At 40.5% G+C, this 144,179-nt stretch overlaps 7 protein-coding genes across 13 annotated transcripts in view; 2 read left to right on the top strand and 5 right to left on the bottom strand.

Moving 5' to 3' along the window:
- Positions 1–15,609: 15,609 nt before the first annotated feature.
- On the bottom strand, positions 15,610–16,218 carry LOC135705423 (transcription elongation factor 1 homolog). The gene is made up of 2 exons (XM_065227157.1): positions 16,165–16,218; positions 15,610–16,098 (listed from the first exon to the last, which is right to left on the bottom strand). Exon 2 carries the CDS (start codon positions 16,072–16,074, stop codon positions 15,826–15,828), a length of 249 nt encoding a protein of 82 aa, XP_065083229.1. The 5' UTR covers positions 16,075–16,098; positions 16,165–16,218; the 3' UTR covers positions 15,610–15,825.
- Positions 16,219–16,566: 348 nt separating this feature from the next.
- Positions 16,567–20,253, top strand: LOC135705401 (bolA-like protein DDB_G0274169). The gene is made up of 3 exons (XM_065227133.1): positions 16,567–16,667; positions 19,756–19,994; positions 20,060–20,253. The coding sequence occupies exons 1-3, from the start codon at positions 16,643–16,645 to the stop codon at positions 20,207–20,209; spliced, it is 414 nt and encodes a 137-aa protein (XP_065083205.1). The 5' UTR covers positions 16,567–16,642; the 3' UTR covers positions 20,210–20,253.
- Positions 20,254–27,480, bottom strand: ash2 (Set1/Ash2 histone methyltransferase complex subunit ash2). Of its 2 annotated transcripts, XM_065227112.1 has the most exons (5): positions 27,197–27,480; positions 26,521–27,005; positions 21,038–21,427; positions 20,436–20,977; positions 20,254–20,370 (listed from the first exon to the last, which is right to left on the bottom strand). In XM_065227112.1, the coding sequence occupies exons 1-5, from the start codon at positions 27,265–27,267 to the stop codon at positions 20,266–20,268; spliced, it is 1,593 nt and encodes a 530-aa protein (XP_065083184.1). In that variant the 5' UTR covers positions 27,268–27,480; the 3' UTR covers positions 20,254–20,265. The 2 variants fall into 2 exon arrangements, with proteins under 2 accessions (XP_065083184.1, XP_065083185.1); XM_065227113.1 differs by lacking the exons at positions 26,521–27,005; positions 27,197–27,480 and adding an exon at positions 21,491–21,840.
- An 11,704-nt stretch (positions 27,481–39,184) lies between these two features.
- On the bottom strand, positions 39,185–60,385 carry alpha-Cat (catenin alpha). Of its 6 annotated transcripts, none has more exons than XM_065227100.1 (9): positions 59,793–60,385; positions 58,829–59,727; positions 57,933–58,769; positions 56,002–56,068; positions 55,407–55,474; positions 55,161–55,342; positions 54,846–55,092; positions 54,644–54,766; positions 39,185–40,343 (listed from the first exon to the last, which is right to left on the bottom strand). In XM_065227100.1, exons 1-9 carry the CDS (start codon positions 59,944–59,946, stop codon positions 40,179–40,181), a joined length of 2,742 nt encoding a protein of 913 aa, XP_065083172.1. In that variant the 5' UTR covers positions 59,947–60,385; the 3' UTR covers positions 39,185–40,178. The 6 variants fall into 6 exon arrangements, with proteins under 6 accessions (XP_065083172.1, XP_065083175.1, XP_065083170.1 ...); XM_065227103.1 differs by having other exon boundaries at positions 54,852–55,092; XM_065227098.1 differs by lacking the exon at positions 56,002–56,068 and adding an exon at positions 55,605–55,677.
- Positions 60,386–72,457: 12,072 nt separating this feature from the next.
- On the top strand, positions 72,458–118,798 carry Rab11 (RAS oncogene family member Rab11). Its single transcript, XM_065227120.1, has 5 exons — positions 72,458–73,029; positions 76,501–76,623; positions 112,794–112,915; positions 112,976–113,324; positions 117,521–118,798. Exons 2-5 carry the CDS (start codon positions 76,584–76,586, stop codon positions 117,655–117,657), a joined length of 648 nt encoding a protein of 215 aa, XP_065083192.1. The 5' UTR covers positions 72,458–73,029; positions 76,501–76,583; the 3' UTR covers positions 117,658–118,798.
- Positions 118,799–136,788: 17,990 nt separating this feature from the next.
- Positions 136,789–138,858, bottom strand: LOC135705422 (uncharacterized). The gene is made up of 3 exons (XM_065227156.1): positions 138,775–138,858; positions 137,344–138,713; positions 136,789–137,274 (listed from the first exon to the last, which is right to left on the bottom strand). Exons 2-3 carry the CDS (start codon positions 138,682–138,684, stop codon positions 137,056–137,058), a joined length of 1,560 nt encoding a protein of 519 aa, XP_065083228.1. The 5' UTR covers positions 138,685–138,713; positions 138,775–138,858; the 3' UTR covers positions 136,789–137,055.
- Positions 138,859–143,664: 4,806 nt separating this feature from the next.
- LOC135705406 (uncharacterized) overlaps positions 143,665–144,179 on the bottom strand; it is a 2,413-nt gene continuing 1,898 nt past the window's right edge. The window contains exon 6 of the mRNA XM_065227136.1: positions 143,665–144,140. Within this exon, the coding sequence (XP_065083208.1) occupies positions 143,665–144,140 (476 nt within the window). The remainder of the gene's footprint in view (positions 144,141–144,179) is intronic.

Below are 144,179 nucleotides of genomic sequence, written 5' to 3'. Positions count from 1 at the left end.
GGCCTTACGCTTGACCCCTGCCATCAGATTTTATACAGCCACCTTGTCCACCTTCTTCGCCGCAGAAAGCCAGTTTGCCTTGAACTGCTGCTCGCCCTTAGCAGTTTTTTGGTCTTCTTTAGGTTCCGCTTGACAATAGCCCAGTATTTCTCAATTGGGCGGAGCTCTGGCGTGTTGGGAAGGTTCTTGTCCTTGGGAACCACCTGCACGTTGTTGGCGGCGTACCACTCCATGGCCTTTTTACCGTAATGGCAAGATGCCAAATCCGGCCAAAACAGTACGGAACAACCGTGTTTCTTCAGGAAAGGCAGCAGACGTTTATTCAAACACTCTTTCACGAAAATTTCTTGGTTGACAGTCCCGGAAGCTATGAAAATGCTGCTTTTCAAGCCACAGGTACAGATGGCTTGCCAAACCAGATATTTCTTTGCGAACTTTGACAGTTTCATGTGCTTGAAAACATCTGCTACCTTTCCCCTTCCTTTTGCCGTATAAAACTCCTATCCCGGAAACTGCTTGTAGTCGGCTTTGACGTAGGTTTCGTCGTCCATTACCACGCAGTCAAACTTCGTCAGCATCGTCGTGTACAGCCTCCGGGATCGCGCTTTGGCCGTCGTATTTTGTTTATTATCGCGATTTGGAGTCACTACCTTCTTGTAAGTCGATAGTCCGGCTCGTTTTTTGGCTCGATGCACGGTTGTAGACGATACACCCAGCTTATTTGCGGCATCTCGGAGAGAGAGGTTAGGGTTTCGCTTGAAACTACCGGCAACTCTCTTTGTCGTCTCAGCGGCTTCCGGTTTTCGATTTCATCCCGATCCAGACTTCCTGGCTGTTGACAAACGTTCCCCAAACACTTTAATTACATTTGTAACGGTTGATTTGGCAACTTTTAGCGATTTTGCCAACTTTGCGTGCGAGTAGCTCGGATTTTCGCGATGCGCGAGCAAAATTTTGATACGCTGCTCTTCTTGCTTGGACGGCATTTTGACAACTGAAGAGTGAATTCCAAAATCAAAATAGGAGCAACATTCTACTTCAAAATGAGGGGTGTTCAGGTTTTTTAAATGCAAAATTGAAAGAAATACGTCAAGTTGATATTGACCAAATTTTGACCGTATCACCCTTTATTTAACATAACAATAAGTTCAACTTATTACATACCTGTTTTGAATACGATGTATGTAGTATTACGCAGAGTATCACGCTTCCAATGAACAAGTACCATTAATTCCGCTTTTCATAAAATTTACACAACCACAACAACAACAACCGTGCACCCCTCAAGAAATTTCACCCTTCTGTTAGTTGGCCCAACTAACGAATCGAATTCGTTAGTTGGGCCGAGATGGTGGCCCAACCAGCGAATTTCGACTGTAGAATGTTACTGTCTTCGGCAAACTTGTTCAGGAAGTCAAGATCTTTTCGTTGGTGTACAACAGATCAGGATTTTTCTCACTATGCGGCGCTAGTATACACGTGTAATCATCGTAGTATATACAGGGCTGTAAGCGCGGATTTCACAAATTTCACGGATTTCGCGATTTTCGTGGATTTGCCGCGGATTTGAACGCCAAAATCGACGAAACATTAAATGATATCGCGTGTGGGGGGAGCACGGAAAAAATATATTCCCAACAGATTTGTCAAAAATTTATCTGATTGCCGCCAATTTGTCTTGTTTTCTCGGATGCCTTTACCATCGAACCATTGGACCTAATGTTCCACAAGAGGTAGAGAAATCGGTTATAGCCCATTACTGCCCGCAGTAACTGCATGCTCGATCCATCCGATGCCCACAACTACCTGACATTTAGATGATGAAAAAGAATTCCCAGCAATTCCATAAGTTCCTCAAGTTAGGTTTCTTTTGCATCTCTAGTTCTGTTGTATTTGTCTGCCTTCTGATGTATGGAAGGGTTAGTGCGAAGAACGATTTCGTCAACCAGTTCTAAATCGCTTTTAACCGCTCTTCTCGGCCCTGACTGTATGCCAATGATGTTTTTAGCCTTTTTTTTTTGATGGCGCAGCAAAAAGCTCTATCCTCCACTTCGTAATACAATCTTTCCCCACCAGAAACTGCTTACCTACTTGTTCGTTGTCGTCATCAGTTTCTGATCCGGCTTGTTCAAATTCAGTCTTACAACTAAAGGGTGATACGGTCAAAATTTGGTCAAGGGAAAACGCGTGTAAATCGGTGAAATCGTTTATTTAAAAAATCAAATTAAATTTCTTTTTCAAGTTCAATTAGTATAAAATTCAGGAAAAATATTCAGTTAGGCTTCCGCTTTTCCAAATCCGAATTGCCGGGCCTTACGCTTGACCCCTGCCATCAGATTTTGTACAGCCACCTTGTCCACCTTCTTCGCCGCAGAAAGCCAGTTTGCCTTGAACTGCTGCTCGCCCTTAGCAGTTTTTTTGGTCTTCTTTAGGTTCCGCTTGACAATAGCCCAGTATTTCTCAATTGGGTGGAGCTCTGGCGTGTTGGGAGGGTTCTTGTCTTGGGAACCACCTGCACGTTGTTGGCGGCGTACCACTCCATGGCCTTTTTACCGTAATGGCAAGATGCCAAATCCGGCCAAAACAGTACGGAACAACCGTGTTTCTTCAGGAAAGGCAGCAGACGTTTATTCAAACACTCTTTCACATAAATTTCTTGGTTGACAGTCCCGTAAGCTATGAAAATGCTGCTTTTCAAGCCACAGGTACAGATGGCTTGCCAAACCAGATATTTCTTTGCGAACTTTGACAGTTTCATGTGCTTGAAAACATCTGCTACCTTTCCCCTTCCTTTTGCCGTATAAAACTCCTGTCCCGGAAGCTGCTTGTAGTCGGCTTTGACGTAGGTTTCGTCGTCCATTACCACGCAGTCAAACTTCGTCAGCATCGTCGTGTACAGCCTCCGGGATCGCGCTTTGGCCGTCGTATTTTGTTTATCATCGCGATTTGGAGTCACTGCCTTCTTGTAAGTCGATAGTCCGGCTCGTTTTTTGGCTCGATGCACGGTTGTAGACGATACACCCAGCTTATTTGCGGCATCTCGGAGAGAGAGGTTAGGGTTTCGCTTGAAACTACCGGCAACTCTCTTTGTCGTCTCAGCGGCTTCCGGTTTTCGATTTCCCCCCGATCCAGACTTCCTGGCTGTCGACAAACGTTCCCCAAACACTTTAATTACATTTGTAACGGTTGATTTGGCAACTTTTAGCGATTTTGCCAACTTTGCGTGCGAGTAGCTCGGATTTTCGCGATGCGCGAGCAAAATTTTGATACGCTGCTCTTCTTGCTTGGACGGCATTTTGACAACTGAAGAGTGAATTCCAAAATCAAAATAGGAGCAACATTCTACTTCAAAATGAGGGGTGTTCAGGTTTTTTAAATGCAAATTTGAAAGAAATACGTCAAGTTGATATTGACCAAATTTTGACCGTATCACCCTTTATTTGGAAGGAATAGGAATTCCCTCGTCGAGGTCCAGAAGTGATTTGCCAACTTCCATAGGGTTCGGAGTTGACCTACATAAATTAATGCTTAAATTTCTTGAGCTTGCGTGTAATCTTATGTAATTCAATTACATTTAGACTGAAATGAGCAATATGCAGTTTGGAAATAACGCGTTGTAAGATCGTATGTAGGTAGATACAGACCAAAGTCATAAAGAAAAGGAACAATATGAAATTATCATCTCTTTAAGGGAAGAGTACACTTTGATTTTTACTCCAAGTCCACCAGAATATTCCTTACCGCTTTACGAAGCGATTTCCTAAAACATGTACCTGCGCGCTGAGAGAGCAATTTTATCTTTAAACGCGTTTATCTCGAAACGGGGTTTTTCAAACTGGCGTGGGAAATAACTCTAACCAGTTATCATCAAATTTGGATATCGTCTAGGTTTTCTTGTTCAGAATTAAATTCTGCTTAGAAATACGTATCCACATTTTCGATTTTGTCAAAAATGGATTTTTAATCCACGATTTTGTAAGCATTTGTAGGGTGAAAAAATGGACTTTTTTTTCCTAAGGCTACAACTTTTGAAAAAAAAAATTAAAAAAAAATCGGAATACGTATTTCTAACCCAAATTTCATTACTAATCAGGATTTTTGTTCGTTTTATGTTCCAGGACCACGCCGTTTTCCGACTACCGCGCGAGGACGCCCGCGCGACCTAGTGCACCGGCCACGGGGAGACGCCAATCGAGTTCAAAAAAATACAAATTGTAGTTCGAAGGATGGCTAATAAATGGGTTATAACATATTTGCCCTCCCTGAGTGTTTTAATGCTTAAAAAAATTAACAAAAATGCCTTACTTTTTGGACGTTCAAAGTGTACTACCCCCTTAATTATACCGCTATTCAAACGCTACTAGAAGTGTGACGTTGAATGTTTATGGTTACATACACCTTATCCTAAAACGCTAAAACTATCGAAAAACGAGTTTAATTTACTCACTTGGTCCAAAATGTATACGCTGGGGCTCGACTAACTCAGTCGTGAGATTGCTTTACTTAGTCTCCTGGAGAAAAGCGCTGAGTAACCTACGTTTTTAGAAAATTCTCCACACAACTGAGTACACGGATACGAATTTTGTTCATTTAAAACAAAAATACTAATGTTTATACCCTAAACATATGAATTATTCAAAGTAAATTGAAAGCATGTTTAAAACTAAAATATTTATGTTTGAATTAAATTCACAAGCATGTTTATTTTAACAATATAGGATTTGGGTAAACGGTTTTTAGCGTGTCATGCCTCTTTACTTCCTTCTTGTTTCATTCGGAAAAGGTTGCCCCAGCTTTGCTCAACTCAACAGAAAACGACCTGAAAGTGGCAAAACCGAAGATAGATCCGGAAACCAGCTCGACAAAACCGGTGGAACCCCACAGCATCAACTTCACTCCGTCGTTTCTGATGCCGATCTCTATATCATCCTCCTCCACATGTGACTTCGAAAGAACAACGAAAATCCGAAATGGATTCTAAATCCATTCCGGATCCTCCTCCGACACCGAACGTAGAAAGAAACCGGTATGAGGATTAGTGGCAGAAACGAAAAAAACGACGCTAATATCACAATTTTTCATCGGTTCCACTGAACTGAAACCGCCGGACACCCACCTCGACGGGTACCCGCATCCCGGGCCAAGACCCCAATACCATCAGGTCACCCTTAATCGCACCCAAAAACGAGCAGGAATGTAGAATGCAATAAGTTTTATTTTGCTTTACCCTGCACTCAACTACTAAAATAATTTAAAAATAGGTATGTTTATTTTAAACATGAGAAGCATGTTTAAAATAAACTTATTTATTTTTGTTCGCCTAGCTGTCAAACCAAACAAAAACAAATACGTTTATTTTCAACACGGATATTTTTAAAATAAACGTAATATCATTTCTATTTTAAACATTGATTTCACATGACTTCAAACATGGAATACCTTTGAAATCAACCTAATTTATTTTTGTGGCCAGAACAAACTGAGTTTACGTTTAAATTTACCTCAAATATTTTTGTTTCGACGATAGTTTTTTTCTGTGTGTAAAAGTGACTCACTCTCTGAGTAAGTCTCGTTTCCCGTTTACATGAAATTACAAGTAATTTGTTTTTTTTGTACTGGACCCCTCGATAGGACATTATGACATCAACCTAAAATGAAAGGGAGACTCTTAACTTTCATTTGGTGCACGTTTCAGCGATACTGACCTTTTCAGATAATGTTTTCCATCATAGATCAGGCTGATGCAAATTGTATATATATTTATTTTATTGTAAAGGGTGATACCACAGACAAACAGACGTAACTCTTTGAAAAAGTTTTTCTTGAAAACATAGCATCTCAAAACATAGGACCTCAGTAACGACATCTCTCGGGCTTCTCGCGGAAAACAATCTTGCTCGCTAACTCGCAAACAATATTGCATGAAAGTTCAATAGAATGTATAGAAACGTCAAAGTGATCCGATGCCAGCGCTACGGCGAGTAGTTCGCGGAACTGATAATATTCAAATCAACCGTTAAATGCGTGAACGAAGATACACAATGAAGAGTTACGTCTGTTTGTCTGTGGTGATACGGTCAAAATTTGGTCAATATCAACTTGACGTATTTCTTTCAAATTTGCATTTAAAAAACCTGAACACCCCTCATTTTGAAGGTGTGTGTGTGTAGAATGTTGCTCCTATTTTGATTTTGGAATTCACTCTTCAGTTGTCAAAATGCCGTCCAAGCAAGAAGAGCAGCGTATCAAAATTTTGCTCGCGCATCGCGAAAATCCGAGCTACTCGCACGCAAAGTTGGCAAAATCGCTAAAAGTTGCCAAATCAACCGTTACAAATGTAATTAAAGTGCTTGGGGAACGTTTGTCGACAGCCAGGAAGTCTGGATCGGGGGGAAATCGAAAACCGGAAGCCGCTGAGACGACAAAGAGAGTTGCCGGTAGTTTCAAGCGAAACCCTAACCTCTCTCTCCGAGATGCCGCAAATAAGCTGGGTGTATCGTCTACAACCGTGCATCGAGCCAAAAAACGAGCCGGACTATCGACTTACAAGAAGGCAGTGACTCCAAATCGCGATGATAAACAAAATACGACGGCCAAAGCGCGATCCCGGAGGCTGTACACGACGGAGCTGACGAAGTTTGACTGCGTGGTAATGGACGACGAAACCTACGTCAAAGCCGACTACAAGCAGCTTCCGGGACAGGAGTTTTATACGGCAAAAGGAAGGGGAAAGGTAGCAGATGTTTTCAAGCACATGAAACTGTCAAAGTTCGCAAAGAAATATCTGGTTTGGCAAGCCATCTGTACCTGTGGCTTGAAAAGCAGCATTTTCATAGCTTACGGGACTGTCAACCAAGAAATTTACGTGAAAGAGTGTTTGAATAAACGTCTGCTGCCTTTCCTGAAGAAACACGGTTGTTCCGTACTGTTTTGGCCGGATTTGGCATCTTGCCATTACGGTAAAAAGGCCATGGAGTGGTACGCCGCCAACAACGTGCAGGTGGTTCCCAAGACAAGAACCCTCCCAACACGCCAGAGCTCCACCCAATTGAGAAATACTGGGCTATTGTCAAGCGGAACCTAAAGAAGACCAAAAAAACTGCTAAGGGCGAGCAGCAGTTCAAGGCAAACTGGCTTTCTGCGGCGAAGAAGGTGGACAAGGTGGCTGTACAAAATCTGATGGCAGGGGTCAAGCGTAAGGCCCGGCAATTCGGATTTGGAAAAGCGGAAGCCTAACTGAATATTTTTCCTGAATTTTATACTAATTGAACTTGAAAAAGAAATTTAATTTGATTTTTTAAATAAACGATTTCACCGATTTACACGCGTTTTCCCTTGACCAAATTTTGACCGTATCACCCTTTACCCCTTCCCCCTCCCCCCTTAAAAAAATCCATAATATTGGATGGACAAAAAACATTCCCAATTTGAAATTGAAATTTCTAATCGCTTTTTTTTTTTCGTTACATGTTGGATACTTTTTGCTAAAAACAGTAACTTTCTAGCTGGACAGGATCTCGAGACATTTTATATGCGAGAATTGCATATTTCCCAGTTTTTCTCTAACCGGAAGTCAGCATCTTGGATTTCAAAATGGCGTCAGACATTGTTTACCGATCCCCACAAGTCATCCCGATTCCAAAAATACCCATATTGTGTGGTATTTGATAGTATTTCCCTTTGACTATATGTTTTTAGTATTACTTCTACGTGAAGTCAACGATTTACATAGTTGAAGATGCTAATTTCAAATAACAGACTGTAGTGGTAATTTTTATACGATAGATGGAGTAGATGAAAGCATAGAGTTGATAGTTCCGTTAGAGCACGGCAGTGTGAAGATTGTATATAGATATTAGTTGTCCTAGCTCGCTTCTCTAATATCTATATACAATCTTCACACTGCCGTACTCTAACGAAACTATCAACTCTATGCTTTCATCTACTCCATCTATCGTATAAAAATTACCACTACAGTCTGTTATTTGAAATTAGCATCTTCAACTAAGTATTTCCCTGTTTTTCTCTAACCGGAAGTCGCCATCTTGGATTTCAAAATGGCGCCAGACATCAATTTTCGGTCCCTACACGTCATCCCAATTCTAAAAATACACATATTGTGGGGTATTGACAGTATTTCCCAGTTTTTCTCTAACCGGAAGTCGGCATCTTGGATTTCAAAATGGAGTCAGACATTGTTTTCCGATCCACACACGTCATCCCGATTCCCAAAATACCCATAGTGTGTGGTATTCGATAGTATTTCCCTGTTTTTCTCTAACCGAAAGTCGCCATCTTGGATCTCAAAATGGCGCCAGACATCAATTTTCGGTCCCTACACGTAATCTCAATTCTAAAAATACACATATTGTGGGGTATTGACAGTATTTCTCTGTTTTCTCTAACCGTAAGTCACCATCTTGGATTTCAAAATGGCGTCAGACATTGATTTTTGGTCCCTACACGTCATCCCGATTCCAAAAATACCCATATTGTGGGGTATTTGACAGTATTTCCCAGCTTTTCTCTATCCGGAAGCCGCCATCTTATATTTCAAAATGGCGTCAGACATCGATTTCCGGTCCCTACACGTCATCCCGATTCCAAAAATACCCATATTGTGGGGTATTTGACAGTATTATCCCTAACCGACGGTCGCCATCTTGGATTTTGAAATGGTGGCGGTCTTAAATTGTTGGTATGGGTAAGATGTTTTGAGATAATTTTAAAATAATTATTTGAAATGTAAAAAAAATCTGGCACCACTTGCACGTCCATAAAATATCAACCCGAAAACACAACCCTATCACACCAAAATTCTTAAATTTTGTTCGGTACTTTTTTTTGCTGAATTTGGTCTGTAAAATGTCATTTTTACCGAATGTTTGGTAAAATTTGATGTTTTACCACTTTCCAGCAATAAAAAAAAACTGCATTTCTGTAATTTGCAGAAAATTACCGAAAACTGTATATAAACATTACTGATCGAAACTGTAAATGCCTGAAATCCCGCAATACTGTCAAAAATTGACGAATGTACTGTAAAAAAAGTCTTTTACAAACCAGACTGTACAAAGTACCGAACGGTTTGTAAATTGTCTATACTGCCAAACTCAACATTTTTCCGCCATTTTAAAATTGAATATTGCGCAGTTCTCCGTAGTTAAAGTGCGCAGTTATAGTAAGTGTTAAAAAATGGAAGACATATTAAAACAAATTGGAGCTCTTGATGGAGGAGCAAGAGATCTTTTCCGCAAGTAAAAATAAAAAAACATTTTTTTTTCATTGTACTTTGTAGATGGATCTTCAGAATGATTTCAACACGGTGCCAAACGGTGAAGTCCCACTTTTATACCTAAAAGGAAATTTAATACTTCGGAGGGATGAATTGCATGGAATGGATGGTCTGCATCCATCAAGAAAGATGCCAAGTATTGTTTCCCAGTGCTGTGTGAGTGCTTCGCTGCTTTCAATATAAGCTGCAAGCCAGAAGACAAGCAATTTTTCTTGTTTCTCTCTGCAATTTTTCAAGGCGTAGGAAACCTTACTACCACGGGGGAGAAATTTATGAGAAGCATCAATTGATCGAAACAATGAAGAAATTTTGAAACTAATAAAGTTTAAAAACTGATTAAAATCATCATGGATTAATAAATGTAAAAAAAAACAATTCAAATGAACCATATTATTATTCACCCCAAATTTGAAAAAGAAAAGAAAGGAAAATCGATAAAAACCAGCTACAATTTAATCGGTAGTTTTTGCTGAACAAATTGTAAATTTTAAAATCAAACCAGTAATTTTTTTACTGAATTTCGGTAAAAATCTGACAGAACGCTTTTTTGTTCATTTTACCAATCATTCAGTTAAATTTGCAATGCGTTTCAGTAAATTTTGACAGCTCATATGACCGAAGTCAAATTTACAGAACGCACTGTAAAACAAAAAATACCGAATAGATTACCGAATGTTCAGCTGTTCCATATTCGGTAAAAAATTACAGTATACTGTAAAAAAATCTTAGTGTGTATACACAACCTTGGTTCGGTTTTGAGTTTTTCATTTTTTACATACCAATCTCGTTTACCAGTAAATGAAAACCAAACATAAACCGAAGTGTCGTGTAAACGAAACACGCGTTGGTTTACAAGCTTCGATGGAAACACAACCAGCATCTAAACCAAACACGGTGTGTAGCAGTTGAGAACACGTGTTGTGCTTTGGTGAACCACACCGGTACGCAACCGGTTTTTTCCCCAACTCTGCAGCTCTGCCGAATACGGTAACTTTCTAGCTGATCAGGACCTCGAGATGTTATATATGTAAGAATTTAACGTGTATACTAGTGTCACGTAATGAGAATATTTTGAACTACTGTTCACTAGCGAAAACTTTATGATCTAAGGAACAACTTTGCCGAAGACAGTAACTTTATATCTGGTCAGGATCTCGAGAATTTTTATATGCGAGAATTTCACGTGTTTATAAGCGCCGCGAAGCTAGGAAATTCTGAACTATGGTATACCAAGTAATAGGCTTTGATCTCCTGAACAACTTTACCCAAGACAGTAACTTTCTATCTGGTCAGGATCTCGAGATAATTCACCACCAGCAAAAAGGTTATGATCTCCTGAACAACTTTGCCGAAGACAGTAACTTTCTATCTGGTCAGAATTTCGCAAAATTCCATCTTGTAACCAATTAAGTCAAATCCTGTTTACTGTAATCAAAGTTCAGCTTTTTTTTTAATAATTCGTTTATTTTTCCAGGCTTATTTGCTGTAGCTTTGCGGAGCCGATATTCATTGTTTAGATAACAAAATTACTTAAAACTAACGTTAGTAAAGCGGGGGCCGATTACTCGCGGCTATCTCGAGGTTAGGGGTAACAAATTGTAATAAATGGATGGCAGGGTAGGGATTGTGAACACAAGGTTTGGAGAGCAATGTGCTCTTGATCTCGAACTAGGCGACACTCCGATGAAGCAAAGTTCAGCTTGTTTAGTTTAAAATAAGTTTTTTTTAAGGAATACACGATTTTTTCACATCGATTTAGATCTCAGCATCAAAATGGCAATGGAAGACTCACACAATAAAATACCTTCATTTTGACTAAATTACAATTTTCTTACGTCAAATCAATCACGAGAAACACCTGATGTTATGTGTCCGGATTCTAAGTGGACCAGATTTTACAGTATCCAGGACTACATTGGCCACACCTGCACAAATTATGGGTGGCCAGAATCTTACTTGAACTAAAACCCATTGTGGGACTCATAAAATCAAGTAAGAATACAAAAATAACATTATTGGTACACAGCAAAAAATTAATTTGAATATCACATCAAAGTGGATGCACTTCAATCGTGTCAAAAATATGGTGTAAAATTTCTAGCCAAAAAGGAAAAAATTATCATTAATACAGTGCATGAACTGACATTACGCTGCTTTTACTGCATTCGTTTATTTTTGTGGCCATAAAAATTAAATGAGATTTTCGACATGATTGAAGCACAAACGAAGTGACAGACGACTTACTGGCGAAGAAATCCATTAAAATAATGTGGTTCACTGTAATAGAATTTTCTTGGAAGCTTGTGCCATCATCCACCAGATGGGTTAGTTTTTTTGTTTTGATTTGAACAAAGTTGATTTTGTGTACAATGATTCTTTGACAGTGTGCAAAGAGTGCGTATCCTGTGGCGTATCATTTTGTCAATTTTTTATGCATTTCAGTTTTGAGTAGAGTGAAAGAGATAGAAACAAAATATTCTAGTACATTTGGTGAAAATGCTAGTTCAATCCAATAGTAGTGTTGCCATGTGGTACAATCCAGTAGTAGTGGTGTTGCCATGTGGTACACTGAAAAATTGCAATAGAAGGTTAGTCACCAAAGTTTTCGTTTGTGCTAGTAGGTCCCGAAGAAACGTGCTCAACTTTTTGGCTCAGCTCTGGTACTCTCTTCGGTCCCAAGCTAATCGATTCACCCCTCGAAACATAGGAAAATCCACTAACCCCTCATTTTATCTGTCAAACTTTCATAGCGAATCAAAACAAACAGAGTGTAGTACTAGAATTTTGACTAGAATGGGGTAAGTTAATTGATTTGCTTGGGACCAATAGGCTAGTCAAGTAGTGAGCCAATTTAAAATCGTTAGTTTCGTATTGATTGTTGGTATAACTTTTGTCATATTTTACTGTTTTGCTTGCAGTGCAATCATTTGTATTACCATAAAACCGAGCATAAAACTAAATAAAACGTTCCGATTCAGAATTGTTTTATCTCACTAATAAATGTTGTATTTAATTGAAGTAACAATAAATAAATAAATAACAGATACGGGAAATGGCTCTAATGTTGGCCTATGGATCTAAGATTGGGCCCATCGTTAAAAATCTACTATTTATCAATTTGATCTAGATGAACGTGTCATTGGGACAGTACTAATGAAGATGAATTTAGGTAAGGGCCTAAATTACCCAACAAACATTGAATGTTTAATACGAGCTTATTTAGGCAAAAATAAGCTATAATCTTCAGCTAAAAAATGGCTTATTAAGCTGTTAATCAACTCAAATTTTTTGTTGGGTAGCGGAATATAGGCCGACATTACATCCACTTACATCCATTTCGATCTCAAATATTCCTGGCATCATCATTGTTTTGTGGCGTTTCTCTATTCACCATCAGAGCTCGCATCAGAGGTTGAATCGATCGCATAGTTTCTATTGGCAAATCAAAGTTGGCACTCGTGGAGAATAGAAGAACTATGAGAGTGATGATGGTTTCAAAATTTTACACGGTGAGGTATACGAGTGCAATCTTAAAAAGCTTTTATTTTGCAAATGGAACATTTTATTTAAATCTGGTTGATGCTATGTTAGTAGAAAACTTAAGGACTACTCAATAGACAAATAATACAGAAAAATTAATTTCTTTTCAGATTTTTAGGTGTACACATAGATTTGAACTTTTCTACCACTGTAGCAGCAACCAGATTTAAATAAAATGTTCCATTTGCAAAATAAAAGCATTTTAAGATTGCATTCGTATACTTCCCCGTGGAAAATTTTGAAACCATCATCACTGTTATAGTTCTTCTATTCTCCACGAGTGCCAACTTTGATTTGCCAATTCAAAAGGCGTATAGGCGAATCCAATTGGCAAATCAAAGTTGGCTCTCGTGGAGAATAGAAGAACTATGAAAGTGATGTTGGTTTCAAAAATTTCCACGGGGAAGTATACGAGTGCAATCTTAAAATGCTTTTATTTTGTGAATGGAGCATTTTATTTAAATCTGGTTAGTGCTACGTTAGTAGAAAACTTCAAGACTACTCAATAGACATATAATACAGAAAACATAATTTCTTTTCAGATTTTTAGGTGTAAACATAGACTTCCGCGGTCTCGAACCATCATAAGAACCTTCCACGGCCCCTAAAAACCCCTGTATACAAATTTTCACGCCAATCGGTTCAGTAGTTTCCGAGTCTATAAGGGTCAGACAGACAGACAGACAGACAGACAGAAATTCATTTTTATATATATAGAAGAAGAAGATAGAAGATAGAAGATAGAAGATAGAAGATAGAGATATTACAATAGATATTACAATTTCCATTGGAAGTGGTCTTATTTTACGATTTTCTAAAGATCTGAACTGATTTACAGCTTTACAGCATTTTCAAAATAAAAGCATTTTAAGATTGCACTCGTATCACAAACGAAGTGACAGACGACTAACTGGCGAAGAAATCCATTAAAATAATGTGGTTCACTGTAAGAATTTTCTTGGAAGCTTGTGCCATCATCCACCAGATGGGTTAGTTTTTTTGTTTTGATTTGAACAAAGTTGATTTTGTGTATAATGATTCTTTGACAGTGTGTAAAGAGTGTATCATTTTGTCATTTTTTTATGCATTTCAGGTTTGAGTAGAGTGATAGAGATAGAACTAAAACATTCTAATACATTTGGTGAAAATACTAGTACAATCCAGTAGTAGTGTTGCCATGTGGTACAATCCAGTAGTAGTGGTGTTGCCATGTGGTACACTGAAAAATTGAAATAGCAGGTTAGTCACCAAAGTTTTCGGGGGGGATAAGGGGGGGCCCCCATACAAATGAAACAGAAATTTCTGCATAACTCGAGAACTAATCAAGCAAATGGAACCAAAATAGGCATGTGGGGGCGAGTGTGGGGGTATAAGGAGATAATCATAGGGGGTAGCCCCTTAGATAATAGGGGGGGGGGGGGGCTACGTACAATATAGCATGCTTTTTTTTAAATCGGCGCATAAACTCAAGCTAATATTGAATCCCGAGCAAGACCGGGCACACTCAGCTAGTGTGGAATAAAATATGCAGTATTTTGAGTTTTGAAAATCGTTAATATGATGTAAACCTCGATGTAAGCGAACGGTATGGATAACATTTCCTCTCAACATCACCTAGCGCACTATACATTGCTGCTGCATCAAAAGATAAAAATATCGTTGTATTCATAAATGAAGCTCTTCCTAGTAAAATTGTTATATTCCAAACCATTTGTGGAATAGTTTTATCATTTGGGTTATCGTTCGTTTTAATATAGATTTATTAGGGTTTCAGATGATGTATAAAAACCGGTTTTTTTTCGAAATTAAACAACCCAATTGATGAAATTTTAGATTTCGGTTTCATTTGCGTAACAATGTGTAACAAAAACTGTAACAATTTTTAACAAAAACGAAATACCCCTCTCACAACCTTGAGCGTTATGCAATATTTGAACGAGCCGTGAGTCAAACAGTCCCATTTATGTGCACAATTTATTGTTGCATGCAAGTTATTTAACACTTTCTCATCTTTTCAGTGACGGGCTCGGTGGTTATCATCACTACCGAAATATTTCAATTTATCGTTTTAGTTTAGATTTGTACCGTATTTTTTCATCATACTGTTAACAAGAGTTGTACAGAATACCGCTTCTAGAAAACTTACTTACTTAAAATGATCTTTATTTCTTGTGTTTGTGTGGTTTACATTTATGAATTTTTTACATTTATGAATCTTTCAAGTGACACAGATGCGTCTTTTCAACTTTAGTTCATTTGAGATTTTAATTATTATTTACAGTTACTAGTCCTATCAGGCCTTTTTTAAAGTATGACCACCTTGGTGGGATTGGTTTGCTTCTTCTAGAAAATATATTCTAATATTATTTATAGAAGATGAAGTACATATACCATCAAATTCTCCTTTATATCAATTTCAATCTGATAAACCGTACAAGTTCTAAACGGACCGAGCTTCCACTAAGTAGATCCTGGATCCCGAAACTTACAGTGCGTTCAGAGGTGATATATCATGTAATATAGGCTATCTTCATATCAAATGTCTTATATATGATTTCCGGTGAAAATTTGCCATATGAGTGCTCATTGCTAGACAGCCATATTCTTGTTTTCGTTCGAACCGTATTTTCCATACTAAAACAAATTATTAATAAGAATAAGGGTGTATATTAGGTGAGATTTCAGCGTTAGTCTGAATGTACAATTAACCTACTCATATGTTGAGCTCATATGAAGATACTTTTCATAAATCAAAACAAGTTTATTGACCATCTGTACCTGTTGGTTTTATTTCAAAATATTCCTTGAAATAATCTTACAAAGTAAAATTAATGAAAATTATCTTCTCATTCAGAATGCGTTCGTTAAACCTAAGTGTGTTCAGTTCTACTAGAGGTTAAGTGATATAAATAATCGACATTTTACATTCTAATCGAAAATTATGCCTGATCTGCGTCCACACGCACCCTTCTCCCCCCAAATGCAGAGATTTAGTTGGCGGTTTCGCATGCGTCCACCCAATCGTTGTAGACGTCCACCGGTTCCGATAGGAAGTTGATTGTCGTCTGGTAGTCCTCCATGCACACCCGGCAGGTAATCCGCGCCGAATTTCGACTCTTGTCCATCTTGACTTCGCAGGACTTTTCGTGATTGCAGAAGGGGCAGTTGAACTGTTGGTCCAGCGGTTCGATGTTCTTCCGCTTCGGCGGGGGCTTTCTTTTCGATTTTCGACGTCCCATGGTGGCGGTGCGCTAGCTAGGATACTGGAATTCAGCGAGAAGTTAACGATTTCCGGGCAATATTCTGAAGAAAAATATGTTTGTTTATACCTTCGAGACGCGCTTGACGAAAGATATTTTACACTCGATCGATGACGGCTTCCAGTGTTTGACAGATTGATGTGTGGTGGGGTGGTAGTGTCTTTGGCGGTGAACAGGTTGTCCGCGGATTAATTTGACGTTTTGTGGAAGGGAAAACGATAAGCTCGACATTACATTTCTGGAACAACAATAGAAAAGGGCCCATCAGCATTGGGGTACAAACCGTTCTAAAGCCCTTCCCTCACAAATCGAAGGTCGCCCACGCAAACCAACAGCATCATCGTGTAGGGAAAGCTTTTCCCTACCCGATTGTGCTGTTGATTTGCGTGGACAGCTTGCTATTCGTGAGGAAAGTACTTTAGAACGGTTTGTATTCAAATGCTCATGGGCTCTTTTCTATTGTTGCTGCAGAATTTTGTTTTCATTCGGAGTGCAGTGATCAGTAAATTCGCGAAGATTGATAATAAACATTTAAACTAAACAGATTATGAACATAATTTCAAGTGTACGAGGTGAGTTTGGCTAACAGAACGAAAATGGATGTAATGTTTAAAAAGTTCCAAACAGGAAATTTGAATTCTTCTGATCTTTATCAAATACCTCGGATATATAGGGTAATTTGCCAATTGTTGCACACCACCCAATTGAGTTCTTTAAGGGTATTGAGGTAATTGTATATTCATAATCTGCATGTCAAATGGAACCGAAATCCAAAATTCCATCAATTTTGGTACACTGCAACTATTTTTAAAAAAATTACTTTAGCGCCCCTCATTGAAACAAGGACCATAGTTAGGAATACTATTTTGCAGAAAACACTTATTCTCAATATGACCACGCTTATTACCGTTAAATCTACTATGAATTCAGTATAGTTGACTATGAATGTTAATAAATTTACTATGATTTTGGCAAAACTACTATGCTTGCTCAAAATGCATAGTAATTTTGATATAAATAATAGTAAAATGAAAAGAAAATGTTTTCTGCGAAAATCTACTGGTGAGGGTATTTAATTTAAACCAGCAATACAGTATTTTTGCCAATGGATTTTGTTTCAGTACTCGGTGATACTTTGTATGAGGGCGAGGTGCCAATTTGATATTTAAGTGTTCAACAGTGAAGTGATCATTTTGCTTCAAATCTTAATTTAAACATCGAGACAGGCTGCTTCCACTCACTTGCTATAAAAACATGATTTTCTGAATTTTGAAATCATTAGATGTTATAATCATATTTTGTACTTGTTAGATACAAGAAGAGGTTGAAAGGCAAGTGTTTGACACATCAAATCTGTCAAATTCGCTTTCAGATAGTCACAGTCAGCAATTTTACGACTCGCGAGCGCTCACTCTGAGTGAACGCTCACGAATCATAAAATCGCTTATTGTAACACTCTGGTAGCAAAACTGACAGGTTTTATGAGTCAAACACTTGCCTTTTATCCTCTTCTTGAAACAAACAAGTACAACATATTATTATAACAGCGAATGATTTCAAAATTCAGAAAATCATTTTTTATAGCAAGTGAGTGGAAGCAACCCTGCATCGAGATGGAAGTAAATGGGATCGAAAAAAATATCGATCTGTTTTCCGTACTGAGTACCAATGCTACCGACGCCAGGGAGGACACTGGATCCTGGACAAACTCATGGACCGGGTAACAACGGCTTTACTTCCCTTCCGAAAAGGAAGGCGTGATCAGAGATTTTATGCCTCCGAAAATCCCAACGGCGCCGACTGGGATTGAGCACAGGCCCTTTGGGGGTGAGAGGCAGTCACGCTTACCAGTACACCACCGGCACCGCTGATCATTGTTACATGATAATCAGTGTTCAGTTGGAAGCTCTGGAAATACTTCATGACTCACATTCAATGGTTTTTTAAAAAAATGTCTATTTCAAAAACGTTTTCAACCTCGTTAAAACGCAAAATAACAAAAAAGCACGTGCTTAGCTGTGCAACAATTTTTGAATTGAATCTGTTCAACGTCGCTTTCTTCGTTTTGCGTTGCGTAGATTGCCTTGGAACGATCCGTTTCGATTACCAAGCTACGAAAGCCGTTGTCAACTTATCGACCTAGAACTTCTCCGGACTAGAAGAGACACAAACAGAGCCCTTACCGTGGCCGATATCCTACAAGGAAGGACAGATTGTGAGGCTATCCTGAGGCAAATTGACCTGAATGTTCAACCCCGACCGCTTCGTAATAACCTTATGCTAAGACTGCCTCTACGTCGCACAAATTATGGAGCGTACGGTGCGATTTGCGGACTGCAGAGAACATTCAACAGAGTTGCATCTGTTTTTGACTTTCATCTTTCCCGTGATGCGCTTCGTCGAAAGTTTTCTTCTGTTTTTCGCCAACAGGAGTTAAGATATTGACTATAAGATATACGTTTTTTAATGTTTTTTTTTATGTTATGACCATGCTTGAATGTATTTTTTTTTTCCATAGTTGATAAGGTTTAAATCATTGGGGCTTCATCCAGCCTGTTGATGTAAATAAATAAAAAAATAAAATAAAATAAAACGCAAAATGTTGGCTGCGAAAACGTTCTGCCTTACCAACGACCACGAGAAGCCAGAAGAAGAAGCAGTAATCGCGTTGAAGCTGATGTCAGTTCTAGTTTGCAAGACGCTCTAGTAAAACTTCTTGTCATTTTCGAGATGATGCGAGATGCTACAGCAATTGATGACGCGAGCGCAACGAGGGTATTTGAGAGATCAATCATCGAAAGTCCTATTCATTGGTAGGTGGCTGCGTGATGATGATGCTGGATTGAGTCGTAGTTCCCGCGTCTTTCCAAAAACGTATGCTGAAGCTGATTCATGATGGACATCCCAGAACCTAACGAGCGAAAACGATTGCTCAAGGCATCCTTTTCTGGCCATTGCTAATTACGTCCGCCTATGTTCAACCTTTGCCAGCGCTGCTAAGTTTCCACTGTAAGCCAACAAACAAACCCTGGTTGAATGCTGATGGTCAGTGGTCACGCCTTCATCTGGAGTTTGCTGCTGTCCATTAGATGGATTCTATTATCTGGTCGTTGTGGAGTCATACACGAAATGACCAGAAATTGTGTAGCAGCGATCGCCGACCAGCTCAACTACAAGCGCTTTCCTCTGTGAATGTTTCGCCCGCTTCGGTATACCAATGGAAATTGTAACAGGCAACGAAAGCCAATTCGTAAGTGCCGAGTTCTGCAAACTATCAGCGATGAGTTAGGAGTCGTTCATTTCCGCGCATCGCCGTATCATCCGCAATCTAACGATTTGTGGACACCGTCAAGCGTTCATTGAAGAAAATAATTGAGGCATGAGAAACATCAACTGCATAAGCAGCAGCGGTACTCCACATCTATTATATATCAACACCGTCCGCCGTGGTAGGTGGAAAGTCCCTCGAACAAAAGATGTTTGGACATTCCCCTACCGTACCAGCTTGTCAGCAGTCAACACCCAATATTCAACCGAAGTGGATGCCGGGTGTGGTCATCGATCGACAATGTCAACTACAACGTTACATATTTTGAATGTCTTGCAATGAAACCTGTAAACCCCTATAGGCCAACAAATAAATAGAAACTTTATTTCCAGCCTCGTTGAACTCCAACCTTCCCCGGCTAGCAACAACACAGCACACAAACGGCAGAATGGCGAGCACACAGGAGAAACCAATAGAGACAGCCATCCAAGACGGCCTCAACAGCAAACTGTCGCCGGTTCACCTGGAAGTGGTCAACGAGTCCTACATGCACAACGTTCCCAAGGGATCGGAAACGCACTTCAAGGTGCTGGTGGTGTCAGACCAATTCGATGGAGTTCCCTTGATCAAGGTTTGCTGAAGCTCCCATTTTTTATACATTGACGTCGATACCTATACAATTTACTTTCCCAACAGCGCCACCGCTTGGTAAACGAAATCGTCAGGGAGAAACTGGAAGGCAACTTTGTACACGCCCTATCGATTGAAGCGAAAACACCCGCCCAGTGGAACGAATCGTACAAACTGGAACCGAGCCCCAACTGTCGCGGCGGATTCGGAAAGTGAATGTTCGGATCGGAATAAATGGTTGAATTAGCTACTTACAGAAACAGTTGCTTTATTTACATGCCATATGAATCCAGACGAAGTTTCCCGTCGTTCTCGGTGAAATACATCATATCCGCCATGGTTTGCTCGCAAATCATCTCCTCCACGCGTTCGTGCATCTTTGGAAAGTCGAATTCAAACATTAAACTGGTCAAATTACCCACAAATAAAAGTAAATACTTACGGCCTTGCACTTGAATTGTTCCACCACTTCCGGATGCTTAAGATTCGGACCGAAATTCATGCTAACCGTTGCACTCTTGTGAATCGAAATGGCTGGATAGTACGCCCCTCCGTACACGTCCGTAAATGCCTCCCCCTGACAGATGCCATTCTTGAAGAAGTATATCTTGCTACCCGGCAACACCTTCAACGACTTCAACGTTTCCGTCACCTTGTCCTTCTCTTCGTAGTACAGATGGCTCTTGAACTTTACCAATGGTCGATCCTTGAACGTACTAGGAATGTGTCCAGCGGGGTTCGAGTCCGGAAGCACTAACATAAAGCCCAGTGTATCGCCGACTCCATATCCACCATCACAGTAGTGCTTTCCGTGAGATTCATGAAAGCGAGTTCCCTTGCGTGAACGCCATGAGTAGCCAAACTTGTCGTACCCGAGCGGTGCTTGTAGATTGGCGTATTCCTGACCCCACCCTAGCCGGCAGGCAGATCCTTCCGGCATATCCTCCACCGTTGCTTCCCAGTACCAGCAACCACGAGTGACAACTGCAGTAAGTGGGTAAAATTATGAAATAATTTGTAACGAAATAATTCACAACAACTCACAGTGTGTGGCCCGAGCCATGCAGTATCCCTTCTCGCCGGTAACCGATAGGCGATCCTCCGCAATTTTCAACTGCGGTGCCCGATCGTGCAATGCTACCAGAACCGCATTCGGCGATAGGACCCGATACAACCACCCGGGAATTGGCTTTCCGGCCCAGTCGGCACTCTCATCAAACTCCTGCCGAAACGGAGCATGTGGATCCGGTTCGGCTAGTATGTACCGATAGCCATCTTTGTTGAAGGGATGTTCCAGCGGGTATCCGTGAGCAGGAAGTTTCACCAGTGCCAGTTCCGTTCCGACACGACTTTTCTTCCCAAGCGTTCCACCCTGGTCGCTGTTGGGGAACTTTCGCTTCTGCTGACGACCGGCCTTAGCCAAATTTTGAGTACCTGCAATGATGAAAAAGATCGTACTAGAGAGCTTGTAAATTAGTACGTAGTATGCCAACATACTGTCATCCATTTTCCGGTCAGTGAAATGCACGTACACTTGATCAGGGTACTTCCCGTCTTCTTCTGTACCTCCGTATCAACACAGTGGATAATGCAACACCCAGTCTTCCCTTATCAGTCCATCACACACAACAAACAGTCGTGTGCGTGCGTCAAAAAATAACCAGAACCTTCTCTTCCAGAACAATGTTTGTATAATTATTGTATAAACGGATGCACTCTCTTCCGCTGACCAACCACCGGAACGGTATCACCTAGTGCGGTGCGTGCGGACGTGTCTATTTTCCTCACTTCCAATCTCCTCTGCTCACTTTTCGATTATTAACCAACCATTTAAAGCGATTTTCTTCCTTCTTCCCTTATTCTTAGAAACAAACAAAAGCTAGCTTCGAATTAACGATGAAATTGCAAGGCAAAATAATACAACGCAATTAGGAGAAAACCAAATGCAAAATACCCTGCCGTGCCTCTTAACTGAATGCTGTGGCGACTCTCGACTCAATTATTTCAATCTCTTCACAAACAGCAACTAAACGAACTCCCCAAACAGAAACAGCGAAACAGTCGCAAAAGCGCCGAGCGAAGCAATAATAATCGGACGTCGGACGTCGCATGATCGGCTGACTACCACCAGCCAGTGCACAGATGAAAGAGCCGAAAATTATCGACTAACAATTGAAAAGAGCGTATCAACCTTTGTAAACAAACCAAGTAATGTCCATTTCGCGCAAATCAAAGCTCGCCTACGCAAACGAACAACACTATCGGGAAAGGGAGATTTTCCTCAACCCGAGGGTGTTGTTGGTTTGCATACACGAGCGTGAAAATGGCATTACATGTTTTGTTTACAAAAGCTGGTACGCCTCTTTCAAATGATGGTCGAGAATTACTGTTTTCCATCATCAAAACACAAACACGCGACAACGGTGATGACGATAATGATGATGATTATGCCGAGCGTGGAAGAGAGAGTGCTGAATGCATTTCAGAAAAAGAGAGAGTTGAGAGTAACTTACACGCACGGCGAATGAGAACGACTCAAATTTGAGTTTAGTTCACTCATAATCGCCAAAAGTGCAGGAACTCAGCGATGAGTAAATTTGTCTCATGGTTTCCTGTGGAAAACCTAAAAAATCTGCCGGAAAATGAGGAAATTAACGAAAATTTTATTCAGTCTCGGAGTAGAACCAATAGACTGAGTGAACCCAATCTTTACTTTTCTCAAATTCGGGAATTTTTCCCTGGAAAATCCTGGAAAACCTGGGAAAACATGAGACAAATTTTACTCATCCCTGAGTTCCTGCACTGTTGGCGATTATGAGTGAACTAAACTCAAATTTGGGTCGTTCTCATTTCAAAACTACCCAAATTTGGGTAGAATCCTCCCAGATCGATCAAAACTGAACCTACCCAAAAATGGGTAAACTATGTTGGGAGTGACAAGTTGACAATTCGACAGTGAGCATGCATAAGGGCGTATACGCGATGATCGATTCTCTTCATCGTTTTTCTCTTTGCATTGCTACAGCTAAGCGAAACAATTTTGTAGAATTTGTTCAATGTAGAGTTGTAATAGGTTGTATTGGCTTTCAAAAGCAACAACAAACGCACCGAGAAACGTTAAATATAGCGAGTTATTAATAAAAGAGAAAATCGATGAAGAGAATCGATCATCGCGTATACGCCCTTATGAATGCTCACTGTCGAATTGAACAAAGTCGATCGGATTTATGTCAATGTTGTCCATTTGTCAACTTGTCACTGCCAACATAATTTACCCATTTTTGGGTAGGTTCGGTTTAGACCGATCTTGGTGGATTTTACCCAAATTTGGGTAGTTTCGGAATAGCGTGTATTACTAAAATCGTTAACCCTTTCATGTCCAACTTTTTTCAAGTTCAAATTTGATTGATGAGAAATTCAACAGTGAGCATGCATAAAGGCGTAAAAACAAAGATCGATTCTCTTCGACGATTTTCTCTTCAAATTGCTACTGCTAAGGGAAGCAATTTTTTGAAATTTGTCCAATACAGTGCTGTAACAAATTGTATTGGCCATCAAAAGCAACTACAAACGCACCGAGAAATTTTAATCCAAGCGAGTTATTAAGAAAACTTTTGAGTTGTAACTGTAAAGAATAATTTCAATGTCTGCAATGACTAACTCGATATCGAGTTATAGAATCATAGAATAAAATTATTTAATAAGATTTGGCAGGTTGATAGATTTCCTTTATTTAGGAGATTTTCTGCCGAACACTGGTTCATCTCCGGTACAGCTTTGTCAAGGTGTCTACTCATTTTTTCTAAATAATATTCCCTGATTTTTCCTGGTTTTTCCACTCTGCTCGACCCGCATAAACGCGAACCATAAATTGACCTTACCTAAAATGGTTAAAAATTGTTTATAATCCCTGCTAAACTTTAACTGAAATGGTTATGGAACTTTACATGAACGTTTAATGATAAAGTTTCAACCTTATGTATTATGGTTTTTTGGAAATGGACCTTACAAATAATGGGTTGTTAAGAACCATTACCATTCCAAATTCTTGTTTTCTCCATACATTTTCAGAAAGAGAACTATATAAGAACGTTTTTACTTATGATTTGAGAACATTAATGGTAATGGTTATGGTAGTCAGTAAGGTCCATTAATGGTTTTGTATTATCGCTCAACTTTACGTGGAATATATCGTGAATTGGTAATCAGTAAATTACAGGCAACCAATTCGCGATATATTCCACATAAAGTTGATCGATGTTACAAAACCATTCGTGGACCTTACTGACTACCATAACCATTACCATTAAAGTTCTCAAACCATAAGTTAAAAGGTTCTAATATAGTTCTCTTTCCGAAAATGTATGGAGAAAACAAGAATTTGGAACGGTAATGGTTCTTAACAACCCATTATTTGTAAGGTCCAGTTCCAAAAAACCATAATACATAAGGTTGAAACTTTATCATTAAACGTTCATGTAAAGTTCCATAACCATTTCAGTTGAAGTTCAGCAGGGATTATAAACAATTTTTAACCATTTTAGGTAAGGTCAATTTATGGTTCGCGTTTATGCGGGGATCCATGGCTACACTTCAACAGCCTCGTCCGCAGGTTGCCTTCTATTTGATCGATCAACCTTGCCAGCTGCGCGTCTCTTCTACTTGTTCCTGTTGGGTCGCTTTCGAGAACCATTTTCATTGGGTCGTCGTGCGGCATTCTCACGGCGTGCCCAGCCCACCGTAGTCGCCCAATTTTCGCAATGTGGACGATGGATGGTTTTCTCAGATACACGAACCCGTCGACCACCTCGATTTCGTCACCGTCAATCTAAACTCGAGGTGGGAGGCTAACATGCGTCTTCCCTAGAACCTCTTCTTTTCATGTATTTCGTCTTCGATGCGTTGATGGCAAGTCCAATCCGCCTAGCTTCAGCCTTCAACCTGATGAATGTTTCCGCCATCGTCTCAAAGTTCCGTACCATGATGTCGATGTCATCGGCGAAGCTAAGAAGTGTTGCATAGACTTCCTGAAGATCGAACTCTCTTGCAAATGGTGACAGGCAGCGGCATAGAATTTGGGAGAGTGCAGCGCTCTAGCCAGTGCTTCACCATCGTATTTTAATAGCTCACTTGGTAGTTGATCTACACCAATTGTTTTGTTGTTTTCAGCCGATCGATCTCCTCCTCAACTTCTTCAAGATCAGGGGCCGGTAACCTGTTGTCTTCTACGCGTGATCCAAGGTCTGTTTCCGTGCCAATTTTCATTCACCTCACACTCGTTCGCGAGAACGTTACCGTTCAAGTCCTTGCACATATCGGCTTGCGGCACGTAGCCTTTGGGCGAACTATTTAGCTTTTCGTAGAACTTCCGTGTGTCGTTTACGCGGTACAGATTTTCCATCGCCTCGCGATCTCGGTCTTCCTGTTGATGCTTCTTCCTTGTATCGCTCCACATTCAATCTCGTGCGGTGTGGCAGCATTCTTCTCCTCTACTAGCAGTTTGTATTCGCCGTCAAACCAAGCAGTCATTTTTTTGGTCCGTGATCGCAGTATCTAGTGTCGCTGCAGCAGTACTACCTATGGCGGAACGAATGCCCCTACAGCCATCTTCAAGAGTAGCTGCGCCAAGTTGCTCTTCCGTGGGTAGTGCAGCTTCCAGATGCTGCGCGTAATTCTGGGCAACTCCAGCGTCCCGTAATTGCTCAATGTTGGGACGCGGCGTTCGACTTCGACGGGTGTTATGCGCCGTTTAGAGTTTTGGGTGCATACATACTGCAACTAAGTAGTGGTTTGAATATATCAAGCTGAACATTGCATTAGATCCTAAGTAACATTGATCGATTCTCTTCGTCGACTTTCTCTTTCGTTAATATCTCATTGTGAAAAGACATCAGGCTGGCTGCATGTTTTTTTTTAGGTATATCAAGATGCCGTATCACTATGATTAGGAGTGATCGCCATTGTTTGACTAATAGCATTATCCCAGCAAGGCATTACGCTTCGAATAAAGTGCACTGCCGTACTGGGAGTTGTTCTCCAAATGTCAAATGCCCAAATGGTTCTACCAGCCCCTTGTCAAAGAACTTACGCCTTCTATTGAAAATTGCCGGACAGTGGCATAGCAAATGTTCCGAGTCTCCCTTTTCTATGCCACAAAAGCGAATACATCATCTTGAAGTTTTCCAATCAGCTTCCAGTGATAACGACTCGGACTATAACCTGTTATAAGACCTGTATATATGCTAAGATCTATTTTAGAAAGTTCTCTGAATAGGATAGATTAATAGTTCCGATAGAGTACGGAAATTTTAACAGAAGTTTAGGCCATTAATGCGACAATGATTGATAAGTCAGTTCAAATTGCCCTCACAAGGCGGCGCTATAGTGCTTGATTTAATTTGACAGCTCGACTAGATAGAAGGTTGTTGTCTTCGGCAAAATTGTTCAGATGGACAAGACCTCTAATTGCTTGCCTTAACATGACAGCTCGACTTGATAGAAACATAAAAAAAAAAACAATAGCTCACCTTGTGCAGTGGCCTCGTCATAGTTAGGCTTCATTTGGGTTAAATCCGGCGTTACCAGCCCGTACATCTGCCCGTCGCTGGTCTCTTCGTATGCAAACAGCGAGTTGATATCCTTCAGCAGCGTCCTCTGCACCGTCGCGTACCACGATTGCGTTGACCGGCGACTCATGGTCGTCATCGATTCCCAGTAGTGATCCATGAAGGGAATGATGTCCCGATCCTTGCTAAACATTACCTTCGGTTTGCCGTCCTTGATCGACGTTTGCTGCAGGTTGGCGATGGCCGTCATGCACATCTGCGGTATCGTGGCTTGGGTCTTTCGGAAACTCTCCAACCCCGTAACGGAGCAATTTTTACACACGAAAACGTAATTCATTATGAACGGAACCAGCCGACCCAGCTGAAACCCTATGCAGGATTCATGAAACCAACGGTTACACGTTACGCACAACAGCTCCACAATATTGAGATTCCTCTCCTTTGCACTGGATGGTGTAAACAGAGAGAAAAAAGAAAGGTAGTGCAACGGTGAGAGTGAGAGTCTTATGATTGTAAACAACTCGCGATTGAGGTTATGTCACAAATATAATAAGCTTTTTTTTTAATTCTGACTTATTTGCTCAAAACAAGTTCTAAAATTGTATTTTCTGTATTAAATCTAATTGTATCAACTCACCAATAACAGTTGCCGTACTTATCCTCCGTTTTGGGGGAATTTTTACCCGATTTGGCATCACCATCTTCCATCTTGGGTAACACAAAGGAGGGCAACGCAGAAAATCTGCTTTTATTGTATAAAAATTGAATAAACGCAATAAAATATACTTAAACAGGATACACTACACTTTGAACACACAATTGGGACCGGGAAAAGATAAACTTTAATTCAATTTAAATCGATTCCGTGAAATAATCAATGCTCCATTACTGTACGACGCGACGGACGGCAAACCAAGCGGACAGTGGAGAGCATACACATTGTGATTATCGATTATGCTACTCCTGCTGTACTGTCATTTGTGTCATGTTCGCGTTGCACACTGTTAAATGAGACAGATCAACAAAGGAGTGATTGTAACCTATTTTAACATAGTTAAATTTAAGTTCTGGTTTATAATTAACTTTTTAATGTATATAAATTAGGGTGCCAATGAAAATGGCCATCTTGAATTTCCAAAACCGACAATGTGCTAAATGTATTCTGAGTATATGATTTAGAGATGGCGCAGAATCTTTAAAATTTTATTTCTTTTAAATCGAATATTATGTTGATATTAAATTTCTTGAAAATGCATGAATCGACTTTCTGGGACGGGGTATATTACCTTTTAATAATAGCTATTTTGAATTATCAAAAGACAAACTAACATATTTGTTTAATTTATTTAATGTAGAGATATGGCATATTCATGTTCAGCAAAAAAAAAACAAATCATCATAAGTTTTGAATAGTTCTTAAAATACATGTAATTTTACTTATAAATTAGTCTTTTCTCCGTATTGGGGTATTTACATTTTATCCATTACATCAGATTGTGTAGGCCTTTATTTGTTTTTTTTCTATATTCTATGTTGTTATTTGTAGCGACCCCGAGGTGCTGTTGTTTGTTCCCGGTAGGTTTAATGAACGGATGGCTTAAGCGCCACCTCCGAAGAGGACCACCTGTGGTGTTTCGAAATGCTCGGCTAGATACTGGCCAAAAGAGCCAGTTCTAATATTAGTCAACAGAAGGCGAGTAACCAATTCAACGAAAAAATGACTAAACATGACGAAAGAAACGTGAAACAACCTTCAGCTTTGCTTAGGGGTGTAGAGATAACGATGAGAATAATAATAATACATAACATAATAGTAAAACACATCTTTTGAATCATCGTTATCTCTACAAGGGGGTGGAAAATTACATACTACATTTATTCAGTGTTTAGTTTTACCTAGAGTTCTATAATACATATTTACAAACTTTAGTTCCCCCCTATCTCTCTGACTAGTGCGGTCTATTGATTATTCGCCTATCGCGCTATCACTTGCATGCAAGGGTGGGTTCGCTGCTAACATTTTTTGCACGCTTACGTTGGCGAGTTTTGCGGGCTTTCGCCCGACCGATGCTATCGATGCAACGACGGCTGATGTTCTCCTGCTGCGCTTGAAACTTCACGATACGGTGATGGTGACGTGCCCAGACGACTCCTAGTTCATGCACGTGCCGAACTCAGTCAATGGAAGTAAGTCGAAGTGCACCGATGACGTAGGCAACTCCCTACCGATAGGCAACCGGGAAGCTTTGATTCCAGAGCGTGGCAAGGGTTGGCGACGCGAGACAAAGCCGCGGTGCGAGGCCAATTGAGGCAGCACTATTGACGATCGCTTTGTTGGCCGTTGAGCACTCTGAGTTATCTCTGAAACGCTTTCACAAAACTCGCACAATTACTGGACTGCAAATCTATCTAGCTTTGCCAGCCAATCACACCGCGGAACAAACTATAAAATCGCGCCCTTCTTCTACCACAGTCAGGACAGGATTAATGTGCAAGAGGCGATTACTGATTTTCCTTAGAAAAGTCGTGAGAGACCAAATGAAGTATTTCATTCCCTCTTCAGTCGATCTAGGTCTGTCTTTCTTGTTCCCTTCTACTGCTAACAAATTCCAGAACTATCCCATTCGGTTTACTCTATCCGAGTGACGAAAACACGAATACCTAGTGAAACTCTTCGGAGAAGCTACGTAAATACGTTTTCGCTAACCTTTACACGCGTCGGCAACTGACTTGCATACAAACTACAGTTCGTTTCATTTAGCTGAACGACAGTCCATTTCAGTTATAATATAAATTGGTTTAAATAATTGAACGACGATTAATTTAAGAATAAATATTTGAAGATAAATAAGACAACGTAACAAAATATAATTTAACGAAAATGTCTCCCGTTACACATTCACTACTTTCAAAAATTTAGTCCGGCGTTGAGCATTTTTATATTCGGTTGAAGTATTCCACTGCTCCACGTAGATATCCAGCAAGAACTCAGGAATTTCTACAGCATTAAATACACTTTGAATACCTTTGCTGCCTTGTACGAAGGAGTGTAATTCAATCCATACCTTTGTCTGTGTGTCTGTAAAAAAAAATGAATGATTAGATCACAAAAGTTTAGGTTAAGTTGTTATTAATACAATGTAAAATTTGATAATTATCTTGATTATCTTTATCACTGCCGTGAACATCCGAAACAATGCCGACAAGAAATCCGTGATATCATGCTATCCAGTTGGATGGAGTTCCTGGAAGGGATGAACGCAACGCAATCCTTGGTCGACCTCTGGCAGCGAATCAACGCCCTCAGTGGGAAACGACGCACGACACCATTTCACGTTCAGGTTAACGGTTCCACGGTTTCCAATCTGGAAACGGTTACTGATGAACTCGGTACCTACTTCACCGACCTCGCAGCTATCGACAAGTATGACAACAAGTTCAAGCAGAAAGCTGCCATCGACCGCAGCCATCGCAGACTTCATAGTACCCCCCAACACCGCCAGTACCGGTATAAACCAAGCCTTCTCTTCGCTGCAGCACCGGGAAGTCCGCGGGACCCGACGCAATCGGATATCCTCTACTCAAGAGGCTACCAGTACCAGGACAGCTACGGATGCTGGATCTCTTCAACAAGATCTGGCTCACCAACGGGTACCCAGCAGTATGGAAGAAAAGCTTGGTAGTTCCCATCCCGAAAGCCGGAGTAGCCACCCGCGAAGTCAGCAAGTTCCGTCCAATAGCGCTAACATGTTGTATAGCCAAAGTCCTGGAGCGTATGGTCAATCGACGACTGAAGCAATACCTCGAAGTTGGAAATTTCCTTGATCACCGACAGCGCGCTTTCCGACAAGATTTCGGAACGTCCACCAACTAATCGACTGGAGTCTTAACGGACCAATCGTTCACTTCATCCAGAACTTCTTGTCCAACCGCTCATTCCGCGAGCTGCAGTCGGCAACACCAAATCCCGGCTCTTCCCCGAGGAAACGGGTGTTCCACAAGGGTCGGTTATCGTCGTTACCCTGTTCCTCGTGGCGATGAACGGAATCTTCCGTCAACTACCGAAAAACATATATGTGTTCGTCTACGCCGACGACATCCTCATCGTCACCACCGGACCCACGCCACTGCACAATGGTCCCAAAGCCGTATTTAGGAAGACAAAAATGTTTGCGCTAAAACCGTTGGTTTTGGGCATATGGTGTCTTCGGGAAAGTTTCTTCATATTTTTTGGCCATTTTTTTCATGTTAGTGAAATTAGGGTGGTCCATAAAATTGATGAATTGAAAATGTGAACTTTTTTATTGTTTGAGATAGACCAATGCAATGTTGTAAAAAGTTGCAGAACAATCAATTTGCGGCAACTTTGCTCTAGACACCAAATTTCCATCTCTTATGGTTCATGATTTATGTTTTTTTAAACAATCTAGTTAGGGTGGCCCATGAAAAAATGGTTTTCTATGAGTATCTTTTCATACGTTCATTCCTCGTAAAAGCGATGTAGTAGTACTTTCAATGACAAATATTTTTATTGAAGAACCAAGTTGATATTTTTTATTGGAAAGTTAAAGGCGATTTTCTTCAAAAAAAACGGACACTTTTCAATTGTCAACTTCTCTAAAAAGGAGCAAGTCGATTTTCAAACTTTTAATTCCATTCGAAAGATCGTTGTTTTGTTCATTTGTGATGGGAAAACTGCAAGAACGCTTTTTTTAAAGCATTTAATTTAATTTTTAAAATTCATATTTTTATGCAAAAAACTGCCATAACTCTTCAAATGATGGAGATAGTATCTTAATTGCTTCGGCAAAAATGTGCACCATCAAAAGTTCTAAAAGTGTTTAGAACAAAGTTGTTTAAAAAATCATAACTCATGAACCATAAGAGATGGAAATTTGGTGTCTTCAGCAAAGTTGCCGCAAATTGATTGTTCTGCAACTTTTTACAACATTGCATTAGTCTATCTCAAACAATAAAAAAGTTCACATTTTCGATTTTACGGTTTAGCGACTTTGCAGTCAATTTAATTGTTTATAGGAAAGTTTGAAACATACTTACCTCTCAGTATGTTTCAAACTTTCCTAGTTCACATTTTCAATTCATCAATTTTATGGACCACCCTAATTTCACTAACATGAAATACTAAATATGAAGAAACTTTCCCGAAGACACCATATGCCTTAAACCAACGGTTTTAGCGCAAACATTTTTGTCTTCCTAAATACGGCTTTGGGGCCATTGTGCAGTGGATACAAGAATGAGAGCCCAAGCGGCAGTCTAAAAGCATCAGGTGCCACGTCTGCCCTTCTCGACACAGAATTAGCGGACCACCGATCAAAATCGACGACCAGCCCATATTGCTGAAAAAGACCGTCCGAGTTCTGGGAGTTCCCGTTGACCGATTCCTCCACTTTGAACGCAACCGAGTGAATCTCATCCGGACCATTTCCCAACAGCACAGACCGAACAACCGCAACATCCGTTTTCACGTTGCGAGTGCAATTATCGACAGCCGCCTTCTATACGGGCTGGAGATGACCTGCATCGCAACGGATAAGCTTTTAGCTACGTTAGCACACCTACGTCCGGATTGTCTCTGGCTTGCTGCCATCCACGCCCGTTAACACTGCGGGCATCCTGCCTTTCCGCTTCCGTATAACGGCAGCTATCGCAACCAAAGCCGCTGCTTTCACAGGGATCTTCCTTCTCGACGAGGGGAATAGACTACTCCGCACGGCTGCCAACGAAGACCTCCCTCCAGTGGCCGGGGTCCACTGGCATGGAGACAAATGCTGGCAAACACCATTACCGAAAATCGAAACCTGATGAATGTGGGTGTCTTAATGGAATACCTGTATGAAGAGAGAGAAGAATTAGTAATTTCCATTTATTTCCACTACCTTATTTGCTTATCCTTGACAGATACGTGTATTTCGTCTACAATGTGCAGACTTAACACAGGTACATTTTCACTTAGAAACTAGGTAAACTTAAATTTAATTCAGTGTCCTAGGTAGTAACTTGAAAAACCATGTGTGTCCCTTTCCTTGATCCCTGTTGAGTAAAGTTGAATTCCGTTGTTTGTTGATCTCGAGACTCTCTACAACATTCAATTTCCTTGGTGTAGATACGGTTCGTAAAATAGTGATGTTCTCCGACGATAGTTGGTGGTCCTCTGTGAAGATGTATTCTGCAACCTTTGATTTGAAATCATATGTTAGGCCTTTTTCCTCTTGCTTTTTGGCCTTATCGAAAGCCGGATTAAGAACAGGTTCAAAGCCGGAGACAATTCCGTGACCATGAAAAGGACTGTAACTGAAATGTTGCTACAATGCCGTCGGACGGACCGATCCTGATCCTAACGATTTGGCACAGCGTCATACAAGCCCTGACATCCGAGGTCCCGACTCATCCCTGGGTACAGGCGACGATGAAGTCCGCGCCACCAAACACGGTATTCTGCTGGGTTCCGGGGCACTGCGGAATACAGGCAACTCTGAAGCTGACTTTTTGGCTGGGGCAGAACCATCTGCCCCTCGCTATACCAACGAAGTACCGTTACACGATTTCAAGCGCTGGATCGTGAGCAAAGTATAGTGAAGCTTGGGACGCGGAGTATGTGTGTGTATTCCCTCTAACCCCCACTGCACTGGCCGGCAATGTTATTATGGAAGAACTATCTTTACAATGTCGCATTTATGGTAATTGTAGACAGCTTTAGTCCGGGAGTTATAAGGTGATAGCTCTATTGCAGACCAGCAACCCATTTCAGAATGTCTGGAGAGTCACGACCATTCCTAGGTTACTTTTGCTCACAATAAGCCCGCATATATGCATCACCGTTATCAAATGGATATTGGTACTTCTAGGTTAGAAAATATTTTTTTCAAACCCGGCATGTAAATACTTAGTTTAATTTTGGTATTTTTTTTTTTTTTTTAATAATTAGAAAGCTCTCACCATATTCTGCTCTTCCGCCGTGGTTAATTGCTTATTTTGAAAACCCTTTTTCTCTAACGCTTCGTATTTCATTCCGTGCTTCATCGGAAATTTCCTTCCGTAGATCGTCCTTGGTTGCTTCTAATATGATTCCGACTTTTTTGGTCGGTTTCATGTCCACCATCTGTCATTGAATTGCCATGGTGATCTGGGACGAGGCTCACGTCCAAAGTCGCTGGTCCACCGAGCGCTCCGTATGCGAAAAGAGAATGAAAGAAATACGAAAGGGATCAGTATCAATAAGTGAAAGTTTCATCAGATTCCCCAACTAACCTAGGGTTACCATATGGTATCCTAAAGGAGGACATGTCCTCCTTTTTCAATATTTTTTCTACATCCTCCTTTTGCCCGAAAATGTCCTCCTTTTTAATCCTTGCATTTTTTCAGTAACAAATTCATACAAATGTTTTCAAAGAGCGTTATTTGCAGAGCTTATTTATTTAATTATGTCGCAACCTCATCTTATCTTGCAAATGCCATTCGATGGTGGGACTAGGAGTATACTACAGCTGTCAACCACCCTACATTTGGTGGCGATCCATTTGGTGTATTTTAACTTACAGTGTATCTCAAAATTGAGCGAACAGCTGTCCGTACATTTCAGAAAAACAGCTGTACGAGCACAACTTAAAAAGATAGATTTCTAAAGTTCCGGCCGCTGGCTCATCAACCATTAATTGGTCATCGGTATAGTATTGGGCTTATTTGAATGAGTGTGTAAGAAGTTAGAGTTATTTTAGAAAAACTAGATTTCCTAACAAAAACACATTTTCTTGAAATACAATGAGTCAAACATATTGAAATTTTGCTCATCTGTAGTCATAATAAAGATCTTTAAAATGCCGCTAATTTTACTAAAATCCGCCTACAACTGAAATTATGAATTTACTAAAATTACTCAAACTTCATACACACTCTGCCAATAAAGTCCAAAGCTATACCGAAAAATCAATAAATAGTTGTTCAACCACCAGCCAAGATTTCAAAAATCTATCTGCTCACAGTCTTTCAAAAAATTGCCCATACGCTCAATTTTGAGACACACTGATTATTTGACAGATGGAAAATTTTCAAATAAACCTGCTATGCTACCAGACTTATTTCAGACAAACCAGGAATCAATTTTTACAAACAATTACTCGAAAATCGGACGATCAACAACAGAGGGGTTTTCGAAAATTTTAATTTATTTTCGAACTGTCAGTGAAAAATTATCAAATGGAACACACTACTGACATCTGGCTCCGTGTTCGTGTGAAATATTTAGCTAAACCATGAACCCGCATGCAAAAATTATGACTTGGTTTGGGTCTGATCTATTCAGGACAAATTATTTTTATCTAGATCAAAAAATCGTATGGTTTTGACAGTTCGGATCACTGCACATTTAAATTGGACGTTTACTATTTTTGGACATAAGTCAGAATTAAGTGTCATGTCGGTTTGTCGGTGGTCTAGGCTGTGATCCATTTATCTGAATTTTATATAAATTTTACATTTCGAAAATAAATTATATTGTTCGAAAATCTCTCTGTTGTTGATCGTGTAATTTTCGAGGTGTTTGTCAAAATTGATTACTAGAAATAAGTCTGGTACAATAGCTGGTTTATATGAAAATTTTCTATCTGTCAAATTGGTGGTGTTTGTCGAAATTGATTCCTGGGCTGCCATAAATAAGACTGGTACAATAGCAGGTGCATTTGAAAAATTTATATCTGTAAAATTTAAGTTAAAATTCACTAAATGGAACACAGCCACACAGATTGAATCCAACATGTGTTCGATTTTGACGCTCTGGTTCTATGGGATTTTAGGTACTTCTGGGGCCACATTGCGAATCTCGAAGCGAAAGACTTTTTGTACAAACGCTTGTATACGAAAAAGCTTTTCGTTTCGAGATGCCCAATGTGGCCCCTGTTTAGGCCGCTACCATACTGAGAGCGAAGAGGCACACGAATCGTGAAATCGAATGTAAGGAATAATATCAATAATAGAACGCTAAGTGCGCCGCTTCGCTACCAATATGGCAGGGCTTTTGAGTCCTATGCTGAATCAATGGTAAAATTAACAGGTTGCTTAGATGACATGTTTCCTGATTTTTTAACATGATAAAAGTTGGGATGGTTTTAAGGCTGTAAAGCTGTAGTTTTCATCAGATCTAGATAATCTAGATCAGAGCTAGATCATTTCCAAGTATCAAAAATGAATTATGAAGGCTAGTTTGATGCATTTTTCAGAAGTCCTCCTTCAATGTTAAGAAAGGGAATAATTGCCCTCCTTAATCTCCAAACCTCAAATGAAATGTCCTCCTTTTCAAGTTTTTAATATGGTAACCCTAAACTAACCACACTCAAGAAAAGTAAGAATATACAAGCTATATTGCGACTATATGGTTAGTTGACTACTCCTGTGGCCGTCAGAATGGTTCATCGGTTGCGAAGTGTAGTATTCCTGAAAGTGATGCGTTATATTTCTCAATGTTTTGATTTTATCCTAACGTTACCTCAATGTTATATCACAGACAAGCAGACACAACACATTGACCATTTATCATTGTGAACCCTACCGCCATCTGTCGTATATACTATGATGGGCAATGCACTCAACAGATGGTTGTAGTATGTAAACGTCAAACGCTAGGGAATTGATTATGTGCACCACAAGTGGCGGTACTATCAACTAAGAAACATTTAAATTGACTGTTAAAAACGATGTCGATGAACGTTTTAAGAGTGTTTGCTTGTCTGTGATCATACCTTCACTATAGCAACTTCGGGTAATCTGCGAAAGTACTTGCATTTTTCTAAGGCACTTTTGATCTAACTGCAATTACTCTCTCAAACTCGAAATGTGCCACGACCAAATTGACACAACGATACCCTATACGCTATCTGACCGAAGCGCAGGGAGTGAAACTTGGGACGCGAAGTGGGCCCAAAACCGCTCCCTCTTTATCAGACGGATCAAAGGAACAGAACCGTTGAAACAGCGGGATCAGAAGATAGCGTCGCGTTTGAGAACCGGTCACAGCAAGATCACGCACAATTTTGGAGGAACGCTGTTCCACAGAACTTGCGTCGGTTGTAGAATCGCAGTTTCAATCGAGCACATTCTATGCGTATGCCCTCAGCATCAGAACCTGCGGGAAATCCACGGAACACCAAACAGCATACGGGACATGCTTGGTGTGATACCTGTAATTTTAAAAGTTTGTTTGTGACATTAAATTCTGAATGAGGATTTACTACTTACCTATACCAGTAGGCCGGTGGTATAAGAAATAGGTGATGAATACTTTACATCTAAGATATGTAGCGCAAAGGCCGTGAGTTGTCGGAACAAACGTGTTTGCTCATAGTTCTTTTAATTATACGAAATTTTGTAGTTGAATAGTAACAATTATTATTACATTGCTAGTAGTGTAACATTTGAGGGTTGCAACTTCTTAGCGGTGGTCTGAAAAGAGACGGTCTAAAATTGCTTCACGACGCCGATGATGGTGACGATGTAACGCGCAACGCTAATATGATGGTCCACAGCGGTGGATCTCATGACACATTTGTGGCCGATCAGAGTTGATGCAACGTTTTTGCTACAGGCTGGAGCCTTCCTGGTTGCAAGTATATGGCAGCATTCACACTGAGACGTGCTCCGGCCAGCATTGAATTGGATTGTTGTGAAAGAACAACTAGCGCTACTTGACTCTTTCACACCAGTGCAAGTCGATGCCAGTCTTGCTGCCTATTGCGGGAAGTCTTTCCTCCGGTCGATATGAGTACATTCGCAGTCGTCTTCGTATTGATTTGATAGTTATTTGTGTCGGGAATCTTGGAATCGGTTGACGGATGAGCCCAAATCGGCCACCACTGGATAGTGGTCCGCACTCAGCTCCTGGTGGGTCACAGGTTGCGAGATGTTGTTTCGCATGTTACTGGCGAAGATGTCGATGGTGGAGTGAACGCCAGACCGGCTCAAGCGGGTGGGAGTGTCTGGCGCTATTATAGTGTAGTGAACCTCTTGCAGGTCGTCGTTCAGGATTGTGCAGTTTTGGTTGCGTCGACTGTTGCCCCAAACCTGGTGTTTGGCGTTCAGGTCGCCAGCGATGATGTACTTCTCACGGCGTCGAGTTAGTTTGATGATTCCTCTCCGCAGGTCTGCTGCCGACCCGTCCCTGATGGTGACTTGTTTGGGACAGTATGCCGCAATGATGGTAATAGCATAGAGGTAACTCTAAGACCAGAAGGTCCCGAAATAACGTGCTCAACTTTTTGGCTCAGCTCTGGCACTCTCTTCGGTCCCAAGCTAATCGATTCACCCCTCGAAACATAGGAAAAACCAATAACCCCTCATTTTATCTGTCAAACTTTCATAGAAAATCAAAACAAACATTGCGTAGTACTAGAATTTCGACTAGAATGGGATACGTTAATCGTTTGCTTGGGACCAATAGGCTAGTCAAGTAGTGAGCCAATTTAAAATCGTTAGTTGCGTATTGATTGTTGGTAATAGGGCCGACAGGAGTGGAGACTTCTACACCCACCGCTTCTATCATCATCAGTAGGAAACTCGGTAGCAGTCGACAGCCAATATTTCTCCTTAATGCGATAGCCACTCCTCCTCCGCAGGAGCTGGTCCGGTCTAGCCTTACGAGCCGAAAATCGGGAAGGTAAACATTTATCTCCGGCTTCAGGTGTGTTTCGGTGATTACTCTGAAGCAACCTTTCCGAGTGGTTGCTGGCACCAGCTTGCTTGCCAGGCCTTTCGGGGCATCTTGATCGAATGCGATTGCATCCACACTTTGGCGACCCATCACCTTTTGTTTTTTCAACGGGTGAGTGGAGGCATTCAATTGTTGCTCCACTACCGCCGATTTAGCGACTGCCACAAGAGAGGCGAGAACTGACGAGACGTTGCTAGCCAAAGCGAAAACTCTCGACGTGTACCACGACCAAACGACCGACTTAAAACACCAAACTACTCGAGAGAGCGAGCGAAAAGATGACCACAGTCCACTTGATAATCAAGCAGAGAATGAGGACGAAGAAAACGATTTGGCAAGCGTTTTTTTTACAGCTGCTTTTCTCCTCCCTTCCTTTCATGGGTGAACTGGTGAGTGGTCAACCGAGCATTGAACTCGCTCATGTGTCGTGTGTTCGATTTGCGCTCTATCGTTACGTCCGTGTTTGGGATTTTTTCGTTAAATGCCTAAATTTTGATTGTTTTTAATGTGACCCCCAGTATAGAAATTAAAGACGTAGTCCTCCTTCTGAGGCCCCACCATTCATGGATGAAATAAGCTAGCCTAAAAAACAGTAATTCGGACAAAAAGCCAGTTGTACCCTAGGTATGCAATTTTAAAAATGGCTTACTCGGCAGTGTTTCCGGAAAATGGTATTCCGATAAATATCTCATTCTGGGAAATAAAATTTCGGAGAATGTGTCATTCCGGAAAACGGCATTACGAAAAATATGTATGTCATTCCGGGAAATATCACAATCCGAGACATGTCATTCCGCCGGGAAATGTGATACCAACCTTTCACTCGTATGCGGCCAGTTAATAAAAAAAATCTGAATCTAATGAAGGATTTTTCTTTTTGTTCTACCAAATGCAAACTGTTAACACTTTCGAATCCACTGTCTAATAGTTACGCTTTGTTTATCGTATATATGTATAATATTCGTGTCGTGTTGTGTTGTGTATGTATGGGTAATACAGTATGTGTGAAAAGTAAATTCTTTGCAATACAATTTACCTGTTTGAGACTTTCTAACATCATCGTAACACTACTACTATATAGGTATTCAAAGTCAAAAGAGGGATGGCATTCTTCCCCGCAATTTTGAGGTGCCTCCCCCTGTTATAGGTATGATTAATTTGAGCTTTCATAAATCTGTTCCGTTTCAAATATCAATAATTTACGTTTTTTCTCTCTCTGTCGTTTGTCAGAAGATAAATTCGGCAAATGTTCAACGGTAAAATTTATCCATTTTAAATCGTAATAGTCATTTATGCCTTCCATTGAATATTATTTGTTCATACACATTTATATATCATGTCTTTTTCTTGTGTCTAAAATACTGATCATCGCTTGCGAAATGCGCCAATTAGAAAAATGCTTAAGTTCGTTTATGTGTATATATTTTGATTGTTAAATAAATATGAACCGACGATGAACATCTATAAAAAAAATCATAAAATAGATATAACTCACGTACATCGATAAAATGGGGTTTCAATTTCAAATTTGAGAGTGCCAAAAAGATGCGTGTTTCACTTCGTTACCTTACCACCTCAATATGCGATATTTTTTTCAGTCATTTTGCGTCCATCCTTTCCTCGTCATTCGATAAAATATAAGTTTTCATATATGTGACATAAAAATAAATAAAACATTTATTTGGAATAAATTTCTACCCTATATGACTTCCGCTTTTTCCCTTTGCCGATAGAAGCACAAAAAAAAAAACATAGACGTGTAAACTCATACAAATCCACTACATAATAGGTAGGTGTGTCTTTTAGGTCTAAAGTGTTGCACAGTAGCTTCGGCGAGCTACCATCACGAGCTGCTGGAATAGAGGAATTAGATTGCGCTGTGCGTTAGGATTTACCTGGCCTAAACGGCATCCGTTGGGCTCTGGAACTCCGAGAGAGCATGCACCGGATTTTGCGCCTTTTTCTGCGAGGCTCGTCGAACCTTGGCACGGACCTCTTCCGGCTTTTCCGGGCGCACGAGGGGCTTCTTTTCCGGTGCCTTCATCTTCCAAACCACGATCGGTGACTGTTGAATGGACAACGGAAAAAGAAAAACGGGAAAGCACACGATGAAATCAGGTGGTTCCAGCGAGTCATGAGGTTTGTTGGTAGTGAATGTGGTATGTTACATACGGGGTTTGTTGAAATGACCATGAAGCTTACTACTATAACCCTACAGGGCCGATGAGACTAATTCAGAGAGAGAAAGAGTCACTTCTACTCAGTTATATGAGAAATTTTTAATAACTTAAGTTAGCTAGTCTCATCGGCCGTGTAGGTATGATTCGAAATAATTAGACCAACCAGCGTTCATCAGCTGGCGGTTTGAAGGGTGTGTGTGTGATTCGGTGTAAATAGAAGCGACTTGTTACGAAGTAATTCCACATCTTCTTCTTCTAGGCTTTTTACGCTTCTGTAGCGAATGTTTTGCTGGCTCTCAATTTAGTGTTCTAGATGCACTCCCACAGTTATTAATTGAGACCTTTCTATGCCAACCAATGCATGAAATTATATATTATGTGGCAAGCACAATAATACTTAATGCCCAGGAAAGCCGAGAAAATTTCCAACCCTAAATGTTTTCTCGACCGGACCGAGAGTCGAACCCGCCGTCTCCTGATTGGTAATACCGAACCTGCAAGCTGGGAAAAACACTTCAATTGAAAAAAAAAATCTGATTTTTTAAGACCGAAATTTGATGTTTCGGATGAATCTCAGAATTTTGAAATTAGTCTATGTTAGGGTTAAATACCCCATTTCCGGCCTATTAAGCACAACCCGCACTTAATCTTTCTTAATCTAGCGCAGTTTAGCACCAAATGGAATGTTATTATTACTGATGGCTTCCAAATTTATTTACCTTTCCGTATGTACCATGATATTTGATAAAGAGAAACCAATCGTTGAGATATTGTCAAAAGTCTAACACTGCTTCTTGACGCCAAACTCGGCCTACGAATTCTCCTAACGCATTGAAACGCCAATGAAATCACTTCGGCCTATCGGATGACGATGAAAATTGATTCGGTCGGGGCGCTTCTTTTGTGTTTGGGAATAATGGGTGCAAACCTCCATATCACGCGTTCTAATTGACTTCGTTCCGTAGCTTATTAACTAAAGCATCGTACCAAACGCATAATTGATTTGTTAACTCTGAAATCATAGATTTATTTGAAGATTTCTGCTCGATAGGCCCAAAATGGGCGATTAGGCTGAAGTAGTTCTCTACCCTACATGTAAATTTTTCACAGTTTTTCACATTAAAGAAATTTTTGAGATGCAAATGTATTTTTTTTTTTTCATTTTTAATATTGCGCATTTCACACCAAATTGGACTAATAAGCGCGTTTTACTTATTAAAAAGTGTGATAAAATTGTTATTGTTATTGTTCAGTTCACACCCTGGCTGGCTGCTGCCTACCGATCTGCACTTAAGCCAGGCATGAACCTACGGTGGCCTATGCTAGACCGTATAGCATAACGACTTTCCTTTCACTAGCAGGCTTTTTGGTCCCACTAGCGTCCGATTAGGGTATAGTAAGAGATTAAAAGAATAAAGAAGAGAGATAGAGGATTTTCTTGTTTTGCTAAAACGAAAAAAAAAAACAAACAAAACACGCCGGCTTGTTGTGCAACATCAGGTTTGTTCGCTTTCATTCCGTTCCAAGGGGCAACGTCCATCGTCGTCGTACTCAAATACCTGGGAACCTCCAGTGGTGCACAGGGCCAACGTGAAAGACTTCCATTCTGGGCAGCTGCTTGACCTGGGCCCAGGTCAAATTCCTATCGGCTTGCTTAATTTCCTTGTTGAAGCTCCGCCGCCTTAGTATTTGCCTTTGCTGCGATGTTCTGGCGGATTTAATTCATAATCAAACGCTTGCCTGCAGACTTCGTTTCTATTGCTATCGGCTTCTGATGACATTTACATCTGAGATCCATTTGTGAGGCCACCAGCCACAAGTTATATACCGCAGGTAGCGGTTGATGACACCTGCGGCTTTCGAAAGTTCTCCACTGGTGCTGCACAGATTCCACGTGTTAATCGAAGTTTCGAATTTTGGTACGTTGACCAATCTGATTTGATGTCCGCTTTTGTGTAAATGTCATATTATCACCGACCTTATTACCATCACCTTAGTGTGTGACATCAGGTGTACGCTCCTCTGTGTTTTCGTTACCAATGCAGTTAATTTGACACGTTTGTTGCATTTCCGTATGTCTCAATATTATTCTTGCTGAAACACCGTCAAACCCACTATCCAGAGGCAGCGAACCACCTTAACACCTGAAATTATAAAAACAAACTAAACATTAGCACCAACCCCCCCTTTCCCGATTGCAACAGCTCCAAGCCATGCAACAGGATCATTTCGTGCCCCATGACAACTTGATCCAGTTGCTTCCAGGTTCATTGTTTTGGCGCCAGTCGGGAGAGACTTGGTCCTGTACCAAATGCTTTCCTTGTCTCCATTCCGCTCAGCTACTCGCAATTGATTGTGATATAGTGGGCGGAATATTACAAAGTGAGACAATTCAATGCAGACGTCTTTCAAATTTGGCCGATCGTCAGGTTATCAGTGGGTTACCACCTGGCACCTCTTAGCAAGCACTATGCTACGAAGCGGACCGGAAGTTTCAATGAACAACCTCTCCCCCCTTATTAAAAAGTGTGATAAAATTGCAAGTTTACGTCTAATCGTCTTGGTGTCTTCGGTGCACTTATTCCTTATGATGCAAGCAATAAGTGCTCCGGGGAGACGAACCAGCCCAGGGCTGAAAATCTCCTTAATAAAGATATAAAAAAATAATAAGTGCTCCGAAGACATCAAAACGATTTGACGGAAACGTGCATTTTTGGGACAGTCCAGTTTCAGATGCAATCAGCAATATCTATAATAATAATGTTCAAGATCTCAAATACATTGAATTCTCTATAACTCGATATAGAAGGGACTATCGAATTATAGAGCAAAAATCTTATAAACTTCTCTGACGTTTGTGAAATGCACAAGTATTAGTGCAGAACTCGGGGTAAATTATAAGTATTAGTGCAAGAAAACCTTTGAATTTACCCAAAGTTCTGCACTAATACTTGTGCAATTCACAAACGCCAGAGAAGTCTATAGGAAATCATAATCACAGTAGCCATGCAATTAAATTTTACTGTGGTTCTACACGGTAAGAATAAAATACCCAAAAGTAAGTTCTTTCCACTCATCTCGGCACTATAGTGCAGGAACCCAAAAGTAGGTAGAGCAGGTCAAAGTCGTTTTCATTTACTTGTGTGCAATTCGCATGGAATTTTCCACTAGCATTCTACCCAAAAGTAGGTAAATATGATTATACTCAACGTTGGGCTCCCACACTTTATTACCCCTGTTGGGTGGTTTTGCTCCTCTATTATTGACAACATTAGAAGGAGAAAAGTAGACAAACTATTCAAAAGTAGGTAAAAGTTAACTAGCCGTTGAGTACTTTTTTCTTACCGTGTATACTTTTTTTTTATTAAAAAGACTTTCAGCCTTGGGCTGGTTCGTCTCTGGGAATTCCAGATGGGCAATCCCCTATTTGAGGGGGGTGGGAATTGTAGAGGGAAATTACCCTAACAACATAGTTTGGATCCCAGAGGGGATTTCCGAAAAAGGGCGTGGGGCCCACCGTGTATACTAGATATAGAGTTAGTTTGCATCGAGTTCCCGCATAAACGCGAACCGTAAAACTTAACCTTACCGAAAATGGTTAAAAATTGTTTAAAATCCCTGCTAAACTTTAACTGAAATGCTTATGGAACTTTACATGAACGTTTGTATTATAAAGTTTTAACCTTATCCTATTAGGGTTTTTTGGAAGAATTTTTGTAAACACATACAAATGATACAGAATTAAATTTTTCTACTTTGGATAAGTGTTGGAGCATCTCAGTGTTCCGCTTCCTATTCACCACCAGAGGTTGAATCAATCGCTAACTTTCTATTAAAAAGGCGTATGGAGCTAGAACTTTCAGAAAAGTGTAGCAGTAAGGTATGTGAGAAAAATCCTCTATGGACGTGCATTCAATATCCCAGAAATGGAGAAATATTTCAAAATTTGTAGCATGAAAAGTTTTCAAGGTTCTAAAATTATAAAAATATTAAAAATTTCAGACTTTGGAACATTTCACAGTGGTCCAGAATGCAGATTTAGCTGGAAGAATATGTTTTGTGTCTGAAATTGAAACTATAGACTAAAAATCTCTTCTACAAAGTAGTTCCTTATAGCTAGGCCAACATTTTTACGACAGTGAATTCTAGGTCGGTTCTTATGACAATGTTTTTTATGAAATCAAAAATCTAACTTTTTTGCTTGAAAAAGTTAAGGTATTCATTCTTCTGCAAATTTATAGCTGACCTAATTTCAAGCAACTTTGTTTGTCTTTTAAATTGACCGATTTAGAGCTATGTTCTTAAATTGAGTTAGAGTGCCTCTAAAAAAAAGTTGTTTTGCTCTAGTTTTCTAATTTCAAATTTCTCAGCAAAGGTGTCTTCAAATAAATTTTAGATCTTTAGAAGGCGCAAATTTTTGCTGCACAGAGCTTGTCGCTAATCAAGAGTTATTGAAGTTTTTCTACTAAAATTATGCCCTTTTAAAATGTTAATATCTCTGGTTGAGGCAAAAAAAAATCTTCATTCTGGACCACTGTGGATTGCTGTTTTTTATATCTTAGACCTAATTTTTGGTACTTTAGTACTATTCAAGATTTTAAGAGATTTGGCTAAATTCAAAATTCCCCTTTATCCCGGGATTCATTTCAAAATATTATTTGAGTTCTCTAGAAGTTTAAGTAGATAATTTTCAGCAATCTAACTTACCAATTTGAAGAACATTTGTTCGCCGTTAAGCTTTACCAGGGAGATTGAATTCAGGATCAACAAGAGAAATTTCAAGCGTAAGGTGCCATGCTTTGTTGTCGATGCGAGGTGACGGAATGAGTACAGGTCCTCGGAAGTTCTGATCCGTTGATGGTGTCGATTATGTCCCTGATCTGATCCCGTCACATCGCATTGACAACATTCAAAAGTTTCATGACTTCGTATAACATTCATTGCGAGTGGGAAAAATACAGGAAAGGCATCCCAGTAAAAGGCTGAAACATGAATGACTGAAAGCGCAGAAGCTGAATTTGAAAGGTTGAAATGATGAAAATATATCGTAAGGCTGAAATGACGAAAGGCTGAAAATCGGATTAGCTGAAAATTGAAAAATATATATTTAAGAATATTATCAAAATGATTACAAACTAAAAGGAAAAAAAATGCCAAGTACCTACCTATAAATAATTCGCAAGAGGGGAGAATATTATCTTCTTTGGGTATTTTAATAAAGATGGAAAAATCTCCTTCTTTGAGAATTGGAGAAGAAGAGGGATAGTGAGGTGGGGCATAATGACCATCCTGTACTTTAGCCTTAACTGTCTAATTGTTCAAAACAAATTAATTGAGCAGCTCCACGCCAACTGACAAATCAATCAGGCTCGACCATTTCCGATTTGCATGAAACTTTACATAATTGTTTGTTATAGTCAATAATTAACATTTCAGCAAAAATTCAGCTATTTCGAAGCTTTAAACAACATAAAATGGTGTAATGGTGTTGTTGGTGTTGCTGTTTTTAATATTCCACTACCCGAGTAGAGGGGGAATAACAAAACAAGAGCAAAATAATATCCAATCAATATCTTATTATGTTAAGGTTAAGTTGTGTGCTATAACATGTTAATAGCTTATTCTGTTATCAGAGCATAATTTGCTATTGTTATAATATTTTTAAAACAAGCAAGCTTTCATATTATTTTGCTATATACCCCCACCCAGACCCAATTTTCGTCTGGCTGTGAATGACGGGACGGTGGAAGCGATTTGGCAGGCAATTACATGAACGCTGCTTTTCCTTTCTCCTTATTCCTTTCCACAAGCACCAGTCGATTTGCGTTTGGTCTATATTTCGTGGAAGCCATTGGATTACGTTGTTCACGCTGCGAACACGTTCAATGTTCGAAGGGAAATGCGACTTCGCCTTTTATCGTTAGGTACCACCTTTTTGATGTCTATGATAGTGATGCATTTTCGTCACACTTTCGTAAAGTGTATTCCCATATTGAAAACAAAGACGTAGTCCTACGTCAATAAAAATTCACGTATGACGTAACAAAAAACACTTTGAATGTAACAACTAAAGGTGGGAGTAATTGCCAACAATGCTGATGATGGTAGAGCACGCAACACCACCTTTCTCTCTGAGATGACTACGTTGGTCATGACGAGAAGAGCAACACAATTGGCGTTGACGGCACCGTCTCTTCTAATAAAAATTGACAGGATCTTATGGGTATTTTCGGTGGAGTGACCACGAAGATTCGACCGTTTCTCCCTTTCGATAGCAACTTCGCACGAACACTGGAACTCCAGCATAAATGGTTTGCCCGATGCTGTCGCGGCTTGTACTGTTGAAGGACAGGCTTTCGGTTGTCCGATCTGCCTCTATGGCTGCTCGGAAATGACGCTGATATCCGACGCAGTGTCGAGTTGTAGAAGGATCTGCCATCCATCTGCTTCGCATTCAGGCGTTCATCACCTACGCGCTTCTGGACACCATCGGCTTCGTCGAATATAAAGTGAGAGAGAAGGATTAGTAATTTCGATTTAATAATTCCACTACCTTATTTCCTTATCCTTGCCCAGGTAGTGGAATTAAATGGAAATTACTAATCCTTCCCTCTCTCTCTCTTTCTTTATACAAGTATTCCACTAAGACGCCCACATTCATCGGAATTCGACGAATACCTTTTTGGTTCTTGAGCAATACCCGTTTTTTTTGGTCCACTTGACCACATTTCTCTGATTTGGGGATTTTGACCCGGGCGATCCTCTTCCGGAGCGGAAATGTTTCCCAATGAACTGCTTTCGCTTTACTACTTGCACTGCTGCTGACACCTGAAATTCAGAAGCCGCTGATATTCGACCGAGATCTGCTCCAGTGTGGTGTCGTTCCACTCCTCGATTCTGCTCAGCAGCCTCTTTCAGACCTCTGTTTCCACTTTCAGTACACAGAAGAACACTATGCATTTGAACTGATCTTCCGAAAGCGAGTTCCATCTGTATTTTTGAAGAGACATATTGCTAGCTTGTTAATTCCGCTTCTTCACCTGTTCCGAATGTCTCTATCCAGTGGCATATTTCCATCTTGCTGGAAATTTGCGCACATGTTTCCCGTCCACAAAAAAGGAAGGAAACGAGCTGTGGATAACTATCGAGGAATTACATCGTTAAGAGCCGTTTCGAAGCTATTCGAACTAGTGATTATGGAACCGTTGCTGTCCCATTGCAATCAGTATTTGAATGCTGATCAACATGGGTTTACTGTCGGCCGCTCTACAACCACCAATCTGCTGTGTTTCACATCGTATATAACCGAAAGCATGTCGGATCGGGTTCAAACGGGCGTTATTTATTCAGACTTATCCGCAGCATTCGACAAGTTGCTCGGTGTATGCGGTAATCTTCTGAGTTGGTTTCGATCATATCTTACCGGTTGCCATAGGAGATTGCAGATCACCTAGCTTCTTCGCCACATCCGGTATACCTCAGGGAAGCCACATGGGACCGTTAATTTTTATACTGTACTTCAATGACGTGCATCTGGTCATCGAAGCTCCTCGGTTATCATATGCAGATGACATCAAAATCTTCCTACGAATTTGCTCCATTGCTGACTGTCACTTTCTTCAACGTCAACTGAATGTATTCGCTAGTTGGTGCAGGTTAAACAGAATGGTAGTGAACCCAGCCAAATGCTCCGCTATTACGCAGGGCTATTCTGCGCGGCGTGTGAGGTGAAGTGACAGTGAAGTGATGGTGAAGTGACAATTGTCACCTCGGGTGAGGTGACTCTCCATTTGATTTGCACGGAGAGTTACCTCACTCGAGATGACAATTGTCACTTCACAAGTGAGAGCGTGTCACCTCACCTCACACGCCACGCAGAATAGGCCTGACGTTCTCACGAAAACAACAACCGATAATATTTAGCTATGACCTGCTTGGCTCGACAATCGAACGCGTTAATCAGGTGAAAGACTTGGGTGTGATCTTGGATTCGCAACTTTCATTCAAGCAACATATTGCATATGTTGTTGATAAGGTGTCAAGAACTTTAGGGTTCATTTTTAGGATAGCTAAAAACTTCACTGATATCTACTGTCTAAAATCTCTCTATTGTTCACTTGTTCGATCGACGCTTGAGTATTGTCACAGCGGTTCGGAACCCAAACTACAACAACGGTGCCGAGAGAATTGAATATGTTCAACGTCGCTTTCTTCGTTTTGCGTTGCGTAGATTGCCTTGGAATGATCCGTTTCGATTACCCAGTTACGAAAGCCGTTGTCAACTTATCGACCTAGAACTTCTCCGGACTAGAAGAGACACAAGCAGAACCCTAACCGTGGCCGATATCCTGCAAGGTAGGACAGATTGCGAGGCAAATTGACCTGAATATTCAACCCCGACCGCTTCGTAATAACTAGAAACACTGAAATAAGAGACCAGCGGAGAAAAAAAAACATGAATTTGGCAACAAGATAAACATCAAGGCAGTCCTGGCATCACTTGCATTTGTAACTGCTTGCGAATGACTTCGCCAATGCTTCTACGAGCGAGTTCATTAGAAATTGTTAAACGATTTTAATACTCCTCCCTAATTGAAGCAAACCATTTGTAAACATTGCAGATTGGAACCGCTTTTGACAGTTCGATTGGAATCATAACAGTGTCTCCGCTGGTCTCTTATTCCAGTGTTTCTAGTAATAACCTTATGCTAAGACTGCCTCTACGTCGCACAAATTAGGGAGCATACGGTGTGATTTGCGGACCATTCAACAGAGTTGCATCTGTTTTCGACTTTCATCTCTCCCGTGATGCGCTTCGTCGAAAGTTTTCTTCTGTTTTTCGCCGGCAGGAGTAACTGACTATAAGATATATGTTTTTTAATGTTTTTTATGTTATGATCATGCTTGAATTTTTTTTTACCATAGTTGATAAGGTTAACATCATTGGGGCTTCATCCAGCCTGTTGATGTAAAACAACAATAAAACCATCAAACGTCATCTTCTTGCAATGCATGCTCTGGCGACGACAGTTGGACACAAAACGATACATTATTGCTACTGTCCGCACCATTATCGTCCATCGAGAAATATGGACAGGCAACAGAATGTGATACAACAGTACACTTGCGCGTTGCTCTTTTTGAACCTCCACCACAGAACGTTGCTGCTGCGGCCACTCTAACACGTCTTTATGTAGGAACTCCGGGCCCAGATACCACCAACGCTTCAATTTGATTTCCGTTCCTTTACCCCATTTTGTTAGGTCGTCTGCTGGATTATCCTTTGTATCCACCCAGCGCAAGTTTTCAGGGTTTATAATACTAAAAAACTCTTCAATTCGGTGTGCAACGGACGGTTTGTACCTTCCTTGGTCGAACTTCACCCACTACAACACGGTATCCTCGTTGATGATCTTCCTTAACTCCATACTCCGTGCGAGCGCTACCACTGAAGTACCAAGATTTTCCATTAGTTGTTGTTCTTCTCAAGTTCATCCGACCTGTTTTTCTCCTCCAGCTCGCGAAGTTGGTATGATTGGCCGTGTAGGCAGACTTTGCCCAACCTGGTCTATACAAGGTGAGGAATTGATGGCCTGTACGTATTGGTGCAGTTCGTTTTTCACTCGGCTTTCAGTCGGCTTCGCACGATTTGCTTCTTTCGTGAGCTCAAACACGCTCGTAGTTACGTCATAACGTTTGTTTCAATCAGCGTTTGCATTGGAAATTGAATATGAATTATAGAATTTCTGTATGAAGCCAACATTTATGATTTTTTTTCCACTGAATGTTGAGATAATGTATAGATTATTTTATTAGCACACTGTATACCAGGAAAAAGCAGCCTCCTGGTGAGTTTTTGTCCGTTTTCAAGTAAGTAAAAATACAAAATGGGTGCTGATATTTCCCGGATACTTTACAAAAGCATACAAGCAAAAGCAATCATCATGCAAACATATAGAATTTGCTGTACTTCATACTTCACAAATTTGCTTTCGACTGTTATGACGTCGTGGTCATCCTCTCCCGCAATGTTTACCTTTTTCCCTCTACCAACACATACGTGAGGGCTAGATCTCCACACCTTGTATAGACCAGGTTGGACTTTGCCGACGGTAAACTACACGGCGAATGAGAACGACCCAAATTTGAGTTTAGTTCACTCATAATCGCCAAAAGTGCAGGAACTCAGCAATGAGTAAATTTGCCTCATGGTTTGCTGTGGAAAACCTCAAAAATCGGCCGGAAAATAAGTAAAATTGACGAAAATTTTGCTCAGTCTAGGAGTAGGTACTACATTGGGTTCGTTCTCATTCGTCGTGTAATACTTTTCCGAAGTCTACTTTTACCGCTACCACTCAATTTACTCGACTCTACGCGCACGGGTTTACTATGACAACGATTCAACGAATTCAAAAACTCACTCAAGAACTGTGCGTGGTTTTCTAATTTTTCAGTTGCGAGGTCTGATGTTCATCTTCTGCTTCTGAAATTTCCTGCTCCTGAGTTGGTTTATCTGATTTATTATCATCATCATCATCCTGTGCTGCCCTAATTATGCGACGTTTAGTCGAAGATTTGCTCTTATTAGTTACCTTTCCGATCTCTTTAACGGTGCCGCTACCTTTAGGTGGTTGGATAATCAATCACCACTGTATGAATCCTGGTCCATACCGGCGCCGGTGGTGTAGTGGTAAGCGTGACTACTTTCTCACCCCAATGGGTTTGAGTTCAATCCCAGCCGAGGTCGGTGGTATTTTTCTGAGGCAAGTAAAGCCGTTGGTCCCGGCCCATGTGTGTTGAATGGGTGCGATATCCGCAGGTGTGGAAGCTGCCTTCCTGCACATTCGATTGCCGTCAATCGATGGCAATCGATTTCCGTCGGTGATTGGCACTAGATTGCGGAACAGATACCGATGTTAAATAAAGGAATGAAGAATCCTGGTCCGTCTTGGTGAACCCAATGACTCACCGATACTTGTCGAGCAGAACCAGATAACCTCCGCTACGGACTCGTCGACACATGGTATCACTCGAAGTGATACCATTATTGACACTTCTCGCACTGGACACTGACATCGTACTTCTCATCGCAGTCGCAACATGGATACAGGAGCATTCCGTTTGTCCACAATTGGCAAATCAAAGTTGACTCCCGTGGAGAACAGAAGAACTACTATGAAAGTGATGATTTAGCATTAGCATCGAACAAGTTGCACAGTATCGTAGGTGGTACGAATGCAAAACTATTAAGTGCAAGACGGACATCTATTACTGGACGGATAGTAAGTAGGAAATAATTACCATCTCCCAGATAAAGACATATGCCGCTCCAACAGTTAAGGATTGTCTGCACGATTGCACTCGTATATACCTCACCGTGTAAAATTTTGAAACCATCATCACTTTCATAGATCTTCTATTCTCCACGAGTGCCAACTTTGATTTGTCAATTCAATTTGTCAAACGAGCAATTCGAACTGTCAAACGGGCGATCAGATCTTTCAAACCTGGGGTAGGACGTGCTGTCAAATCAGCCTACTGATCGTTCTTGTATGAAATTGGTTCCAAACGTAAACAAACCCTGTAGGTTTCTTATGGCTTCTGTACGTTTGGAACCAGTTATGCGAGGTAGGCGACAATTGTTCGTATTTGACAGCCACCTCCCCCCTTGTTTCAAACGAGGTGAGACTCAAATCAACGCAATATAAATTATTTATATGTTCGTGTCCTTGCTCATGATACGACGCGATTGGATGAGTAGATGGCGGTAGTGTTTAACGTATTTTAAACAGGGCGTCTTGGGCTAGAATATAAATGTAACTGCCACGTCGGTTCGTCTGTGGTTGTAGGTCACCATCGGTGAATTTTGAGAATGTTACTCGCAGTCTCTCGGATCGAGCTCAGAAAACGATTTTCAAACTATGCTTTTTTCGGCAATACTCCTACACATGTATCTTAGGACGATAAGCAGCAGAAAACACTACCGGAAAAAATAACGTCTATTTGTTGAAACTATTAACATTCCCCGCAAACCAACAAAACCATCTTGTTTGGGAAACATATCATTTCTGATGGTGGTGTTAGTTTGCGTGGGAGTGCTAAGAGTTTCGACAAATTGACATTTGAATCTCATTATTTCACTCTTCTTCCGACAACAATAAACAAAGCGCGCAGCAGTAAGAAACGTCAAACAACAGAAACGCGTTCACGGCCTCTTAGGTTCACGGCAGTTATGCCAACCGGTGGCAACAAACGATTTTAAATTGGCTCACTACTTGACTAGCCTATTGGTCCCAAGCAAACGATTAACGTATCCCATTCTAGACGAAATTCTAGTACTACGCAATGTTTGTTTTGATTTGCTATGAAAGTTTGACAGATAAAATGAGGGGTTCAAGGATTTTCCTATGTTTCGAGGGGTGCATCGATTAGCTTGGGACCGAAGAGAGGACCAGAGCTGAGCCAAAAAGTTGAGCACGTTTCTTCGGGACCTTCTGGTCTTAGGGTTACCTCTATGGTTATGCCACCGACGAACCGACGTGACAGCTCATACAAATTATTGTGCCCAAGACCCCATATTTAGGTTCTGAACCATTTGGTGGATTAACTTTTGGTTAAAGTTTGACAGATGGAAAGTTATCGATTAACCCTGCTATCCGAGCGTGGTTACTTCTGACAGACAAGAAGTTAATTTTGTCGACCTTGACTAAGTTCTTCTCGAAAACCGGTCGATCGACAGCACAGGGATTTTCGAACATAGAAAATAACTATCGAAATGTAAATTTAACTCGGCAAATGGTTCACAACCTTAAAAAACGTTAAAACCGCCATCTACTCATCCTATCGCGTCATACCATGATCAAGGTCACGAACCCACGCATAATTTATATTGCCTTGGTTTGCGTCTCACCTCGTTTGACAGATGATCTGATCGACCGTTAATCGCTCGTTTGACAATTCGAATTGTGGACAAAAAAAAAGCTCTTGTGGCATGTCGGTTCGTCGGTGGTGTTAATGTCTATGCTGAAATCAGCTTCCTGATCAGAATTGATCTTCCTGTTTAATTCTTTGCAAAAGTATCTTCTAGACTTTTCCGAGGGGGGCGACTCTATCTACGATGCAGGAAAAATTATGTTTTGCTGTGGTTAGCTGCGCGAAAGCTGAGTAGATAGAAAGAAGATTGATGACGATTCTGAAGATTTCCTGCAAAAAGATGATGCGCGATCTAGATGAAAGAAGATCTTCCGAATATTGATTCGCTAGTGTGAGCATCTAGGAATGAGATTTAGATGTGTCGCCCCCCTCGGACTTTTCCATGCTGCCATCGACGACCTGGAAACATAAGTCCTCAGAATTTACCCTGGAGATACTAATCTGTGTCCAGATCGGTACTCAGTGTACAATGCGTGCAAACTGCCTCAAGTTTTATGGACATTACCGAGGTCGGTGGGATTATCCTGAGGCATAAAAATCTCTGATCACGTCTTCCTCCGGAAGGGAAGTAACGCCATTGGTCCCGGCCCAAGTGTGTTTGAATGGGTGCCTAACAGAGACCGCCGTTAAATAAAGGAATGAATTACTATTCAACGAACGATGAACCAGCCTACAGCTTGAAAGCTCTAACTAACTACATAGTCATCATATGACCCATGAAAGCATGGCACATTATTAAGAAAGTCCCAATTGAAATTGACTCCCATTGACTTTCCTTACACCGAATCAACAACACCTTCTTGAACTAGAATACGAAGAAACGAACAACTTTGGGGAAAGGAAAAACAAATAGATACTGGAAAAAGCTAACAACTATAACGGGATACTTCAGTGTCTTGTAGTGATATTGTTATGACTGTTGTTTGTTGCTGCTGTCTGTTCGGTGTCATGTTTGTAAGAATCAACTTAGGAATGAGAGCTTTTCGAGAAATACACATCCAGATTCGGAAAAATTACAGGCGAATGTACAGAGACGAATTTCGTAAAGTAACACCGAGAGAGCACAACTTACGTAATTCTGGAGGAACGGGGTTTAACGATTCCGATTGGTTATTTTTTTTGTTCCAGAGGGGAGGAAATAGAAGAAGGTTAGTTGGTTAGCTTGTCACCCGATTACGACGATTTGGATTTGTTGGTTTGGTGCTAGGAGATATGAAACACTGTAACCCAGCAGACCAACCCGCAGCGCGACACTTACCGAGACGGTTCCCTGGCGAGTATATTTGGTAGATGCAACGTACGAGTATTTTACCGTATAAACAACGGCATTCATTAGATTCTTAGCCGCCTGAATAAGCGAGGTGGCACTGTCCAGCTGCAATGAAAAGAAAAGGAAAAGCAAGAGTCAACGGTAGATTAAAACGTCCAACTAAGGAAAATGGAACAAATTTTACAATTACCCCTGACACAATCAGCTCACCGCTGATGTTTTGCACGTCGGCCTTTACTTTCGACGTGATTTGGATTTGGTGGCAGTAGAGCGCAATGCGCTGCAAATAAGCCAACAGATCCTTCTTGGTGGAACTTTCCGGACACTGGTCGGCGATCTCACGGGTCAGCTTGTCCAGCTTGGTGCCCGCCTCGGAGATCTTTTTGGCAGCGTTGATCACGTCCATGGTGGTCTTCAGCGGACCACGACCGCTGAAAATTTTCGGGAAATTTTTGGGTAACAAATCAGAAGCGAATCGAAACACACTGATCAAACAAACCGGGTAAAGTCCGTCATCTCCATCATGATCATACACATGTGCTTGGCCAGATAGATGATATCGTTACCAGTGTCGTCCCATTTGGCCACTTCCGAATCGAACGTCAGCTTCTCGCGACGGAACAGCTCGACCTGTTGCATAATCTTCTGCTTGTCCTCTTCGTTCATCTTACGCATAGCTTCCTGCAATTAGCTCGTTAGGTTCAATCTGTACAATGGTGCTGAAGATCCGTAAAAGGAAACTTACTCTAGCAGTCGTAATTCCACTGATATCCGGATACTCATCGATGGTCTGATCACCAGTATGTGCGCTCGCTAAATACGAGAAAGTTAAATTAATGGAAACAATTCACAGTCTTGAAAGATTCTAGCACTAAGATACACAGATAGCATGCAACCAAAGCAAACAAAAACCAAACACCCAAATCAAAACAAACATCCTTACATCTACTTCGGGTTTCTACGGTCATATCTTCAACGGGTTCAAACTCGGTATCGGTGTCCAGCTCGTCCGAGCTCTGATGGGGGATTGAATCCGATGATGATGGTGATAATGGTGATGGTGTGGGTTTGGATGGACAGAAGAGGGACGTGCATAATAACATTTACGAACGAATACCGGTGGGGAGTAATTGACGATGGACGATGATGATGGTTGGGCGGGACAAATGATACAGAAAACGAAAAAAAAAAATACAGATAGTTTAATAACAATGAAGTAGAAATGGGTACGAAATTAAGGCACGAATTTACACACTACCAATACAGTGGGGGAAAAGAAGAAGGGCGAGCAAGACACACACACATAAACAGCAAAACGGGAATTTGACCGGAAGGCTTACATTTGCTTCTGGTTTCCAGTGTGTACTGCTCATCTTCAATGTCCTCCGGGTCGAGATCTTCTTCGTCCTTCGGAGGGGGCGATTTGGGGGGGAAATTCGTGTTATTTCGTAGGTTTTCTCAGAGTATTGGCCATTAACAGGTCGGATTTGGATTGTTGCATTTTGTTTGGAGGACAAAGCGAGCGAGTTTTATTTTAATGGAAGGTACAATTGACGAGAAGTTAGGAGAACTTCGGAAGAGAATTTTCTGAAACGCCAGTTCGGGAAAATTCAGGAAAGAAGTTTTGGGAAAATCAGGAGAGAAATTCTGGGAACAGGAACAGCAAGAGAGCAGTTCTTAAAACTTTAAAAGAGAAGAGAAGAATCATGGGAAATTTAGGAGAGAAGGTCTAAGCACTTCAGAAGATAATTTCGAGGAAATTCAGAAAAGAAATATTCGAAACATCAGCAGATAACTTCTGGGAAGTTCTTGAGAGAAAATCTGAGAACTTCTGGGAAGCTTCAACAGAGAAGTTCTGGTAGCTTTAAGAAGGATAAATACAGGAGAAAAGTGAATTGAACTCCAGGAAAGCACATCTGAGAACTTCAGGAGAACATTCTGACAATTTAAAGTGAGACGTTTTGGGAACCTTAGCATAAGAATTCGGGTAAATTTAAAGGAAAAGGATTGGGTACGTTGGGAATAAAGTTCTTGGAAACATTAGTGGAGAAGTTCTGGAAACTACAGAACTTCAGAATATAAGCTCTGGCAAATTCAAAACACAATTCTGGGAACTTCAAGAATTTAAGAAACTTTTGGAGATAACTTCAGGTAATAAGTTCTGGTAACTTCAGGGGAGACGTTCTGGGAACTTCAAGAAAGAAATTCTGGTAAGCTAAGGTAATTTTTTTGGATACTTTAGGGTAGACATTCTGGAAACATTAGTGGAGAAGTGCTGAATAGTTCGGAAGAGAAGTATTGGGAACTACAGTGGAAGAGTTCTGAAACATTCAGGAAGGAAGCTCTGCGAATATCACAAGAGAAGTTCCGATATCTCCAGGAACTTTGATAGCGATGTTTAGAGAACTCCAGTTCGAGTTTGAGAAGTTCAGAGGAGAAATTTTGAAAATGTAATAAGTGAACTTTGAAAGAGAAATTCTGGAAGATTCAGCAGCGAAAACCTTCAGAAGATATGTCAGAAAACTTCAGGAGAGAAGTTCAGGAAACTTCAAGAAAAAATCTGAGAATCTCTGAAGAAAAGTGCCGAAAACTTCATGGGAGATGTTCTGGGAACTCCATCTCCACCTTCAGGTGAGGAAACATTGAACAAGTGCTCGGGAGACTCCAAAGCTCTGAGGCAAATAATTATATAGAGAAGTTGAACAGATTCCAAGGAACTTCAAAGAAGTTTTCAAGAAGCTTCTGAGAGGATCTGAAAGAACTACAGATAAGTTGCTTCAGAGCAGTTCTCAAAGAACTTCAGAGAATAATCAAGGAAGAAAGGAGAAGTAATCAATGAACTTCAGAGCAGTTTTCAAGGAGGTTCAAGGAAATTCTCAAGAAATTTTAGAAATAGTTCTCAAGAAACGGCACAGAAGTTCTCAATGAACTTTAGGGACGTTCTCAAGGAACTTCAAAGAAGTTCTCAAAGAACATCGTAAAAGTTCTCCATGAACTTCAGAGAAGTTCTCAATGCCCTTCAGCCAGAAGTTCCTAACGGTCTTCATCAATCTTCGGAAAAAGTGCATTGGGAACTTCAAAAAAGATATCAAAGAACTTCAGTAAAGTTTGCATGGAACTTCAGAGAAGAACACAGGCAGCTTCAAAAAAGTTCGGAGAAAGTTTCTCAGGCAACTTCAGAGAACTGCGGAAATTTTTAGAAGTATTACAGAATAAACCCTTAAAACAATTTGCTCGCTTTGTCCCCCTCCGCTGAAACCCCGCCACTTACCCTATTCATCAACACAGCCCGACGAATCTCCCGGACTCCATCGTACACCAGCCGACTGGCATCGATGAAGTCATTCTCGTCGACATCCTTGGCCGAATTGGACGACAACGCATCCACCGCTACGTCGACGCGCTGTGCAAATTTGGACATGACCTGATCGCGTAGTACCTTGACCGCCTCCAGCACACGCTTAGTGTAGATGCACGGTTCGTAGTTGTCCATTTCCGCTTCCACAACGTTGCAAACCCGAGCTGAGCGACCCTGAATGGCGCCGGCCGTGTTTCGCAAATCCAACGCGTCGCCCTCCTGCAGTGCCAGAACGCACTTGTTCACGTCCTCCAAGATGTGATTCTCCGACACGGCCAGGAAGTCATCGATCGTGGTAATGTCATCGACTGCTTCCGTCAAAATGCGGACCTGATTCTCCCAAGCCTGCCGGTAGGCTTCCATGTTTTCCTGGGCCACTTTCGAGTTGGGACGTGCGCAGAGGATCAGAGCGGCATTGATGACCTGCGGGCAAAGGGTTTCAATCTGAGCCGCAGCGTAGCGAACCATTTTCACGCCATCTTCATTGTTGGACATGCTGCACACAAGGTTGGCAACTTCGACCAACTTCTCGGCATGTTTGGTGAACGTTTCAGCACGTTCGTGCACTTTTTTCTCGTTTCCAGAACGAGCGGCATCGATCAAATCTAGCAGCGGCATATTCGTTTCCAGGAACGAATCGGAAACGTGATCCACAACGGCTTTACGCAACTGACGGCGAAGGTCCTTCGTCTTACGGTACATCTGACCGATGGCGCGTTCCAATTCCGGAGTGCGATCCTTGGTTCCCATCTGAAATACAAGGGACAAATTAGATCAATCAAGAGAAAATTTTTAAAAACCATACTCACATTCGACATATATTCCGAGAGTAGATCCTGCAGCGCCTGTCGGACGGCATTGCATTCGGCAACGATCCTCTCACGACGTTCATCTCTAGTACAATCCGCATCGGCCATCAGCGCAGCAGCACTGATGATACTCTCCAAACGCTCTTCCAACGACGGTCTCGAGCGGACCTCATTATACGCCAATGGATCCATTATAATCCCCTCGTCGAAATCATCCAACGCAGCAGCCAATTCTCCTGCTCCGACGTAGATATCCTGCGGGGACGTTGCTTTGCCCTGAGCAACATCACTGATCGTATTGACCGCTTCGCAGACCTGTTTCAAAATGTGATCCCGATTGACCTTGGCCAAATCTAGCTCCGGATGGCGAACGTACACCTTGGAAGCAGTCAACAGCATCGTGGAGTGCTTCTTTAGTACAGCACGCGCAGCAGCCAAGTCATCTCGCAGTTGAGGATCTTTCAGTTCCTGCTGCCTTTTGGCTGCCTGTTTGATTAGCTCATTCGCATTCCTTCCGAACTGACGCATATTATTCATCAACTCGTCCTGCGAGGATGCATTCCTCAACTTGTCCAAATCGTCTTCTACGACGTGCAGAGACTTCAACAGTAAATGTACATCGACCATATCAGCAAGAATCAGCAAGCGAGTAACGGCCGATAGGAGATTTCTCGCAGCGCGAACCATGTTTCCTCGCTTCAGTGAACTACACGGATCCTCAGAAAACTCTCTAGCAGCAATACTCATCGCAGAACCAGTCTTGCGTACCTCATCCACCGCCGACAGCATTTCCTGTGTAATATCCGGATTCTCGTAAGCAATCTGCTCTCCACGTTCGATAAAAATATCCGTTGCTTTTTCCACGGCCGCTACCAGCGCACTGGCACGCTTCGATTTTCCTACAAAATCAGAACAAAATTTAGAGCCTTTGTGTTTCCTAATCCCCAAGGCCGTCAACACTCACCTTTCTTCTTCTTGCTAGGCCCCTTGGTGTTGACCAGTGTCGTCACTTGCAGCACCAACGGTTCCAGCGTTTTCTCCACCGACATTGTGCGGATCTCGAGATTTTTCGGATCCCACTTTAGGGCCACTTGGCCGAAATCCGACAGAGTTCCCATTGTTCAGCACCCACCTAGACTGACGGTGTGATGAGTCACCAAATCGAAATTCTCACGAAGAGGGAATCGATCCAGTCGTTGCGTCGTCGACTGTTTTGGTAAACAAATCACCAACACACTGACACTTTCAAGCCTTCTTTGCAACTTTGCCACAAGGGTCTCCCGTCCGTCCAGTTAGCACAGCGGAAAAAAGAAGACCAAAAAGTAAGACTGCTTCTGATGGGAATCGACCTGAACTGGAATTTTTAATTCACTTTTTCTCTTCGGAAAAACACTTTTCCCACCCAAACTTCAACTTCACTTTGTGGCACAGCACCCAATCTACTCTTTGATGGTATTTTTGTATACTTTTGAAAGTAAATTTTCAGGAAATTTAGCACAAATTGTATGGGTGTGACAGTTTTGCTGCCTGGATTTTTGATGACTTCCTCGATTTCGATTGTTTTCTCACGGGCGGCTGGAATCTCGTTCAATGGAGGCGAATGGGCGGCTGGAAAAATATCAACAACAAAAATGACGGCGCATCAGACGGTATACCCGGTGACGAAAATAAAACACGTTTATTACGAATTCTTAAATCATAAATGAATATTACTCATTTTCCTGATTACTCTGAAAAAGTCGTTTTTTGAGTATTTTTAGGCAAAATAGAGAATAGAGATTGCTAAAGTATGATTGTGTCAGTGATTTGTTTTCATCGGGAAAATTTTTCTCTATGAAGTTTTTTTTTTCCCGATGAAAACATTTTGCGTATACGTATACGTGACGTACACGCAGAAAAAAATATTATCGAAATAAAAATATTTGAGGTAAATATAAACATAAACTCAGTTTGTTCTGGCCACAAAAATAAATTAGATTGATTTCAAACGTATTTAATGTTTAAAGTCATGTGACATCAATGTTTAAAATAAAAGTCATGCTATGTTTATTTTAAAAATATTCGTGTTGAAAATAAACGTGAAAGCTTTATAATCAAAAATTGGAGATTGCCGTTAAAGCTCGACGCAGATGTCGTTACAGCATGATGATGATAATGTTGACAGACTGCATAAAAATTCGTGAAAATTAGCATTAAGTCATAATTTTCATCAAGCCTGCGTAAAATCCTTCCAATATAACATTCGAATTGAAGAAGAAAATGTTTTTACGATCAAACTGATGTGCAGCTATGACTTTTCCAGATGAACTTTCATAAGATATATTCATTTCATTTCACAGCTCCATCAATGCTGCATCGTAAATATGATGTAAACAGAAGTAAATTGCTCAATTACTCAAAATAAAAATGATTTGTCTTCTTGTTATCACTGTATAAGCCATCGAGCACCAGTTTATAGTAGGGTGCGTGTTGAGTAAATCAAGTTCCGTTGCGTTTTCCGTCGAAAATTGTGAGTATCAATATGTTTACCTAAAAAAGGCCAAAATGAACATTTATTGAATATGGGCATCATGTACAATCATTTCTCCATTATCACCAGCATGATACAATTTTTCTTTAGTAAATTAACTTAATTTCCACTTTCATCCTAGTGGAAATCGCACATATAAGTATGTGGTGTAACCACTCATACTATTTATTTGACTCATAAGATTCATGTGTGCTTTTGGGTGGATTATGTTTATGTGTGGTCACATGAAAATCATGTGGAATTTCACATGGAAATTCGACAATAAAAATGTGTGGAATTTTATTAGTGTATGATCCGGATGCAATCACATCAGTCCTACATCCAGAGACCAGTCCTTCACCACGAATGATGGGTGATCTTCCGGAAAACCCCTGGTAACAACTAATGTTCTGTGAAGATTCACCAGCTCCAGAATCCATCTTAGCGCTCCTTGGTGAGACTTTGAATGGGAGCGAGCTGTCAACGAACAGATTTAGTGTCAACGATCAAAAATTTAAATATTGAGATGAATGTCTACAAGATCGATAAAAATATCGTTGTGCTCAGAAAACAAAGCTCTATCAAATGATGTATAAAAATCGGTATATTTTTCGAAGTTAAACAACCCAATTGATGAAATTTTGGATTTCGGTTCCATTTTTAATGCAGATACCGAATATGTATTTACCTCAATATCCCTAAACAACCTGATTGGAACCATTGTTAATCATTGAATAATTTGGTTGTTGAATTTTGAAAAACATGGTTTTTATAAATCATCTGAAGAAGCTTCGTTTTCTGAGCACAAATATATTTTTATCAATCCCATAAACCTTCATCTTGACTTGTAAACCAAGTTTTAAATTGTCAATAAATTGCATACGATGGCATTAATATCCATTAAATGACAGTTCAATCCAGGGCGAGGGGTGCTAAAATGGTGATGCTTGAAAATGTAATCGCACTGATTTAACATAGTTTTTGTGCACCAAAATTGATGAAATTTTGGATTTAGGTTCCATTTTTAATGGATATTACGAATATGCAAAAACATCAATACCCCTAAACAACCCCATTGAGTACTTCCAAAGTAGTTCCTAAAATTATTCAAGTAATCGTAGTAATTTCGGCAATCGAGAGTAATAAAAGTAATTTAAAAGTAATAAAGTAATTTTAATTAACTTATAAGTAATCAGAGTAATTTTTGGTAATCTGACTGGCACAGACCGGTAATTGGGTTCTTTAATTTTGAAAAATGTATCGGTTTTATACATCATCTTAAAGAGCTTCGTTTTCTGAACAAAGCTATATTTTTTTTCGAACCCACACACATTCATCTTGATTTTTAAATAAAGATCGAAAACAAAATAATAACTTCACTGTTGGACACTGAACTAACAAACTGACAGCTCGCTCCCATACAAAGTGACACCGAGGGGCGCTAATAAGGTGATTTTTTCCGAATGTAATCTTACTAATTTAATATAGTTCCAGTGTACCAAAATTAATGAAATATTGGGTTTAGGTTCGACTTTTAATGCAGATTACGAAAGCATTTAGAGCAACCATACCAATGAGTAAACAAGGCACATTTACCAACCTCTACCATAACGCTACTTGCGTACCGGGGGTTGCTATTCAGGTGGGGGAAATAGCAATCCACACCTTGGGAAGTAGTGAGTTCCCAAATTTAGCAACCCGATAGCAACGCATCAGACGGTTTGTTTTGTCGGTGTGGAAAACGGTAACTTAAATTATGACAACATCAATTATGCAACGACCGGTTTGGAGAAGAGTAATTAAGCCAAAATGGAAACGCTGTGCGTAAGTAAAATAGTGCCACAAATGGCAACGACTGGTATGGTTGCTCTTACCTCAATACTCTTAAAGAACCCAATTAACGCTAGTACAAATCTAATAGTATGTTCAGACTACAGAGTTATAACACGTTTGTGGTTATGTGTGACATAATTAAGGGACGATCCCAAATGTGTATTTTTTTACACATTTTAAGATCTCCAAATTTACACATTTTTTGACAGCTGCATATAAATATAAAAAATGTGTATTTTTTTACTCATTTATGTGTTTACGCTGATTACCGTGTTAAGTACAAACTAAAGAGCCTGAATTTATAAAGAGACGGCATGTCAAAATTGGAACAATCCATTATCTGTCAAAGTCATATAGTCATTCCAATCGAGCAGAAGACCTGTCAAATGCAAAAGATGTCGCCTCTTTATTGGAAGATTGCCGTAAAAGCTCAACGCAGATGTCGCCACTGCATGATGATGATAATGTTGACAGACTGCATGTTGTGCGAGCAACCGACAGGAAGAAAAATATTTCCAATTCTCTAACATTTATTTCACGGGATGTTAAAAAATCCCTTCGGGAAGAATTAATAAGAAATACATACATTAGTTTGGGCTTGGGCTATAAGCTACAATTCGTGTGTATCTTTATGTTTAGGATACTTGTTAGATGTGTTTGTTTTCCTTAATATACGAGTTTATGTTGATGGCTACTTACGTTTACTGTTCTTCTAGTAATAAATCTGTCCGTACTCGCAACAATCCGTACTATTTATGTGTAGCTGTGGGAAATTTTTATGGTTAGGTTAAACTGTGCATGATTTGCCTTTTGATTTTTTACCTGCCTTTTGTCTTTTGTGTAGTTAGTAGTATAGTTTGTAAGTAGTTCATAAGTTTGCAAAACACCGCCCTAGTATTTAATCTAGATTTATGTAGGAGTAATTAATTTTTAAACAAAGTTGTTCCTCTTTCACAAAAAACCTCACCTATCCACATGGAAGTTGTTCACTCTTTTGCCCTACCAAGAAAAAACTTCCACATCATCGCGTTTGACAGCTGGAAACCACGGTCGGAGTTGGATTCTGGTGGCGAGGTTTTTGTGGTGGATTCTGCCACCGAGGTTGTTGTGGTAGGAGAGGTGCGTCACAAGGCACAGGGTTGTGACACTCCCCCTCGGTACGCCGCTGTTGTTCGAGTGGCTTACCACCGTTTGCACCGACGTCTAGCACCGCAATCTTGGTCGCTGGTCTCTCCAGAAGTCCGCTCGACGTCTGAACGGTCACGCGCCGAACCTGTCCGTCGGTTGCCTGAACTGCCTTGACCACGCGTCCTCGCGGCCAACAGTTTCTCGGAAGCTTGGAGTCAGCTATCAACACCAGATCACCTTCCTGGATAGGTTTTACGGGTTGAAACCACTTTGTCTTGCGTGTCAACGTAGGCAAGTACTCGTCAATCCACTTCTTCCAGAAGTTGTCGGCGTATACCTGGGCCATCTTCCACGATCGCTTCAGCACAGTGGGACTGTCGTCGAAAATGATTGGGGGCTTACTCCCATCCGAAGAACCTAACAGAAAGTGGTTCGGTGTTAAGGGGGGGGTCAGTGTCATTATCTAGAGGTATGTCAGTGAGCGGTCTTGTGTTCAATATCATCTCGATCTCCATTAACATGGAACGAAGAATTTCATCCGAAGGCAAACGCGGGGGGTCGAAATCGTTCATGGTCTTCTTGACAGACTGGATCAGGCGCTCCCAGCATCCACCAAAATGTGGAGCGGTCGGAGGGTTGAACGTCCACTTGGTGTTAAGACCGACGAACTCGACCATCAGTTTCTTCTCGTCGACGAGTTTCAGAGCTTCGCGCAGCTCCCTCGAGGCTCCGATGAAGTTCGTTCCTCGATCGCTAATCATCTCGAGCGGTGGACCCCTTCTAGCAATAAAATTGCGTAGCGCTAGGATGCAAGAGTCTGTCGTCAGCGAATGTGCTATTTCAATGTGCACGCCTCTGCTTGTCATACAGGTGAGAAGTACTCCCCATCTTTTCTCGGTACGTCTGCCGACTATCACTGGCATCGGCCCGAAATAGTCGACTCCGGTGTAAGAAAACGGTCGCTGGAATGGTGCCAACCGGGCAGCTGGGAGGTTCCCCATTGCTGGAGGCCTGGGACTCGCTTGCCGAATTTTGCAACGCTGACAATTTCTGCGAACTCGTTCGAACTCTGTACGGAGACGGGGAATGTTGTACTTTAGTCGAATCTGGTTCAGCGCAGTGTGGTGATTCTGGTGACGGTATCTAGCGTGGTAGTCGCCGAGCACTAGATCGGATACGTAGTTGCGCCTGGGCAGAAGGATCGGATTCTTGGTAGATTCATCTACATACTCGCAAGCATCGATACGTCCACGCATCCGTAGAACACCGTGCTCATCGATGACTGGGCTGAGCTTATATAGCGGGCTAGTCTTCGGCAAGGTACGCTCCCATGGCTGCACCCCTGGGTTACTGCTGCAGATCAGTTGGATTTCGTCCGGGTAAGCTTGCTGTTGAACTTGTCGATAGATGATGCTCTCGGCACGATTCAACTCCTCCTGCGTTAGCGGACCAAGTTCTGTGGCCGTTCTATTGATATGCTTACGAAGATTCACCACAAAGCGATGAACGTATGCAACTGTCCTCAACAGCCGTTTCCATTTGGAGAAGCGTTCAAAATATAACAAAGGTTCGGTAATTGTATGATGAAGAACGCTGAGACGGATTTCTTCCGTGGTTGATCCTTGATCTCCGCCGTCGCCAGGCCATTCACTTTCAGGCTCCCACAAAAAATCGGGACCACGGAACCAACGACTGTTTGGCTGAAAGTCTGGCAACCGTGCCCACTTCGTCCCATCGTCAGCTACGTTCTTTCTGGTCGGAATCCATCTCCACTCGTTTACTTGTGTTGTATCTAGTAGCTCGCTGATCCTGAATGCCACAAATTGGCTGTAGCGTCGGTGATCAGAACGGAGCCAACATACCACATCCCTGGAGTCGGTCCAGAAAACCCGTCGCGATATTTTCATTCGGTGTGAGTTAGTGATACATTCAGCTAGACGAGCGCCTATTACGGCCGCTTGCAATTCAAGTCGCGGAATCGAGAGGAATTTCAAAGGGGCCACCTTTGTTTTTGAGCCAACCAGCGCGCACTCCGTATTTCCTTTTTCTTCGAACCTGAAGTAAGCCACGGCAGCCATTCCGTTTTCGCTCGCATCGCAGAAAATATGCAATTCCACGGTATTCGTAGATTCAGCAGACGTCGCATTGCGGTAACAGCGAGGTACGCTCACTTGTCGGACGTTCGGCAACGCTTCTACCCAGGTTATCCATCTTTCGGCTAGCTTCCCGTTGATTTCATCATCCCAGCCGCTTCCGGCACGCCAGATTTCCTGCAGTAGGATCTTCAAGTAGATGAGGAAATTGGAGATGAGTCCCATAGGATCGTAAATCGCCATCAACATACGCAGGACTTCTCGTTTGGTAGGCATCCTGCTTCCGGAAAGCAACTCCACGTTGTGCTTCGGTGAGATTCGGAACGTAAACGAATCGGTGGCAGTATCCCACCACATGCCTAGCACCTTTTCTGTTGCCATGTCCGCACAAAGGCTCATGTCCTTCTCTGTGGTACTGGTTTCGTGTAAACGCTTGACGACTGCTGATGAATTCGACAACCAGTTACGTATTTCGAAGCCACCCTGTGAGTGAATGGATCGGACTTCGCTCGCTAATTTCACCGCTTCCTCTTCAGTCTCAACGCTGGCCAACATGTCATCGACGTAGTGTTCGTGTTTGATGCACTCGACTGCCCTTGGATAATCTTCCACGAATCTGTCCGCATTCTGGTTCTTAACGTAGTGCGCGCAACTCGGTGAACATGCTGCACCGAACGTCATTACTTGCACCACGTACACCTCCGGTTCTTCATCAGGATCTCCGCTGATCCACAATATCATCTGGCTTCGTTGGTCTTGCTTTTTCATCCTGACTTGAAAGAACATTTCTCGGATGTCTCCCACAACTGCGACGCGGAATTCTCGGAACTTGAAGAGAACGCTAAGCAACGACACCAACTGATCTGGTCCCGTAAGGAGAAATGAGTTCAAAGAGACACCGTTAACTCTCGCTGCCGCATCGAACACGATACGTATCTTCCCTGGTTTGTTCGGGTTGATTACCGGGAAAATTGGCAAGTACCAGTCATTCGAATGCTTCTGCGATTTCTCCGCCGTTGAAAGCCGCCGAATGTAGCCCTTCTCTTCATATTCAGCCATCTTCGTTCGCACTGCCGCACCCAGCTCGAGGTCTCGCTTCATCCGCTTCTGCAGACAGTCCAACCGCTTCAGCGCCATTGCCTTATTGTTTGGCAACTGCACTTGATCGTACCGCCACAATAATCCGGTTTCGTAGCGCTCTCCAGTGAAACGCGTTTCGGATGATAGGATCTGCATCGCTCGTTCCTCGTCCTTTGAGAGTAACGGTTTAGATGATCCGGAGATTCCCAAGGAATCGATCGAGAAGTATTTCTTAAGAGCCACGTTCAATTGCGTTTCCTCGTCCTTAACGCATGGACAAATGTGGAAACTATGATAGCCACTATAGTCAGCGGTCGATGCACCGGATGCCATCTCACACCGTCCGTAAACCAGCCATCCGAGTCGGGTTTTGGATACTATCGGTTCGTTTTCACCTCCTTCGATGCTTCTCAAGGCGTGTCCTAGCCGACAGTTGTTCATTCCGATTAGGATTCTGGGGGAAACTCTGTCGTAAGATTCCAGGGGTAACCCAGTCAGGTAGTTGTACTTAGTTGTCAACTGTGACACTAGCATCGACTGCTTTGGTAGAGAAAGATCCCGAACCGTGTGAACCTCAGGGAGCTCGAAGACTTGTTTGGCGCCGTGCGTACCAGAAATCTTCAGCGCTAGGACAACCGACTCTTCTTCCTTCCGCTGATGGCCACCTGTCCAGCTGAGACACAACGGATGAGATGTGCCTTTGAGCCCGAGTTCTTTCATGAGACTATGCTCCATTAACGTTGCCGACGATCCGTCGTCAAGGAAAGCAAAGGTTGTCAGCTGCTTCTCCTTGCCATAAATTGTCACAGGCACGTATCTGAAAAGAATCTTTGCTGCCGGCTTCGAATGTGTGTTGCAGCTCTCCGGTGGACTTCCGCTTGGTGACGATTCAGGAACGGTGGGTTTGCTGTAACGTTTATCATCGTGTAGTAATTTACTGTGCATGAACGAGCAGCCGTTCCTCCCGCATGGTGATTTGATCTGGCAGGCGCCGAAATGCTTCCGTAGACATTTTCTACAAAGCTTCTGCTCCTTGACGATAGTCCACCGAGATCCGACATCCATATCGAGGAACTTCTGACACGTTTCAGGACCGCTACATTGTTCCGAACAAACAGCACACCTCTTCAGTGCAACTGCTGGGCGATCTTTCGAAGCGGCATCCTTGACTGCGTAGCTATCGGTATGAACGTTGACGTAATTCTCTTCTTTCCGGTTGCGTCTTTCAGGTTTGGGACCACTGATGGAAGGTATCGTGACAATGCTCGCTGCTTCGACTAAATTCCCCAGCCAATCTCCAAAATCCGACAGTGTGACTCCGTTCAACTGCTGACGGTGGTACGCCCAGTTCAATCTGATAGCGGGTGGCAATTTCTCTGTTAACTCTTGGAGCAGGGCTACGTTACACAGATACTCGTCCAGACCTGACGCAGTAATGGCGGCACAGACATTTTGCACTGCTACTCCGAAGTCTATAAGTGTATTAAGCTTCTCCGCCTTCGGTGCTGGCATTTCACGAACCTTGTTGACCAATGAGTGGATGATGATCTCTGGCCTTCCGAATAGGGTTTTCAGCGTCGAGATCACACCTGGTAAATTCGTAGGATGAAGCAACCGGCAGCGCACCGCTTCCAATGCTCTTCCCTTCAAGCTTTTCTGAAGACGCAGAAGATTTTCCTCATCGCTGAACCCACATATTCTAGTCGAGTTCTCGTAACTTGCTAGGAAGAGCGGCCACTCCTCTGGATTCCCGGAAAAGTTTGGAAGTTCCTTGGTTACCGCTTGACGTGCTGAAACTTGGCTTTGGCTAAGCGATGGGATGCCGAAGAGACTGCTCCTAGTTGGTTGGTACGCCGTCGTCTGAGGATTCAAACCGAAACCTCCAGCTGCTCCTCCGTCGACATTCGCGTACCGTTGTAGTAGTACACTTCGTTCATCTAGATGCTTCCTTTCCAATGCCTGCCTCTCTTGTAGTAGCTGCAACTCTTGCGCTAGATCGGTGCCTTCCTGGTTCACGGTGATTTGTGGAGGAGGATTCCCAGTCGAACTCGCTCTCGGCACTCCATCAAGTTGATTAACGGACGTACTTGAACCTCCAGCCTGCAGGGATTGATTGCCAGTCGAACTCGCTGTTGAACCGCTACCACTTACACCAGTTGATCGCAGTTGGTTTCTCATCAAATCTCGCACACGTTGCTCCGTATTTTTCAGCTCCTGGTCGTATTTCTTCTGTTGATCTCTGAGCTCCTTCAGACGCTGGTCGTCTTTGTCCTTCATCATACGTTCGAACTCCTTCAGCCTTTTCTGCATCGCCGCTAACTGCTTCTGCAACAGATCATCCCGACTAGTCTCCGGCAGCTTGTTGACATTCGACTTTGGTATCGCTCCCCCCGTGGCCACTGGTGTAGATGTGCCGGTTGGGACTTCAGCTGCTGTAACTAGACATTTTTCGCAGCTCCAATCCCGTTCCTCAACATTCGAATCCACACTGACACACGCGAAATGGTACCACTGTTCACAGGTATCACAAGCAACCATTCGACTATCGTCTGGCTTCTTACAGATACCGCAGCTCGTTCCTACCGGCGGATTATTTACCGGAGAAGTTCCCCGCTTCTGACTTTCTGACCGTTTTGACATACTGACCACCGCCCAAAGCCCCCGATCGATAAACGGATTTTTTAATTTGTTGTGCGAGCAACCGACAGGAAGAAAAATATTTCCAATTCTCTAACATTTATTTCACGGGATGTTAAAAAATCCCTTCGGGAAGAATTAATAAGAAATACATACATTAGTTTGGGCTTGGGCTATAAGCTACAATTCGTGTGTATCTTTATGTTTAGGATACTTGTTAGATGTGTTTGTTTTCCTTAATATACGAGTTTATGTTGATGGCTACTTACGTTTACTGTTCTTCTAGTAATAAATCTGTCCGTACTCGCAACAATCCGTACTATTTATGTGTAGCTGTGGGAAATTTTTATGGTTAGGTTAAACTGTGCATGATTTGCCTTTTGATTTTTTACCTGCCTTTTGTCTTTTGTGTAGTTAGTAGTATAGTTTGTAAGTAGTTCATAAGTTTGCAAAACACCGCCCTAGTATTTAATCTAGATTTATGTAGGAGTAATTAATTTTTAAACAAAGTTGTTCCTCTTTCACAAAAAACCTCACCTATCCACATGGAAGTTGTTCACTCTTTTGCCCTACCAAGAAAAAACTTCCACATCATCGCGTTTGACAGCTGGAAACCACGGTCGGAGTTGGATTCTGGTGGCGAGGTTTTTGTGGTGGATTCTGCCACCGAGGTTGTTGTGGTAGGAGAGGTGCGTCACAAGGCACAGGGTTGTGACACTGCATATAAAATTCGTGAAAATTAGCGTTAAATCATAATTTTCATCAAGCCTGTGTAAAATCCTTAGAATATAACATTTGAATTGAAGAAGAAAACGTTTTTACGATCAGACTGATGTGCATCTTTGACTTTTCCAGTTGAACTTTTATAAGATATATTAATTTCATTTCGCGGCTCCATCAATGCTGCATCGTAAATATGATGTAAACAGAAGTAAATTGCTCAATTACTCAAAATAAAGATGATTTGTCATCTTGTTATCACTTTGAATACCATCTAGCACCATTTTATAGTATGGTACGTGTTGAGTAAAGCAAGTTCCGGTGCGTTTTCCGTCGAAAATTGTGAGTACCAATATGTTTGCTTAAAAACGGCCAAAATGAACATTTATTGAATATTGGCGTCCTATACAACCAATTCTCTATTATCACCAGCATGATACAACCTTTCCTAAGTAAATTCACTTAATTTCCACTTTCATCTTAGTGGAAATCGCACATATTCGCCTTTTTTCGAAAAATGCAGCTGCGCAGGAGGTAACCTCTCCCTGTGGGTGCAAACTTGTTATGGATAATGTGCCATGAAAACATCTCCGATCCGTAACGAAATAATAATAAATAGTTTTCAAACACGTTTTCTTACACGATTCAAGCAAATGTTTCCACGGGAAATTATTAGTTTTTCTTTATGGACCGATTTGCCCCAAAAAGCATCTGTTTTACTTGGAAAATTTGGAAACTATCCTCCTTCTAGTAGTTCTCACTTCGAAATGTAGGTGGCGAAAGCTTGGAAAAGTTTCACTGCAAGACGCCAATAAATTCAGGCTCTTTAGTACAAACCCCTCGCGGATACGTTACACAGCAAAAAAAAAATGTAATAGCGATCAATGTAATTCAAGCTGATCTATGAAATAATGATGTAATAGCAAAAAGCAGATACAATATTACATCAATGGATGTAATTTTGTTCGCAAAATCGATGTACATCGTACAACGTTATATTACACAACCGATGGATTGGCGTTAACGGCGACTCTGTAGCTCTTTACTCCTATGGTAAAATCCATCAGCAAACGTCAGACTGTGCGTGAAACATGGCGGACTTCGTAGTATCCTTTCACTCCACCGAAAAATCCCATAAGAAACTGTCAATCTTTTTAAAAAGAGTCGATTTTTCGACGGTGCTGTTAACGCGAATTATTGACCTGGTTGCAGCAGTTTGGATGTAATATTCAACAACTTTTTTTTTTCTGTGTAGATGACATTACTACCCACGTCAATTGACAGTACGCTTCAAACAGACTGTGTTCATCACTCAATTTTATTATCACCGGGACACATCATGACTCATTTTCAGTGCTCCCAGTGCGATGTTTAAGGTTGAGAAAACTGAAATTTAATTAAACGGTTAAACTTATTTGAGCCCGTGTATTGTATGCATCATGCTTTGTTCAAGCTATTGCAATGGATTGTTGTATTTGTTTCTTCATTCAAACATATTGAATTGTCTGTTATTGATCCAGGAAGTAGTAATATAAAATAATTTAAATTTATTAGATTTCATAACTATGTAAACTATGGCAGCACTGCACCTGCCAAACAGTGGTCATCCCACAAAAAGAGCGAGCCAGGCAACCGATTACAGTCCACAGAGCCGACATTTTGTTTCTCATCGTAGCCAACAACCGCAACGTCGTCGTCTCTTCGCGAATTGCTGGAACGAAGAAACCCTTGGCCTCTTCCTTTGCGCTGCTGCTGGTTCTGGTGGCTCTCTTGGTGCAGCGACGTCGAAAATCTTCCCCGTCTTGCGAACCACTCGATTTGTCGGTCGTGTAAAGTAATCAGATCCGGATTCTTAGTGAACGGCAAAAACCCCTTTTTTTTTCTTGCTGCGGACGTGTCCAGAGCGTTTTTGTGTGCAGTGTGAGAAAGAAAGGAAAACGCAAACAGCCACACAAGGTGGACAGTGTTTCCGGAGTGTGCGGACGAAGAAGAGCTAGTTCCAGTTTCTTCGGAAGGACGGTTTTTTTTTTTCTTTGCTGCGTTGGAACCAGCCCTCGGAAGAAAGAGAAAAGTGATATGTATTGAAAGGATCGGGTCGTGTTCTAAGTAGAGCAAGAAGAAAATCATTGTTCTGGATTTTGTTCATCCCGCAGTAGGTGGAATCGGCGAGCCGGGGGAAATCCCGAGAAGGAATATAATAAGTGAGTGCAATTTTCCTGACCACAGGCTGGTTTGGATGTTCTGGAAACGACCAGAGATTGTGGCCTTGTGTGTAGTTTCTGTCCAGTTCGTCCCGTGAAGATGGGAGAAAAATATCGTCTCATCATCATCGTCATCATAATCGTTCGCCAGTCACTCCTTGTCCCTTCGGTTGCTTGCGAAAGTATGTGTGCATGCATGTGACAGTCAATGTATTTGTGTGTATGCGTGTAATGCATCAGAACAATAGGGTTGGCTACTAGACGGGACTTGAGTCTAGATGTTCAAGAGCGATTGTTTTTCGAATATCAAGTAAAGTAGTCTTTTCGGTTCTTCATCTGATGTAATTATGATGGACGTTGTTAACAACTAGAAGGAATCACTGTCCATCATTGTGATTTTGTAATTGATAGCTTCTCAGGTACGAGTTAAGAGAAATCTATAGAAGTATTGTATAATTTTTAGATAAATTTAATGAATAATTTTAAAATAATTCTTTTGAAAAATTGATTTCGAAATTTTGACATATTCCAAATCAATTCTATGGAAAATTTGAAATGTGTCATATTTTTGAAAAAAATAACTGGACTGAGAATGTTTTTTAGATCTTCTATACAGAAATGGGAATATCCCATTTGGCTAAATCTCGCGTAACATTTCAAAACGGTCCAGCAGCTTTTGTAGCCAAACTTGTAAGTCCCTTTACACGCGAACCGAAGTACACCCACGTAAACAAACAGCATCATCGTGTAGGGGAAATTCGCCCCTTTCCGATAGTGGTATTGGTTTGCGTAGAAAGGGCCTTCCAACTTTTGTTTACAAAGCATTTGTTACATCTGAAATAGTACTATTGCTTTCTTTTTTCATGCACTGTGCTGCAATTCAACGGAATACGAAAGGACAGCTCAACTTAGTGTTCTAGATGCACTTCCACAGTTATTAACTGCGAGCTTTCTATGCCCACAATGCATGAATTTGTATTTTGTGTGCCAAAGCACAACGATACTCTATGTCCAGGGAAGTCGAGACAATTTTCAACACGAATTTCCACGATCGGACCGGGAATCAAACCCAACGCCTCCTGCATGTTAAAACCGTGCTTTTGTCTATGCGGGGAAAAGAGGAGATCTGAAACCTCTCAATAACCTGTCTATTTGCCCATAAACTACGTACCTAAGCAGTTTTTGAGAGATTCCCCTGAGCAGTTTCACGTCAACTACTGACGAATCGATCAAATTTACCCTCTTCGAATTCCATGAAACTTGCATAATTGTTCGCTATGGGCAATAAACATAGTTTGTTGAAAGTTGTTAGAATTTGGTTATTTTGACTAGCGTCTATTTTTTTTTTCAAAAGGGTGTGTTCGCTATTTTCCAATTAATAATAGCACGGATACGGCTCTCCCAATCGATCTGGTAAAAAAAATTAAAATTTCTAATAAGACTACAATATTAAACTTATTTGTATATGAAAGCTTATCAACAAAGCTAACTTTTCCAACACAATGGGAACTTCAAAATTGAAAAAAAAAATCGTAGGACATTACTCAGTTGAATCCTCAAGAATACATATGGACGAGAATAATGAACACACGAATAAGCTTAAATAAGTACTGGCTTGGCTAATGGTAAACTCACCAACAAACCGACATGAAACTGAAACTTAACTCTTGATCGAGAATCCATAACGGCCGATTCAAATGTACAGCGATCCCATCTGTCAAAACCATAGAAAGGTTTCATCTAGATAAAAATAAGTTGTCCGGAATAGATTAGACACGAACCAACTCATATATTTTGTACGCGTGTTCGTGGCTAGGATAAATATTTTCCGCGAACACGGCGACAGATGTCAGTTTTGAGCTTTGTTCAGAAATTTCTTTGTAATTTGTATGATCATTCATGTCGGTTTGTCGGTGGTAAACTCACAAACATAAGACGAACCGAAAAGTTGTGGATCACCCCTGTGCTACTAAGGGAAGGAGAGGGTTAAATGTGTTAGTAATTATTTAAAAAATAACTCTAGATAGAGCTGGAATTAGGGCGTAACAGCCTTTGTAAACAATGACTTCTCTTGTTGATTTCTCGTAATTCAAGGCACGCCTACACAAACCAACATATCCATCGGGTAGGAGAAGTCTTCCTCTACTCGATGGTGATGTCGATTTGCCAGGGAGAGCCATGACTTCCGAGAAATCATCGAGAGAAGTCATTCTCTCTCTCAGCTGATACGCCCTAATTCCAGCTCTATCTAGAACTTATCGTAGGCAAATTTTGACCACTAGAAAACAACTGATAGTTTATATTCGATAAGTTTTCCCTGACCCTCTTGGGTAGTTTTAGTAAGCTATTAATTGGCAATCTTTTAAATTATATTTATACCAAGGCTATCTTGTTATGATTACATTTATCTTGTTGATAATTAATATTATAACATGTTACAATGGCGGTAGTGCAAACAAGACTTAAGGTACTACAATGTAGTCAACTCTACCTTACTGGATATTCTCCTTGACTCATTGTATATTATTTCCTGAATTTAACCTTCGTAAACCGACATCCTCCTTAAAACTCTGATATCCGTTAGTTAGAGAGAGTTACATTAAATTCGGCTGTTTCAAAATCAATGCCAGGTTTGGATGTTAGATGATAACGTCGAATAAACAAAATTTCTAGACCAACGATTGAAATAGGCGGAACAACCAAACGTAAACGATGGCTTTAAACGCAAATTTCTCGAGAATCAAACCACTCCCACGCAAACTAACCATGCCATCAAATAAAGGAAGTTTGCTCTATCAGATGGTGGTGTTAGATTGCATCGATGTGTTTTGATTATCGAGGAATTTTCGTTTAAAGCCCTTGGTTACGTTTGGTTGTTCCGCCTATTTCAATTGTTGGTCTAGATTTCTTCTCGGAAAGTTGCACTCAATGTTACTTTTGGAACAGAATTTTGATCCCAATCTTGGTCCTGAAACGTCAACCCTATTCAGTCATTATTGTACGATTCTTTCCCCCATTATCCGCGTATCCATGGCATGACCCGTGAGCCGAGTATATGTGAATCATTATGATTTAATAAATGTTAGTTGCCTGTGTATGGTTTGCTTCCCGTGTGCGTGAATCTTTCACCTCGTGTGCCTGTGTATAGTTACTAGAAATGATTAACAGACAAAAGCAGCGTAACAACACAACGGACGACGACCGATCGACAACGACGATCAACATCAACAACAAAAGCTGCACACATCGATTCGCTATAGTAAAAGAAAAGAGTGTTCAGTGTTATGCTCTTGTTATTACTGATGTCCCGTTTTTCGTCGTAGCCCCGAGGTCACAGTTTCTGGTCAAGTTCCAGCCAAAATGAAAACAAGTGCCAAAAGAGCTTGTAGCTAGCAAAAAAAAAAAGACTAAGAATATCCGCGCTACATTATTATTCTTGTCCTATTTTGCTTCTCGGTGGCCGAAAATCAGTTGCTGTGTTTTTTTAAGAAGAAATCGTAACCAAATACCTGGATCATTTGGATTAATAGCATTAGAGGAAAGCAACAGGAACCATGGGTACCCGCGATGATGAATATGATTACTTATTCAAAGGTAAGTGTCCAATTGTTACCGTAAGATCTTTGTGTTAATTAAATTAAATTGAGTACAAGTCCCTAGCAGAGATATGCGTACCACTCTTTGCTGTTAGGTTGTCATTAAAACTATTGATTGCACCCAAAATCTCCGTGGAAAAATAGAAATTATTATCTAGCAAACTAACACAACTCAATACTGAATTCCAAACAATCCACTTTTATCAGTAAACATTCCTAGTAATTGCGTGTGCAATCTGCAGTGTACACTGTGGCCAACTCTGATGCCCAGAGTAAGCACGCATTAGTCGGATAAAGTATAAAACAAAACTGAAAATGTCGGGCGTTGGCATGGTGTATGTTTTTTTTCTGCCCTGTTGGTACGTTCAAATGTAATACATCCCTACTGATTATTACCCCCATATGGTCAGTGGGAGGAAACATGGCACAAGCCGATTGTGATAATAGTATTCGATGGTCGTATTCAAGGCTGACCTTGGCGTGGTTATTTTGAATCAGCTGATAAATATCTGGTAAACATACGGGAAAGATCATATATACTCATCACAAGTAACAACTTTGAATTAATCATGTTCTTGTTACAGTAGGCCAGAATTAGGTCGTGAAGAATCCTTTAAACCTTTTTTAAAACTTGAAATGTTACTTGAAATCAATTATTTATATTTATATCAAACTTTTATATCACACTAGCTGAGTGTGCCCGGCTTTGCTCGGGATTCAATATTAGCTTGAGTTTTTGCGCCAATTAAAAAAAACATGCTATATTGTACGTAGCCCCCCCCCCTCCCCCCCTCTTATCTACGGGGTTACCCCCTATGACTTCAACATGCCAAATTTGGTTCCATTTGCTTGATTAGTGCTCGAGTTATGCAGAAATTTCTGTTTCATTTGTATGAAATTTGCATACAAATTTTCACGCCGATCGGTTCAGTAGTTTCCGAGTCTATAAGGGTCAGACAGACAGAAATTCATTTATATATGTATAGATAATCTATTATCAGGGTGGCCAGCGAACTGGGAATTTTGAAAAATAACCGGGGAAAACCCGACGACAGAACCAGGAAAAATAGATTAACCATACATAGGAACAACTTTCACACCAGAATTTCAGAATCTTCTATCTAGTTATACATATAAAAATGAATTTCTGTCTGTCTGTTGTCTGACCCTTATAGACTAGGAAACTACTGAACCGATCGGCGTGAAAATTTGAATGCAGAGACAGGGAAAGGTTCTTATGATGGTTCGAGACCCCTCCCCCATCTGTAAAGGAGTAAAGTAAATATAGAATGCTTTTTTAATTAGCGCATAAACTCAAGCTAATATTGAATCCCGAGCAAGGCCGGGCACAAGCTGAGTGTGCCATAAAAACAGAGCTCTATTTGCTGCATAATTTTCGACAGTTTCGCGTCTTATTTGTTTTTAGAAATTAATCACTTAGCAATATTTTAAATTGATTTTCGTCGTTTCAATTTCAGATGTAAAGTTCATGGGCCTGTAAAGCCATGGGTTTTGGTCACCAGTCAAAATAATATACTGGAGATACTGGACTTTGGATACAAATCTCGATTACTTTTTCAAAGGCACGTATCAGCTTTTGTAAACAATGCATTTGATCGTCGATTTGGCGTAACTGGTAGCTCGCACACGCTTACTAACACCACTATAAGGTAGGGGAAAATTTCCCCTATCTGATGGTAGTGTTAGCATGCGTGGGCAAGCTACCAGTTACGCCAAATCGACGATCAAATGCATTGTTTACAAAAGCGGATACGTCCCTTTGAAAAAGTTATCGAGAAATATTTGATAAAACCGAAACCGAACTATTTTTTTCCTGAGTTTTATTTTTCGTTATTTAAAATTCTCATGATATGAATTCCAGAATTAACTTGGCATTCTGCTCTGAATTCTGGAATTAACCAGAAAACACTCCGCGTAATAATTACCGTTGATTTTTTTTTTAATTTCCTTGAAACCCATCTAAGAATCTGATTGGAATCTTTCTTAGAATTCCCTTGATCCTATTGGGAGACTCTGAAATTCTTTTCAAACTTTTCTTTTAACCAGTGGCGTTGCGTCCACATGTGCAACACACAGAGGTAAATAATTAAAAAAAAAGCATGTAGATTTTTATAGATTTTATGGTCACATTATAGGTGTACTTCTTCACAAGTGACCATGAATACACTATTTTAAAGTGTGGTTCAATTAAATCTTCGACCTTGGTTTGCTTCAAAAAGGATTAAATTCAGTTCGGATGGTCTGCCTAATGCATTGATTTCTAAGCATGTCGATAACACTATCATGACAAAACTCGTTAAATAGTGCACCTAAAAGCGAGCTTTTTTGGGTGGCGGGTGGCAAGTTTGTGAATGGTCAAATGCCTGATGTTAAGCCAAGCAGACCTCTTATCACCTGTTGAAACATACCACAAATTTTCCACAATACATGGCGGTTTGCATCACAATCATTAGTTGTAATTGAAGCTTTTACGCGTCAAACGGGAGCAACACGGAAACAGCTGTCTGGTACGCTTTGGACGTTATCATACTTGCAGACCGTTTTGAATGTGTGAGTTTAAATTAGAAGAACATTTGTGATGTATGGGTGCCCAAAGCGTGCATTTCTCGCTGTGCACATGGATATCTGATTGCAGACAAAGAGAGTAAAGCTGGGTTTAGACTAGGCAAGTCAAATGATCAACTCAGTTGAATTCAATTGGCTTGAAAAGTTGAGCCTGGTTTAACTTTTTTTCAATTCAAGTGAGTTGATCAAGTCAGTTGAATGGCATCCCTAATAGAAATAACCATAAAAAGGAGCGACGTGTTCGAGGTATCGTCCAAACCATTTGTGGAATAGTTTACGCATCCGAGTTATCGTTCGTTTATAGTATTTGTTTATTAGGGATGGTTTACACGTTCAATTCGCGTTCAAGTCAGTTGAATTCAAGTGACTTGATCAATTGACTTGCCCTGCCTAAACTCAGCTTAATGGAGAAAGAGAGCGCAAAAGCTCGTTCTCAATCTTTTGTCAGTTGTGAATCCCTCAATTCAAGCTGAACATTACATTAGGTCCTAAGTAACATTGACAGATTCTCTTCGTCGACTTTCTCTTTGCATCCTCACGGCCATGTTAAGACATTCTCAGCTATTTTCAGCTCACAGATCGACGAAAGAAGCCAGTATCTATCTTCTAATACGAAAAACATGACAAGGAACGGTTCTTATTTCGTCTTCTTCTTCCTCGCATTTCAAGCTTATTGCGTATGGCATATTAGCTTATTGCCTGCTCTCAACTAAGTGTTCTATAGATGCACTTCCACAGTTATTAATTGAGAGCTTTCGATGCCTGTACCATTTTTGCATTAATATAATTGTGTGACAAGTACAATCATACTCTATATGCCCAGGGAAGTCGAGAAATTTTCCAACCCGAAAAATTCCTGGACCGGCCGGGAATCGAACCCAGCCACCTCCAACATGGTCTTGCTTTGTAGCTGTGCCTTTACCGACTGAGCTAAGGGAGGAACGTTTCTATACCCAAGTTATTAACAAAAGAGAAAGTCGATGAAGAGAATCGATCAATGTTACTTAGGACCTAATGCAATGTTCAGCTTGAATTTCCGATAGTTGCGCTGGTGCGCCTGTCAAAACTTATGAGCTTCTCCTGGTTCATTCTGATAGTGCCGTTCTGATGAATAAAGAGTTGATTAATTCAAGTTTCCTACCCAGTTTCCTATGAATTTTCTTTAGATTTTGACACTGTTTTGTATCAAAAATGGTTTCGGAAGTGTTTGACGGATATTCTTTATACACTTCGGTCGAAGGAGATAGTCTTTTGATACAAACGAGAATTCAAGCTGAACATTGCATTAGGTCCTAAGTAACATTCACAGATTCTCTCCGTCTACATTCTCTGTGTATCTCCATGGCCATGTACAGACATTCCCATGTACTTTAAGCAAACAGATCGATAATAATAAGCTTTTATCTAGCATCTAATACAATTGTAGAGAGTAATTGAAACACGTCTTTATCGGTTGACGTTGAACAGTGGAATGAAAATTTTATTCAGAAACTTAGCAACTAACAACAAGTGCATATAGCGACGCGAATTACTGGGTTGCTACGATCACAATACTCCTCCCTAATCCGCGACGCCAGTTAGCTTCCGAAACTTCTGCTGCTTCTGAACGGTCATCGGCTTCGTGAACCCATCGGCTGGCTGTTCCGTTGTCGACGTGTAGCTCAGTTGGACGACACCATGCTGCAGGCTATCATGCACGAAATGGTACCGTATACTGACGTGCTTGGTCCGGGGGTTATACGAACCGTTGTTGGCGATGCTGATTGCCGATTGATTATCGCAGCACGGAAATCGGTTTGGCCTCGCAAAACTGCGACTGCAGATTACTCCACCACATAGCTTCCTGGATCGTGCGAGACATGGCCATGTATTCCGCTTCACAGGACGAAAGGGCTACGGTAGGCTGCTTCTTGGATTTCCGGTCGTCCGCATCTCCTCCCCAATCGGCATCGCTGTACCCAACTATGTCCGCTGGACCGCTTGTCGAGTACTCTAGCTTCTTGGTTATTGTACCTTTCAGGTACCGGATTATCCTCTTCACCGCTTCCCAGTGAGGACGGCCAGGGTTAGCACTGTACTGGCTCACAACGTTGACGGCAAAAGCAATATCCGGTCGGGTGACTTGAGCTGCAAACGACAAACACCCGACTGCTTCCTTGTATGGCACTGACTTCATTTCTTCCATTTCAGATTTCGTCTTCGGTGCCATCGACTTGTCCTACTTGATGCTTGGATCTGCTGGTGTTGCAACTGGGTGGGCATCGGCCATACCGAAGCGATTGACAATGTCTTCGATGTAGGCTTGTTGATCCAACCACAGCTTGCCTTCTTCACGCTTCCTCGTGATTCTGATGCCAAGACATTGTTGCGCCTCCCCGAGGTCTTTCATTTGGAACCGCTTGTGCAGATGGGCCTTCAGCTTCTTCTTTTGCTTCCGATCGTTTGTGAAAATCAAGAGATCGTCGACGTAGATAGTCACAAACATCATCTTTCCTCCACGGATGCACCAGTACAAACAGGGATCAACGCTCGACCGTTTCAGTCCGAACTCCTGCAGCACCACATCCAACTGCGCGTTCCATACGCGACTGGACTGCTTGAGACCGTAGAGGGCCTTCTTCAGTCTGCACACCTTTCCATTCGACGCATCGAACCCTTCTGGCTGCAGCATGTAGATCTCCTCGTCCTTCAGCTCGCTCTGCAGGAATGCAGTGACCGCGTCCATTTGGTCAATATCCAAGTTGTACCGCACCGCCAGTGCCATCAGATACCGGACGGTCGCGTACCGCACGACCGGGGAGTACACCTCGTCGTAGTCCAGACCAGGTCTTTGAGAGCAGCCCTTCACCACGAGGCGGGCCTTGTACCTCTGGATGGTTCCGTCGAGACCTCGCTTCGTTCGGTACACCCACTTGTTCCGAATCGCTTTCCGCCCTTCAGGCAGATCGGTGAGCACCCACGTGCTATTCTCGCTGAGGGATGCAATTTCCTCACGCATAGCCGCAATCCAATGATCTCGGTCCGGCCGCCGCAGAACCTCATCGTAGCTCGTCGGATCATCCATCGTATCATCGTCGCTCGTCGTGTTGAAGGATAACTGAGGGTAATGAACACCACCAGAAAAGGAACCGTAACTAATAAAGTCATTATACTTGCCTGGATTACGGCGCTCCCGACCGCTGCGCCTTAACCCTTGCTGCAACTCAGCTGGTCTAATCAGTTGCGGTGGGAGCGCAAAATCGGCACAGGCATCCTCGAATTCGTCTGCATCACTGGACGAACTGTCGACAACGACGATGTCTTCCTCCGTTGTTTCGGTTTCACCAGGATTGCCACCCGGTTGATCGATAACAACAGCAGGCCCGGCTGCACCAGGTACGACGATGCCATTCGGTTGTTCGCCTAGAGGAAGCACAGTTGACCATCTTCAGGAGTATCAGCTGCACCGGACTCAGGATGATCATGGATTTCATCCGAACAAAGCTCCATGAACTCCACCGGCTGCACTCGTTGTTCTGCCATACAGATAGCGACGCCTTCTTCCAGTACCATGACATCTCGGCTAACGTGGAAACGGTCATTCTCTGGATCATACACCCGGTAACCTTTCGTGTCTTCACAATAGCCGACGAAAATGCCTTTCTCGGATTTGGGATCAAACTTCTTCCTTTTCGCTTTCGGTACCAGAGTCATCACGCTCGAGCCAAAAATCTTGAGGTGCTTCAAATTCGGCTTCTTTCCGGTCCACGCCTCTACGGCGTTTTCTCTTCCAGGGAACGAGTAGGATATCGATTCACCACGTGAGCCGCGGTCGAAATAGCTTCTGCCCAAAACTCTTTTCCCAGCTTCGCATCGTTGAGCATGCACCGCGCCTTTTCAACCAGCGTGCGGTTCATGCGTTCTGCCGCCCCGTTCTGCTCAGGCGTATACGGGCACGTGGTTTGATGTCGAATCCCATCGGACTCCAACACCTTGCGGAAATCTGCATTCACGTACTCCTTTCCGTTGTCTGAACGCAAGATTTTTAGCTTCTTGCCCGTCTGTCTTTCCGCTTTGGCCTTGAACGACTTGAACGCTTCGAGTGCTTGATTTTTCTGCTTCAAGAAGTAAACCACCACCCGCTTGCTTGCATCGTCCAGGAACGTCATGAAATAACGGCTTTCACCTAACGACGAAATCTCCACTGGTCCGCAGAGGTCGGAGTGTACCAACTCCAACAGTTCTTCAGCTCTTGACTCGCTGCTTGGGAATGAACGCCTCGTATGCTTGCCCTCCAGACAGGCAACACATCCTTCTAACGACCCATCTTGGAAATCTATTCCGTTGGCGATTCGCTTGAGCTTCTTCAAACCACCTTCGTGAAGATGCCCCAGACGTCGATGCCAGAGCTCCATGCCGCTTGCCAAAAACGATTTCTCTGGCCAATTTACTCTGTATATTCCACCTTCCTCGACGCCGGTGACAACCAGATCACCGTCTTCGTCCCGAACTTCGCATCTGTCTTTGGTGAAAATAACAGTTTTGCCCTTTTTGCAGATCGTACTTACGGATAACAAGTTGGTGGCTAGGTCGGGAATCTTCAGAACACCGCTGACATCGATTCGACCATCGTTGCTGTCCAACACGACTGAACCCTTCGCTACGACCTTCATTGTGGCATTGTTCGCCGTTCCGACGTTGTGGTCCATCTTGACTTCATCGAGAAATTTCTGATCCGGCCGTGCCATGTGGCAAGTGGCACCCGAATCGAAATACCATTCACTGGTGCTGACGTCTCCCATGGCAAAAATGGAACATAGACCCTTGTGTTTGTTCGCCTTTGCTTGCTGCTGCTTCTCCGGACACTTGGCAGCAAAATGACCCGGCTTCTTGCAGGTGTAACATAACTTTTCGCCTTTGCTACCGTCCTTGGATTCGCTTGGCTTCTTCCGTTTCGCTTTACTGTACAGGGCACCTTCCGCGCCGCTGCTGACCGGACCACGATCCAGCTTAACGTCCTGTAGAATTTTGGATTTCACTGCATCCGCTGTCAAAGCCGCTCCAGAGGCTTCGAGTCCCATTATCATGGGCTCGTACTGATCAGCAAGACCCATCAGCAACATCGCCGCGAGCCAGGAATCGTCCACCTTAAAGCCCACGGATGCAAGCTTGTGGCTTGTGCTCATTAATTCGTCCACGTACGCCTCAACGCTAGCACAGTTGATCAGCCGTACCGACGTAAATTTTCTGAGCAGTCCAATCTTCCTGGTTAGTCCACTGTCCTGGAATGCAGATTGCAGCTTCGTCCAGGCTTTCTTTGCTGTAACCGCATCCTGCACCAAACTGTAATTGTAGCTCTCGAGGCTTAAGCAAATCGTAGCCAGAGCCTGCAACTTCAAATCCTCAGGAACACCTTCTCCGTCTCCGTCGATGGCAGACCAGCTTCCTTCACGGATTAGGATCATCCGCATCGCAAATGCCCACGTCGTGTAGTTCTCCCGGCCTCTTAGCTTGTCAATGGCTGGCAGTGCCACGGAACTTCTGGTGACTCGAACGCTTCCAGCTTCAGTCCTGCCGTTTCCGTTGGCGCCTCCATCTCCTTGACCTTGCTGTCCGGATCCTAAACTTCCGCCTGTGGACATACTTCTTCTGGTCTTGAAATTTTAGAGTCTTCCGGTTAGGTATCCTGGGCCCATAACCAATTGTAGAGAGTAATTGAAACACGTCTTTATCGGTTGACGTTGAACAGTGGAATGAAAATTTTATTCAGAAACTTAGCAACTAATAACAAGTGCATATAGCGACGCGAATTACTAGGTTGCTACGATCACAATAAATACGACAAACACAACAAGAAATGGTTATGTGCTCAAGTTATTAACGAAATAGAAAGTCGACGAAGAGAATCGATCAATATTACTTAGGACCTAATGCAATGTTCAGCTTGAATTAGTTAATTTTTGCAATCCCTCCTACTTCGGTTAGCGCGAAAAGGGCCATACAAGTTCTGTTTACACAAGATTATAGGCCCTTCAAATGTTACGTTAGATAGTGATTAATATACCGTATGCGTGATAATGTTTGCACATTCGTACAAATAAGGTTCCCGTTTCACTTGTGCATACAATGCCTTGGTTTGCATGCACGTGACCTATAGCTCATACCGTAGTAGCATAGAGGTAACTCTAAGACTAGTAGCATAGAGGTAACTCTAAGACTAGTAGGTCCCGAAGAAACGTGCTCAACTTTTTGGCTCACCTCTGGTACTATCTTCGGTCCCTAGCTAATCGATTCACCCCTTGAAACATAGGAAAATCCACTAACCCCTCATTTTATCTGTCAAACTTTCATAGCGAATCAAAACAAACATTGTGTAGTACTAGAATTTCGACTAGAATGAAGTACGTTAATCGTTTGCTTGGGACCAATAGGCTAGTCAAGTAGTGAGCCAATTTAAATCGTTAGTTTCGTATTGATTGTTAGTAGTAGGATGTGTATAAAAGAAAATGATTTACTTAGTTTGACAGTGATTTGTTCCACGCGCAAATGTCGCAAAAAGACATTCCAATCGCCGTGGGACTGTCCCGGTGGACCGTCAAAAGGGTTTTAGACCGAGAAAAGAAAGGACAACTATCCGCGAAGGTGGCCACAGGTAGTCCGAGGTCAGCTCGGGTTCTGAGGGTTATTGCTGCCATCAAAAGGAAGCTTCAAGTGAATCCAGTGCGTTCAATAAGGAAAATGGCAAAGGAACACGGGATCAGCAACTTTACGGCACGGAAGATCGTAAAGGAAGATTGCGGGGCGAAGTCGAGGGCACGGGAAAAAACTTACATGATTACCAACCGCATCCGGGAGCTACGAGTCGAACGATGCAAGAAAATCTTGAACTTCCGTAAGCGAAAAAATCCGGTAATCCTGTTCACCGACGAGAGCATGTTCACCGTCGATCCCGTATCAAATTCCAGAACCGACCGGTATATTAGTTCTCTTCCGGTAAAAGACGTGGCCGACGAGCACAAGAACGTGTATCTGACCAAGCATCCTGCTAGCGTTATGGTGTTTGGATTGGTGGCTTCCGATGGCAAAAAAATGGACCCGGTGTTCATTCCAGAAGGCGACAAGGTCAACACGGAGGTCTACATCGGGATTTTAAGTAAGCATGTTCTTTCGTGGATCAAAGAACTGTACGGTCCGAACCGTCTGGACCGTTTATTCAATCACCGCGTGGTCAGTGGTGGTGTTCTCCAGCACACAACGAAAGGCTCCCCGAAAGTAGTTAGCTACCAAGGCTGGCCTCAAACGCTGAACATTGTTCTCCAGCACACAACAGGTGAGCTGCAGCCCACATGAGCATCCATAGAAGGAGGAAGAATCAGCACCGCTATTGATCGGAATCAGCAGCTCTTCGTGAGTCGCTGTGGACCATCTATGCCAAGCGCGTCACCCTTATTCCAAACATCATACAGCTCACCAGCCTCATCTGTGTTTAACACTCTAATAGCTTAGCCTGTGACGAACAGCTCCACCCATACCTGTTTGACAGAAGTGCAGTTGGGAGATTGCAATAACCGACATTTGTAGTTGGAATGAACAGCCAAAAGCACACCTCCACGGAAATGGAAGGTACCTCAGCAATATCTTAAGAGGCAACTTTAAAAAAATCGAGCTAGAAATTTGAGAGTTCTGTTTGTGATGTGCTCTCTAGATGTCCATGTAAAACAAGCCAATCCTGAACGATACGTCTTGGATACAAGCTCTTACTCTTTAGTTTGAGTTAACTCTTTTATCAGTCAGTATCTGTGGTACTGAAAAAGACCGATGGGTTGGAAGCTTGGAAGTCAGTTTAAAACAATGGTGTGGAAATTTGTCCTTGATTTTCTTGGAGATGATAGCGGTGCGGATATGAAATATGTAGGGGAAATGGATCTAAGATTGGGCGATTGCTGAATTTATGTATGGGCCCAAATTAGGGGCATTTAGGCCGACATTACATCCATTTCGCCTATTGAAAAAATTAGCATGGCAGATATTGGTAGTTTTATATTTTTATTAAATAGTTTATCGCTAGTAGCTTCAAAACTTTTCCAGCATTTAGTTGAAATTATGTTCTGCTTAACTGCGCAGAAATACGGCGGTTTAGGTAGATCATATTTAAAAATCAGTCTAAGTTCAAATCTTCAAGAGGCACGTAACCTCTTGGAGAGCAGTACTGCCGGACTTTTATTGCATCTCTTTCTCCGATTATCGAATGGCCTCCGTCGGAACTGAATTCGAGAAATCTTCGACTACTGGACGAAGCTCTGGTCAAACAAACTTGCGATTATTTTCGAAGGAGATCTTTGAGAACGTGAAGTCTTCTGGAATGGAAACAGGTTCAGCACACTTCGAGCGCAGATCCTGGGAATTTCAGGAGCTCAGATATCTTTGTGCCTAGAACGCGTGAGATTGAGCTTTGATATACAGTCAACTTACGCTCGTTGGGCTAAACATGTAGCCCATTTAGTGAAAGACTTTCGTTAGTTGGGCTGAGCTGAAAATTGATTGAGGGATATACCGATTGTTTATTATCATCACAATCCTTTAGCAACTATCCAAATTGTTCATTCATAAGCCCCTCGAAAAAGAAATAGCCCTGTCAAAAATGACGTTTGTCTTCGATTTAGGTGGGCTACAGTCCAACTAACGGGAGCCTAACTAAAACGTAGCCCAACTATACATAGTCCAACGAGCGAAATTTGACTGCACTTACCTTAGTAAAAAATGTGTTCACTGTCCTCGACGAAGTGAATGTGGATTTACTGATCTAGGTCTTAAGGTCTTGTACACTTTTATGCTTTTTACCGGCCTTTGGATTTTTCTTTTATGTCAACTTCTTGTTTTGTTCTTATATAATTGTGTCATCACCTGAACTTCTACCCAATTTTATTAAACTGTTTCGTGAAGTTAGCTAAATTTACGTTGAAGCAACTGTTTTTAGGCTATCCTAGAATCCTTTGGATATACAATTATAGTTTACTGGAGACTTGAAGTTCTCGGGCTAAGTGAGTTACCAAGTATCAAACATCGGTAGCTGTACCCACATCATCATACACTCAGGTCTTTTTTTACACGGGGGATACGTACCGTGTAAAAAAAAAACCGTGTAAAAAAAAACCTACGAGATTTTAATTTTTCGCATGCTTAAATGTTTTTAAAAAATCGGATTTTGATGCCATTTGTAATTAAAGCATGATATGGTCCATATAGACATATTTTTAAAATTTCTGTATTTACACCAAAAATTGTGATTTTTTTTTAAGTATGCCATTCGATTACCTATAGCTTGAAACGGATAATGTGATTGGAATCAAGTCGATAGGTTTTTATCGTTGTCGAGAAATCGTTAAAAAAGTACCGTGTAAATCGTGGAAAACCGTGTAAAAAAAACCGCGTAAAAAAAAAACCGTGTAAAAAAAGACTTCAGTGTACTAAGAGGATGATCTTAATCCATATCTTCGAACAATGCTCCATTCTGTGCGGATCAGACCACATCAGTCAATACCAGTAAAGAACTATCATTGTCACTCACAAAGAGATCATCTGTTTATCTCGCGAGACTACTGCGCCCTCAATTCTTCCTCAAGTGCACTGCATACTAGCAGAACGGAATTGCCAAGAGTGGGAAATCCAAAGCTACTATCGTCGGTCTGGCTTCGCTTGCTTAACATAAACCGAATGCGACCGAATACAGATGACCGACCGTAATGGTCTTCTAGAAACGGGCAAAAAATGCGAACCGTCATGGAAAAAGTAATGCGATAAGCGACCCGGAGGGACGTGATGTGGACGATAATCAGTCTGATGTATTGGTTTACCAGCGGAATGGTGGCACTACAACATAGTGGCGACAAGAGCGCAACAAATTTTGCCATCATGCCATACTTAGGTATACTACAAACAAACAGCACCGCGGCGGGATGCCTGCTGCAGGAGAAGAACTGTGTGTGTCTACGAGATGGAATGTGTGTAGGTAACGTAAATTGTTGTTACCACAAGTATACTAGAAGGGTAGGGGGAGGGGGGACAGCTATGTTGTTAGTGAACAACAAAGAGGGTACGAGTTCAAAGAGGACGCGATGATTTCATCCACCCTCATATCTGGGTAAAGATGTGGGCTCGAATATATTTTATTGAGACGATTGAGAAGGAATTTCGACAAGTTCAAGCGTATAAAAGAGGACGGTGTCAGATCGGATCATACTAACACATTAATTTTAATAGATAACAACTGGAGATAGCGTTTGGAGCATTCTTCTTCTTCTAGGCTTTTTAGGTTCTTTTGTGAGCGCTTTGTCAGAATTCACAACTTAGTGTTCCTGATGCACTTCTACAGTTTGAGCGCTTTCTATGCCAACCATATCATGAATTTGTGTATTGTGTGCAAGCTTTTACTGACAAAGCTATCTAAGGATTCATATTTTGTATGGTTAACTCCAGGGTTTTTGTTTTTAGGCGAGAAATCACACTGTGAAATTTTCAGCTCATTTGGTTGTATTTGTTGGTGTTTTTGGTTTAAGGTTTATATTTAGTCATTGGTTACAATGTATGTTCACATACATTCAAAGACAAATATCTAAATAAATCTAACTTGAATGGTGATTCAATCTTCAGCCAAAGTTGTTTCTAGAGTTGTTTACCGGTAATTTCGGTACTGACAGTATTTCTGTTTTAAAATCAAATTTAAAAAGGCTTGAACATAAAATGTAAATTGAGTTGAAGTAATACATAAAGTAAAATGAGTTTATCAATTGAATCTGTTTTGTTTCGAATTCGGGAGCTCACGGACTCCATTTAACTTAACTTTTTAAATTTGATTTTAAAACAAAAATACTGCCAGTAAACAACCCTAATTATACCTTGTTGTTTGAGCTGCAAGCTCTGAAATTTTGAGCAAAATCGAGTGCTGTCAACTTTCGCTCGTTGGGCTAAACCTGTAGCCCACTTAGTGAAAAATTTTCGTTAGTTGGGCTGAGCTGTCGAAAAAGAAATAGCACTGTCAAAAATGACGTTTTATTTCGATTTAGGTGGGCTACAGCCCAACTAACGGGAGCCCAACTAAAACATAGCCCACCTAAACATAGCCCTATCTTATGATTGAAAGAATTAAGGAATCATGAAAACTCCTTCACAATCCATAGATACAGATGTTTTAATAAGACCGATCTGGTTACTGCGAACTCACTCAAAATACTTGTCAGCTAGGAGCCAGAATGAAACCAGCTGCCGCAGCGAAGCTAGCTAAACAACCAGCACAGTTTTGCTTACTCAGCTGGGTAAAATTTCCAATAAAACATACTCTGGTGAATTAGGAATGTAACTTTATTTCAGGCATGAGGGTTGAGCACTCCTGGCTCAGAGTTTTTGGTGGTATTCAAGTGAAGAAGAGCACCACAATTGGGTTGTTTAATTTCGAAAAACATACCGGTTTTATACATCATCTGAAAAAGCTTGGTTTTTTAGCACAACCCCGGGATGGGGCACCCCTCACCATCCCTCATCGACGGATGAGTATGGCAAGAGGGATGATCAACCCGATTCGTACCTTCCTCAAAATTGAACTTTGCTCGCTTTCTACTCTCTATATACAATTTCCACACTGGCGTACTCTAATGGATATATCAAGAGCAAATTTTCATTATGTCGTAAGTAACATTCGCACCAATCCGAGAAAAATAAAGTTTTGTTTTGATGACCGAAAATTTATTCCTATTTCCAAGAAAACACATATAATCTCATAGTGATAGCAATGTTTAACATATTAAGCAGGGTTTTAATCATACAAATGCAAATCGCTAGCTTTCATGCTAAAAAATACTGGTTTTTGAGTCAAAAGTTATTATACGTCGTTTGGTGGCCCCTATTGTTACTTAAGTCAAAGTGTATTTACCAGGATATTCAGGAGAATTATCAATTACGTCTCCTTACGTGCAGCCCATTCATCATTTTAGGACCACCGAAATCATCTTAGCAACAAACAGTTCGATTTATTCACTTTAATAATGAGAAAGCGAAACGACGAACGTACACTTTTCAAGGGTTTCTCAGCGCTGTTACTTAAGTCAAACGGCATCTCCATAGAAATCGGGTGACTTAAGTAACATCGAAAACTATTTTGATCGGAAGGTGATTACGTCAAAAAGCAATTTTACTGGTAAATAAATTTGAAAATGGGATTTGATCCTATATTCGGACAGTATATAGTGTAATAGCAGGAGAATCGATTGACACTGATAGCTCGACTTTGTTTACCTTTGCTACATTCGACGTAATGAAAATTTGCTCTTGATATCAACTCTATCCATTCAACTCCTCATCTATCGTATAAAATGTCCACTTTAAGTCTGATACTTGATGGCATCTTCAACTGTATAAATTTATCTAGGTCTGGAATTTTTTAAATTTTGTCATGGCTCAAGATCTTGATGATTTTTTTTTAATTGATTGAATTCTGCAATGTTTTGATCTGTTCAGGATCTTAAGAACACGTCCGTCAAAATCAGAGATCTCATGGATATGAAAATTGGAATAGGGGAAATGGCTCTAATGTTGGCCTATGGATCTAAGATTGAGCCCATCCCTAAAAATCTGCTATTTATCAATTGTATCTATATGAACGCGTCATTGGGACGGTAGTAATGAATATTTTTGGTCGCCATTGAAAATTTAATCGATTGCTGAATTTATGTATGGGCCCAAATTAGGGACATTTAGGTCGACATTACATCCATTTCCCCTACTTGAGGTCATAGAATCTTGAAAAATAATTTCTATGCCTAGGATCTTCCTCATTTTTCCAAGTTCAAGATTTGCAACATTATTTTTAAAATTTTCGGCATTTTGTCAACTATTCTAATCTTTTTTTAATATTCATGGGTTTTCAATATTTTATTAAGCCCCAGAGCTTTGAAAGTGTTGTAAAGGGTGATACGGTCAAAATTTGGTCAATATCAACTTGACGTATTTCTTTCAATTTTGCATTTAAAAAACCTGAACACCCCTCATTTTGAAGGTGTGTGTGTGTAGAATGTTGCTCCTATTTTGATTTTGGAATTCACTCTTCAGTTGTCAAAATGCCGTCCAAGCAAGAAGAGCAGCGTATCAAAATTTTGCTCGCGCATCGCGAAAATCCGAGCTACTCGCACGCAAAGTTGGCAAAATCGCTAAAAGTTGCCAAATCAACCGTTACAAATGTAATTAAAGTGTTTGGGGAACGTTTGTCGACAGCCAGGAAGTCTGGATCGGGGGGGAATCGAAAACCGGAAGCCGCTGAGACGACAAAGAGAGTTGCCGGTAGTTTCAAGCGAAACCCTAACCTCTCTCTCCGAGATGCCGCAAATAAGCTGGGTGTATCGTCTACAACCGTGCATCGAGCCAAAACACGAGCCGGACTATCGACTTACAAGAAGGTAGTGACTCCAAATCGCGATGATAAACAAAATACGACGGCCAAAGCGCGATCCCGGAGGCTGTACACGACGATGCTGACGAAGTTTGACTGCGTGGTAATGGACGACGAAACCTACGTCAAAGCCGACTACAAGCAGCTTCCGGGACAGGAGTTTTATACGGCAAAAAGAAGGGGAAGGGTAGCAGATGTTTTCAAGCACATGAAACTGTCAAAGTTCGCAAAGAAATATCTGGTTTGGCAAGCCATCTGTACCTGTGGCTTGAAAAGCAGCATTTTCATAGCTTCCGGGACTGTCAACCAAGAAATTTACGTGAAAGAGTGTTTGAATAAACGTCTGCTGCCTTTCCTGAAGAAACACGGTTGTTCCGTACTGTTTTGGCCGGATTTGGCATCTTGCAATTACGGTAAAAAGGCCATGGAGTGGTACGCCGCCAACAACGTGCAGGTGGTTCCCAAGGACAAGAACCCTCCCAACACGCCAGAGCTCCGCCCAATTGAGAAATACTGGGCTATTGTCAAGCGGAACCTAAAGAAGACCAAACAAACTGCTAAGGGCGAGCAGCAGTTCAAGGCAAACTGGCTTTCTGCGGCGAAGAAGGTGGACAAGGTGGCTGTACAAAATCTGATGGCAGGGGTCAAGCGTAAGGCCCGGCAATTCGGATTTGGAAAAGCGGAAGCCTAACTGAATATTTTTCCTGAATTTTATACTAATTGAACTTGAAAAAGAAATTTAATTTGATTTTTTAAATAAACGATTTCACCGATTTACACGCGTTTTCCCTTGACCAAATGTTGACCGTATCACCCTTTAATGCATTTATATTTAGTAATTACTTTTACCCTAGCGTAGACCATTCTTCAGCACTTTGGCGAAGGTGATAGAGCTTAATCTCATGTTGTAGGCCTGCATGGAAAACCACCTGCAGTGATGGTATCACATATTCTTTTGATTCATTTCTTAGCCCCGTAGTAGTACGTTTATATAAAGGCACTGACATCAGGTGTGATACCAGCGGGTTGTACCGCAATTCACTCTTAAATTCAACGATTCTAGTTAGATTAAATAATGTACATTCTACCGCTATTACAAATACTTTAGAAAAAACGACTAAAAAGTGAATTTTTCAATTGCATGAAGTACACGCAAACCAAACATTTATTACATTGAATGATAGTTGCATTTCATATCATCCTATAAATAATAAATAATAATAAATAATAATAATAAATAAGTTGCAGACCTGGCAGACGATGTAATGATTGTTTATCTTTTGACGTAGAACTACGTCTTTGTGGACTATACTGGGTGCAAAAAAATGTGGTGAAATAGTGTTAGGTTTTGAACGCTTGTAACTTTGTCATTTATAAATGAAATTCAAATACGCCAATCGAAAGGAAATAAATCTACAAATGTGCTGCAATAAATAAATACCAATTTTTAAATAAAAATCTTTTGAAAATGTAAAAAATATAATTTTATCACTGTTTTCATGAAATAAACGTTTTCCCCAAACCCAGTCGTCATAATAGAGTACCACTTGGATGCACATCGCTCTACTTTAAGCTGAAAAAGTTATAAAACAGCGCTGCTGTCGTGCCTCTGCTCATTCCGCTTCGGACGGCGTGGCAAGCAGTAAGAGGTGGATTTTCTCCCTCTCTCTCTGCTGTCAACAACATTCTCGCAGGCGCTGCGAACCGGTTGATATCAGGCAGGTGTGGGATGTACGATGTCATACCGAAGCTCATTTTTGTATCGGACAACGTAGTTGAGATGAGCAATCGGTCCTTCTCAGGACCACATTTTTTACTAAACGAGTTATATTCCTGAGATAAATCGGCGGTATTGACCGATTTTCAGTGAGACTACAATATTATGTCCCTCTTCGGTGACGAAACAATTTTTTTTTATTTTTTACCGAAACACCAATTAGTGCAATGTTACCATAATGGTAACTGAGGCCAGAAGGTCCCGAAGAATCGTGCTCAACTTTTTGGCTCAGCTCTGGTACTCTCTTCGGTCCCAAGCTAACCGATGCACCCCTCGAAACATAGGTAAATCCACGAACCCCTCATTTTATCTGTCAAACTTTCATAGCGAATCAAAACAAACATAGTGTAGTACTAGAATTTTGACTAGAATGGGATACGCTTATAGATGGACTTTTGATATTACTCAGGAGTGCTTGTGTGATTACGAACAAGCGTTCTAAATTAGTTGCTGCGAAATTGTAATCCGTAAATGCAAATTTTGTACATAGGAGAAATGTATGTAATTTCGGCCTAAATGTCCCTAATTTGGGCCCATACATAAATTCAGCAATCGACTAAATTTTCAATACCGACCGAAAATATCCAATAGTACTGTCCTAATGACGCGTTCATCTAGATAAAATTGATAAATAGCAGATTTTTAGCGATGAGCCCAATCTTAGATCCATAGGCCAACATTAGAGCCATTTCCCCTATATTGCGCTTTTTAAAAGAAAAAGATGAGTGAATTTTTCATATTTTGCGATTTCTACTGTGTTACCTGACTTATAACAAATATACGTTATATATGAGTAGGTAAACCGAATACAACGTATAGTTCGTCTAATTTTTCATTGCAAATGCTATACAAAATTAGACGAGTCATACGTTGTATTCGGGGTACTCGTATACAACGTATATTCGTTATAAGTCAGGTAACACAGTAAGCGCCATGATATTGCCGTATTGCTGCTCTAACGAAAATCTACACTGCGGTGGCCACAAAAACCTAATAATTGAATGAATTTAATGGACTTACCTTTTAGTAACATGCTAGCGTAATAAATAAATATCGCAGTTTTCGCTGCAATTGTGCATTTAGATGATTCAACGCTATTTCTGCTTTATAATTATGGGCCGAACATTAGGGACGTACGTCATATTGAGACGTGTTCTTAATTATGGCCTACTAATAAAAATAACCACAAAAGAGAGCTTAACGGTGTGTTCGGGGTATCATCCAAACAATTTGTGAGATAGTTTACCCATCCATGATGCAGTTCGTTTATGGCATTTGTTTATTAGGGTAGCGGATCGTTTCTATTTTCTTCTTTATAACGGACAGATCGAAATGGTACACATGCTATTTCTAAACAACCCAAATTTGAGTAGGATCTACCAGGGTGTTAATTCAAAATTTTCAAAATTCTATAAAAAATCTTCTTATTAGAACTCTGAACATTTTTCCAACACCACACAATTTTCCAGGGACTGTATTTTTTTTTTCCAAATTTGGAATGTTGAAAATATTTCTACATAAGGTGAAACATTTTCTAAATAAGGGGTCGAGAAAAATTTTCAAAATCCTACATTTTGATTATTTTTCTCCGTTTCATATTGTTGGAAAAAAATCCAAACCTGTTTTTTTTTCTAAATCTAGGATAGATTTTCATAAGTCACAAATCTCCAAAAAAATACATTTTCTAAACTCTAAACACATGTCAAAGCCTCAGAATCATAGAAATTAAAATTGTTTTTAAGAATTAATTTGTTTTTAAGACTTATATTAGTACAGATCACTATACTTTAAAAAATTTTCTTGCTCCGTATCAAGTTCAAGATTTTTAAAACAATTTATTAATTTGATCTCTCCCTCTAAAATTCCCTCCGATAGCGTTCGGCTATGCGACCTTAAAGAAATCCATGACTCTGGTACTTTGTTGCTTTATAATCATAAGAGGACTCGAGTCTATTCAAATTGATTCTAAGAATTCGAAAATAACGTGATATTATCATCATTATGTTTACTAAATATTAAAAACCGGGAATATTTTGGGACTTAAACCGGGAAAAAAACCGGGAATTTTAAAATGAAAATTCACTTGTTACCCTGATCTACTCATATCCGTCAAGAGTAGAGTTAGGTAAACAAACTTGGGACTGCATAGATGACGAATGGACAGCATCGACCTGCATCCGAACGTAGTTAGTTATCTTGTCAGTTCCAACCAGGCTTGATGGAGCCTCGCTCGCGAGTTTGAAATGAGCCGAGCGTAGCATTTTTCTGAGGAGTAGAATGCCTACTGCAAATCATTCCGCTGAGCTTCAGAGCTTGTGAGCGAAGGGGGATAAAATGTGAATGTGAGGTTTGCTGCCATTCATGTTCATGTCTTCTATCACACGCTCTTACTCTCACTCTGGGTGAACTCTGAGCTTCTTGCGTCGAACCAAAAAGTCATCCGGAGCAGGGCGTCACAATATCAGCTTCAATTGACCAAATCGATGCGACGAAGAGACTGCTGGCTTTCTTTTTCTGTTAAAGTCGAACAGCTTCGCAGCATTCTAGAACCAATGAGCTGGATTACCGAGGTGAAGCAATCGGTTAAGTTGTGTGAGTAAAACCCCTGTACGATACAAGCAATTAGTGACGTCACTACTTGCGTTTACGTTGATTTTTTGGTTTACTAATACAACCATATTTCACGATCTGCTTCACCTCTCTCTGTACCTCATTGTTCTAGAATCTCAGTCGGCGTGCACAAACAAAAATGTTCAATCGCTTGTCTCTCTTTCTCCCGTCGCTCCATTGGTCTTCCTTTCAAGCTTCGGTGAAACGGATGAGCGAAAGAGCGCTCGACTTTATAGTTTTCTCTTTCATGAAACAGATCAACAGAGGTTTCATGACGTATATGACGGAAAATGAAATTACACATTTAAAGCATTACTCACGTGAAAACACTTGAAGATTACTCGTAATCAGCGAATCCAAACACATAAAGCAACCAACGATACAGACAAAACGGTTGCTACGACTACCATGAAAAACTCGCTCTGTAACAAAGCTCGATCCGAGTGGTAGAAGGATAATGATATATTGCTTGCCTGCTTTGTTGCAATATACACGGATGAGGACATAGCTTGATATGAATCGGGAAAAGACATAACAAAAAAATTCCCATTAACACACGTGTATCATCTTCGGCTTTACTTCGTGAAGCAGCTTGCCAACAATTTGCTCGTTTCCTTCTACCGCCCCGAATGAGTCGGGTCGCACGAGCTGCTTGTCATGAAAAAGAACGGTGAAGATTATATCATTATTGTTTTCCACTTCTGACATAGCGTTATTATTCGGTTCGTTGATCGCTTGTTATTTTGTCATTTGGAGATATTTTTGATTCCTTGCTCAGAATCATAGAAATTAAAATTGTTTTTAAGAATTAATTTGTTTTTAAGACTTATATTAGTACAGATCACGATACTTTAAAAATTCAAGATTTTTAAAACAATTTATTAATTTAATCTCTCCCTCTAAAATTCCCTCCGATAGCGTTCGGCTATGCGACCTTAAAGACATCCATGACTCTGGTACTTTGTTGCTTTACAATCATAAGAGGACTCGAGTCTATTCAAATTGATTCTAAGAATTCGAAAATAACGTGATATTATCATTATTATATTCACTAAATATTAAAAACCGGGAATATTTTGGGAAAAAACGGGAATTTTAAAATGAAAATTCACTTGTTACCCTGATCTACTCATATCCGTCAAGAGTAGAGTTAGGTAAACAAACTTGGGACTGCATAGATGACGAATGGACAGCAACGACCTGAATCCGAACGTAGTCATCTTGTCAGTTCCAGCCAGGCTTGATGGAGCCTCGCTCGCGAGTTTGAAAGTGCCGAGCATAGCATTTTTCTGAGGAGTAGAATGCCTACTGCAAATCATTCCGCTGAGCTTCAGAGCTTGTGAGCGAAGGGCGATAAAATGTGAATGTGAGGTTTGCTGCCATTCATGTTCATGTCTTCTATCACACGCTCTTACTCTCACTCTGGGTGAACTCTGAGCTTCTTGCGTCGAACCAAAAAGTCATCCGGAGCAGGGCGTCACAATATCAGCTTCAATTGACCAAATCGATGCGACGAAGAGACTGCTGGCTTTCTTTTTCTGTTAAAGTCGAACAGCTTCGCAGCATTCTAGAACCTCAGTCGGCACAAACAAATGTTCAATCGCTTGTCTCTCTTTCTCCCGTCGCTCCATTGGTCTTCCTTTCAAGCTTCGGTGAAACGGATGAGCGAAAGAGCGCTCGACTTTGATAGTTTTCTCTTTCATGAAACACATCAACAGAGGTTTCATGACGTATATGACGGAAAATGAAATAACACATTTAAAGCATTTCTCACATGAAAACACTTGAAGATTACACGTAATATGTTTAATTTATCTTCCATCCAAATATTTATCTAAAAAAAAATAACGAAAACGGGACATAACGCATTTTATACAAATTGAAAGAGCGGTGATAGAGTGTTCGTGAAAGGGGATTGAAAGCCATAATGAGGTTTCGTTTAACTAGAAAATCGACATTACTTACATTGAAAGCGATGAGCAAAACAACGACGAGAAGATCCACAGCCAGCGTTTCCTTCTAAGCGTGCTTCTTTTTCATTATCATTTCTTGCTGATAGTCTAGCTAGGCGTTATAGAAATAAAGCGTTGAACACGTGTGTATGAGAGAAACAAAACTCGAGTTCATTTTAGAGCTTCGAAAATGTAGAGCCCTGATACGGAGTCAATGACGTTTATATAAGGTCTGGGCCAAAGGGCTTATTGGTGTTAGTGAAATGTGCAAATGGTTAGTGGTGTTTGTATTATATTGCAATGTTTATCTTTTTACACGAAACAGCTGTTGGCAGTGACGTATTTCTATCTGTTCGCAGATGTTTTGCAATGTTTACAACATTTTTGCTTCTAACACCAGCAAGCTGCCTGTTGGCCCAGACCTTATATAAATGTCATTGATCCGGAGTCTCGAAAAGCGCACCTCACGTTAAATCATCCTCTCGCTGAAGTTCACGCTTCCTCTCTCTCTCTCGATGAGTTTTTGTTTACTTCTTCCATATTCCTGCCGCCACTCACTCGAGGTGAGGGCTGGCTAAACTCACAGGACAAGAAAATTTTAAAACCTCTAGTGAGTTTGAGGAGTTTTAGCAAGCCTGGTTCCAACTAGAGTCGGTGTATAATGAGTCACGCCAAGAGAAAAACAATTGAACTCGCATCACGGTTTTCGAAAGATTCCCTTTCTTTTCACTTGGCAACAGAGGACTGCTACATCAACTTCAAATGACTTCTAGCGAGCAAAAAAAAGTAGCGCCTGTTGTAAATCATTATATCAGTGATTTTGTCCAATCATCTTAACAAAAAATAGTAGAAATTCTCATTACTGATCGTTACCAAACGTATCATATGACGATTCAATGCTCACTGCGTGTATATGATCATTTCTTCGATCATATTTTATATTTTATTGCAATACCTTTCGTGGACCTTTCATAGCATCGTAATGTTTGTTTACTTTGCACGATAGGTAGCTGGTTTGACAGTTCAATAGGTAGACTTGGCTTCACTCTTGGCGTGACTCATTATACACCGACTCTAGTTCCAACATTGTTTTCTCAAAATAGCGTGCAATCAATCCTACCGTCAAAACAAACTTCACGGCAAATAAAGCCAACTCATATTTGAGTAGGGTTTTTGATCTAATTTCCGTCGTACTAAGCACAACCCGCGCTTTACTTCTCTTTACTGAACGAGTTTAAACAAAAAGCGGAATATTTCTGTCAGAGATGACTTCTAAATTTATTCACCTTTCCATACGTATCGTTAGATTTGAAAAAAAGAGTCACAAATTGTTGAGATATTGTTTACAATCTAATACTGCTTCTTGATTCTAAATTCGTTCTACGAGTTTCAATTCCGTCCTAACGCATTGAAACGCCATTAGATTTTCTTCGTCCTACGGATAAACGTAGAAAAAGGGGATTCGCTTGGAGCGCTTCTTTTGTTTTGAGAACAATGAGCGCAAATATTCATGTAATGCGCTCTAACAGGATTTATGTTGAAGCTAATGAACTAACGCATAGGAACAAACCAATTACTGATTTGTGCACGATGAAATCATTGATATTATTCATCTTTTCTGTTCGATAGAACGGAAATGGGCGATTACGACGAAGTAGCGCTCTACCCTACCATTCACTCTCATTCGCAAGAGTGTGTACGCGTATCAAATATGAGCAAATGTCACTCATATTTTAGAAAAAAATTACTCATTCTATGAGTGACCTACGTTTTTACGAATTTTTGCCGTGAAAAAATATCAAGCCAAACAATGTATTAGTTTCTTTGATCGATTCTCTTCGTCGACTTTCTCTTTCGTTAATAACTTGGCTACAAAACCGTTCCTTGCCGTGTTTGCCGTATTAGATGCTAGATAATAGCTTCTTTTATCGAACTATGTATTGAAAATAGCTGGAAGGAAGTTTATATACGAAGACAATCTGTCAATGTTACTTAGGAGCTAATGCATTGTTCAGCCTGCAACATTTGAAATGGGCCTATGTCCAAAACGTAAACAAATCGGGTTTTGATACCAGTCTATAGCACCGCTTGATAGCTACTAATCGCGTAAGAAAAAAATATTATTAAAAAAAACTCGATTTTCGAAACGGTCGATCAAAGAAATTTTTCGATTCATTCATAGGCCCGCATGCTAAAACGGCCAACAACTCTTTTTTTTCATTTCTTTGATAAGCCTATCATTCATTTTTTTTTTTCATTTCATTGATAAGCCTAGTGACGTAGAAGTTCGTCGGTCTTAAAGGGTGTCCACGATGAAATTGCCACACACAAAATTGATTCGCAAAATTCGAGTTTTCATCCGATTGCCATCAAATTTGCAGGGATTGAGAAATAACTATTAAACTTCATTTTACCATTTTACTCGTATTTTATTTACAGTCCATACGCAAATGCCCGCACCTTGGCCTTAACCCCGGCCATAAGATTCTGCACAACCTGTGAATCAACCGTTTTTTGCATGTAAACCCATACTTTCTTCAGTTCCTCGACTGTCTTCACTACATTAGGTCGTTTAAGAAGGTGCTGCTTCATAATCGCCCAGTACTTCTCGATGGGGCGGAGCTCCGGAGTGTTGGGAGGGTTGAACATTTTCGGCACGAAATTGACCTTATTGTCCGCATACCACTTCAGCACGTCCTTGGAGTAGTGGCATGAGGCCAAATCCGGCCAGAAGATTGTTGGGACGTTGTTGGCCTTCAGGAGAGGAAGCAGCCGCTTCTGGAGGCACTCTTTTATGTACACCTGTCCGTTCATCGAGTCCTGGGTCACGAAAGGTGCACTCCGCTTCAGGCACGTGCAGATGGCTTGCCAAACCAGGAATTTCTTCGCAAATTTGGACATCTTCTGAGTGCGGACATGTTCCGGAACGCTGAACTTATCCTTGGCCGTGAAAAACAGGTTGCCGGGGATCTGTTTGAAGTCGGCATTCACATATGTTTCGTCGTCCATGATGCAGCATTCAACTTTCGTCAGCATGTTGAGGTACAACTTCCTGGCACGGGTTTTGGCGGACTTGTTCTGCTTCTCGTCGCGATTAGAGGCCTTTTGTACCTTGAACGTTCGAAGCCCAGCCTTAGTTTTGGCCTTCTGGACAAAACTTCGGCTTAGGTGCAGCTTCTTAGCCACATCCCTAACGGAGGCGTTCGGATTTCGGTTGAAGGCCCCAACTACGCGGTTGTGATTTTTGGTGTTGTACGGAATACTTTTTCCTTCACTTCTGGGTTTCCGATCGGTGGTCAACCGTTCCTCGAACCGCTTAATCACTCGCGACACCGTGGAATTCGCGATTCCCAACGTTTTAGCGATGGAACGATGCGAGAGATCCTTGTTCTCGTGATGAATGCGCAAGATTTTATCACACACGAGCTGTTCTTTCGACTCCATTTCCGCGAGTTTTGATCACAGGACTTTAAAACTTGCAGGATGTAAATAATGCACTATGAACTAAATCCACCCAAATTTTCATTAAATTCTACCCAACGGTTAAAAAGTTAGAGCAATTTCATAGTGTGGCAATTTCATCGTGGACACCCTTTAGAAGGGCCGATGATTGCAAATTTTCAAACAAAAGCTAAGTACCCGAGCTAAGCTGAACATCAAATTGAAATTAAAAATTTGCTGTTACGATGTAACTTATTTTGAATACTACAGTTGATCTCATTTTGGTTTACTTTTCGATTAACACAGCAAAAATGAGAGCAACATGTTACACAGTTGAATCAAACGGAAAACTAATCCTGCTTTCAATTAAATCAATTTGATTTCTGATTTTGCATTCATAATGTTTAACTGAATACGGGCCTGGCGTGTTAGTATCCATGCTTCTCACGCTGAAAGATTTGGCTCAAATCTCACCCCGGGCAAGTCATGAATGACCTAAAATGTATTGAACAATAATCGATAGTTCAACGACAGATGCACTTAAATTAAATTTGAAACAATTCGCAAACAGCAGAACTGCAAGTTAAGTTGCTTTCATTTAAAATGTCTTGACTACATAATGAAAGCACAATATGATATCAGACTTCTGTCGCGACAATTGAAACCAAAATAAATTTTCATTATGATAGGAACTGCATAGCATAGAGTTGCTAGTTCCGTTAGAGTACAGTAGTGTGAAAATTGTTTATAGAGAGTAGAAAGCGAGCAAGGACAACTTGTATTAGGAAGGTACAAATCGGGTTTGATCATCTCCTTTACCAAACTCCCCCGTTGGAGAGGGATGGTGGGGGGTCGTACCTGGAAAGTATTCATGTTAAAATAGTGAGTTATACAATTTTCCATTGTGCCTAATTAATATCCGAATAATAAGAATATCTAAACTTGCATGTTCACAGTGAAATATCGACCGCAGCTCAATTATTACATAAGATACGGTATAAGATGTAATTGAAGGTTTCATATTAGATCGAGGTTAGGGACATATACCCTATATACAGGGTGGCAAGTGAACCAGGAAAACCGGGAAAAAGTCGGGAATTTATTTTCACCAGGAAAAACCGTGAAAAAACCAGGACTTTTTTAAGTCCACCAGGAAAATAATCTTGTTAGTATAATTTAACTAGGTTTTAAATTTTATGTAGGGGAAATGACGGCTTCGGCATGACAGACTATTTTCGGCAACCTAAATTGAAACACTATTTTCACTGGATTTTCTTTCGAAAACACTTCGCTGAATGCATGCAAACGATTCTTTATGCTTTCAGCTTCAATTTGACTATATTTTTACCACTGAGAAAAAGCAATCTAGCAGGGTTTTCTTGAAATGAAACACACGCACTACAAATTTTAGCTGATTTCGAGTTGCCGATAATAGAACAGCAGATTTACATGCAGTTCAAATAAATCGGTTGCCGAAGAAAAACTGGTTGCCGACAATACTCGCACTCACTAGAGAAGATTGGAGCTTTGTAAAAGCGTTTCAAAACAGTTTTTGACAATTCTTTCGACTGAAATTGTTAGAGCAGCTGGCAGCAAAAGATTGTAAACAAACCAATACTGCATATGTGTGCGTTCCATAGAGAAAAACGCTATAGAAAGAAGGTCGCTGCTTAGGTTGCCGAGAATACGTAAATTCCCCTATGTCAAAGTTTCTTTTTATAATCAGGTCAAAACTAACCATTTTGTTCAAGCAAAATCTTTCACACAGCTAAACATTGATGAACAAAATTTACCCTGAGAATTTAGTAAATATATTTTGTATTTATTGTTAATTTTTTTTTTTTCGAATCAATTGCATGTATGATTTGTGCTTAATTGATAGCAGACTTAAGCAGTGCCGACGCGTAACTACTTTGAAGTACCTGTTCAACATGTTCAATAAAAAGTTCTATTTCTAAAAATTTCAGATAAAACCTTCGAACTTCATGCAAGTGCTACAAAATTCAGGAAAGTCTTACAAGTTTCAGGAAAATCCTGTGAACTACTGTGATGACCTACGACGGTCAGGAAATCTCTCTGAACCTTCAGAGAAGTTCTACAAATTTCAGAGAAGTCTTACGAACTTCTTTGGGGAATAGGGTTAACTACCCCATTTCCGGCCTATTAAGAACAACCCGCACTTAGTCTTTCTTAATCTAGCGCAGTTTAGCACCAAACGGAAAGTTATTATTACTTATAGCTTCCAAATTTATTTACCTTTCCGTATGTACCGTAAGATTTGATAAAGAGAAACCAATCGTTGAAATATTGTCAAAAGTCTAACACTGCTTCTTGACGCCAAACTCGGCCTACAGATTCTAAACTCGGCCTAACGCATTGAAACGCCATTGAAACGTCAATGAATTCACTTCGGCCTATCGGATGAAGATAAAAATTGATTCGGTCGGAGCGCTTCTTTTGTTTTTGTTCCGTAGCTTATTAACTAAAGTATCGTACCAAACGCATAATTGACTTGTTAACTCTAAAATCATGGATTCATTTGAAGTTTTCTGCTCGATAGGCCCAAAATGGGCGATTAAGCCGAAGTAGTTCTCTACCCTAACTACGAATTTTACAGAATTTTCAACAGATTTAATGTAACTTCTGCGACATTTAGGCATTGCTTAAAACTTAAGGATAATCCTATGACACCTATGAATTTTTTCCGAGTAATTCTTCAAGCTCAAAAAAGGTCCTAGAACTTCCGAGAAGTCGATTGATCTACAGGTACTCCTACGAAATTCATGGGAGCTCTCCAAACTTCAGGAAATTTCCAAGAAATTAAGGAAAGACCCACAAACTTTTGGAAAACCCTTCGATATTTAAAGCCTTATGAACTTCAGGGAAGCTCTTCTAAATTTAGGGTCCTCATATATTCAGTTAAGTCCTTCAAACTTCAGGGAAGTCCTCAGATCTTCGAAAAAGTTCTTCGAACTTGAAGGAAGTCTTACGAACTTCTGAGAATTTCTACGAACTTCGTGGTACTTCTACAATATTTAAGAAATTCCTATGAATTTCAAAACACTCCGAACTTCAGGGAAGTCCCAAGATCCTAAAAAAAAAGTCCTTCTAACTTCGAGGAAGTCCAATAAAATTCAGGCAATACAAACTTCAATGAACCCTTCAGGAAAGACCTTAACGCTTCTGGGAAGTTCTACGAACTTTAGGGAGTTTCTATGAACTTCAGCAGTCAGTCTTTTTAATAATAAACCAGCGTTGTTTATGAAATCTTTTAATCATATGATTTTGAAATCATGTTGTAATCAAAATTCCGCTAAATAAGATCCTTAATCGTTGAAAATTTGCGGAAAATTTAAACCAACTGGAAATCCGTAAATTTGTTTGAAGCAAAGGTTTGTTTAAAGAATCCTCATTCATATCACAGTTCGTTTTTTTTCGTTGGCTAAAAATCTCAATAATAAAGTTAAAAAATCGCAGTTTCAAAAACAGAAATCTCAAAATTTAGGAGCTTATAGATCTCTAAATTTCAGAGTTTAGATAGGGCTCCGCGCTAGTCCGTCGTATCTCAGCTTTTCTTCGTCATACACCCCTAAAATCGCTTATCGGTTCCCTACTAGCTTCTTTACAGCAAACAATCAGATAAAGATTTCACGGGCATTCACAAGAACCTTAATACCTATTTTGGTTTGTGAAATTCCGCATTGCGCAAAGAATGATGGTACAAGGATTCACTTTATTTTTTTTTTATTAATAATTGTTTTTTAAATACATGGTTTTTAAAACCAGGAAATTTTTAAAATCATTGACCAGGAAAACCAGGAAAAACCAGGAATTTCAAAATGGAAATTCACTTGCCACCCTGTATATATCCATTCTATTGGGTGTTTAATATGCTTCAATGAAAAAATCAAATTGACATTCCATTTATTCTATTACAACGTTTGCAATTTCATAGAATTTTAATTGAACAAAGGTAAAGATAAACTGAATTTAAGTTAACTTAAATAAGTTTTAGTTGAAAGCCACTTGTATGTCATAGTTCTGCAACACAAAAAGATTTGTGATGTCAGGTGCACTTTGATTTCTAAAGTTGTTTTGTCATGACCCAAGAGAGAGGAGCCAGCTCAAATGACAGATGCTTTGTTTTGGTTGCCTTCTTCTTCTTCCTTTTTGTTGAAAAAATTGTTGATGGAAAGAATCATTCAAGCGAGGATGCGCGTTTGTCACTCGGTTTGTTGATATAGTTTTGCCGTCGGAGTGTTCAAACTTGTCGTGAACTGTATGTTGTGAGCCAAGAGTTGTGAGCAAGCATCTTACTGCATATTGCTTAGAGCTATCGGGTTCGTATTAAACGGGTTTGATTTTGTGAATTCTGGTGATTAGGAGGAGGTTAAAAGTGATACACAGGAGGTAAAATGCGTTGTCAAGTGAAGCGTTGCGGCCGGAACAAGAAAACCCACCCGGATGTGTTGTTTCACCGGTTACCAAACGATCCATTGCTTCAAGCACGGTGGGTTGAGTTTTGTAATGTAGGAGCTGATTTTATTGTCACAGATGCAATGAGAGTATGCAACGTACGCAAATAATACAAATGCAAATAATCATGAAACGTGAAAAATTAGAAATGATTTCAAGAGCAAATTTTCATTACGTCGAATGTAACAAAGGTAAACAAAGTCGAGCTATCAGCGTCAATTAATTATTTTAACTTTATTAGGGAGGCTTTCAGCCTTGGGCTGGTTCGCCTCGTATCAGTGTCAATCGATTCTCCTGCTATTACACTATATACTGTCCGAATATAGGATCAAATCCCATCTTTAAATTTATTTACCAGTCAAATTGCTTTTTGACGTAATCACCTTCCGATCAAAATAGTTTTCGATGTTACTTAAGTCACCCAATTTCTATGGAGATGCCGTTTGACTTAAGTAACAGCGCTGAGAAACCCGTGAAAAGTGTACGTTCGTCGTTTCGCTTTCTCATTATTAAAGTGAATAAATCGAATTGTTTGTTGCTAATGCCCCGTTCACATTACAGCGTATATCACGTGATATACGCTGTCTTGCAATGAGCACTCATACATCTAGTTTTCACTGGAAATCATATGTATGAGTGCTCATTGCAAGACAGTCTATATTACGTGATATAGGCTGTAATGTGAACGGGGTATAAGATGATTTCGGTGGTCCTAAAATGGTGAATGGGCTGCACGTAAGGAGACGTAATATTGATAATTCTCCCGAATATCCTGGTAAATTCACTTTGACTTAAGTAACAATAGGGGCCGCCAAACGACGTATAATAACTTTTGACTCAAAAACCAGTATTTTTTAGCATGAAAGCTAGCGATTTGCATTTGTATGATTAAAACCCTGCTAAATATGTTAAACATTGCTATCACTATGAGATTATATGTGTTTACTTGGAAATAGGAATAACTTTTCGGTCATCAAAACAAAACTTTATTTTTCTCGGATTGGTGCAAATGTTACTTACGACATAATGAAAATTTGCTCTTGATTTACTGTTTTGCAGATGCATTTTGATGCGATCTGTTATGCTAAGGCTGGCAAAAGCACCAGATTGAGCAAAACTGCAATCCCTACATTGTGTGCTTATTTGATCAATGACGATAACGATACAAACGACGAAGACGACGGGTACCCAGCGATCCTATCGACATCCTTACCACTCTATTCCTGCCCGTCGCTTCTGGATCACACATACGCTGATTTCAAAGCAATCCCGCCGGATTTTCAATTTGATGACATTGAAAACGCGGGTCAAGAAATCATTATCGCCACGGAGAATGCGTCGACAAAGTCAAAAGCAACCAAGATTAAAATTTCTGATTGTTGCAAAACGAAAAAGCAAATCAAAAGCTATGACAGGTACTTAAATATGATTTACAAGATTTTGTTTCAATAAATATTCTACCCAACTACCTATATATATTCTAAATATGCAAAAAAAAAAAAAATGAAAAAAAGGGTGATGAAATGGAAGAAAGAAGCGCTTTTGTGGAAGACTTCTAGCTTTTTCGGCATCAAAATGATTGTTGCTTGCTCCGATTTTCATACTTCTAGTGGATAGACGATAATCAATTTTTAATTACGTAACGATTGTTCACTTCAATCCCTACAAGTTGTCTCTATTTCAATGGAAAATAACTCCTTTGCGTGAAAACTACTTATAACACCCTCTCCCTGGTTCACAATAAGTAACAGAAACGCCGAACGTCCAAAAACATTTGTATTCTGCACCGTCATTAACTGCCATTTCAAAAAAACTATCTTGAAAAAAAAAACAATACGCAGATTTTTTCCGATTAACAATACTTCCCCCACTTTATTGAATCAAAATTTCGGTTCGCAGTGACAGATCATGACTGGTTCGCATTGACGTTTACGCGATCGGCTTCAGAGCTAGCTGGCGCCTCTCTCTTGGGTCATGACCAAGTAAGTTTCCGAAAGTTGATTGAATGTTTGGAACCTAATTTTGAATAATAAAGGAACTGATTTTCTAATTTCAAAAATTGAATCAACAACCGCCTAATTTAAACATGAATGAATTGTGCATTTTAAAGTTAAATTTCTTTATTATTTATTTTTTTATAATTAATAATATATTTATATTATTGAATGAAGCAGCAAAAATAATCTCGTAGTTCTACGTCAAAAACATTTCAAGCCATAGGTAATCAAATTACATACTTAAAAAATGCTATACTTACGAACGGCATCAAGATCATTTTTGTTTAAACATTTTAGCACAGACAAACAGACGTAACTCTTTGAAAAACTTGTTCTTGAAAACATAGTATCTCAAAACATATAACCTCAGTAACGACATCTCTCTGGCTTCTCGCGGAAAACAAGCTTGCTCGCTAACTCGTAAACAATATTGCATAAAAGTTCTATAGAATGTATAGAAACGTCCAAGTGATCTGATGCCAGCGCTGCGGCGAGTAGTTCGCGCAACTGATAATATTCAAATCAACCGTTAAATGCATGAACGAAGATACACAATGAAGAGTTACGTCTGTTTGTCTGTGATTTTAGCATGTGAAATTTCAAAATCTTGGTAGGCTTTTTTTTACACGGTACATATCTCCGTAAAAAGGCCCGATTGTCCGTAAAGTATTATCTGATCGTAAAGCAAAAATTGAAAAAAAAAATCAATCGTAAAGTATCTAAATACTAAATAAATGAAACATTGGGCAATTTTCGATGCATTTAATGAAAATAATTGAGTGAATTGGCGTCTTGCAGTGAAACTTTTCCAAGATTTCGCCACCTACATTTCGAAGTGAGAACTACTAGAAGGAGGATAGTTTCCAAATAATTCCAAAACTTGATTAACTCAACACGCACCATACCATAAAATGGTGCTAGATGGTCTTCAAAGTGATAACAAGATGACAAATCATCTTTATTTTGAGTAATTGAGCAATTTACCATCATATTTACGATGCAGCATTGATGGAGCCGTGAAATGAAATGAATATATCTTATGAAAGTTCACCTGGAAAAGTCAAAGATGCACATCAGTCTGATCGTAAAAACGTTTTCTTCTTCATTTCGAATGTTATATTGGAAGGATTTCACGTAGGCTTGATGAAAATTATGATTTAATGCTAATTTTCACGAATTTTATATGCAGTCTGTCAACATTATTGGCTACAAATCTCTTTAATAAAGAATTAAAAAAAAAAAAAAATGTCAACATTATCATCATCATGCAGTGGCGACATCTGCGTTCACGGAAACCGCAAAATACGCAAAAATGACTATAAAGGACTCAATTTTGACTATAAAGTATGCATATTCGGCTAAAACGGGACTACACCTACAATGTGTGTATTTTTTACACATTTTATGAGTATCTGGAACTCATAAATGCATAAAATTTATTCATTTTTGTACTAGTAATTACTCATAAATGTGTAAAATTTTACTTATTTTTTGGGTAGTCTCGTTTTCATTCAAATATGTGTACTTTATAGTCATAAAAGAGTTTTTTGCGATTACCGTGTTGAGCTTTTGCGGCAATCATCCAATTGATCAGTTCACGAAGATTTGCCGCACTCTTCTCTCACCCGTAAGTTTTGACAGTTTTGGGTGGTTTGTTTTGGCTCCCATTCGTTGCTATCTCTTTTACTCAGAAGCAAAATGATAGGGAGCAAAAAGTGAGGTTAGGGACCGTGCACTGATCTATTGGCGAATCAAAGCAAAGCCAAAACTGGCCATGCGACACCTAGTTTTCAGATCCGCATTTAAAAAAATGATGATGTACTAAAAAATGTCATGCAATTTGACAGATATCAAAACGTCATTACCATTTTCACTCATTCGCCATCTGTGAGTCAATCGTCACTTTGATTCTTCAATTAGTAATCGTCAAATTTTGAGATTTATATTTATCAATGTGCAGATTGTGCAGGGTAATTTTTTGGTATTATCACGATGAGAAACAGCTAGTTAAATGAAAGATGTCCAATATTACATAATCACTCAATTTCAGAAGGTTGTTATTAAAATTGTGTGAAATTTCGTAGAATGATAGAAGTACAACGGTTTTAGTGACGGTATGATTGGTATGATTTTAGCTGATTCTATTATTCTAACACGCACTGTATATCGAGCCCCATATGTAACTATGTTTTCGACTCTAAATTAGGACATTTTCAGTGTGGCACTGCCAACATTAGATAGTGTTCTAAAATCAGACCAGTTAAACCATCAATGGTGAATTTGATAACCAGTGGCGTTTCCTTAACCTCAATCTACCTGTGCACCAACTCTCAAAACATAAACAATAATTATCAAAATATTGCTTGCAATGGATAGATATCGAGTTAACTAGAAGATTAAGTGTATTTTTCAACCGATTCGAGAATGAATCTGGTTTTGAAAGTTGGTGCACAATACGGGACGCCACTGTTGACAACTAAAAGAAATTCGAATCGATGTCTTTTCTGAAGATCTAAAAAAAAACAGCTGTTTTGAAACGATTTTATAAAGTGGATTATTGAGCTTTAATTCCGTCAATCGACCCCCGTTCGCGAGTAAGCACGTAAAGTAAAAGTCCATTTTCCTTATCAATCAGCTCTTGAAGTTCTTTCTATTCTCGTTCGTAGATACTTGATGTTCGTCCTACGCGAGATAACTCATCGACAAGCTGCTAGTTAGTAGTGCATGTTCCTATACTATGTAATATTTACAGTTTCCTGCTGTATGCTGCGAGCGTAGCGAAGAAAGATTAGCTTCGCTGTCGAAGCTAAGTGATATGTAAATGAAATACCGTACTATCTCGCGAAAAACCACCCCCTCGGTCTTGCAGCCTCATTTCTTCCATAATGGGGGTGTTTTTAAACGTTGCAGGGTGTTTAGTCAGGCCTCCCAATAGCCTATTCTGTAAAGGCATACCATACCGGTGCGGTGGGTTCGGAAATTCCTCTGCTTCCCTGGGCATAGAGTATCATCGTGCTTGCCACAAATTATAAAAATGCAAAAATTATAAAAGCCGAGGAAGCTTTCAAGCAAAACAACAGTTTTGAGAGCAGGCGTGAAGTGCCAGTTGGAACTAAATAATCAAGAAGAAGAAGGATCATCATCCTAATGTCCCTTTAGTTTCACATATAGTTACACTTTACGATGCTGCTTCTGCATACAACACATGGAATCGTAGCAGAGTCGTCGTCTACCCGAATAATTACATTAAGCTGACTAACATGCAGCATTATACTCATTATAGTGGTGTTACCTCATTGTGTTGCTCACTGTAACAGCTCCATCTGCGAGTGCAGACATTGCAAAATAATACCGGCATCGATTTCTACTTTACATATCTGGCACCGTTGCTTCAGAGCTCGTCCCGTAGGTGATAACAATTCGGTCACGGGTAGCAAAATCTGACGATTTCGGTGTCTCAGCCTGAGGTCATCTGACATAATGTCAATGTTCTTGTCTTCGTAATTGAATCAATTGAAACCTGCAGCTGGTTCCAGGGTTTCGCTTTTTTGAGCCACGATCTTCCAATGCTCATGACTTATGAGTAATCATACAAACGTTTCTTCTTTATCTTATCACATAAAACCGTGCTCATTGTATTGTGTTATGTGTCGTCGTAAAACATTCCACGTTGCGCTCACGACAGATGACGACACTGTGTGACCACGACGACAGCGACGACTGATTCAGCAATCAATTTCCGAAGCAGACCGTTAGTCATTCTGTACAAGCGCCAAATACGGCGCTGACTTAAGCCAATTATCACCAAACTCCCACCCACGCACATCACTATGATCATCCAATCCGCCCCAAACAACTTCAATGCAGGCAAACGTTTAAATATGTTTGTTTTTCTCTTTCTCTTTCTTACAGTTGTACTGATTGGAGACTCCGGCGTCGGTAAAAGTAATCTGTTATCGCGATTCACTAGGAATGAATTCAACTTGGAATCGAAATCAACCATAGGAGTAGAGTTTGCTACTAGAAGTATAGAGGTAGGTGCTGGTGGTTCATTCCGTGTGCTCTAAAATCCCAACATGAATCCTTACTTGCAGGTCGATGGCAAAACAATCAAAGCCCAGATATGGGACACGGCCGGCCAGGAACGCTACCGAGCGATTACGTCCGCGTATTATCGGGGCGCGGTCGGGGCACTGCTCGTATACGACATAGCTAAGCACCTAACGTACGAGAATGTGGAACGGTGGCTGCGTGAACTGCGCGACCATGCCGATCAGAACATTGTGATCATGCTGGTCGGCAACAAGAGCGATCTGCGGCATCTACGTGCGGTGCCTACGGATGAGGCGAAGGGATTCGCCGAACGGAACGGCCTCAGCTTCATCGAAACGTCGGCGCTGGATTCGACCAATGTTGAAACTGCATTCCAGAACATACTCACAGGTAGGTTTGGAGGGTTAATGTTAACGTTCGGTTTTCAGACGAAGAATAGGGGTTTTGATTTTGTAAAGTTAGTTCAACGAGTCTTCCTGAGGCGATATTTACAATAAGCATGTTGAGCAGCGGCATAGCTCTGATTTGACGTCCCCGGATTCTAAGAAGAACAGTGGAGAGGAAGTATACGATGTTCTGCATTGGGGTCTTTTTTGACCCGGCATCACTTTAAAAAAGCTGTAGTTTTGTAACGAAATATGATAGAGACCTAAAATTTCCTGACTATTTCTAACGTTAGGAAACGCTGTCTTATTGTTTTATTGTTGTTTTACATCAACAGGCTGGATGAAGCCCCAATGATGTTAACTTTATCAACTATAGTAAAAAAAGTACATTCAAGCATGGTCATAACATAAAAAATATATATATCTTATAGTCAGTTACTCCTGCCGGCGAAAAACAGAAGAAAACTTTCGACGAAGCGCATCACGGGAGAGATGAAAGTCGAAAACAGATGCGACTCTGTTGAATGTTCTCTGCAGTCCGCAAATCGCACCGTATGCTCCATAATTTGTGCAACGTAGAGGCAGTCTTAGCATAAGGTTATAACGAAACGGGCGGGGTTGAACATTCAGGTCAATTTGCCTCAGGATAGCCTCGCAATCTGTCCTTCCTTGCAGGATATCGGCCACGATTAGGGCTATGCTTGTGTCTCTTCTAGTCCGGAGAAGTTCTAGGTCGATAAGTTGACAACGGCTTTCGTAACTGGGTAATCGAAACGGATCATTCCAAGGCAATTTACGCAACGCAAAACGAAGAAAACGACGTTGAACGGATTCAATTCTCTCGGCACCGTTGTTGTAGTTTGGGTTCCAAACCGCTGCACAATACTCAAGCGTCGATCGAACAAACGAACAATAGAGATATTTTAGACAGTAGATATCAGTGAAGTTTTTAGCTATCCTAAAAATGAACCCTAAAGTTCTTGACGCTTTATCAACAACAACATATGCAATATGTTGCTTGAATGAAAGCTGCGAATCCAAGATCACACCCAAGTCTTTCACCTGATTCACGCGTTCGATTGTCGAGCCAAGCAGGTCATTTTTTTTTTTGCTTTATTAGAGAGATTTTTAGCCTTAGGCTGCGAGGGGTGGAGACTTCAGATGGGTGTCCCTTCTTCTTTCTTCTTTTTCGCATATCAAGCTTATTGCTTATCGCATATTAGCTTATCGCGTGCTCTCAACTTAGTGTTCTAAATGCACTTCCACAGTTATTAATTGAGAGCTGTCGATGCCTGGTACCAATGTATGAATTTGTATATTGCGTGGCAAGCACAATGATACTCTATGCCCAGGGAAGTCGAGAAAATTTCCAACCCGAAAGATCCCTCGACCGGACCGGGAACCGAACCCGCCGCCTCCGGCTTGATAAAACCGTGCCTGTACTGACTAGGCTATGAGGCCCCAGACGGGAGTCCCCCTAATTAACTAATAAGAAGGGGAGGTGAGGTTCCAGAAGAGAACCCCGAGGATACGGAGTTAGAATATGGGCGGGAGCTCCAGAAGGGAGTCCCCATAATAACAGAGTTTTAATATTTCAGAGTTGGGAATTTTCCTTTAATGCTACCGATGTTACTGTCCTTTCGAATAATCGTGGTCCGTGTCCTGTTCCTTTGTAGTCGCTGTGTTTAATTTTAGTGCTCTCATTCGTCCATTTCCGTGTCCTTGTACGTGCGTTGCCAAGCAGGTCATAGCTAAATATTATCGGTTGTTGTTTTCGTGAGACCGTAATAGCGGAGCATTTGGCTGGGCTCATTACAATTCTGTTTAACCTGCACCCACTAGCGAATACATTCAGTTGACGTTGATGAAAGTGACAGTCAGCAATGGAGCAGATTCGTAGGAAGATTTTGAGGTCATCTGCATATGATAACCGAGGACCTTCGATGACCAGATGCACGTCGTTGAAGTACAGTATAAAAATTAACGGTCCCATGTGGCTTCCCTGAGGTATACCTGATGTGGCGAAGGAGCTAGCTGATCTGCAATCTCCTATGGCAACTTTTAGTTGCCGACCGGTAAGATATGAACGTCGAAAGAAGCTTTCATTGGCTTCTAGGAGTGGCGCTACAAAACAAGTGACACATTGGCATTAGCGGGTCAAATCAGACCTAGACTGCAACTCGCTCCCAAAAATCAATGTTTGAACCGAACCGATTGACCTCAAATGAAAGATGAAGCACTGACAGACATAACGCATTGTGTATTTTTCACTGTAAATCATCGTCCCTAAAACACTACCGACTCCTGCTGTGTACACTGTCATGGGCAGTACATGTAATCGTCAAACTCATGGAGTTGACTATGCCCGCCACAGGCGGCGGGAACCAGTTCCGATAGGGTCCTAAAAATGACACTTCCCAAACCTTATGCACTAGTACCGTCCTACGGCTCAAATTTTATGATTTTTCATGCAGAAGAAAATAGACATCATACCATGGACCAACCGGGGGATATAATCACTTCTGAATACCCGGAACCGGTTCCGGTAGGACCCCAAAAAGGACACTTTCAAAACCTCATGTACTGGTACTGTCAGACGGCTTAAAATTTATGACTTTTCATCCAGAAGTAAATAGACATCATGCCATGGACCAACAAGTGGAGCGGGCCACATCAGGATACCCGGAAACAGTTCTGATAGGGCCCCATACAGGACACTTCCAAAATGTAACTGGTATCGTCCGACGGCTTAAAATTTATGATTTTTCATGCAGAAGCAAATAGACATCATGGCATGGAGCTACCTACGTTGAACAGACGAAAGGTTGAAGGTACAAATGGTCGAATGATAAGAAGGGGCTCAAAAGGTCGAATGATGCAAAGGAGGACAAAAGGTAGAAAAAAAGAACATAAGATCGAATGGACAAAAGGTTGAATGACATCCATATTTGACGCAGTTAAGGAATTATCAAATTCAATCAACACTCGATGAATGTCTTTGTAATTTTGCGTCCCACTATTTAAAATATCGACGAAAATGAAATAATGTAAAACTTGACGAACTTGTTAAAAATGTTGTGAAAAATGGCTTTCTTTTGATATCGTACGTCGTGTTTATTTATTTTCCATATGTTCCGTCGTGTTCCAAATTTTCCTATGTTCCTAGTTTGACGCACTATAAAAATGTTACACATTCGATCAATAAGCTTCGTTAAATACGTAGCAAGTACTTAACACTATAATATTTCATTAATGAGTTCGGCCTTTCCGGAACAGATTTAGAACATGTCGTAGACATAGATTTATCATCCAAGAATAGCTTATCTCTGCACGCTAGCACACACGTGATGAACGGTTATCATCGGCCGTTTAGTGGAGGAACCAAAACTAAAGCCCTACAGTAAAAGTATGGACGACTGAAACCAGAAAACTGAAAAGAAGTTGTTCCAATCGAGCAAAGCAGTGCATTTTGAGAGTTTGATTGGAACAGCTTTTGGCAGACGTCCTTACTTTTAATAAAGGGCTTTACTGTGAACGAGTGCTTCCCATTGAGAGCGTTGCTGGCTGCTTGCAGAACTAACACTTGATCACTTTATTTTGTAGTATTGACCACTAGGAAAATTCCCCTAATTTGGGCCCATACACAAATTCAGCAATCGACTAAATTTTCAATAGCGACCAAAAATATCCATTAGTACCATACCAATAACGCGTTAATCTAGATAAAATTGATAAATAGCAGATTTTTAGCGATGGGCCCAATCTTAGATGCATAGGCCAACATTAGAGGTTTTTCCCCTTTATAAACCGTTTTTACTGAGATGAGCGAACTGCGAACTGAAAGTCCTTGGTCAGATGCTCGACTGAGAATCGAATATGGTGACTTCACGGTACCGCTTAGATTTTCAAGATTCCTGCGTTGGATTTTATTGAATTCGTCTTCGACATGCATCATTGGATAGGTTGTCAAGCCATTTATGGAGGAATGCTTCATAATTCGGATTAAATTTGATTGCCAACCCTGTATACTGCCGGTGGATGCACAACTGGACCAGGGGAATCCCTTAGCACATCTACACAATTTTGCGTGTAGATTTGTAGTAAATAAGTGGGAGTCGAGCAAAGTATGGTGCTGGCATTTTGTGATCATTCTTTCATGCTAAAAATTCTCTCTTGCTTCATTCTCATTATTCTACGCAGAAATCTATCGGATTGTCTCGCAGAAGCAAATCCGAGATCCCCCGGAAGGAAGCGTAATCAGACCGAACCTGGAAAACATCGACGTGAAGCCGACCAATCCAGCGACCGACTCGGTGCGAAAACAATGTTGCCAGTGACCGCCACAAGCAGAAACAACGCGATCTGTTTTTAGTTCTGCTACAACAACAACAACAACTAGAACTACTACTGCAATTGCACCTACTACTACTACTACTACTATTACTACTATTATTATTACTGCTGCAGCGACAGCGTCGTCAACAACAACAACATCAAAGAAGCTCTTTCTCGATAGTAATAATAGACCCGGTAATACGCTTTTGATTTGAACATGAAACCCAAAAACTAAGCAACATGAAATGAAATGTTATTGATTAACAACCCTCCCCATTACCTACTAAAGATACAAAGCAGAATAAAGTAGTCAAATTGGGAAATAAACTAAGAGGAATACCAGCTAATTAATTAACACATACTACTATTATCCCTCCTTAAAACGAAAAATCAAATGACAAAAAAAAACCTTTTCAGCAGTACTAGATGTCAAATTTTCCATCGAGTAATCATCGTTGGACACACGATACTTGTTGTTTGAGAGAAACCGAAGAGTGCTAATCCCCATTTTTGTATTCTCAATTATGACTGTTCCCTTTAAAATGAAAACCTAGAGCGCATGAATCGCCAACAAAAATCGTTAAGTTATTTTGTTCATGATTGGAAAATAATTGATGTTTCCACGCCTATGAAAAATTGCACACACCTTAGAGATACTACAACTCTGATTCACAGACACACTCGATGGGCTGATTAAGACAAGCAAAAATGATTCACTTTTTCCCGTTTTCTGTTACAAATTATTTTCTAGTGATAGATATTCAAGCCGGTTTGACATATTTCTTACAAAAAGTATACATACACACACACACACACACACACACACACACACACACACTGCAGTAAAGCAACGCAAACCAGCTAGTAGAAATTTCGCTTTAGTGAATTTAAAAGCTGCTTTGATGCAACACAGAAGACGTAAGATTGAGAGTGTCCTGGATCGGGACACTCGCATGCGATGGATGGAAAGAAGGCACGCAAATAATGAAAAAAAAAACAGCAAAACTGGGCTAGAAAAAATGCAGTAAAAGTCGTATAAGAACATTAATAGGTGATATGCTGAGAAGAATGAAGTTTATTTTAAATTAATTATGATCAAAATGGTAATACAAATAAAATTCACTTGGAGAGTAAACAAAGTGATGGCGAACGGAGTTTTCTTTATTCCAATAAATTCTGCTTTCCCTCATTGCGCCCGAGGAGTTGCGAAACGTTGGCAAACGAAGAGGTGAGTACCCAAGAAACTAATCCAGTCGAAAGTGTTCGAATATTCCCGAAAATATGTGTCTCTAGAGAAACGAAATGTGCTTTACCTACTATCAGTTCAATATTAAATTGATTATGATTTTATTATAACTTTATGTTCATCACGCACCGTACCATTTCTGTTGTCGCTTTCCACATCTACGTAAACATCTTATCCACGTGTTACTGTACTCTTTAATTGTTAACCCTGGGACGTAGGAACATGTTCTTCAAATTTTAAATTGGTCGCAAAAAAACAGCAGCGAGCAGTAATTGTAGTAGTCAATAAGTCGAAGGAAGGGCGAAAAACAAAGATCGGCAATTATTTATATAGAAGAAAGAAGATGAAAGGTAATAGATAATAGGTAAAAACAAAAACATTCAAAAAATATATATAATAAAACGAACTAATAAATAAATAAAGTAAACAGAAAAGAAGCAAAACAAAGGTAAAACAGTAATGATGAGAAAATCACATTAACGGCAGAAGATTTGACAGAAAATTGCACCAATTTTATGTTGAATTATAATTGATTTAAAATTTACTATTATTAACTATTATATACTATTAAACAATATACTCTATTATTATTACAAAGGAAACGTAATAAAAGAACGGCTTTTGTGCTTTCCTCATCTGTGTAGCATAATATCGCATCCCTCTGCTTCAAGTTTTACCAGCTTTTCTTTGTATCGCTTTTATTTTTTTTTTGTGTCGCAAAAGCATATACAGTCATTTTAGGCCATACATGAGATGTAAACCTTAATTCATCCACCTTCGGTGAGAACTGACCATTCTTACATATTTATATTCAAACATCAATGCAAAATTTCTGGCCTCCTTCAATCCAAGCCAGCGTGTGGTCTTGGGCTGACCACGACAGTATCGGGGAACTTCTTTCGAATTTGAACTGGCACAGGATACTCGTCCCTGCCGATCTCAATGCAGCTGCCCAAACGCTCTCGCATATTTTGGCTTACGTCATTGAGCGACACGTTCCGAAAAAAGTTCCTAAACAAAATAATCATCTCCCTTGGCAAACAAGTGAACTCCGTATGTTAAAGATATTCAACGGAAGCTTCGATCTCACCCGAAAAATTATGTGAATGAGCAACGAAAGGAGTCTGGCCTTCCATCGACTATGGTACTGAACGACGAAGAAGCTTCATCCCCTCAGGACATTTGCCTTCTGTTCTCAACCAAGTTTGCGAGTGTATTCTCGGATGAGAACCTACCTGAAAAGCACGTTTCTCTAGCAGCCAGTAATGTTCCAATGTCTGGTCAATCTTTGGCAGCTATCAACATCGACCTCGCTATGATAACTAGGGCGGCTTCGCAACTGAAGCCTTCATTTAAGCCTGGACCTGACGGAGTTCCTTCCGCCTTTCTCAAACAACACATCGATAGCCTGGTGGTTCCTCTCTGCCTTCTGTTCGAAATGTCCCTCTCCAGTAGGGTGTTTCCTTCCTGCTGGAAATCAGCTGAGATGTTTCCAGTGCATAAGAAGGGATGCAAATCTAAACTGTTCGAGTTGGTCGTTATGGAACCATTAGGTGGTGGCCAGGGTAGACGCGATTCGCGATGCGACGCGACCAATTCAAAGGAATCTTATTATTTATTATTATTTCTTGCGTGTCGCGTCTACCCTGGCCGCCACCTTAGTCTCTCACTTCAAGCAGCACTTGAGCGAAGACCAGCATCCTATAGCGATCGCCAAACTCGATAGGCTCGGTATAAACGGCAGTCGCCTACGATGGTTCGCATCCTATCTATCTGATCGACAGTTGCAATCGACGACTGCCGATCTCCTTCGTTCCCTGCCACTATTTCAACGACGTCAATTTCGTCCTCGACGGTCCACGAGTGTCGTTCGCAGACGACATGCCAACTGAACCGCATGGTTGTAAATCCAACAAAATATTCAGTAATCACGTTCACACGGAAGAAACATCCAATTACATTCAGTTATATCCTAGAAGGCGTTTGCCTTGGAGGTATCCTCATCGCCTTCCAAGCTACGAAAGTCGGTGCCAGTTAATACACGTGGATCCTTTGTGGAGTCGAAGAGATACGACAAGGGCCCTGTTTGTGGCAGACATTCTACAGGGCAGAATCGATTGTCCTTCTATTCTACAACAAATCGACGTTCAACCACGAGCACTCCGCAACAACGATACCTTTTCGTCGTAAAAACTATGGTGCTTTCAATGGGCTACAAAGGGTTTTCAATCGTGTTGCTTCCTTATTTGATTTTCACTTGGCACGCGAGACGCTGCGTCAGAGATTCCGTGATATACATACATACATTTATTTGTACAACATCACATTTAAGATAAGACATAATCAACAATAGTACGCCACAATACTCGGTTTGCGGCTGCCGCTCTCCATCCTCGGTCATGCCCAATGCTCGCTAGATCGCGCTCTACCTGGTCCGCCCATCGTGCTCTCTGCGCTCCACGCCTCCTTGTGCCAACCGGATCAGTAGCGAACACCAACTTTGCAGGGTTGTTGTCCGGCATTCTTGCAACATGTCCAGCCCACCGCATCCTTCCGGCTTTGGCCACCTTCTGGATGCTGGGTTCGCCGTAGAGTGCAGCGAGCTCGTTGTTCATTCTTCGCCGCCACTCACCGTTCTCCTGCACACCGCCGAAGATCGTCCTTAGCACACGTCGCTCGAAAACTCCGAGTGCTTGCAGGTCCTCCTCGAGCATAGTCCATGTTTCGTGTCCATAGAGGACCACCGGTCTTATTAGCGTTCTGTACATGGTACATTTGGTGCGGGGTGAATCTTTTTTGACCGTAGTTTCTTCTGGAGCCCGTAGTAGGCACGACTTGGATCGTGTCGTCCGCAAAACACACAAATTGACCGGATTTCGTGAAAATCGTACCCCGGCTGTTGAGCCCGGCTCGTCGCATTACACCTTCTAGAGCAATGTTGAAGAGTAGGCATGAGAGTCCGTCACCTTGTCGCAGTACCCGGCGAGATTCGAATGAACTGGATAGTTTACCCGAAACCCTTACGTAGTTTTGCACACCGTCCATCGTTGCTTTGATCAGTCTGATCAGCTTCCCAGGAAAGCCGTTCTCGTCCATGATTTTCCATAGCTCTGTGCGGTCGATACTGTCGTATGCCGCCTTAAAGTCGATGAACAAATGATGCGTTGGGACCTGGTATTCACGGCATTTCTGGAGGATTTGCCGTACGGTGAAGATCTGGTCCGTTGTCGATCGGCCGTCAATAAAGCCGGCTTGATAACTTCCCACGAACTCGGTCATTTTAGGTGATAGACGACGGAAGATGATCTGGGATAGCACTTTGTAGGCGGCATTCAAAATGGTGATCGCTCTGAAGTTCTCACATTCCAAATGGTCGCCTTTCTTGTGAATGGGGAAGATTACCCCCTCCTTCCACTCCTCCGGTAGCTGTTCTGTTTCCCAGATCCTGACTATCATCCGATGCAGGCAGGTGGCCAACTTTTCTGGGCCCATCTTGATGAGTTCGGCTGCGATACCATCCTTACCAGCTGCTTTGTTGTTTTTGAGCTGCTGAATGGAGTCATTAACTTCCCTCAGCGTTTGAGTTGGGTCAGTTCTGTCCTCTGCTGCACTGACGTAGTCGTTTCCTCCATTGCGCTGGTCTCCCGTGCCTACGTTCTCCTTGCCATTCAGGTGCGCATCGAAGTGCTGCTTCCACCTTTCAATCACCTCACGTCCGTCCGTCAAGAGGCTCATGTCCTTATCCTTGCACATTTCGGCTCGCGGCACGAAGCCGTTGCGGGATGCGTTGAGCTTCTGGTAGAACTTCCGTGTTTCGTGGGAACGGCACAGCAGTTCCATTTCCTCGCACTCCGCTTCTTCCAGGCGACGTTTTTTCTCCCGAAAGATGCGGGTCTGCTGTTTCCGCTTCTGTTTATACCGTTCCACGTTCTGCCGTCGACTTCTTTCCACGTACCCGATGGTGCTCTCGGCTGCGTCGGTGATGGCTGCTTTTACTGTACTCCAGCAGTCCTCTAGAGGGGGCACATCGAGCTCACCCTCCTCTGGCAACGCTGCCTCGAGATTCTGCGCGTATGCTAAGGCGACATCCGGTTGCTTCAGTCGCTCTAGGTTGTACCGTGGCAGGCGTCGGTACCGTACATTGTTGATGACGGAAAGTTTTGGGCGCAGTTTGACCATTACCAGGTAGTGGTCAGAGTCGCTGTTAGCGACACGATAGGTCCTGACGTCGATAATGTCGGAGAAGTGCCGTCCATCAATCAGAACGTGGTCGATTTGCGATTCCGTCTGCTGTGGTGATCTCCAGGTGTAACGATAGGGGAGGTGGTGTTGGAAGAAGGTGCTACGTATGGCCATGTTCTTGGAGGCGGCGAAATCGATGAGTCGTAGGCCGTTCCCGTTCGTCAGCCGGTGGGCGCTGAACTGAACCGTGATATATTTTTAAGAATTAAGAATTAAGTTGGACTTCACGGCCTTTGCAGCTTATTACTTCTTGACTATATTGTAATTCCTAGTATTGCTTAATCCATCATTAGGACTAAACCCAGTCTGTTGATGTAGAACCAAATAAACAAATGATCTTATTTTTGTATTTTAATGTGATTTGATGTGCCGCATTGAAGCACCTTGATCATGTCCAGGTGTGGCCAATGAGATCGGACACTTAATATCACATTTTTCTCCAATAATAATGATGACTTTTGGATCTAGCCAGATATGTATTGTACTCCCCAGAATAAGGGGGAGATTATTTTGCGTCGCGAGTAAGGTGAGGTGACAAAAGTCAACGCGAGTGAGGTGACTCTCCGTGCAAATCAAATGGAGTCACCTAACTCGCGGTGAATATTAACTCCTCAGTAAGTCCTCACTAGTGACAGCGAGTTACCTCACGTCACTCGCGGCGCAGAATAGGCCTCTCGGGGCTTTCTGGAGTGCCTGGCGGATGATTTTTTTTTTCAAAAGTAGCAAATGAGGCTCGGGAAGCCACAGCCTAAAGAATTATTGGCCGATGAAAAAAAAACGTGAAATTTCATACCTAAGATTTTTCCTTTTTTGAAAAATTTCGTGATTGTGGCACTTGAAGATAACCCTTTTTTGCTGTTTTATTTAAGCATTCCGCTAACAACCCAATTTCATTACTTCATTATGATGGCTACCAAGCCTTTGGGATTTTCCTTATTTGAGAGTTGTATAGATTTTTTCTCCTTTACTTTACTTAAATCTTTGGTTTTTATCCGTTAGGTACCCAACAAACAATTCAAAGTCACAAATAAGCATACATATTGAATAAAGGCTGTATAACAGTGTACAGTGCTGAATAAAACAGGATGTCGAATTATGTGCTGAAAAAAGCTCATTGAGATCGATAGATGCGCCTTTATTCCGCCGTTTGCTCTGATATGATTAATTTCCTTATTAAAAGCTTTATAAACGTTGACTGTCTTTCTTATTCAGAACCAGATGTTTGATCTAATAACAAACTGAATAAGTGTAATTTGCATATACATAGTCGCTTTTATTCGACTGTTTTCAATTGATTGAATAAAATGCTTTATTAAACGTCTTATAAATGTTTTCTAGTTCTATTATTAGATTTCATTGCATTGCTTTACAATATTGCTGTATAAAGGTGAATACACTCAGCAAAATAGCTCTTATACCACCCAACAAACAATTCAAAGTCACAAATAAGCATATATATTGAATAAATGCTGTGTGCAATGCTGAATAAAAAGAGTTGTAAAATTATGTGCTGAAAAAGCTCATTGAGATCGATAGATGCACATTTATTCCACTGTTTGCTCTGATCTGATTAATTTACTTATGAACAGCTGTAAAAGTGTTAAATGTCTTCCCAATTCAACACCAGAAGTTCGATCTAATAACAAACTGAATTAGTGTAATATTTACATACATTGACTCTTTAATTCGACTGTTTTTAATTGATTTATTAACATGCTTTATTAGACGTCTAATAAATGTTCTCCGGCTCCTTTATTAGATATCATTGCATTACTTTACAATATTGTCGAATAAAGGTGAATACAGTCAGCATAATTGCTCTTATCTTATACCACTATGCGTCCATGTTGTAATCACATGATTTGTAAATGCTTTATAAACGACGTATTAGATTCATTATTCGACAACACTGATTCAGTCTTACACCTATCGAAATCAGTAGAGTAGTGGTTACCGTTTCCGCTTTCCAATTAGAAGGTCATGAGTTCAATCCCAAGCTCTACCATTTATTTATTTGTGTAGAACATAATTAATTTAAATAGTAATCATCGATGACATGACTCAACGATAATGAATGCATTGATCTAGTTTAAAATATAACCGAGCATCCTTTCTTTCGACTTGGAGATGTGAAGAGACAACATTGGTCTCATTTAAAACAACAGTTAATGAATTAATCATTCCCACAGGGCCTTGAAGGAGCTAGAGTTGCGATCGGGAGTGCTGATAAGTATTTACTTTCATTAAGAGATGAACTAGCCTATGGCTAAAAATCTCTATTATAAAGAAAAAAAAAATTACTTTCATGCAAGCTTTTATAGATTATTGAGTTGCCCATATGATGAATTCTAGGATAGCTCAGATGACAAGGCAAGCGGCTGGTGATCGGAAGGTACATTGTTCGAATCACATACCATACAACGACATGTATTTAATAAATTTTCTAAATCTGTGTGGTGCGAGCCACGTCAGAAATCATGAAATACAATACACTTAAGAAACACACCCTTCCCTGTCTCCGTCCATCTTATTTTCGGGTTAATTTTCCCACAGTTGAATAATCGTTTAATAAATGTATAATAATGTCTAATTAAACGTTACTTCACATGAGAATCAAGCGTATACAGAGCATCACTGTTTTTAAGGAGAAGCAGTGATGTCTAATAAACGTTGAATAGTCAAAAATTTAATCGTATAAACTTCTGTTACAACTCATATAAGTCGAATAAAAGCTTCTCGACATACCTTATACAACACCCAGTAGTTCAATGTTGTGGTTGAATAAATTCTCCGGATTTGTGTGAACAAAGTCTGAACAGAAGTTATTATTAAAAATAGTACAAGTATTATTAAGCATGCAGTTGAATAAAATGGCTAAGAAGTCGTTTCTTCAATAGACGATTGTTTGTTGGGTAGGTTCCGATTCAACACATTGTAGCTTCATTTTTATACCTGTGATCTGGACTTTTTTACCTATGTGATAAGTACTTAAGGGGGTTAGATTTTGATAAGTTCTTTAGTGGGAATGACACGATGAAGACTGCACATTGTTGTCGAAATACGTATCTGTCATGGATACCAAAATTAATTAAGTGGAATTAAATGGAAGATAACCCTTTTTTGCTGTTTTATTTAAGCATTCCGCGTAGAACCCAATTTCTTTACTTCATTACTTCACTGAATGTATTCAAACGATTCTTTAGGCTTGCAGTTTCAATCTGATTAGATTTTTATGACTGAGCAATCGCATTTTACCAGGGCTGGAAACATGTAACTTCGACATCGACGCAAGTTATGTCTTTCTCATAGGTGACGACGGGGTAAGACGGCCACCCTAAGCTTGAAGTAAAATTTAACCAAAATTGTGAGGCCTATTCTGCGCCCCGATAAGATGAAGTGACTCGCTGTCACTAGTGAGGCGAGTTGATTTGCACGGAAGTTTCGAGAATTCCTTAGATTTTCAGCGAAGTTTCGAGAAGTCATTTTATGCCTAGAGCTTTAGAGATGTGTCAAAAAATTAGAAAAGTTTCAAGAGCTTCAGCGGAGTTCCATATATTTGAGGAATGTTACGGAAACTTGAGATAAGCTACGGAGACTTTAGTGGAATTTTCCGAGAACTTCAGGGGCGTTCGAGAAACCTTTAAGAGTTCAAATACGACCAAGATTTTTAAAGAACTTAAAAAGAGTTTTCTAGAGAGCGTTTTTTGATTTTTTTTCTCCCGGACCAGAAATTTGTGGCATCGCGAATGATAATTTTAATTTCTGTTTATTTACGCGGTGATGATGTTGGTTCGCTCGCAACTATTTTTGAAAAAAATTAAGTGCGAGCGTGATCGATAGGGGAAAGTGCTTATAATGTGTCCGTCCCTAGAGGAAACCTTTAAAAGGCCATCATGCCACCGCTTGACGACCGGGCGCACGGTCGCGGTGACACGGTGTGTGGGATTCTTACAGCACTAAAACCAACAATCAATACGAAACTAACGATTTTAAATTGGCTCACCACTTTAGTAGCCTATTGGTCCCAAGCAAACGATTAACGTACCCTATTCTAGTTGAAATTCTATTACTACACTATGTTTGTTTTGATTCGCTATGAAAGTTTGACAGATAACATAAGGGGTGTGTGGATTCATGCAGAACATGCAGGGGTGAGTGAAATAGCTTGGGACTGCTTGGGACCGTTGTTCTGGTACTGAGTGAGCCAAAAATAATAATGATTTTCTTCGGGACCCAGTGGTCTTAGAGTTACCTCTATGCTAAAACCTCCTTGGATGCTTTGCCCTTTTCCCCCCGGAACCACTTGTCGTATTGCTTCGGAGGGGGCCGTGCATTAGCACCTCACTTTACCTCAGCTAACTGGCGCTTGCACTTCGCTTATCGTCTCTCCAATTTGTGAGCCATTTAGCTCCCAGCGTCGCGTTCTACTCGGTTAACCCCGGTGGTGGATTCAGCCTACTCTGACGGAGTACTCTCCCCGAGGTTCTCTCGGCTTTGGCTTTCACTTCGAACTTGTGTGAGCACATTACTACTTTCTAGCTTGTCTTCTCGCCATTTTCGCTGCAGCGCTGACATGATCTGCGTTACTGCTCTGCTGAAGGCGTTAAAGGTGCCCTCCTTTCGACACATTTCTTCGGCGACATTCTCCGTGCTAAAGTGGACCCTACACGATTGCACGAATAATCGTATCGACAATACATTCAATATTGGCGTCAATACAATGAGATTGACCATATCTCTGTATTCACATCATCAATATTATTGTCAATAATTCCCCTTCGCGTCAATATATTGATACGTGTGGGGTTCGCTTAAGGGTGAGCATATCCTCTCGCACAGCATCAAATCTAGGACATTCGAAGACCACGTGCTCTGGTGATTCTTCCACATTCCCACACTCCGGACAGAAGGGTGACGTTGTGTGTCCGAACCGATCCAGGTACACAGCAAAAAAAAAAATGTAATATCGATCAACGTAATTCATGCTGATGTATGAAATAATGATGTAATAGCAAAAAGCAGATACAATATTACATCAATGGATGTAATTTTGTTCGCAACATCGATGTACATCGTACAATGTGTGATATTACACAACCGATGGATTGACCTGGTTGCAGCAGTTTCGATGTAATATTCAACAACTTTTTTGCTGTGTACTTCCTGAAGCAGCCATGACCAGACAAGAACTGCTTCAAGTGGAAGTTGACTTCTCCGTGCTTCCTGTTCACCCAGGTCGAAAGAATCGGTATTAGCAACAATCAATACGAAACTAACGATTTTAATTTGGCTCACTACTTGACTAGCCTATTGGTCCCAAGCAAACGATTAACGTATCCCATTCTAGTCGAAATTCTAGTACTACGCAATGTTTGTTTTGATTCGCTATGAAAGTTTGACAGATAAAATGAGGGGTTATTGGTTTTTCCTATGTTTCGAGGAGTGAATCGATTAGCTTGGGACCGAAGAGAGTACCAGAGCTGAGCCAAAAAGTTGAGCACGTTATTTCAGTCTAGTCTTAGAGTTACCTCTATGGTATTAGTGTGTCCATCCACCGTTCTCTGCTGCATCCCACTCCTGCTGCCACTTAGCCATCGACACCGTTCTCACCATTTTTCGTACTCATCTGGTTTCTCTCGTCATATAGCACTCGTAGTCCTCCGCCAAGGTGATGCCGATTGGGATCATACCGGTGATAACGCATACTGCCTTCATCGAATTGGTTCTGTACGCACCCACGACTCGCATGGCCATGAGCCGGAACGTACTGCTCAATTTCCTTTGGTTCTACTTCGTTTTCAGCGCTTCAATCCAGACTGGACCTCCGTACCTTAGTATCGATGAGGTCACACTAGCCAGAAGACGCCTCTTGCTGCTGCTTGGACCAGAATTGGGTTCTTTAATTTTGAAAAATATGTCGGTTTTTATATAGGGGAAATGACGGCTTCGGCATGCCAGACTATTTTCGGCAACCCAAATTGAAACACTATTTTCACTGGATTTTCTTACAAAAACACTTCGCTGAATGCATGCAAACGATTCTTTATGCTTTCAGCTTCAATTTGGCTATATTTTTACCACTGAGAAAAAGCAATCTAGCAAGGTTTTCTTGAAATGAAACACACGCACTACAAATTGTAGCTGATTTCGAGTTGCCGATAATAGAACAGCAGATTTACACGCAGTTCAAATGGAACGGTTGCCGAAGAAAAACTGATTGCCGACAATACTCGCTCTCACTAGAGAAGATTGGAGCTTTGTAAAAGCGTTTCAAAACAGTTTTTGACAATTGTTTCGACTGAAATTGTTAGAGCAGCTAGCAGTAAAAGATTGTAAACAAACCAATACTGCATATGTGTGCGTTCCTTAGAGAAAAAGGCTATAGAAAGAAGGTCGCTGCTTAGGTTGCCGAGAATACGTAAATTCCCCTATCATCTGAAAGAGCTTCGTTTTCTGAGCACAGCGATATTTTTTTCGAACCCACACACTTTCATCTCGATTTTTAAATCAAGATTTAAAGCAAAATAATAACTTCACTGTTTGACACTAAACTGACAAACTGACAGCTCGCTCCCATGATGACTGTTAGGTCGTCGATCATCACTCCCAGATACTTCAGCACGCGCTTCGAAACAATGGTGTGCTCTCCAACGGTGATTTCTGCCCGCTGCACTGCTTTGCAGTTACTGACCAACATCACTTCTGTTTTGTCGTGGGCTATCTGCAGCTTCGCTCCTTGCATACAGTTACCAATCGAATCTATCACCTCGGCCGCCAGCATTTCCACTTCTTCCAGTGTCTCACCGGTCATCGTCAAAACGACATCGTCCGCAAAGCCAACGATCTGAACTCCTTTGGGAAGCTTGTGTGTCAGCACGCCATTGTACATTCCACAGCGTGGGACCTAGAATGGAGCGTTGTGGAACTCCCGCCGTGATTCTAAGCGATTTCTGCCCCGTGTCAGTGTATAGGCTCTGCCAACCGCTAAGTTGGCTTATCTAGGGTCTAACCCTCTAGTCTACACACCTACCAACAATCAATACGAAACTAACGATTTTAAATTGGCTCACCACTTTAGTAGCCTATTGGTCCCAAGCAAACGATTAACGTACCCTATTCTAGTTGAAATTCTATTACTACACTATGTTTGTTTTGATTCGCTATGAAAGTTTGACAGATAACATCAGGGGTGTGTGGATTCATGCAGAACATGCAGGGGTGAGTGAAATAGCTTGGGACTGCTTGGGACCGTTGTTCTGGTACTGAGTGAGCCAAAAATAATAATGATTTTCTTCGGGACACAGTGGTCTTAGAGTTACCTCCATTCGGAAAATTTACGCCTTGATGAACGGTTGATTTCAAGCAGTTCTCTGAAGTTCTTTTCCAATTGTGTTGAAAGGTGAAAAGTTTGTGATTGAACTTAGTTTTTATTTTTTTTACGAACTATAATATTTTCTTCGAATATCACCGGGAGTGTAAAAAAGAAAAAATCGTTTTCGAAGTTGTAACGAGAAGGAGCAGATAAGATGGCGGAAGGCGGCGGCACGGATCCGCCTGATCCAGGAGCACGAGGAGTATCCAAAATGGAGACAGAAAATGGAAGACAAAATGGCAGCATACAAACAAATCAGAAGAGAGATACGTACCTCTACACGGTTCGTGATGAAGCACCATACCGTGTGTTCGTTGAATGCATTGGCCAGGATAAGATCAACAAGTTCGCAGTGGGTTCGATGATCAAGAAGTTGGAAAATTACCGGAACTTCATTACGGAGCTGAAGTATCTAGGACGTAACAAGATCATCGCATTTTTCACCAGTTACATCAAGGCAAACCTGTTCGCAGGAGATGAACGTGTCAAGGAAAAGGGATACAAAACATATGTACCCCGTCATCTAATCAGTGTACGAGGTGTACTTTCCGGAATACCGGTTGACATTACGGAAGAAGAAATCAAAATGGAAATCGAGTGTGATTATCCAGTGCTTGATGTTTATCGTCTGAACAGATTCATCGATGGAAGGCCAAAGCCAACAAACCGCGTTAGTGTAACATTCAGAGCTAACCAGCTACCTGAGAAAGTGAAATTGTTCTGCTGCACGAATCGAGTGCAACCATTTGTACAGAAATTACTATTCTGTGACAAATGCCATCGGTTCAATCATAAGACCGACAATTGTAAAGGTAGACGGCGGTGTCCCAAATGTTCAGGAATTCACGACGAAGACGATGAAAACTACATCAACTGCACAAATCAAGTGAAGTGTTTCTACTGCAAGTCTGCACATCGTACAACTGACCAGGATTGCCCGGAAAGGGAGAAGCAACAACGGATTAAAACGATGATGGCAAAACGAAGTCTTATCTACATTGAAGCTCGTGAATTGCTGGTTCCTCGGTTAACTAGCAACATCTATGAATCATTGGCTGATGGCAAGGAGTACCCTACACCAGCTGAAAGTTTCGCGAAGATGACAGCAGGGAAATACTCAAAAAAAACAACATCACCCACAGGTGCAATCCCGAAGCGTCGGGTGGATGGAATCCAACAGAATACCATAAGTCAAACGGTAATAGCAACAGAGCACAAAACGGATCGACAAGAAAAACGAAAGAAAGTCGATGCTGAGAGGAACAGGATCGTTAATGAGCACAGGATTGATATGTCGCCAATAACTGGAACAGGGCTTAATAATAGACAAGCAGCAACCGACAAAGAGCGATGGGACAGCTTCACAGCACAAGCCAACAAGAATGCCATCGAGATTGCGGAGCGAAACATGCACGGAGCATTAATGAATTTCTATTCGGACTTAGTGCAGAAGAAAGATCTACCTCAGGAGTGGCAAAAAGTCATAAAAGAGTTAACAAAACAACATTTCAAGCTAAGTAATACTATTTTCTAATTTTATTTATTGTTTTTCTAAAATGGATGCGTTCAAATTGATACAAGTAAACATTCAAAGTTTAGCTAAAAATAAAGAAGAGCTTCAAAGGTCATTGCTCGGCGGTGGCTATTCAGCAGCTTTGCTATCTGAGACGTGGACAAATTCAGAATTAGAATCTACAAATAAGTATAACATATCACGGTATCACAGGTTTTTTAATTCAAGAGAAGATAACTATGGGGGAGTTGGAATATACTTAAAACAAGATTGGGCATACTTAGAAATTGCTTTTCCTCAGTTAAATAGAGCTACACAGGTTGTTGGAGTTGAAGTAGTACGCTTGGACTTGGCCATCATTTCCGTTTACGTGGCCCCTTCGATAATACGTCAGGAATTGGAGGAAGATTTAACAAAAATATTCGAATCTGTCAAAAAATATAAAAAAGTTATTATTGGCGGCGATTTTAATGGGCATCATTTTACATGGGGAAATGATTTTAATGATTTTAGGGGGAACATTTTAATGGAAAAGGTAGATGAATATAATGTGATTATTCTAAATGATGGCTCTAAAACATATTTTCCGGTAGAGCTCAATAAAAAATCTACTGCTATAGATGTTTCACTTTGCTCACCTGTTCTCTACAACGATGTTGTATGGAAAACGTTAGATTATAACATTGGAAGTAATCATGTAGCTATTGAAATATCTTACACTATTCAGAACCAGTATAAGAGAGAAAAATATGTTTTTAATTATAAGAAAATTAAAGATGAAATTAGTAAGTTAGATTTATCAAATTTAACAGACATTAATGAGTTTCAAATGAAAATTGAAAAAATTTTCAAACAATGTAGAATTAAAAATAAATATACCCCAAAATTTTGGTGGTCATGTAAAGTAGAAGAAGCCTGGAAAAATAAAAAGAAAAATAGAGCAGAATTCAATAAACAATCATCTTTAGAAAATTTAATTAAGTTTAAAAGAGCACAAGCAATTTTTGATAAAATTAAAAGAGAGGAAAAAATCAATAATTTTCGTGAGTTTGTTGATAGTATAGATCCATCATCAAATTCATCACAACTTTGGAATAAAATTAACAAGCTGACAGGTAAACACAGAAAACAGATAAGTAACAATATTTTAATGGAAGATGAAAATCTAGCGAACCAATTTTTAGATAAGCATTTTGGAATAAATGATTTCACAGCTTTGGAAGGCCATTATGGCAGCGTTAATTATAACTTATTGAATCTTCAAAAGTTCAATAAAATAGTTGAAAGTAAAAATAAAACTTCATCTCCTGGGGAAGACAAAATTTCATATGATATGTTGAGTGTGTTATCAGATGATTCCAAAATCGCAATTGTTAAAGAAATAAACAACAATTGGAGGAATTGTTTCTTACCGTTATCGCTAAAAACTATTAAAATTGTCGCTATACCGAAACATGGGAAAGTTCAATCTAACATCGATGGCAAGAGACCAATTTCTCTTGTTCCCACTTTAACAAAAGTAACAAATTGTGCAGTTTTAGATAAACTACATTTATTTTTGGATAATAACAACATTATTCCAGCAACTTCTTTTGGCTTTCGTAAACATAATTCTACAATAGCTTGTTTAAATTTTGTAATCAATTCAGTATTACATAATAAAAGAGATGGATTTTTGACAGCAATAATTTTTTTAGATCTATCGAACGCTTTCAACAAAATTAATACAGATATTCTGGAACAAATTCTTTTAAAATATTCAACTCCTTTTGAGATAGTTAATTGGATAACAAATTTTCTTAAAAATAGGAAAATAATATTTAAAACTGAAAATCGCGTTATTGAAAGATTTGTTTCGAACGGTCTTCCCCAGGGTGATGTAATGTCGCCAACTCTGTTTAACATTTATACTGCACAATTGCATGAACTGTCAAATGGAGATGTAGTTTTAGTCCAATTTGCTGACGACTTTGGTGTAATTATCAAAGCTAAAAATTTGGAGCATTTGAATCACAAAGCACAGTCATTTATGAATAATTTGAGTATAGAAATGGGAAAGTTAAAATTTACAATAAATCATGAGAAAACAAAAGCAATCATTTTCCAAAATAGCAACAATATTCTTAACGTGAAACTTAACAACCAATTAATAGAAACAGTTAATCATCATATGTATTTAGGAATAACTTTAGATAAATTTCTTAGTTTTGGAGCTCATATAAAACAAATAAAAAGTAAAATTTCTGATAGATTGAATATGATTAAGGTAATTAGTGGTATAAAAACTGGTAGTCATCCTCAAACTTTAATAAATGTTTATCAATCTCTTATTAGAAGTGCAGTTGAGTATGGTTCTTCAATTTATAATAATTCTAAAAAAACGAACAAACAAATTTTACAAACAGTTAATAATATTGCGTTGAGGAAAGTTACAGGCTGCACACGTTCAACTCCTTTAAATACACTTATGGCAATAGCGGGACAAGAACCAGTTGAATTAAGACATCAGTTTTGTACAGCAAAAGAAATTGGTCGTTACTTTTTCACAAATAATATTGTTTCTGAACAACTTAAATCTACAGACTTGAATACAATTTCTCAGGACAAGTGGTCATACTTAGAAAGTATATATTTTAAATATAAGCTTGTAATTGACAATATATCGCCGCTAGAAAAGTTGCTTGAGAAACCAAATAATTTAAAAATTGAAAGTGATATAAAATGTTTAGTAAGCAACAAATCTAATACAAATCCAATTCAGCTAAAACAAGCAGTATTGTGTCTAATGAATGGTAAATATAAATTTAGACCTCGAATTTTTACGGACGCATCAAAATGTGGTAATGTATGTGGAATAGGTATTTTTAACGATTATCTCAGATCAAGACAATCAATTCGTTTAGAAAATGAAACGTGCATAACGACAGCGGAAGTCATTGCAATTGATATAGCCTTAAATAATATTTGTGACAATCAAATAGAAAATGCAGTTATTTACACTGACTCTAGATCATCATGCCAAATTTTAAATGCGGCATCTAATAGTTCTCAAAACAATAAATTTTTAAATGAGATGATCCGTAAGGCTTCACGTTGGTCGGTTACCATTCAGTGGATTCCTAGCCATGTAAATATTAATGGCAATGAAATTGCAGATGCACTAGCAAAACACGCTATTAACGGACCGGTGGTCATGTCCAACGTACTATTTATCAAAGATGCTTTTCTGATTTTAAAGAACAAACTATTGGAAAATGTAAACCTGTGGTATCGTGATTATGCAGAAATTCAAAGCAAGGGTCTCAAATTTTTCGGATTTCAGAATCAATTTGAGAAAATTCCTTGGTTTTATGATAGAAGTTTGAGTAATACTGAAGTGAGACTGTTGAATAGGTTGCTGTCAGGCCATGACTATTCAAAGTATTGGCTCGCCAAAATGAAACTCGTGGATGACCCGGATTGCGAAATTTGCCAAGAACCCGAAACGGCAGAGCATGTTATTTTGTTATGTTGTAGATTTGGACACATCAGATCAAAATATACTTTCGAGTGTAAATTTAAAACTTTGCTTGAACTGTTCCAATCAAAGGACATTGATACATTCAAAGAGGTAGTGATGTTCTTAAAAGAATGTAAATTAGATTTATAAATTTGATATTCATAAATGTGAAATGCACAAAACGTAAAGCAGTCGACTGCCCAAAAGCTGTCCATGCGACATAAAAAGATGCATAGGGCAATATAGTCTTCGTCACTCAGCCCTCCTTTTTGAGTTGTCAAACTCACACAGCTCACACAGAAGAAGAAGAAGAAGAAGAGTTACCTCTATGCACCTACTGTCCTTCCCGTTGCACTCGTCAGCTCATGCGATATTCTAGACACACATAGTTTTGATATTTTGATCGGTAATCAGCCTTGCTGGCCCCTCCAGCATTAGTTGCAGGCAGTGGTTGTTAGATCATGCGACATTGTAACTACTACTAAGTTAGATGTATTATTCGTCAAGTTTAAACAGCTCAATGTTTCAATTGAGGTAAACTATTTATCTTATCATTACAAAAGCAAACTTAAAATTACAATTATATGCAAATGCAAAATAAAACTTAACAAACCATCGTCAATCCCCTTATTCTTGGGCTGGGTCTGACAATGTGAATCTGATTTTGATCAGTGAACGGGCACCATATGGTACATTCCCTCACTATGAACCGGTAATTTCTAGCCTATCTGACCTATTTAATAAATGGAAATTATAACATGGGTTACGCACCCCTTAAGCGGACCCTCCGCATCCTATCTCAAATACCACTGGTTCGAATGTATCAATATATAAATTGGAAATGACGTTCAATCAAATTAACCCACATCCCACTCACTTGGCCAGGCTTCAGAATCGTCCAGTAGGCAGTGCGCTCTACACTTCAAGTTCCCTTTCTTTCAAATTCACCCCAAATTTGATATTTTACCCCTTTGAGTGTTGATTAATCACAATGAAACATTGTGACAGAGCACGAACTATAATCCTATTTAGGATTATATCTGAAAAACCCAAATCTGGTCAACGCCCACCAATATATTGTAGGTAGATAACGGTGGAATACATCAGGACCAAAACATTCAGCTGGCAGATTCCCCTCACTATCGTCATTTCACATGGCAAGAGAGTTGCATAAAACCTTCGCATATCATCCTGCTCCATTCTTTCTTGTACATCAACATTCAATCGTTCTTCGATTGTTTTTTCTTTTCTATCTGGCAGTCTTTTATTATATTTGTTGATTTAAGGCGATTTTTGCAACCTTTCAGTAAATATAGGTACATATCAGAAGCATAACTGGCACTATTTTAACAATAGTATTTATCTAAATAGGCGATATTCCAAAATATTCTGATTTTTATCTTTTCAAAAGCATTAACTTGTTCGAAAGCGCAGATTTGCTAGCTCATTGTAGACGCTCCTGAGTCTATATTATCGATATGTCCGCGCCGAAAGACACCGCCCATCCCGAGGTTCGCACGCGGTATCTTCATTCATTGGCTACCATATTTCCAGCTCTCCGTATTTTTTTCGCCGCGTTGATCAAACGCTCCAGCGTTCTGTTCAGATTTTCCAGCATGTAGTGTGCTCCCATCATTTGCATTAACACACTGCGGATCAACGATTGGACCTGCTCCGAGTCCCGCCGTAGATTTTGTACCAGCTCCAAAAAGGCGTCGGCGATGGTGCCTGACAGAGCCACTAGGACCTGCAACGTTGGAAAGAATTGGTTAGGTTTTTTTTTTTTCGAACAGCATAACAGCAACTGTTGACGTACATTATGCTGAAGATGCCATTCCTGCAGCAGTGCCATATCCTGTATGGGGCTTTGTTCTAAGCTTTCCCATACAGAACGTGTAGTTGTCTCAATTTTGCTTAGCAAACAATTCAACATTGTTCCTTGGGCTCGTTGACGCTGCCAGGTTTGCCCGATGGGGAACATTACCACCCACACCAGTAGGTTCAGCTCTTGCAGATAGTAGCGCGAAAAATAACATCTAGTAGAAAAAATAGCAAACCGTGTAATTAGCTTCGGAATAATCTGTCCGATTCGCAATCTCCAGTGGAACGAATATCGGTAATTCCTTGCCTCGGCGTAGCCTTGCAGACGGTTCCTCACGTACGAGCGAAACTCTTTCTGCTCGAATCTGCGGCCGAAAACGGTGAATACTTCGGGTCCTTGTACCATAATTTCCGGTGCGTCCAACAGCAGCAGTCGTGTCACTGTTCTCAGATGAACGTGCGACTGATCTATGTCATCTTCGTTTTCATTCAGAAGGGCCAGCAAAGTGCGCATGATTTCATCGTCCAGCGAAGGATTTTTATCACACATTGATCTGGCAGAATAATAGATAACATTCCACAAATTCTTCGCTGATGTGTTGGAAGCTGTTTCTTTCCAAATCAAGGGTAGAACCAATTCCAATATCACCTCATTATCGTGCCTAAAATACCTATGATTCTTGCACGTATGTTTCATGAGCGTGTTCATCAACATAAGGCCCATCATCTGATAATCCGTGACTTGCCGACAGGTCAGCAGCTGTTTTCCAAACATTTCCACGAAAGATAGTACCCTCGGAGCGAATTGCACGTCCATCACCCGATCGTACTCCACCAAAAAGTGGAATAATCGAACGAAACTGTAGACCTCTCCCGCTCGATGCTGCCACCCCTCCATTCCCAACACACTTCCGTAATAGTGGAACAACCAGCACCGGATGCCCGAGTTTGCATCTCTAGTGAGGATGTTATCTACTGACATGCAGAATTTTGACAAGCGATATTCGATACCATCGTCGTCCTCACCATTCATTTGGAACCAACCGTATTCGTATGTCAGACTGATCTGTTCAAAATAAACCAACAGGAAGTACTTTCGAAATTCCCAAGTTACCGGGCCACATTCCTCGTAGAACAGCGTTTTCCGGTGCCGTTCGATAAAGTTTAAGAACTGGGGAAGCACATCTAACAATCCCTCGGACCATCTTCGCTGCATCTGGGCCCGATCATCCGGATCCTGTTGGGAGCTGAAATCAGGCACCTTACATTCCATCAGCAGCCGCAGCCCTTCGTTGAAGATGAGAGATTGTCTCCGCAATCTCCAGTTAGTTTGCATGATGTCTTTCAAATCCTGTTTCAGAGCTCCTGGTGTAAAACACAATGACCTTGTCAGGCTTTATGATCAGTTGATTTATTACACAGTTACCTTTCTTTGATGGATGTCCTCGGATTTTTTACCTCGTTCACCGACCACTCGCAATATTTCCGAGAATCCTCCGCAAGAGTCAGTGACTATTCGCCTTGACACCAGTCCCGAAGTGACGTTTCTTCGCACACATTTTGACAGTACCTTATGGGGTTTTGCGTTGGAGTGAGAGAGTAAGACAAAGTCCGCCATGTTTCACACATAGACTGACAGTTACATATGAGATTTCTCCATAGGAGTAAAGAGTTACAGAGCTCTCATCAATGCCAAAACGTCAGAGGCGAACGACGCGCAGAAAAAAAATGAAAAACAAAAACCGCATGCACGCTAACTTGAAAGTTTCCATAAATGCGTAAAAATACCCATTTTGAAGAAAAGTGGCTTAAATCATTAAATGAGTAAAAATTTTACTTATCAATGGGTATCTGTTAGCTAATTAATGAGCAACCGAACTGTTTCTACGACGTAATTACACTGACAAACCGACATTAAACTAAAACTCAAGTTTTACTCGAAAATTTATAACGGCCGATTCAAATTCTTCGATGCAATCGTTGTAAATATTTACATTATTTGACAAATCTTCTTTCATTTCTCGCATCTACTTGCATCGCACATCATCTTTTTGCAGGAAATCTTCAAAATCGTCATCATTCTTCTGTCTATCTACCCACACGGTAACCGCAAAATACCCAATAATGACTACAACCCGCATAAACGCGAACCATAACTTGACCTTACCGATAATAATTATAAATTGTTTATAATCCCTCCTAAACTTTAACTGAAATGGTTATGGAACTTTACATGAATCACACAAACGGATAAAGTTTTAACCTTATGCATTATTGTTTTTTGAAAGCGGACCTCACAAATAATGGGTTGTTAAGAACCATTACCATTCAAAATTCTTGTTTTCTCCATACATTTTCGAAAAGAGAACTATATTTGAACGTTTTTACTTATGGTTTGAGAACATTAATGGTTATGGTTATGATAGTCAGTAAGGTCCATTAATGGTTTTGTATTATCGCTCCACTTTACGTGGAATATATCGTGAATTGGTAATCAGTAATTTACAGGCAACCAATTCGCGATATATTCCACATAAAGTTGATCGATGTTACAAAACAATTCATGGACCTTACTGACTACCATAATGTTCTCAAACCATAAGTTTAAAGGTTCTAATATAGTCCTCCTCCCGAAAATATATGGAGAAAACAAAAATTTTGAATGGTAATGGTTTTTAACAACTCATTATTTGTAAGGTCCGCTTCCAAAAAACCATAATACATAAGGTTAAAACTTTATCATTAAACGTTCATGTAAAGTTCCATAACCATTTCAGTTGAAGTTTAGCAGGGATTATAAACAATTTTTAACCATTTTCGGTAAGGTCAATTTATGGTTCGCGTTTATGCGGGAAACTCGGCGGGAAAGTAAGCATTTTCGAGGGAAACTGGGACTACCCATTAAATGAGTAAAATGTTACCCATTTATGAGTAATTTAACTACAAAAACAAATAGTAAGTATTCATTTTTGAATAACAAATACTCATAAATGGGTAATATTTTTACTCGTTTAATGGGTAGTCCCAGTCTTCCTCAGCACAGTTTACCCATTTTTGGGTACACTAAAAGAAAATGTGTGGTATTAATTAGAGTCGGTGTATAATGAGTCACGCCAAGAGAAAAACAGTTGAACTCACATCACGGTTTTCGAAGGATTCCCTTTCTTTTCACTTGGCAACAGAGGACTTCTACATCAACTTCAAATGACTTCTAGCGAGAGAAAAAATATTGCGACGGTAGTAAATCATTATATCAGTGATTTTGTCCAATTATCTTAACAAAAAATAGTAGAAATTCTCATTACTAATCATTACCGAGCGTATCCCATGACAATTTAACGCTCACTGCGTGTTTATGCTCATTTCTTCGATTATATTTTATATTTTATTGCAATACCTTTCGTGGACCTTTCATAGCATCGTAATGTTTATTTACTTTGCACGATAGGTAGCCGGTTTGACAGTTCAATAGGTAGACTTGGCTTCACTCTTGGCGTGACTCATTATACACCGACTCTAGTATTAATTACCATATGGAGGGGTTAAATTAAGCGCAAGGCACCTATGTTTTTTTTCTGATAATATAAATTGCTTACATTGACCACGAGCATAGTAAATTGTACCATTTTGCAAAAAATTGTATGGCGTAGTAGTTTTAACCATATATTTTACCGTGCAGTATTTTTAACCATTCAGAAGGGCAAATGCAATAGTACTTTCCACTATCAATATTTTCCCACTGAGAATACATGTAATCATCTGTTTCTTTGGTTAATAGTAGTACTAACCATATTGTATTGTGTTTGTACCATGCTGACTACGTTTTTTTTACCATGGTTTCTTCCATTCTATTTTTGGTGAATTAAAACGTCATGTTTTTGTTTATTTGCGTATTTATACAAAAAGTTTCTTCAGTCTAATGAACTTTCTTAATCCTACATTATATACATGTATCGGTGGTCCATCAAATTGATCCACAATCAGAATCTGAAATTCTGGGACGCTATCAAAAATTTCAAACGATGCAAAATGGTACGAATAGTCTCCTACTTCCCATGTCTGGCATGCTATAAATAACTGATTGTTGTAAGCAAGCAAGTCTTTAATTTCAAATAATTTGACACTTCGCACGTTATTTTCAGATTTTGTAACAAAATGACCAATTTTGTATTCTGTGCCTTTGTACGATATTTCTCTACGGGCATGGAAAAAAGTAGATGGCAAGTTTACTGGTGATTTTATTGAAGTGTAGTATGGCAATTCCGAAACATTCAAACGTATAGCGTTCTTAAATGAAATGTGTTGTTCAGACCAGTTTTTCATATTCTGCATGAAGAAGAGATTAGCTTTAATACATAAAGTCAAGCATATATTTCGGCGTGATGTTATGTTTCGACAGTACTGTTTGAATAACTGATGCATAGCCTCGAACCGAAAACTCCAAGTATATCTAGGAGGTCCTACTTTCTTGATTACTTCGATGTAATGTAATAGTATATGATATTTTGGTTTCAAGGTCGTGTTAAATAGCTTCTGATATAGTGTATGGTGATATTTAATTTGCTCTGCTAATACATCCAACATCTCAAAATCATAGCTTGGAAATGTAACCATATCAGCCAATTCTACTAATGACAACATAAAATTCCAGACTCTATCATTTTGTGGAACTAAATCTCCAAATATTAAAGGGAAATAGCGAACAAGGAGCATCATTTCTCTAGCAGTAATTTTAAATGATGATGATTTTAGTTGATGTTTAGTAATAGCCTTAAAAGTATTTCGTTTCTCAGTGTTCCCGTAATTGAACATTTTTAAACGATAATTAATTAAATCCAAAGAAATTTTTAGCGTTAGAATCATATAATCAAAAACAAAGGAAAAGGTCGTAGGCGCAGATACCATGAGAATAAAAATCATGCATCACATCAACTATAGCAAACTCTCCAGCATGGTAGTTCTGTAATCTATTAAAACCACATGCTTCTTTAATTCCCGTATCTTTACAACTTTTAGTTAAATCTTTTTCATACGTTTCCTTTGTTCGATTCAAATTTGAGTTTAATTTGATGGATTTCTGACAATCGTACTTATTTAGGCTGGCAAAATCGGCAGTAGAAAAGGGCACTGAATGACGTTACGTATCCCATCAACATGTTGATTCCTAAATTATCTCCCAGAATTCCCATCAGCACAAAATAGACTCTTACTACACGATTTTCTACGTTCAAATCCACGCCATTTTGTTCAAGATCAATTAAAACATTAATTAGTTCAACCAAAGCCTCTGATGGTCCTCGTTCTAGAATGTCGGACGCTTTTATAAATCCTGCGATGAATATGCAACTCAAACGTGACAGATAATGAGAAGGAATAGTCGGAAAACTGTAGTAAAGTCCACATACTTTGTGTGTTCCTGAATGAGCACCAATTGCGTCGTTCATTTCTGCTTCATCAGAAAATAAAAAAAATATGGAATAACTATTTGATTGGCGTACATTGGTTTTACTGTTTGCCACAGGGTGCCATTAATAACATTTGATATCTCATCGTTCTGTTCTAATCTGGTCATATTCTGCATTGTTTCCTTAAAAATTGTTCCAGTTTCAAAAAACGTTTTGATTTGAAATTTGATAGGTGTAAGACACCCTTTCGATACAATATTGGAGTCATTGTCCTTAAAAGTTATAACTTGAGGAGCCTGTCTAAGATTCAAATGTTGAAGCTGACTATTGAATCTTTGCTCAGTGCATATGAAATTAAATGGATCACGGATGTCGTTGACTAAATCTAGATACTGTGGATCATCGGGTATACATGCTATTTTGCATAGAGTGTTAATGATTGGCATAACAATATGTTCAGTAATATTATGCTGTAATTCAATTACATCTTTCCTGCTCAAATTTTTCTTACTGTATTTGAATACTATGAATATATCATAGTAAAGCTTAGAAAATCTTCTCTTAACCTACTTCTTATATCTAAAATGTCTTCTTCTCTACAACTAGCTTTCTCAAGTTTTTCGATACTGCTACCCGCATCATTGAATGTATCTTCAGTTGTTTCTCTTTGAAAACAACGTTCCTCTGGAATCGTGCTGGATTCGTTGTTATGGATTTCCTCGTGTGTTTCAATTGGTGTGCTGGGGCTTTCAAATAAGGCAGAATGTCGAAATTTGACATGCCGTTTGAACCGGTAGATATCCTTGAACTGAGCGGCTGGTTTGCATGCTGTACACTTGAAATTAGAAATGGAAGGAGCCCCATGCTCTATCCGAATGTGGTGTAATAGGATATTGAGTGCGGGAAACGAGTTACGGCACAAATGACAATCCATTATCTCCAGTTTCCAGATAGGCGATCAATTGTAGAAGTTGATTGTTTTTCGATTTTCTTTTGTAGTCGATATTGTAAAAGAATCTGGTCACGAAGCACCAGAATAACTCACAGCTCTCAGGAAATTGGTAGTTCAGCACGTACTTCAGCTTAACAATGACATCCAGGCAACGAAGAAACGTTGGAAGTTTGTACTCAATTTTTCCTGTCACAACGTAGAATCCTTCAATTTCGTCGAAACTTCCAACAATGAAGATACGAGGTGGGAGTTGAAGTTTTGCTGTCTCAAACTCTTGACGTAGTGAACGCCACTCACTTAAGTATTCCTCGTGGGTTGCGCATATACAACAGACATCAGTTTGCGCCTGCAATATTGTGGGTAATTTACGTGTAGAAGTCCGTGTTGGTTTGATGAGTGCTTGGAATACCATACATACGATGAAATCCCGGCCGTCTATAATGAAACAATATTATTAGTTATTTTCGTCCTATG

This window comes from Ochlerotatus camptorhynchus, unplaced genomic scaffold (genome assembly GCF_037179485.1).
Source record: "Ochlerotatus camptorhynchus isolate MF236.1 unplaced genomic scaffold, CSIRO-AGI_Acam_v1.1 ptg000266l, whole genome shotgun sequence".
Classification (NCBI taxonomy): Eukaryota; Metazoa; Arthropoda; class Insecta; order Diptera; family Culicidae; genus Ochlerotatus; species Ochlerotatus camptorhynchus.
The sequence above is the reverse complement of the archived record's forward strand: the minus strand, read 5'-3'. Positions and strand labels throughout refer to the sequence as shown.

Bases quoted from the DNA above. Each gene is read 5' to 3' on its own strand.
- LOC135705423 (XM_065227157.1), bottom strand. From the start codon at position 16,074: ATGGGACGTCGAAAATCGAAAAGAAAGCCCCCGCCGAAGCGGAAGAAC.
- LOC135705401 (XM_065227133.1), top strand. From the start codon at position 16,643: ATGAACATAATTTCAAGTGTACGAG. The intron at 16,668-19,755 runs GTGAGTTTGGCT...CTTTATTTCCAG, and splicing joins CATAATTTCAAGTGTACGAG to CCTCGTTGAACTCCAACCTT. The intron at 19,995-20,059 runs GTTTGCTGAAGC...CTTTCCCAACAG, and splicing joins ATGGAGTTCCCTTGATCAAG to CGCCACCGCTTGGTAAACGA.
- ash2 (XM_065227112.1), bottom strand. From the start codon at position 27,267: ATGGAAGATGGTGATGCCAAATCGGGTAAAAATTCCCCCAAAACGGAG. The intron at 27,006-27,196 runs GTGAGTTGATAC...TACACCATCCAG, and splicing joins AAGTACGGCAACTGTTATTG to TGCAAAGGAGAGGAATCTCA. The intron at 20,371-20,435 runs GTAAGTATTTAC...GACTTTCCAAAG, and splicing joins AACAATTCAAGTGCAAGGCC to ATGCACGAACGCGTGGAGGA.
- alpha-Cat (XM_065227098.1), bottom strand. From the start codon at position 59,946: ATGGGAACTCTGTCGGATTTCGGCCAAGTGGCCCTAAAGTGGGATCCG. The intron at 55,678-57,932 runs GTAAGTGGCGGG...ATCCCCCATCAG, and splicing joins GGGCTGTGTTGATGAATAGG to AGCTCGGACGAGCTGGACAC. The intron at 55,475-55,604 runs GTAAGGATGTTT...TCTCGTATTTAG, and splicing joins CGTAGAAACCCGAAGTAGAT to CGAGCGCACATACTGGTGAT.
- Rab11 (XM_065227120.1), top strand. From the start codon at position 76,584: ATGGGTACCCGCGATGATGAATATGATTACTTATTCAAAG. The intron at 76,624-112,793 runs GTAAGTGTCCAA...TCTTTCTTACAG, and splicing joins ATATGATTACTTATTCAAAG to TTGTACTGATTGGAGACTCC. The intron at 112,916-112,975 runs GTAGGTGCTGGT...CCTTACTTGCAG, and splicing joins TTGCTACTAGAAGTATAGAG to GTCGATGGCAAAACAATCAA.
- LOC135705422 (XM_065227156.1), bottom strand. From the start codon at position 138,684: ATGCAAACTAACTGGAGATTGCGGAGACAATCTCTCATCTTCAACGAA. The intron at 137,275-137,343 runs GTACGTCAACAG...CCAACGTTGCAG, and splicing joins AATGGCATCTTCAGCATAAT to GTCCTAGTGGCTCTGTCAGG.